Raw genomic sequence first — 141,041 nt, forward strand, 5'->3', positions numbered from 1 at the left:
AATACTCCCTCATTTCCCTCTCTATCGAATGACAAAATAAAATAAAAAAGATCAAATTGCAAAAAGCAGTATAAAAATTATAGTTGAAAATTTATTACGTACATGACCAGTAAAATTTCTTTAAAGAACATAGTCATATGCAAATGCGACTTAGCTAGCAACAAAACCGCCATAATGACAATAAGGGTCAAATTAAAATTTTGGTTTGTTTTTTTGAAACTGATTGTTTTCGTTGAAAGATGAAAACTGCTCTGCTATCTGTTAATTATATAATGTTGCAACCCTTGTTTAAAGCCGCTTGTCCGATGTCAACACCAACATTCAATAGCCCAGCTACTTTCACAACCCCATACTGAAATAATGAATACCCAATCACAAGGAATTAGTCAGTAATTATGTAGGCGAAAGTCATGCTCCCTATTCTTTAGTTAAAATTTAGCTAAAAACACACAAAAGTTATTTTAGGAACTTTATAAAATTTGAACTCCAAACATACTCCATGAGTTAGAAAGTCAGAAATACTATAGTTATTTTTTAATTCAATATGATTGGTTATCATCTCTATATAAAAAAATAGTTTGTATTAATTAGAAGTTTAAATGATGCATAAAACGAAACAACATTAAATTATAATTAGCCACTATGAGTCCTTTCTCTCTCCTCAGATTTAGGAGTTCCTAGAGGTCTCTTTATTTTAGGAGGTGAATAGGGAGTATGGTTGAAGTTGTATTTTTCCAATTCCTCCCTAAAATTTGTCTAAGGAGGTGGTTTAGGGACCCAATTGTGGATGTTTTTAGTGCGAGTTAGTATGAGAGTATGTCACATGATATAACTTGTTTGTTAGAATATATAAGTGGATATTTATTGATATTATATGATAAAAGTGGAAAATATTAACCATATCGCTCATCCATATTATAACACGTGGACATAGTAAAGCATATGTACATGTGGGTTTTTGGCAAGTCCATAAACAAGTTTAAACACTTAAATCAATCTCAACCACATGATTTCATTTAAATAGATCCAACGACTAAGCACCTCATTCCTCAAATGATGACACTGAATCTCTCAACTGCATGCATGCCACTATATATGAAACGACCTGACCCAATTTTCACTTTGGAATATGGGTCGAAACCTGTTTAAAGCCCGACACTGGTGACTATGGGTCGTAAATGACCATAATGCCCTGAAATAGTAACATAAACTCGAGCCCTAACTCGTGGGCGCTACGATAATCAGCGCCTCACGCACTTTCTTGAGGGATCAAGCACACGTAGTTCTTTCCTCTATTCGACACATCGATTTATTTCTTGTAAACCTCACTCTAGAGCTGACATTTTTGGAGTATCCGAGACTCGTTTACGATCCGTCAAATGCTATACGATCCACGAGAATTACCTAGGTCAACATATCCAAAAATGGTTATAATCTAACGGTTCGAAACTATTGAACCCGAAAATCACACAAATTCGTTCAACGTTAACCAAATTGAGATCCGAATTCCTACACGCTCGTGACGACCCAAGAATCATTCTAAACTGAAAGTGGTCTCTACCAATCTGTCTACGCGCACGCGCTACGGCGTGGGTGGCTTGATCAATACCTGGCGGTCTGAAAAACTCCAAACCACCTGCCCAAACTCCTAACTTAGGTAAAATACCCCATTTGGAACAACTTTTGTTCTTGGACATAACCCAAATAAGTGGCGGGCGGCGAAAGCGATGACCGAAAATCTGCTGAAACCTAACTTAAACAATCGAATGATCAACGCTTGAAATCTCTGAAATCCTACCTAACCAGCAGTTAGAGCATGAAAAATAGCTAGAAAACCATACCTCCCTCGTCCGATTTGGTGGCCGGAGGCTTCTAAACGAGCTCCCAAAGTTTACTAAAAGCCCACCACCGCTGGTTCGTGGTGATTCCGCCGACCATACCGGCGGATCACGGCTGGGATGGGTTGAGAGTGAAAGAAGGGAGTGAGGTGGTTCGTTTGGCACTGGTCTTGCTCAATTTTGTGGTCGGAGCTGAGAGAAATCCTCTCCTAAAGTCGGCTGGTCGAGTTGCCGACATAGGAGAAATCTGGATTTTTAAGAACTCAACTTCGAAATATTTACGGTTATGCCACTGAACTTCTTTTGATCGTAACTCCTTCGTTACAACTCCGATTTGAGCCCACTACGTGTCTACGGACTCATCTCGCTGCGCTCTACGCAATGGTATAATTGAAATCTCAAATTCCTTCCCGGTCAAAAAGTCAACTTTTAAGTTATTAAAATATTCTAAGGGTATAATTGTCTTTTATTAGAATAAATTAATAATTAAATATTAATTAAGGACCGGGTTGTTACAATATATATATTCTTTAGCAAGAATATTCTAATTGCCCCAACAATATCTATATTCCTATGTGCAGACATTGCTTGTCACGTGCGTACGTCCCCACCATTGACTTGACGCTAGCTCTTCAATTACTCATGTAGATTTTTTTTTCTGAAGTGCCCATAGAGATAAGACTTCCATATATAGGGCTCACCTCGATTAAAAATGTGGTTAGTAAAGTGGTACACGATTGTTTTTATATATGCTCATATATTCAATTTTTCAAAAATAATGCATCCAACTAACTTAGCCAAAAAAATTGCATCCAATTAATGATGTTCTTGAAATATTGATATAAAATAAATTAGGTGTTAAAAAATATTTAATATCTGAATATGATATATGATGACAAAGACTCATCGTCACAATCATGGTGATTATTCAAAATGTGTAACATCCCTGACCCAATTTAATCGATTTAATTCAATTTAATTCTTTTGTGAAATTTCAATTTTGCCCTTAGGAGTAGGGGCACTTTGGTCACTTTAAGGAAAAAAAACATTTATTGTATGGCATTACGTAATGGTGTAAGTTTGTGTTAGCCTATGTGATGTCCCAGTTTAAGGTTCGCACATGACCTTCAAAATATCAAGATCCGCTCTGTCACTAAACAAACAATTTTATCAAGTTTTTAACTTGAAGATAAATACATCTATCCCACCCGAAACACACACATGTTATAAAATAAACAGAAAGTAGGTACCACTGAATATTTAAGGTGAGTAGTCTTTGTCTCTCTTCAAGTACAATAATTTGTATGAATGTTTTTATTGGGAAAGGAGCAAATCTACTTTGTCTGACTTCGAAGCTCAAGTTTCTGATTCTGAATCATTGGCATTCCAGGCTAGCGAATCTACTGTTTGAGTCCATTCAGTTTAAGGTTAATCCTTCTCCTTTCACAATTTCTTTAGTTTTCTAGTTTTAGTATTGAGACTCTGATATTGTTAGAGAGGATTGAAATAAACAATTTGGTTGGCACTGTGTTTTTGTATTTTATTTTTAATGAGTTATGAAGTACATGTGTTAGAGCTAATTTGCAAGTAATGAGTAATGGCTTGTTCCATGGAATAAATAAACCAAGCAATGTTCAAACAAATTCTAAGAAGGTTTGGGGAGAAACCACAACTTGTTTGAAAAAGTACCAATCCGATTAGACTTAGGTTGAATTTTAGATTCGGATGCAAGCAATCTTCAATCAAATTCACTTAAATTCGTAAGCCAATGAATAATTTAAAGTCAGATGTATAACTTGAAACTCAATACAATCCGACTCCAAATTAAACATACAACATAGATAATACACACAACACATTACACATTGCCTGGCCTAACCCCAAGAGCAGCAGAAACGTTGTATTTCTGCCACAAATGCTGTGAATTTAATATTTGACTGAATGATCTTTTCATTGATAGGTACAATAGATTTATATAAGAGTATATTATGTACAAAGAAACTAATTTTGTAATCTAGGAAACCAACTAGGAAAGAAAAATCCTAATTACAACATGATTTATACTAATTGATATTATGCAAATAGATTTCTTAACACTCCCCCTCAAGTTGGAGAGTGGATATCAAGAACTCTAAACTTGCGAAAAAGATTGTTGAATTCAACTTTTCCCAATGCTTCAGTAAGAATATCGGCCAACTGAGAAGATGAACTCACATGTCGTGTAGCAATCAAACCTTCCTGAATTTTATCCCGAATAAAATGGCAATCCATTTCAATATCTTTAAATTAAATTTTAATGAGGTGACATGTGAAAATGAAAAGTCAAGTATATCCTAACATAGAATATCCAATTAGAGGATATGAATCCATCTATAATAGGTATGAGTTTATAGTATATTGGGAGAAGCATAATCCAAACGTTCGCATTAGAGAAAAACATATTATATATGTGTGTGTATGTGGGAGAGATGTATTTATCTTCCATGCAAGAGATGTATTTACATATTGCCACTGTATGGGTCTTTTTATTTCAGCAGCTTGACGAATGGGTTTGGGCTGCCAAAAAGAGAAACAGGTGAAACTACCCCTGTGCCTGAGTTCAAGAATCAGGCCCCAAGAATGCTTCAAAATGGTAGTGAAACCTTAGGAAACACCCTGGTCACTTTTACCAACAAAAACAATGTCTGCTTACAGGTAGATTCTTAGCTTGGTATAAGAAGCTTGTGGTATGGGAGTAAAACCATCATGAGTTTAGCATAAACAGAGAGAGAGAGCTGTGAGTTCTTATGAAAAACATAGGTTTTTAGACAAGGGGGAATGGATTCTAAGAGAAGAGGGAGAGAGATGAGGGTATGATAGGTGTGTTGAGTAATTTCTAGCAACTTGACAAAAAATCTGTCAAGCTCTGGAACTTTTTAACAGAAGAGAAAAGGGGAGAAGATGGAGGAATATGACACGAAATTGCAAAGTTTTGGAAGTAAGAGAGCAAGCTTGCTCTCTAGATGTGGTTTGAGTGAATTTCTAGTTGCTTGACAAAACTTGGTCGCAATCTGGATGATTTTCTTTGGGTGGGTAGAGGAAGCTCCACTTTATAGGTACTTATAACCCTAATTCTATCAATCCTTCATTCCCACTTTTCCTTTGTTTCTTTCCATTCACTCCCTTTTGGTGAAATTTCTTTAGCTATAGTGAATGGGTCACATGCTCTTTGGGGTTCCAAGGTTTTTGTGAGGGTGGACCTTCCCATGGAGATGAGGCGCCACCTGCTTTTCTTCTTGGTTCCCCATTAGAGCTCGCAGAGGAAAGGAGAATGGATAGAGCTTTTGCCTAATGGGTATTCCTCCTACATGTACGAATTCCGTTAGGTTTGTCTTTGGCCATGTGCTAGAGTCTCCTAGCAGCCTGAGCGTACAAACATCTTCTAGTTTTCTATCGTGGTTTTATTTCAAACCATGTGCTGGATATTTTTTTGGATATTTTCTAAGCCACTTGGGCTATTTGGGCCTTCCTAAGGTATTAAGTCATCTCTTCTAAAGTATTAGGCTTTTTTTCTCTCTTTTATGTTTACCCACATATTTGGGCTCAAGAAATGGACTTGAGTTTTAGGGCTTCCAAGCAGCTCAAAACTTTCATTTCTCGGCTCATCAATGAGTCTCATGAAAGCTCGTTACCATCCATACCACAACCCACTTAGCAAGCCCCGAGCATTTGTGTGGCTTGGACCCACTTAAGCTTGTAGCGTGGCTAGGTGTGAAATAATAATTTCCTACTTGGCATGGCATGTCGATTGGCGTGCTTGAATTTTATCGTCTTTGAAAAGAGACATAATGCTTGACGGAATAATTAGCATGGGCTTGTAGAGCAAGTGGCTGTTATAGGCTTATTTTAATTCTTAGAGTGATGGATTGCATATTTATTTGGCATGGCACGTGGTTGTGGCTCGTGTAAGCGTGAATGACGAACTTTCGCATGCTTCTAATCAGGTCTTTTCTTAATAAGGCATTACGTTGGGCCGATAATTTATTTGAGCCCAACCCTGGATTTTTGGGCCTTAACATTAGCCCCTAAATTATTAGGGCCATGGATAAGTGTTGGAATGGGCCGAATAATTAAACCCGACCCAAAAATCAATTTCATAAGCTCATTTGTGGTTTCCCAGATACCCACTTCCTCATTCTTTTTTTCATGTATTATTTCTTCCTTATTTTCCTTCTTCCTTATGCGCACCAGAGTAACCCTCTCCCCATCACCTTCATCTTCTTTTTCCTTTTCTTCCTCCAATAAACTCAGAGAGAGAGAGAGAGAGAGAGAGAGAGAAAGAGTGAGTGCGATCAAGAAGAACCGCCTACCATTGGAAGGGAGCTCAAGCCAAACCCGACTACGTTATTCCTCACATGAAGAAACCCACTTGCTATTGCTAGATGAGATTGTCTTTGTGCATACTTTTCTTGCAAAATTCCCAATTCTTTCTTTCTTGGTGCATCTGAGGCTATCCTTTGATGGGATTAACAAGGTATACCCTTTTTCTTGCAATTTCTTGAATATATTGAGGGGTTTGTTGGGTTCTTCATGCCCATGGGTTTTGCTCTAGGCAACAAGCCCCCAGCGAAGTTTGGACCTCTAGCGTCCGAGTAAAGCATGGGATTCACCACCAAGGCAAGCCCACAGCAAAATGGATGGGATGTTGCCCTCAGCTAACATCGATGCCTAATTTTATTTTATTTTTTACTGTTGGTGCGTGGAATATACACGCCAACAGTAAAAAATTTGAAAATCAGCAACTGACGTCAACACTAACCTACTAGCCCACATAGCCCAACGGCTATAAGCCACGTGACTTCTCTTAGAGCCTCCGATCAAAAAATCTTGCCCAATTCAATGGGTGTCCAATTTTTGGCTAAAAAAAATATTTAAAAAATTGTTAAAAAAATCAAAAAATTATGGAAATTTTTCTATAAATACCTACCAATATTATTCACTTTCCACACCAAATTTTCTACTGCAAAATTCCATTTGTGCAAAAATACAAATGACCTATTCCATCGAAGCCGGAGGGTCATGGACAAACATTCAAAGAGGTCAAAATCTTGGCGATGAGGTAAAAAAAAAAATAAAACATTCGATTTTATTCGATTTAATGTCATTTTTTAATATATTTATTGCATTTCCAATTTCATTTTTTAAAATAGATTATTCAAGGGAAAACAAAAAAGAGGAAAACCATTACACATGGTTCCTCAAGTGAACAATTCATGCAGTCGGTTCTAGTGGTGTGTTCCATGTTGGAAATAATGGCACTATTACTTCCTCCGAAGAAAAATACTCCCCCATGTCGTGATCCGATGGAATCGCCTCCACCAATGATTGAGTCGTTCTTGTGCTTCATTGTGTCAGACTATGAGGACCGGGAGTATTTCAATTGTATGATGAGTGAGTAGGTATTTCAATTGTATAATGAAGTGAGTAGGTATTTCAATTGTATGATGGGTGAGATGTGAATTTTATAATAAATATGGACACGTGACAATCAAAAATCTTACTGAAAATTTTATTTGAAAATTTTATCCGAAAATGTTATTTGAATTTTTAGGTGAGAATTTTATAATAAATATTGACACGTGGTAGTGACCTACATAAATTTTAAAAGAACTACTTGTTGGGATGGTGAAAAATAAACTTGAAATTTAGACAAAAATTGTAATTTTAAAACTACATACACCAACTTCCTTGATTTGAAGGTTCAAACATTAACTTCCATGTAAATAGTTGTCGTTCCTAAAATTTCAAGAGAATGAGAGTTTTATGAAGGGGAAAAAAAAGGACAATGTAAGTCACCACTACCTCTTCTACCACCAACTCCTTGTCATGGCAATTACCTTCACGATCCCCAACATCATCTCCCCCACCACCACAGTGCGCCAAAAATTCATGCATAAGAAGCATAAAATCTAATTGTCACATTTCTTATGAGCTCTTCTCTCTGCAGTAGGCCGTGAATAACCAAGATATTGCAAACAAGATTGAACAAGTGTTTTCGATACCATCATACTAACCAGTGGCGGTTATAGGATTCGAAAGCAGACCGGTCAAAACTTATATACTAAACTCAACGATAGGAGTAAATTTCATTAATAAACATAAAAAATACACATATTGAGGGAGAACGTAATGAACTTTACCCTCAAATGCATTTATATCTACAAATACATAAACTAATTTCTAAAATTTCTAAAACAATTGTCTTTGTGAGAGACAAAATATATATATATATATAGGCAGGCTTGGGGTTTGTGTGAGACAAAAAATAATAATTATTATTATTATAAGTAGTGTAGGTAATTTTGATTTTTTTTAACAAAAAGAGAGAAGGAAAAGGAAGAAAAAAGAAAGAGAAGATAGAAGGAAAAGAACAAAAAAAAAAAAAAAAAAGGGAGAGAAGAGAAGGAAAAGAAATGAAAAAGGAGAGAGAGGAGAGAGGGGGAAGGAAAAAAAATAAAAAAGGTTTGTACAGGTTTGTATAGGCTGAATTTAAGTGGAGAACACATGTAGTGTAGGTAAGAATTTTTTAACAAAAATTTGGGCCAGGCACGAGCTTAGCCTGGCACAAGCTAGAAACGCATTAGTATTAACTAACTCTTCGTTTAATGATATTTCTGGAAACTTCCTAACTTGGAAATCCTCAGGAACTGTTTCCGGGTGGAAACGTCGGGGAAACATGTGCTGTCTGTTCAACAAGTGTCAGCAGCATGGAAGTTCCCTGAAACATGTTCATGGCCATGGGATTGGGACTCCTGACCGAAATTACCGAAACACCCCTCTTCATAATCCTCTGACGTGGCTCCATATCTGTTTGAAATTATATCGACCAGTTTATATTTAAGGAAATTCTAAAATAAAAAATAATAATAGTGCTCTCTTCCTCTCCGGCCCATACTCTCTTTCATTTCATCGTCCACATTTCATTACCTGAGCTGCAGAACACGTAAGTTGCTAGATTCAAAGTTTTCCTTTGTTGGGTTCTTTTCATTTTGCTTGTTTTAATTCAACTGAAATATAAAGACTTAATTTTGGGTCCTTCTGTGATTACATTGCTACTCACTTGCAATTGGGTTGGGTTATTTTTTCTGATCAGATCTGCCTAAACTCCTTGATCTCACTCATTTATGACGCAGTTTCTAATTGTTCTTTCTGTTTTTTTCCCCTTGTTGGAAATTCTTTATTTTCCTATCTTAATTTCTTGGGTGTTTTAATTTGGAAGCTAGTTTAGCTTAATTATGGAATTCTATAAGTAGTTTTTTTAATACAATTATTTATTATTTATTATTTATTTTGTCTTTCCAATTAATTTATTCAGCGTGATTGTTTTGTGTGATAAGGTTGTGATCTGAGAAGTATGGTGAAGGACACTACCTACTATGATGTATTGGGTGTCAATGTTGAGGCCTCCTATGCTGAGATTAAAAAGGCTTACTATGTGAAGGTAATTAAAGCTTTTCACTTTCCCAATTTCTTCATATTTTGCTCTCGCAGAAGCAGTTTCAACCTTTAACTAGACTATTGTTTTGGAGGCAATTGGAATTGGATTTCTGTTTCTTTCTTTTGTTTTCAACACTAAGAGTTTCAAAAGTTTGTAGTTGCTTTTGGAGTACTTATTGAATACCCAGCTGCCCTTCAAGTTAGTATATTGTTTGAATTCAGTACCATGGGTCAGCTCATAGAACTTTTATAGGTTTCTGGCTTAACTATATATAATTCTTATTCCCTATGACATTATTTTCGTCTCCAGAAACTATCGGCATTAACACCAGCCTAATGATACCAAGACTCGTACAAAGTCAAAAAAGTTCATTCACATGCTAAAGCCTCAAAACACTGTTTGTCCAAAAGGTTCAAGTACATCACAGAACAGACCCTTGGGCAGCATTGGTCTGTTTATTAGTGTTGCCCCCACATCATTATGCATTGTGCTTTGCTATATATTTCCTTGTTTTCCTTCTCGTGTTTAAAAATTTTAGAATTTTTTGTGGTATTTGTGTACCCACATTTTATTTTATTTGTAGGATAGTGGCATCTACTCAATTAACCTATGGGTTATGTGTTGTTTCTAGGCAAGGATTGTTCACCCAGATAAAAATCCTGGAGACCCAAAGGCTGCCGAAAATTTCCAAGTAAGCTAACTGAAAATCTAAGCTATTACATTTAGTTGTCTATAGACAAGCATACCTTATGATTGAGATCATCATGTGCATAACCATCACTTTACTACCTGTTCTTCTTTCTAAACTTATAAACTCGATGCTTTCTTTCTTGGAAGGCCCAAGATGCATCATTGAAAAAGCAAAAGCCAAGACTTAGAGAAGTATATTGTAAATTGAATGCTAACTTGAAATAGGAAAGTATGCTTCTATTTGGGCTACATGCCCTCAATAAATTTGCACATTTCCTTTCCAAGCCAGTTGTATATTTGGCTGGTTGGGTTTATATAAGGGTCATGTAAAAGTACAGAATAATACTTTCCTTGCTATCTAATGATGCCTTCTTTATTTTTCACCATAAGTTTTTTTATTATGTTGGGGCTTATTTTCCTGCTTATCGTATTTGCATAAAGGCACTTGGCGAGGCTTATCAGGTTTTAAGTGATCCAGATAAGCGTGAAGCATATGACAAGCATGGAAAGGCAGGCATACAACAGTAAGTTTTTACAAACATGGGGATGTAATAATGTTATGCCCTTTGGTAATTTCCTTGAAAGCTTATTTTTAAAATATTTACCTCCAATTAGTCTCCGTGATGTGAGTTTTGCCTAAGAGAAGTTTGGCAAATTCCTAGATGATGTTTGTTTGCCCCTATTTGAAAACTTAACTTTTCCATATGTTAACCCAGCTTATATCTACACCAACTCAACTACATTGCAGAATTACCCACACTAGGACCCAAATTGAGCTACCCTACTGAATTTTGTAAGTAAACTCAAACAACTCCTGCACACCCACACCCACCCAAAGTGAAAAGCTGAACCTTAGGCTACTCAATCACCAAAAGCATCTATAAAAGTTCTCCATCGAAATTGAAGCATCCATTCTATTCGGTTTTTCAATCTTTTTTATTTGGGGTTAAAATTGAAAAAAAATGGTCATTGTTGCATTGGATGTTGGTAGGTTTAGGGCTTCAAAATTTGTCAATTTTAACAATGATTTATAAAATTTATAAATAAACTTGGAAAAAATTGAGATATATCGTATGTGGTTTGGCCTAGTTGGCCAAACCTCTAACTTGACATTCAACTGTGGACTTCTGAATATATTTGAAAGTTTTGGTGCTGCACTGCCAAATATCCAACACATATTTGGTGCAACATGGCCAAATCTTTCTTGACGTGTTCATCCTGGTTTTCCAAACACGTAGGGAATCCAGTTTCTGTAATGCAGAAAATTTATACAAAAAATTATGTTCATTCCACATTTGAAGAGTCCCAAACATCAAGTTGAGCATCCATTTGTCATTAAATCACTTGTTTTCTCCAATATATTATGAAGAATGTGAAAGAAATCATTTTGAGTTGTGTTTAGGGTTTTTTTGAGGATAGGAGACTTGAGTGTGGGTTGTAGGCAAGAGTATGAGTGGGTACACTTATAAAGTCAGAGGTTGTTTTCTAATTCAATTGTGTCCTTATGGTCACTTTATTCAAGGGTGAATAATGCTTTCCTTTTCAGGCTCTTTTTAGATAGAAATGTTCTTTATTTCTTCTTTTAATTATTTCTTTTATCTTAAAACAAACATGTTAGAAGATATTTGGGTCTGTAAATCTGTCTCCCCTTTCCAGGGACTCCATGGTAGACCCTGCAGCTGTGTTTGGGATGCTTTTTGGGAGTGAATATTTTGAAGATTATGTTGGTCAACTTGCTTTGGCTTCTTTGTCATCTGTTGAAATTGAGGAAGAGACGCAGGATCCTGAAGTCCGTAGGCAGAGAGTCCAAGAGAAAATGAGGGTATGCCTTTTACACTGACTGGACCACTGGTGTTATCAAAATGTTGATTTTTCCAATACGCTTAATTAAATCCTCTCCTTATTATTATTATTTTAAAAATAAATAAAAAATTGTGCAGGCCTTGCAGAAGGAAAGGGAAGTAAAGCTCATAACTATTCTGAAAGATCGCCTTCAACCATTTGTTGATGGCCGTACAGATGAGTTTGTAAAGTGGGCAAATTCAGAAGCAAGGCGCCTCTCAACGGCTGGTAAACCCTTTTCTTTTTCTCCCTCCAAGAGGACTATTTTGTTGTTTCCCATCCAGATTTTTAAAATCTGGAGTTATGAGTTTCTGCCTGATCATCTGACTTAATAACTCGTTTCATTGTTAGCTACTGATATTGCCTAAAAGGATAGATAAAGCTGCATTTAAATTCTATTAATCAATTTCCTTAAGAAAATGAAGGCTTAATTCTCTCTTCTAACTAAAGTCACAAAGTAACCTGCTTTGTTCAGAAAATAAATAAATGAACTGGAGAAATATTGCATTTTTCTCCAATTGTTTTGGTTTTAATGTAGACTATAAAGCTCTTCAAATGCTAACCAAACAAAACTTTAATTTTGTGTCTTGCTTGCTACAATTTTGCATTAATCCATAATTGATTCTTTTATTAGCTTTTGGCGAGGCTATGTTGCATACGATTGGTTATATTTACACGAGAAAAGCTGCAAGAGAAATTGGAAAAGACAAACGATACATGAAGGTACCATTTTTAGCAGAATGGGTGCGAGATAAAGGACACCAGATAAAGTCACAAGTATCAGCAGCTTCAGGTGCACTTTCTGCTATCAAGGAGTGCTATTTGCTGAAACACAGGCTGCATATCCTTCATTGTTGAATTTTTTTTTATGGCTTATCTTAATTTGTATAGGTGCTGTAGCATTAATTCAACTACAGGAAGATCTAAAGAAGTTAAACCAAGGTGAAAACAAGGAAGAGACCTTAATGAAAGCCATTGAAGATAAGAAGGATCAAGTGCTTAATTCCTTATGGCAGATTAATGTGGTTGATATTGAGTCAACCCTGTCACGTGTCTGCCAAGCTGTGAGTTCAGTATTTCCTTTGTTAACCTTAACAAAATAATAGTTCTTCCTGCAAGCTATTACTGTGTGGTATTAGGTTAATAATTTGAGTTATATCTTAGGTCATGGTGTTCACATGGTCTTATGCAAGTGTGTGACACATGATTTAACTCATTTGGAAAATCTTATTGGATCATTAACTGAATTCCCCTACACATTTTTTCGGGGTTTTCAGAACCCAAAAGGACAGAGCTGGTAGGTGAATTTCATCTCTTACACTTAGTGTTTGGCAAAGTCATTAAAATTTCTTGATGATTGTTGAGATGGAGTACATTGGCCTCAAATTTTACCTCATTTCTCTTTTACTTGGTAATAAAGGTGGTGCCAGCAGACTTAATTGTAACTGCGGAACCTCATGTGGCATCTAGGAGCTAATCAAATATCATTGATGTGCTCATTTTAAGTTTTGTACTGATGCCTAAGTCTCCCTTAACTTAATGACACAAAAGTACCATCTGCCATGGTAACCTTTTCTGATAAATATCTGCCTGTTGTCTGTGGACATTAAATGGCAAACGTTCTTGCATACCAAACTTCAATTAAAACAGACAAAATCCAGTGGAAAAATAAATCAATTTACGGAGTGATCCAAAAGAATATAGGTAGTTTGAATTGAAGGTAGCCTCTAGTAGCATTTGAAAAATTATTCAAGAACTGTTCTTTTTCAGGTACTTAAAGACCCCACTGTGTCCAGGGATGTTCTAGAGGGCGGGCTAAAGCACTGAAAAAGTTAGGAACAGTCTTCCAAGTAAGCTTTTATTTTCCTTTGAATTCTAGCAATATATTATCCGGGGCCTAAACTTCTGAATTATTTTTTTGGGCCTGATCTGAACCTTTGAAATGAGTAATTGTTATTTGCATATATCGTTACATTTTCATCTAACCAACCTCAAATTTCCATTATTTTTCAGGGTGCAAAGGCTGCTTATAGTAGAGAGAACAGTCTCCGCCATGAAAATGACACCAGAATAGATTCTGCGTCATCGTCGTAATTGCATCATATGAAGAGAGTAATTCCATCTTCAGGGTGATGTATGTGGGCACATCGAAGGTGAAAGGTTGTCTTAATAGCGTCATAGCCATCTGCTGAATTTGGAGGAATATGTTTGCTCTTGATTGGATTAGTTTAGTGTGCACCCTTGACTTGCTTCAACCTTGGCTTGTTTCTATTGTACTCCAATGTGCAAAATCGTATTTAATTGTATTTCTTTTGTATGTATATGAATGAGCTACAGAAATTGCCAGTAGTATTTTTAAGGCGACCAATCTGTCTTACTGAGATACATAATGATTGAGTGGTCATCTGGCCAAGAAATGCTGATTCAGAATCTGACTTAAAATCCTGTCAATGTTATGGCGAATTTGATCACAGATTTGCCTATTTTAGAATCGTTTGTATTAATGAACTTGCAAAGATGGTGTGGTGGTAATCGCTGAATGTCTAGTTAAATTCTGTTTTACCTATTTACAAATTTTTTGGCAATCTCTCTCTCTCTCTCTCTCTCATATTAGTCAGGCTCAGGGAAAGTCGAATCAATATTTGGGCCCAGTCATATTTCTTTCACCAAAAACATTGGCTGCTGAAGTGGGGAGGGCCAAAGGTCTTTGGGTCTACTGACATCCCTTTCCTCAAAAGCATAGGTTGCTGTAAGATCTTGCTTGGATGTTTGAGTAGTTGACAAACAAGGGAAAGAAAATACAAAAATAGTCAGATGTTTGGTTAAACCATAAGTGGTGGGAGAGGGTGAAGAAAAATGTTAGGGTCAAAAGTTGGATTATCTCCAATATAACCTTCAGCTTACAAGTACTGATTATATATTGTATAACAAAGTTAGTGCCAATCCCAACAAGGGGATTCAGGAGATATTTTATGTGGGTATTTTCATATTCTGTGCACATTTGTCATTCCACTCTGTTATCCTTCACTCTAACGGGCACAAATCCAGTGCATATCCTTTTCTTTAATGAAAAAGTCAGGACCAAGATTGTAGCCATATCCTATCCTAGGATAGCCTACCAAGACATGCAATTCTATGGAGGAACCTAAAACAATCTTATCCTATGCAGGACAGAAAAGCTGACTGAGAAATTTACAATAATGCAATTCATATTTGCAATTGCATATGCTAGTACTTTACCACAACTCAATACTGATTATATTTATACTAATTGCAATTAGTTGTTAAAGTGGGTAACAAATATATGACATATGCTTCTCTCTCTCTCTCTCTCTCTCTCTCTCTCTCTCTCTCTCTCTCTATTTGAAGGAAACAACAAAATTAATTATGCATGCATTGGCCATACTATACCTTCAATATCCAAGTGAGGTAGAGGAACTTGTTTTGATTGATGGGAAACATCACAAATATCCCAAACAAACTTTCCACTAAAATTCCTCAAATTAGTGCACAACATCCCACATTTCCACTATCATATGCTTGCTAACCATGCCTAAGATCAGACTGGATGTTAGGGAAGGAATAGACTGGCCAAATTATTGAAGGCAAAGGTAGGGATGGTTTGCTTAAGTTAAGGGCTGCCCTAACACCACTTTTCTATATAAAAGAAATTAAAAGAAAGATGGGTATTTAAAATATCACTGTGCATCTTCTCTTTATTCTCCACCAGTGTCCTTTCAGTGGTATTTGGTGTGTTGTCTTTGTCTTTATAGATAATTGAAACCACTAGTCATCCATCAAAGCTATTTTTATACCTAATATATCTTTTTAATTTGAGCACAACCACAGGATAAACAATAACCTAATCACCAAAACCCATCTGCCATCTGAAGTTTCCAATTCAGTCCTCCCGTGTTTACTGATAACTGAAGTCAACAAGTGATGACCAAGCTCAAAAAACTTAAATGGTCAATCATGCTGTCCCAAATTCAAAGTGAAAATTTTGCAACCAGGTTCTCTATAAGACAATCGAGGGGGTATTTTGGTAATTTCGACTGAAGATCATTTCATTCTAAGTACTATTCTGTTAATTAACTATATCATCAGTCCACTAACTTCTTAGACTTAGTGCCCCAACAGGAGGAAAGTGGTCTATGTCAACTTTTCATTAGAATTCAAAACTAAAAAGCATAAAGCTTTGATTTATTTATAATTAAATGTCAATTTTGTCTAAGTAAATTACAATGTTCATTGCATTAATATAGATATATAGGAAGCATGTATCATTTGGTCCACTAATTCTCTGATCTTGGAAGAGAAAAAAGAGCTTATAACCAACAACAAAGTTGCTCAACATGGGTTTCATGTTCTTCAACAAGTTCAGCATCCTCTTTCTCCTGATTTCAGCATCATTTTTATCAGCCTCTTTTGCAGCAGGTTGGTCTTTCTAAGTCTTCCACTGCAGCCTTTGGTTTTTAATTAGTCATATAACTACATACATTGTCAGAGCTGTTACTAAACAATTGGAGATAAATATATAAACATGTTTATGTATGTATGTATGTATGTATGCATGCATGCATGCAAATGTATGTGCATATAATGTAGCATCGATTCGTCGCAATATGTTGTTGCTGTTGCTGTTGCTGCTGCTGCTGTTATGCTTGATTCTTCTAGGACTGTGCAACAGGCCATTAATTAACTATTATTAACCATATGATGATGTGCTTAATATTTAATTATGCAAGAGAAAAAAGCAGAATTTCACCTTTACAAATATGCATGATATGAACTGCATTTGCAGGTCGAAGTTCCAAGTTTGTCAATAGGTTAGCCAAAGAAGTGGATGCAATTCCAGAGGTTTGTATTTAAAAAAGCTTTCAGAAATTCTTGGGTTATGATCTCCTCCTCCTCTTCCTCCTCCTTCTTCTTCTCGAAAATCAAACCATCTTCAAATTAGTAAGCTTTTTTAGTGAAAATTTTCAGTCAACATATCTCACCATTCAACAAAAATTCCCATGTTCACAGGCCAAGTTTAATTAGTATTGGGTGTAGTGTACACAAAATTCAAGTTTTGCAGCTGACTCATAATTTGATTTTTTTTTTTTTCGCGGTAGGAAACGTTAGGGAAGCCATTGAACCACAAGGAAGCTGCCATAATCCATGAAAGGCTGCTGAGAGCTAACACCAGAGACTATGGAAGATATGATCCAGCACCTGCTCTTGTTAAGCCTCCTTTCAAGCTCATCCCCAACTGATCCTCTGATGGTTTTAGCCATCAAAAACCGCCGTCGGAGTAGCCTCTTTATATTAACTAAATAAATGAAGTAGCTTATATGTATCCACTACTATAAAGTGTTAAAGAAATGTTCTAGTGTAATTATGTGAGATATATATATATATATATAGACATATACTAAGTTTTCAATTCTTGTATCCCTGGATAAATTTGTCTTTTACATTTCTTGATGCAGAACTCTTCTAGTTTTAAAAATGAAGAACAGGTTGATGGTTTGACATCCCCTCTTGTATGGTTGGTAAAAAGACGGTTAGACCATTCAAACCAAGGAAAGTATGCAAATGCGTTCAGTTTGGTCGGTTCGATTTTTACACACACAGAGAAGGTGTAATTTGTGAACAAACTGAAACTGCCATGTTACAGTTTTGGTGGCCTATTTGGACTCTTTGGAAATTTCCTAAACCGATCTAATCACATGGAACCAACCGAATTTATAAAGATGGGCTTGGTTTGGTTTGGTTAGGCTAATGATTCGATTCCTAAAGCGAACCAATGCAGGCCGGATATTTCATTGGTTCAAAGATTCAATTCGAGCAAGCAAACCATCTGATCTTGTGTTGATACAGTAAACTGTCATATTTCATTTAACTTGGAAGCAAAATAGCAGGATCTGACTGTGTTGATACAAGTAAAAACTGTTCCTTGTGAGTTTAGTTGTTCCTTGTGAAGTTGTGTTATTTTACAAGGGGCATGGATCTTGGCCTCTCCTCCAACCGTATATTGCAGAAATTTGGCTACACATTGATGCTGAAACTCATTCACTGAAAGCATACACGCTTGCTATCATCCTCTAGGCTGGCAGAGAAACCTCCTTTCACAGACAATCCAAAATTAATGGATATGAAACAATAAGGGAGAAAATCTAGAGGAGGAACCAAGTACCAACAACTTCACCAGTCCATATCTGCAGGATTGAGTTCAGATATATTCTCGGATGATGTACAAACCAAAGTGGTCAAATGAATCCAACAGCTGTGAGAAAGTTTTATGCAGTAAGATATAAGAAAAGATACATCCTAAGTGCAATCCAAAATAGTTCAACATAAAATATTACAATTAAGTATTAACTTTAGCACAGAGTCTATCAATCATTTTGGTATGTGTCCTCACATTATGTTGAAGGCCTTCTGATGGTAAACCAGAAATGAGGTCCCTCGCATCGCATGTTTGATTTTTCCAGCTACGTACAAACCTTCGATAAGAATAGCGAAAATCGCAATGTCCATGACACCCAACATCTTGCATTTCAAGCTCTCTGAAAAATTCTATTTCCATGTCAACATGTTGGTTTTTAAACAGACCATCCAATAAAACAGCATAAGATTGAATATCTGCAGATTGGCCACAAAGATTGCATCTTAGTGAACAACTTTTGTGCATCTTATATTCTTCCTGCTCTGCAAAAACCATCCATAAGAGCAGTATAAGTAAAGGTAGCTGGAAAAAATGTACCCTACAACAATACTCGTTTCAGAATCTTAAAAGTTAACAAAGATAATGCTGATGACTAGAAGGATGATGATTTTAACGTTAAAATGAAAATACAATATTATGGTACAGTTCATAATGAAGTTCAACAAAACTTCTAAACTAACATTATTTGGACCAACTAGCTCTTAGTTATCTCTTTCCATATTTGAAGAGATCCAAAGTTCGAATCTTTCCATCTTCCAATGCTAAAATAGGAATATAGAAATTCTAACTTGTTAACATATATACCGAAGAAACAAATTCTTTTAATGTCAAATTTGAGTAACTTGATCATTTTTATATACAAGCAATAAAAACAAACTTATGACTAAAGGAAGTTGAGTTTCACCCCAAAACCAATTGGCAATGGGGGGAGTAGCTCAACTCCTTATAAGCCTTGCTAAATATCTCAATTTTCCAATCGTGGGACTTTTTACGAAATACATCTCACACGACGAAAAAAACACAAAGGTAATTTGAACCCCTCCCATTTTACTCCTCCAACACCTTAACCAACCATATATCACTTATATTTTAGTGATAATATGCTAAAATATTTATATTTAATGGGTGGCATATTAACAATTACAGCAAAACTATTTTGATTTTTATCATTTTATGAATACTCTTAATACACTTACTCTACACAAGAGATGATGCCTAAAATGATAGAAAATCATAGTGCAACCGGCCGAAGAATTTAGTACAACTAGGCATTTCTTGGGATGTGTGTTTGTTTAGTCACTCATGGCTTACCATGCAAGTGGGTGTAATATATGATATGGATAAACGCGCATCTTATATATAAATGATTATGGTTGTAAATTAATCTTTTTTTCATTAATTACTACATATTTTCTATACCACAAACAAAATCTATCATGTAATGCATTTCCTTCTAATTTTTTATTATAAACTAATAGATAATTGAGCCTAAATAAACATTATCCAAAGTAGCTCAATAAAAATTAGCCTAACACCTCAACAAAAATAGTTTTTCTTACAACACTTGTTGGTTTATATGCCCAATTTATTATTGACAAACCAACCCATTATCGATAGAAGGCCCGTCACTTAGAAAAAGAGAATAAGTCAAAGCCTCATATTTCCATCGAAGGAGATGTCCACATTCATAGTTTTTCCAAGACCACACCTAAGAACCAAGGGATATTTGCTGATATCATCGATATTTTAGACCATGACCTCAAGTACATAACCTTGAGCAACAAAATTCTTGTTTAAATTGATTTTAGGATATTGAAGAGATGCCTATAGAGAGGAAATGTTTGATTTTTATTTATATTTTTTCATTTCAAGATTTGGTTTTGTTAGCCTAAAATGATAAAAGAAAATCATAGTGCTTTCTTTTCTCTTCTCAACCGGCCGAAGAATTTAGTCCTCACCAACACTATTTCTCCATAGGCCATTCTTTCTCTGGGCTAAACTGTGTGTTTGCTTTAAAGGCCAAGTAGTTTAGCATGACATCTAAAGGCCATGCGTGCAAGTGGGTGTAATATATGATATGAATGAACGCGCATGATCTTGACTTCCGATAACTGGAGGGATCGTGGTTGAGGAAAAAAACTCCCTACACACCTCTCAGGCCGTTGGTTCTTTTACATTGGCAACAAGGCTTTTTTATGTTGTTAACTTGCAACTGAACGACACTCTCACAAACAAACTCGAAAAGTAAAGAATATTTGTGGAGGTATGGATTAAATGGTGCTCAATATAAACTCTTGAATCGGAACAAAGAAAATCTTGTTGATATACTAGATGAACGTTTACAATGTATGATGCTTAGGAAATTTGATGAACAACTATCTTATTGATATGATTACATAAAATTCTAAGAAAGTAAAACATAAATTTGAGAGTGCACTTGAGCAGCGTTTCGACTTGTGTTTTGAATGTCCTTTTTGTCTGAAATTGCCCCTTCTATTTATAGAAGAATATGCCAACCATGTAAGCTCGGCTCAAAATATCCCACCTCCCAAGTCCTTGCATGTCTGACAAGCCCTGGTGGCTTCTTCCTCACTCACGAATCCCAAAACGTCCTTTGACTATTATTTCTGCAAATTTCCTCATGTCATCAATTTGCTCTCGGTATGGGTCCAAATGCCCAACTTGGGCCTTGATTTGCCACATATTGGGGCTTCTCTCTTTGGTCTGGTCCGGTTTTGGGAAAGATTGTAAGTTGTTGGAGCATGCGGGAGATTGTCGCTGAGATATTTGCAAATGCAACCACACTTGCGCATCCTTTTTGGAACATGACCAAAAGTCACAATTCCACGTCTTCAAATCACGTGCAGGGAGGAGCCACAATTAGACCTTAATGTTGGCCCCTCCATCGTGTGCGCGTTGATTGGCAAGTAATTGCATCTTGGTTTATTTGCTTAACGGTGTACGTGCGCTATGATCATTGCTGGCTTATACATCTTTATTGACTTAGGTCGTCTTGTTTAGCTTTTCGTTTCATTTCTCGACTCGGTCTCTTTTCTTTTTGTAATATAGATTATCGCTTATACTAAAACAAAAACACGAAAAATTAACTACGGTCAAAATCGTGGGTTGCCTACATTTCCAAACCAAGCCAGCAACTTTTCTAATGGCTTTTTCCTTCTAGCCTTCTCACTGGTTGATGTGGATGTTATTAAATTATTACAATTAAATTTAGAGTTTCTTAAGTCTTAACCATACACGCTTCTACTTGACAAACTCGCTTTCCTGCACTTTAAAGTGGTCACCTCAGCACAAAGTTAAAAAGACAAATCTACCCTCCATTCTACTTCAAGATCCAATCCTGGTAACATCACAGATGTGAGGACAATTATGGTAGAAAAATAATCTTTGACAATTAACAACATCCAAACTTTGACTCTTCACAGAAAAGCAAAAGAAAAAGAAACAATAATAAGGCCAACCGCAGCAGCAAACTCATTATTTATTTATTATTTAATTAAGCAAGATATATTATAATATATTTTTTTAGGAATTTACGTGTCCAAATTGGTAATGTCGTTTGCACTTGCACCGTCCTAACTCTTGCCACCTAATTAAGTGTTGGGACTAACTAAACCCTACCTTACATTACAGCGATGTCGACAAAAACAAAAAGGTGCTGCGGTGGTTAAATTGTGGCACAACAAGAATTTATACACAAAATTAAAATTAGAAAGAACAATTGTAAATATATTTATACCATATACCATATTTGTATTTTCTTTTCATTTTTTATTTTAATTTTTAGGTTTTAGGGCGATACGGATTTGAAGAGTAGTTACCTGTGTTGCCGTGTACCCGAAATCTTGTGTTCAAATTTCCTTCCTTTAATATCACTTTTATTAATATAAATAATAAAAAATGAACTAGTCGAAATTTATTTTCTTAACCGTCAAAAAGCATTCCAATTGAAAAAAAAAAATTAATACTAGACCTATCACAATTCTATATACATATATATTATACAAGTTGCTACGTAGGGTCATTGGTGTCAATTAAGGCCCGCAAGGGTCACTTGACCTTTCAACATTTTGAAGACATTATATTTATTTATGTTATCCAAATTATTTTATAATTATATTTACTATATTGACATTTCTCATAAATGTAAATTGTCTATAATGAACGTGAACGTGATCTATATTTGTTTTCATGTCTTCACATGTCATTTATATGCGTGTCATGGATTTATTTGATTTTCTCATTCTATCTAAAATCAACCTTTAATACTCTTTCATTATTTTTAGGTTGCTAGAATTTGGGTTATACTTACTAAGATATTAAATTTAATCATTATAATGAATTATTATATATGTTTTCCTATAAAAACTAAGTTCCCTGTAATTATAAAGCTATTTAAAGTTGACCTTCCTTGATAGAATTTCTGGCTCGGGATGGTATAATAATGTGGTTTAAGATTGTAGTGTGTTACTCAAAAAATAGGAAAAATTATGTCATGCCAAATATAACAAATAATAATTTAAAAATGAACTCGAATGAATAAGATGATGTTTGCAATGACAATGCGAAGAGGATTTCACATGCATAAATGATAGGGAGTCTTGATCAAATTACTTGAGTAATTAACTTAGGTAATACCATTTTAATCCTTACATCTAAGCAACTACACTACTTAGGTAAAAATTATGAATACTAAGATGATCATAATTGACTTTAAAATAAAATAAAAAAACAAGATGATGCTATTACTTAATTATATAACTCGTCACTTATGATATTGTAACTAGAATATGATAGCAACATTTTACTTGAAAATTGCTCAAGTGAAAAATGATGTTAACAACACTTGTGTCTTGTGAAAATTGCCCAAAGGGGGTCACTCTCCTCCTCCCTTTTTTTCCCTCCTTACCCTCCCAGATCTTCCCCTCCCCTCTCTACCTCTACTTCTTGCCCATCCCCTATAGCCCCTTAATCTTGGCTAAGTTTGGTAAGCTGCTTGCTTGGCTGTCTTGGTGATGACATTGTGATAGGGTTGATGTGGCGCAGGTGCGAATATGTTCGTCTCTGTCCTCCCTTGGTTTGGTGTGAGAGCCTGATTCGAGCGGTTGTGGTGATAGGGCTGCTTGTTTTTTTTTTAGTTGTAATGAGTGCAGTAATCTGTTTGTTGGTCTCTCTTCGGGAGAACCTTGGTTATTGTTTAGGTTTTACATTGGTTTTCTAGGTCTCTCTTTGGGACAATTTTGTTTCATTCTTTATGTTATGTTTGTTCAGTTTATTCAAGCTGTGTCTTTGGGCGTTTTTTGGCTTTTCATGAAAAAGTTGAGTAATGCCATGTTTTACTGCTAGATTTGAGCCCTTAGGGATGCAATTGGGGGAGTACCATAGATGTGATTATCTTTTGTACTCCATTGACAAGAGAAATTATAGAGTGATACAGTATCACCAAGTCAGCTGGTGATACTTCCACTCAAAATCTGCCATCTGTCTTTTTTGAAAAGAAAATTAAATTTTTTTCACTGTTGGACTTTGTCTTCCAACTTTACGCTAAATAAAATAAAATAAAATTTGAAAAAACAGGAAAAGGAAAACAAGAAAACTGTAGCAATTTCCCCTGTCGGCAATCTACCTACCTTGCACTGCCGCCCCTTGGCTGCAATCCCCCTCCAATAATATCAACATCAAACATACCCTTCTTTCACTAGTGGGTTGTCGTCATGGGAGATTTTGAAGATTTTTGTTTTATGTTTAATGGGTTTGCACTGATTTTCAAGATTTCTGAGTTTTCTAAATACTTTTAACTTTTTACTAAGAATGGGAGGCACGGAAAGCCCAGGTGGGTGGCGAGGGAGGAGGGAAGACGACTGGGTGGCGAGGGAGATGCAAAGACGGCTAGGTGGCGTGATAGCACAAGGAAGACGGAGGAGAGGGGTTGGGGTATTAATGTTGAAGGGTAAACTTGTAAGACAAAGTCCAGATGTAAATTTTTTTTAATTTTTTTTTCAAAAAGGACACGTGTCAGATTTTGAGTAGGAGTATCACCAGCTGACGTGGTGATACCGTATAACTCTATAATTTCTCCATTGACAGGGGTGTATTGTAGTCATGATTATCTTTGTTTTGGGCCTGAGTATAGGTTCAAGTGATTGGTTGCCTGTGTGGCTATTGTAATTGAGCCTTTTGACTTTTATCAATGATATTTCTATCGTTTGGCCAAAAAAAGAAAGATGTTTTTTTTATACAAAATCTAATCTAATTAAATTACGAGGAGGATGATTTGAATTTGGATGCAAAATAGGAAGCATATTCACTCTAGCTAACTTAGCTAAGCCATTATTGCAAAGACAAATGATGTTAATAATGAAAATTCGATTAAACACGCAAATTGTGAAACCTTCTGACCAAATTGACCTTGTTTTATCACTTTTAGTTTTGGGAATTAAATACTGCCAATTAGGAAATGGGATCTAACTTACGTGTAAAGTAATAATTAGAAGGGAATCTAACTTATATTTTGCTTCCTTTCTATTCTTTTGTTTATTTAATCCAAAAAAAGCACTTTCATTAATAAATCAGACACAACTTACATGCAACCAAAATGACAGCGAGACGAGTCTATTATTTTTAAAATGCTTCTTAGGATCTTAGGAGTGGGAGAAACATACTTTTTGTTTTTATTGTAATTTAAGTGGTTAATAACATTTGTCCTTCCATTTAAGGTTTTAGATTTGATTCTCTCGTCCTTTAATATCGCTGTTATTTAATAATACAAGCGATAGTCTAAATTAAAGGGGAAAGAGAGTGTTATCACACACACACACACAACTATATATCATGGGGATTCGAACATGTGACCTCTTGTCTGTAAGTTAAGACTTTTTTTCATTGAGTTAAATCCCGTTGACTTTATATATAAGTTATTAATTGAGCATATCTCTAATTTACTTCTACAAATGACAATGATTTGCGCAACATAAACAAAATCACATACTGTACAAATAATTAAGGGAGTTTCACTAAAACACCCAAAGTGGAGGTTGAAATTATAAAAAAATCCAACACCCAAAAAACTTTATAAACACACCCAAAACCCATCATTACACACACTCAAAACTCATTTATAAACACACCCAAAAAGTTGACTTTGGGGTTGATTTTGGGTGTGTTTCTATGTTTAAATAGTACTTTGGTTTTTTTTATAAATACATGTTTAAGATTGGGTTTATTTATAAATTTGTAAATAATTAATTGAAATTTCTTTGAGAAATTTTTATTTTTATTTTTTGCTTCCTTTTCTTGAGATGGATTTGTTTTTCAATGCTGAATTTAATTATGTGGATACTTTGCTGGAACGTGAAAAGCACGGAATGCGTACTGCGCACTCCGCGTACCCCATAAGATAACGCCCGCCAACCAAAATCTTCCAATTAACTTTGAAACCTTTCGTTAACACAAAAACTCCAAGGTACAACACTTGTCAGCACAATTATCAGCCACTGTTTACTACATTGTCAGTGCAGTACAACTCCATACAGCACGCTTTAATTACTCTAAATCCACAAAAGAAATTATAATTTTCTTATTTTTTTTATAAATATTTAATTCCACTCATCGCGTCACCAAACGCCGTCAGAACAACACGGGGCGCGTTCCAGAACAGCCACCGACGGCGTTACCAAAACTGTCTAAAACGACCTCGCTTCCACCCCTCTTTCTCTTCTTCTGCAACGAACAAGAAGCAGCAGCCTTTCACTCTCTACCTCTCTCTCTCTCTCTCTAAAATTTTATTTCTCTGCCAGGCTCGCTTTCTCTCTTTCCCTCCAGCCTCGTCTCTCTGTGAGTAACTCATTATGCACAGGCTTGCGTTTTGTTTTGTGTGTTTGTGATGACCTTCGCACATCAAAAATGAATTTTGATTATTGTTATTATTTTGTTATTGAATTTCATAGTCTAGGGATTAATTTGGTGGTTTTTATTTTCGAAAATTTGGCGTTTGACTATGAATTCGATATTTCGTGCATAAATTTTGGATCTCTCTGAATGTGTAGTGCCTCAATATTTACTATTTTAGGGCATTTTTTCGATTTTTTGTTTGTTTTAATTTTTGGATTTTGGACTCAATCTTGAGTTTCCTGAAGAGTAGCAGATTGAATCGATACCTTGGTCTCTTTATATTTCTCACACAGTTTTACTGTTTTGTTCTTGGTGTTGTCGGTGTTTTCATTTTTGGTGATGGTTGGTACGGTACCAAACCAACAGTGTGTTGAAGAAAACTTCGAGAATTTATTTTTGTCAATTTTTGAAGCTGGACTGAATATATATATTCACTTAAAGTATTTTTTTGCCCCATTGTTGCTGTCACTGTGTATCCAACTGGGAAAGGGAAGAACTGTGAGATTCATGAAGTGCTTTCAATTGGGTAACCTTTGTTTTCATTTGTTGTTGTTTCCATATGGAAGTGGTCCTCAGTCTGAATTTTCATGTAGATTTTTTCTTTTTTCGTGTTTTGGAGTTTCGGGTTCTTTTTCCTTTCATGATATTGTGTATTGTTGTACAGAAGTAGGGTTTATTGAAATCTATCACTTCATTTTCTGCCCTCTTAAGTTATGCATGTTTATTGTACTATGGATCATCTTCTTGATGGTTTGCTTCTTTTACTGTAGTTGCAGAAGAACAGCTGGTTATGGAGCCAGCTGTATTTGTCAGTTGACTTTTAAGTTGGAGAATGCAAGTTACAGTTGAGGTGTTACAATTGCAAGTTTAAATTTTTGTGTATTTTGAGGATGGGGTCTGCTTGTTGTGTCGCTGCTAGAGACAAGACTATAACAAACAGAGCAAACAGTGAAGTTCTGCATCGCAATATTCGGTATTCTCCAACATGGAGCTTTCGATGGGATAACCGAGTGGGGGTAGCGGGTGAAGAGACTTCTGTGAGTTGGTTTTCTGATGCAATTAGCAGAAACGATGGTTCTGAAGTTAAATTTGAGTCAGCATGTGTATCAGAGGAGGGAAGTCCATTGGTACATTTTCGAAGACATACAGGGCAAAAGTCCTCCATTTCTGAGGGAACTGCTGGCCATGTGAGGACTCCCGCTTCAGGTAATTCTTCTGGCGATCTTTTATTTGATTCATAATTCAATAGTTTGTAGTGTAAGTTTTGGTGACTTTTAGTGCAATCTCGATGCTTAGGTTCCTTGCAGTTTCTAGTCAATATCCCATAAGTGTGATTTGGAATTGAAAGGCAGCAAAAGCAGATGTTGCAGCTGCCATGTCTCTGCATGTTTTCTTATCTAAAATTTATCTCGTACTTTTGAGGTTTCCTACAGTTTTTATAAAAACACCATGGAATGGAACAGAGAAAATGTCTTTTACACACTGTATTTAAAAATCGAAGTCTTATTGGTGTAGCCTGTGCATAACGCCAAGTTTATCCATTGTACATGCAAATCTTGATTAAGAAAAACTAGTTTACATGTTAAATTGATGCATTATTAGTTGGTTTTGGAGTTTGTGGAAGTTTCAGACATAATTTATATGTTTTATAGCGTGTTTCCGTCATTTTATATATCACCCATATTTCCACCGAGATCGATATATCTATCGATATTTCTCTAAAATATAGATTACCGATGTATACACCAAAGTTGAAACTTACATTGTTGATTCTCCCAAAGTTCTTTTTATGCAGCGAAACTACAACTTGGGATCAAAGAGATTACTCTCTACTTTATTGATTGGAGGATTGCAATTTATCTCTTTCTAGATTGTATCTGGACTTCTGCTTCCTGATCATTATATTTGTTCCTGCAAATCGCTCATGCTTTTTGCATGTGCCATCAAACTTGATGATGTGTTTGCATGTAAACCAAAGGACATTGCCAGCATAGTTGCTTTTTAGATACAAGCTCAATATTAACATGAAAGGTCATACTTTGAGCTAAGGTTGACCTTGGTGGGCCATGTGTTACCAAATATGCATTGATAAGAAGGAGAATAGTAATTTGAAAGAAGCACTAATGAAATGGATTACAATTTTATGTGAAGCTGGTGAAGAGGGACCCTGTACGTAAACATAGATGGAAGAAAAGGATCAGTTTATTCCTATTTTGAGATGATCAAGGATTCAAGGGATCATGTGATTTATTGAAACCATGCGGAATAGAAGATAATGGCTGAAATGTGAAATATAGGTGAATGGAAATGCTTAGGAATGGGGTGGTTGCAAACTGTGCAATCAGCATCAAAGGTTAGACTACCTTTTGTCAATTAGATTGGGAAGACGAAGGACACAGTTGGTTATTTCCTGAATAGATCCCCAGACAATAGGATGCGTGTACTTCTAAATATCTCTTTACATGGGTAGGTAGGAGAGTTTTTGTGGGTGTGATCATGTGGGTCAAGAGCTCAGGTTCTGGTTATGCGATGTTGTTCATATTGAGAAGATTTCATGATTACACTTTACACAGTTTTACATTCTTTAGGTGTTCATATTTTTCCAGCTAATGGCCTTTGGGCCTAGCAGCACCTCCTCCCCCCTTAAAAATAAGGGCGAAGGATGGGTTTCAGGGTTCAATTGCTGCTTGTGTTGTGTTCCTGTCGTTTGTCAACATATGTTTTTAACTTTTCCTGATGCATGATTGTAGTTCTAACACTAACCTTCTTTTACTTGTAAGTTTTGAAGCTAAAATCTTATCCGGTTTATAAATACAATGTTGATAATTATTTAGGGATTATCAAAACTGTCTCTTACCTTTTTTTTCTTGGTTTCCATGCCAATGGGATTGCTTTTTCCTTGTTTTGATTTCCTTGTACTGGCCTGCAAGTGGAATAGGTGAGTTGAGTTTTTTGATGCCTATTGCTTTGTCTCAAGGCAAGCTTGTTGCCAATTCCTGTGGTTTAGTACATAATTTAATTCAATAATTTGTTAAATCAATAAAGATGGTTCAATCAATAAGAGAAACTTGATATTACATTAAATATGATAGCTTTTTGTAAAACCATCATATTATTTCCTGGAAAATGTGACTTATATGGAATCACAGAACCTATTTTGTGAACCTTTTTGGCTGTTTACATTCTCTTGCAATTGTGCTTGAAAGCTTAAAAGGGCTGACACATCACACACCCACGTGCACCTTAGTTGTTTTTGTGATGGAAAAGAAATAGAAGACCCTGTACCTCCTGCTTAAGACAGTATTTATTTTTTTGGTTTTCCAAATGATTTAGTATATAACTAAAATAAGGCTGGTTGTCTGTTAAATAAATGGCCTCCTTCAGATTTTTCTTTATTTTGAATTTTCCCTTTTATATTTTAGTTGTTTATAACATTTTTTTCTGATATATTTGTATGTGTCTATGGCAGATCGATCTATTTCAAGAAATATTTCCATGGATGCAAGTCTAGAACAGGTAGATCATATGCAGCTACAGGCACTTTTTGCTATCATTTTAGCACAGTTAATTCGCAGCATTCCACAAATGATATTCTTCTCCTTATTGTTGGATTGTATTGTAGGCAAAGGAATCAACAGAATCCCCTACAGTTTCATATCCGTCCCCGACAAAGTTATCTGTTTCGTTGCCTTCTACTTCCTCGTTGTCTGCATCCCCATTGTCATCCCAATGTCATCTGCCTCCTGCTAGCTCAACGCCATTGAGGTGGCCCCGCTGTTCTCCAGGACATCAGCTATTAAGGCAAGTATCTGATGGCCGAGTCCCAGGAAACAAGTCACCAAACAGCTGCTCAATTTCTGAAGATAGGGCAAGGCTCCCCTCATGGAGCAATGAATCTGCTAGAGGCTCCCGTGGTGGGTCTTCAGATAGTTGGTCTATGCATGCATTTTCTGAGCTCATGGCCACATCTAATAGAGAAAGGTGGTCTTTTGATAGTGAGTCCTTTGGCTTTAATCGTGAGAAGATAACTAGATCCAGTAGCAGAATTTCAGCTTCACCCCCTGTTGATTTGCAGACGTGTGGGGTTTGCTCAAAGCTTTTGACTGAGAAATCTTCATGGAGCGGCCAAAAGATTATTGCAAACAATGAGCTTTCTGTGGTCGCAGTGCTAATTTGTGGGCATGTTTATCATGCTGAATGTTTGGAGAATATGACTCCTGAAATTAACAAGTATGACCCAGCCTGCCCGCTTTGTACTTTTGGGGAGAAACAGATCCACAAGTTGTCTGAAAAAGCATTGAAAGCAGAAATGGACTTGAAGGCTAGAAACAAGAGATCAAGAAACCGGGTGTTAGACCTTGATAGTGATTCTGTTGTGTTTGATCGCTTGAAGAGTAGTGGACATCAAGAAAAGGGCCCTAAGATGGGATCGAGTTCCAGCATGAGAAGCTCCTTGGGAAAGCCTTTTTTGAGACGACACTTCTCTTTTGGCTCCAAGAGTACTCGAGCCCTATCAGAGAATCACTCTACAAGAAAGAAAGGGTTCTTCTGGGCAAAATCTAGCAAGATGTGAGCTAACTTATAGATGTTTGGGAGGTGAGCATATCTGTTTCCCATGTAATATTTCTTGCACCACTTATTCAGTAAAATTTTGTCACTATTCCTTTGGCATACCTATTTAATAAATCTACACTTTCCATACACTCTGGCCATGATTATCGACCTGGTATGTTTAGGATTAATTTCTGTTTGGCACTGAAGTCATCAACTTCAAAACCTCTGAATACGGGAGTTATGCTGCTGATTGGAAACTTTTTTTTGGTTCTTGTTGAACTCAGTATTGTTATTTTTATACAGATTCCAGTGTTGATTCTTCTTTTGCAATCTCAGTTGGATAAAGGATTGCGAAGAGGGCAGTTATCAAGACATTGTAAACATCTGCAACTGCATCTTGACATTCAACAGGGTTAGCTTATGGAGTTACACTGTAAAGAGGAGGAGGGAATATATAGAATAGTGAAAGGAAAAAATAGTGGAATGAAAATGCATAAAAAGACCCCTGTGATCTGATTCTTATTGTTCAAATTTTATTCCTTGCGTGAATCCATACATGAATTTATCAAAATGATAACTTATGTATGTCAGTGGGATGCTGGGTTTGCCTAAAAACACCATATCCCTTCCTATGACTTTCTGTGTTGTGTTGCCATGTAATTTTTCTGCAGGTGCTACCGTTTCCATGATAAAATACACCGTTTGACCTTTCCAGTAGCTTCAAATAGTGGTTAGATCGAAGGTTTAAATGATATGCGTATTCATGGGTGGTTGTATGTATTCAGGGTTTACCTTAACACTTTGTATCTCGCAGGGAGTGTTTCTTGCCATTCGAAAAGAATCATAGAAATTTTAAGATTTTGGTGATAAATGCGCAGAAGAATAGGGAGGAAGATTTTGCACTCCATGTTCTCTTATTAGTCGTTTTCTCCGTCAACTAAAATTTGATTACGAATGTATTCTACGACACCTCGCACCTGATGCTGCTTTCACTTTTTCATGACTTGTTCTGAAGCTTTTCCTGTATGCGAATATCAACTGTTGATGCATAATTCCAGCATCTTACATGATTTGTTTGTGATGTGCTTGGCTATGTTGGGCTGCTATTGGTTTTTGGGCCTCCACCCCCTCTAGTTTCTTATTTTTTCGGTTCAATATATTCTTTTATTTACAGAGAAAAAAAAGGATGCAAGTCTAGGTTGAAAATTGAAAATGATGGGAAGAAGAAACCCTTAAAATTTTAGCCCTAGATGGCGTTTTATAATCCTAATCAACCCAGTTTCACTCCTAAATTACCAAAATTAAGCCCTAATTTCACTCACCCATAAAATTAACATTTCAATGAGAAATGCAGTTTGATACATATGCAAAATAATTAGAGATATTTAGTGATATACCCATTCTTAGCACTAATATTATAGATAAGCCATACACAATTGAATTTTTATAAACAAACCCAAAAAATAACCCCAAAAACAACTAGCCTTATTGAATTTAATATTGATTATTAAATTACTTTGATGCCCTATTGAGTATTTTGGGTATTTTTATGAGATTTTGGGCTTGTTTTAAGAAATTAATTGCAATTTTGTAATTTATAAAAAATTAAAAACCTATTTGTTATGTTGTAAATGGACTTTGGGTGTGTTTTTAAAGTCCATTTCATATGAGGTATTTTTATAATTTGAGCCCCTATATTGGGTATAATAGTGAATCTCCCAAATAATTAATCAAAAACGCAAAAAGAAAATCATATGCACATATGTCACATAGCTATTGGTAGAAATGTAGGAACTCATACTTACATGGTAAGGAAGGAAAGAAGTATTTTCCTTAAGTTAATTGAAGATGATAAAGATGATAACACCATTTACAATTAATAAGTTGGTATTTTCCAAATGTCACAAAATAGAGTGTTCATAACGGTGGGCATCTCATCCGAATTATCCGCGTACCGATCGTACCGTACCAACGGTTTGGTTTAGTTTGGTTAAATAATTATTTTTTAATTTTAATTATTCCGATCCGTACCGAGATATTTGGTTTGGTTAACGGAACAATATTTCTAACCCGACAGAAACCTGTACCGATCCGATATTTATACTTATTCTATTATTTAAATACAAAATAAGAAACTAAAGATAAATATAATCAGCCCTTAGTATTACTTCTTTATCACCATTGTATCACTGCTTTATCACTCGGGTACTGTAGCACTTTTTGGTCAGAGATGAATTTATGAATTTCCTATGTTTTTCAGTTTCGACATTTGTCCCCTTTTTTACTTGTAACTTTCCAACCGTTGATCCAAATTTTATTTTCTTTATATAGTTGGATTCAGCATTAAACACTAAAGAATCCTTCGCGAAAAAAAATGTCAAAATCATTTACATAAATGTAGAGAATTCAGTAAAAATAACATTCAAATGTTCAAACAACAAACACAAGTGGCTCTCATTACATCTTGAGTATATATTGAATGATATAGTGACTAAGTTATTTGATTTCATACTTGGATGAATTAGACTATTGAATTTTTATATTTTACAATGATAATTTTGTATATTTGTTCAAGAACTTATGTTATGTGAAAGTATTATAAATTGTATTTTTATTAGTATGTTTTTATTACGGTACTATCGGCGTACCGAACCAATCCAAACCGAATATTAGGTTAACCGATCCGAAGTCTTTGGTTTGATTAACAGAAGAGAAAATAGTCTACTAAAGTCTTTGGTTTGGTTAATGGAAAAGTCTTCTACCGTTCTGAACCGATCCGTGCCCAAGCCTAATTCACACAATGCATGTTTATTTCGTAGCACGATCATATTATGTATATATGCACGAAATCAGTATTTTCTTGGCAGCATATGTTTGTTAACAAGATGAACGATAAAATCATATAAGCAGTAATGAAATTGGAAACTTCTTTTAGTATTTATTATATATTATCTTATTGGTCCCCATTCGTTTATTTGTTATATTATATTCACTGGGTTGAAATTAGGGTGAGATGTTGGGGAGAACTAAAACATTTTTTTACTTTTTTTTACATGGACTAGTAACTTTCTGAACCCAAAGGCAAAAATCTGGGTACTGGAATCATGTCCATTCAAAACACAATTTAGTAATTCAGATTCGACATCTTCAAGCTTCAAACCAAGGAAAAGTCATGACACATAGAAGCCAATAAAGATTTGTTCCTGATATATTTCAGAGATGTTGACTAATAATAACCAAGTCCCCAAACCCCACAGACGAACCACAACATGTGTATGTTGAAGGGGAAAACTTTCTTGCCAAACTGTGGGTGTCGCTGGCCAGTTTTAAAAATTAGTTGGGATTCAGCTAGCTAATTGCCATTCTTGGACACGAAGAAGCATACAATTTTTATTTTTCTTTACTGTCAAATATGCATGTGATTAAGATGGTATCAGAGCGGGTCGATTAACTGGGCTTGAAATATTGATCCTTTACCTTTATCCCTTATTGAATGATTTCTTAAGTTTATTAATTAGTGCAAATAAGTACATATCACTGCACTCATTTCTTTTGGATGAAATGTCACCGCACTCAGGGGCGGCCTGGGGTGGCGCAAGTGGCGCCACCGCACAGGGCTCTCGATTCTTAAGGGCCCCCAAAAAAAAATTTCTTTATATTATATATATTAATATTATATAAATTGTATATATAGTATAGAGTGCTACACATTTGCACAAGGGCATGTCTGGTGGAGTTGGCTCCAACGCTTCTCCATTTAACGTATCGCTAGAGTTTGATTCTTGTTGAAGTCAGTATATTTGCTGTTTTTTAATTATTATTTTTGCATTATAACTAAAAATTTTACATAATTATTAAATTAAAAAAAAAAAGAAGAAGAAAGAAAGCCTTGAGATAGAAGGAAACATCAAAGCTAACCACAGGAGGAGTATATATATATATATCCCCCAAACACTTTCTACTCCGATCATTCTTTTAAATTTTTTTTTTTTTGAAAAAAGTTTTCACTTCTAAGAAAAGTACTTTTTTCATTCAAAACAAAACAAAAAAAAACTTCATGGTTTCTTCTTTCTTTTAAACTCTGATTTTCTGGTAAGTAATCATCATCATTCATCAATCTCTCTTTCGATCTTTTTTCAATCCTTTGACAATTTTAGTTATTCTTTCAATTTCAGGAATTTCAACACTAAAAAGAGAAAACCATAATTCCTATATTCATAAAGAACACTCAAAATCAAATAGTCAGATTCAAATTTCAAGAATTTGTGTGCAACTACTCTTTAATTTGTGATTGCCAATTTTTTTTTCCTATTAAACACAAATTGCTTATTGAAGGCAGCAAGGGACCTTGTAGGGGCACAATGAGCTTATTTTTGTACCAAACATTTAATTTTATCAAATATAAATATTTAAATTTTTATGAATTTGATTTCTGATTGTCATGACATATTTATTCATGACTTTTAGTTATAAAAAAATTGTTTATGACATTACGTTATGGCAAATTTTTATTTATAGTATTTTCGTATTAGTTTATGTGAAGCCTCAATCTAAGTTTGCACAGGGCCTTCAAAATCTCAGGGACGGTCCTGACCGCACTCATAATTAGTTAGTTAGTTGGTTATATTTTCTCAATACAAAAACTCCATTTCTAACCTTGCTTATTCAACCAATCCAATTGGACCAAATCTTAATTATTTTTCTCAAAAATTTAACTCTTAAACCCTACCCTTGTCTGCTTAACCTGAATGAGTAAATTACCCGCTAAGAAACAGACATCCGGATCATGCTCCTATCATGCTCCTCCTCCGCTAGGTATTCATTCATTCATATCCCAACCCAAAACCCACAACCATGACAAGCACGTGTCACCCAGACAAGATAACACGTGGAAACCTTCATCTAACGTGGCAACGCATGCTCTTAATGGCATTGTCTGGGCACTGTCATGCCACGTGTCAGCACACAGTGACATGCAAGATGCCACACTCATATCTCCACCGTCATTCATTTTCCCTTTAAAAAAAGGCCTAACGCCATCGAACTTAGTTCAAGTTCCAACATCTATAGAATATAGCAAGGCTTGCCATTTCTGATTTCTTACTTCGATCGAGGCTCAGCTCTTTCTGGAAAAAAAATACCCAAATGGCTCAAATTCGTGATGAGTATGGAAACCTAGTGCAGCTCACAGATGAGCATGGCAACCCTGTTGAGTTGACAGACGAGCATGGAAACCCTATGCACCTCACGGGTGTAGCTACTAGCACGGAAACCGAAACCGGAACATACACCGGTTCCGGTGTGCATGTTCCAGGATCTGGGACCACGGGTGGATACGAGGAGCATGGTGGCGCGTTGGGTGCCGCTGGAGTTGCGACCGAGCTTGGAATGTTTGGTGATAAACAAACAAGTGATCAATCTCATGGGTATGATGGTGGTCTCGGTGAGCACCGACAACAACAGCCCCACTACGGTGGTGTTACTGGTGAAGTCCGCCGTTCTGGCAGCTCATCAAGCTCTAGCGTAAGACTTTTTTTTCTACATATATATATATATATATATCTGTACATATTAATTTTGCTAATTTTTTTTGTAAATATATTGCGATGCATCTTCTAACCGAAGACTAGGCTTGCATGTTTTGATCAATGTTTACTTTTCTTTCTTGATCTCTTCCCCTCGGTTGGTTGGTTGTAGTCTGAGGAGGATGATGGGCAAGGTGGGAGAAGGAAGAAGAAGGGACTGAAGGATAAAATAAAGGAAAAATTGACTGGTGGGAAGCACAAGGACGACGCTCAGCAGCAAGCACACGGACATGGACAAGAGCAAGGACAGGCACACACCATAGCCGTCGGCACCGCCATCACAACCACAGCGACAACTGAGCCGGAGAAGAGGAGTATGATGGAGAAGATCAAGGACAAGCTGCCTGGTCATCACAGCCACTAAATTATTTATTAAGATTAATTGTGTGTGTTGGTGGTTAATTAATTGTGTGGAGTTTGTTGTGAGCCTATTAGGGGCAATGTAATAAAGAGGTTGCTTTTGGAATTGTGTAGGGAAGCTGTGCTGTACATGTTAGATAGTGTGCTGAATTTCATCACCGCAATGGTTTGCTTTGTGAAGTTTTTATAATCACATCATGATCGGCAGTAATCATGTTCTTGTTTTTTTACTTTCCAGTAAACCACGTTCTTCTGTTTTCATCAGTGGTGAGGGTAAAATATATTGGCCAAATTTATTGCAAAATTTCGAACATACTGCTCCAATTGATAGCTTTTAAATTCGAAATATACAGCTCCAATTCATTGCTAATGCTAAGCAGTAGTCTTCATCAACCAAATGGATCAGGAAAAGTCTTCATCAACCAAATGTTTTCCTCAACCAAATGGATCAGGAAAACTTTCCGTCTTTGAAATTCAATGAACAGATTGACTAATTCTCCAGTGGGAATTTACAAAGAAATTGGTATAAGCAAATGATTGTTTCATCCCAAAATTACAAAGAAAGAAAGATTACAAAGACAGGATAAACACAGAGAGAGAGAGAGAGGGGTAGGTTAGAGAAAAGAGAGATGAGAAAGGAGGGGATCAGTTTAACGTCAATTTAGGAGGAAAAGGCCAAAAAAAGAAGCTGATGTGGCCTAAGGCAAAAAAAAGAAGCTGATGTGGCCTAAGACATAGGTAATAACGTCTGTTGGAGCAAAAGTTAGGAACTTACTGTTGCCGAGATGGCTTATCAATAATGATTGGATTATTTGAATGCTCCAAAATTTACTAAATGCACGAAAACGCACGCTTCTTAAATATAAAGGCTCGGAATACATTGTCACATTATAAATTTGGTTGACCGTTCAAATTGCCGTCATAAAACGAATTAGCGGAACTATCGGTTTGATTTTACCAATTACTTCTGCACATACGAGAGGCTTTTAAAAAAAACAAATTTATTTTAAAATTAAAAATTATAATGGGTAGTTGTGTTCATAAAAATAGGATTCATTATCTAATTTTTCTTTTAATTTTTATTTTTTCTTAATGTGAAAAAGTGTGAATTTATCATATTATCCTCATTTAATTAATAATTTCAATTCTTACTATTTGCATTAACCAATGATATTTTTTTTGATATTTTGAATGTTTTATCATTCTCTACCTTTTGATATATATAGATTATGATGTGGGCATCCAATTGAATAAATTAAATCGGCCAATTCATACCGTAACTAATAATTGATTGGTTTGGTTTTGACCAAGAAAATGCCAAATGGATTTGACCCCTATCTTTACATGAAACCATCCGATCTCATTCAAGATAGTTTGCTTTATGATGTTTTGTAATATCTGAGTTCAATACATCCCTTTTCTGTAAGGGAGTTATAGCTTAGGTTGTTAAGAGTTTATGACGTTTTGTAATCTCTCGAGTTCAATACATCTCTTTTTCGTAAAAGAGTTGTAGCTTAAGTGGTCAAAAGTATTTGAAGTATGTATCTGAGGTCCTAAGTTCGATCTCTCATTTCCCAAATATCGTTCATATCAGAATATATTGCTTTTCTTAAACTAAAAAAAAAAAAAAAAAAACTCACATGATTATTATGTGTGGTGGTCCACATAATATTTATGTGGATCTAACGGCGCAAAACACGTCAACCTCCACTCTCTCTTTTCTCTAACCACCAAAACCCCCAAACTTGAGTTTTCTCACTTCTTCAGCAGCCTCGCACTCCATTTCACCACCACTGTCTCTCTCTGCTCTCTCCCTTTCCCGCCTACTTAAACCTCTCAACAGTCACCAAATGCTTTCACAGGTTCCCAAACCCCTCTCCTTCTTCCAAAACCCATCGCCCCCAATTCCCATTCCCAATCCCTCCACTCCCACTCTCCGCTTCTCAACTCCCAAGCCCTCACTCTCACTCCTCCGCCTCCCTCTCTCTCCTCGCCGGCTCACACTCGCAATGGCCTCCGATCCCGGCCGTCCAGACTCCACCGTTCCGCTCCCGCCCAAAAGTTTCGAGCTTGATCGATTCGCTGAGGTTGCCAACAAGGTAGCCGATGCCTCTGGTGAAGTCATTAGGAAATTCTTCCGTCAGAAATTTGACATTCTCGATAAAAAAGATTCCAGTAAGTTTGAATTTGTGTGCGCGTATATGCTTTGTTTATTTTTTTGGTGAACCTATATGCTTTGTTTGGTTGCTGAGAAAGTTGAGAAACTTAGAAGTGGACAGAAGCTTTTTAATAACGTTAAATTTGGAAGTAAGAGGAATGTGAGTAAGCTGGAGAAATTAGGAATGTTGGATTCAATTGCTATAGCTCTGTTGGTTTTTGAGGAAATGTAGGAAAAGAAAAATCACAATTTGAATGTTGAGTTTTGTGCTGTTTTGCTTTATAAAATAATTGAGAAAAAATTGAATTGTTTAAGCTGACTGAGTTAGTGATTGGTGTGGACTACAGTATAGGAAATTTTGAGTCATTGATTTCCTTATTTGTTGTTTTGATGCAGGCCCTGTGACAGTTGCAGATCAAACAGCGGAGGAAACTATGGTTTCGATTTTATTAGAGAATTTTCCTTATCATGCTGTGTAAGTTTTGTATGTAAATAGATCATTTTCCAAGAATTTCTTTTGGTTGCAAAAAAATTGGAGGGTTTAAGTTGAATTGAATTGGTAAATTTCGAGTCTTTAGGTTTACAGCTGTTTAGATCCCATAATGTGACAATTTTTTAGACCTAAAATAAGCTAAAAGGAAATGTTTTTAGGGCCCTAATATGTTGTTCTGGTTTTTAACATTTTTGGTCCAATGCTTTCGTTTTTATATTGAATATGACAAGTTGCGCTTAAGCTATGGTAAGTAGTTTTATAGGATAGACGAGTGTAGGCTTCTCATTTACTGTTTCCATTCTTTACCGTCCTTGTCCGGCTATTTCCTTCACAACCCCATGGAACACATAAGAGAAAATTCGATTTTTCTAAACAACCATGAATTTCTATATATGTTGTGGTATTGCTAAAGTAATTGTGGAGAAAAATTGCAGTTATGGAGAGGAGAATGGGTGGAGGTGCAAAGAGAAGGCTGCAGACTATGTATGGGTTTTAGATCCAATAGATGGAACAAAGAGCTTTATCACTGGTATTGTATTTTTTTGTTAAAGAAAGATTACTGTCTTGAAATAAGTGTTCTGCAAATTTTACTTTGTTGAACCTGCACTTTTTTCCCCAGGAAAACCTGTGTTTGGTACTCTCATTGCTCTGCTACAGCATGGTAAACCAGTAAGAATCATCTGCTACAACATGCATAAAATAAAAACAGGCGTATTTCTATTATTTTTTATATTTTAAATAAAAGTGAATATGTAATATGATTATATGCTCAAGAAAAAACTTTTTTTTCTTCTCCGTTATTCAACACTTGGGATCAGAATTCTGAAATGAAAATTAAAAATCGTGTTAGAGAAAGGAAGAAAATGGGTACCATCGTCACTTCAGCACTTGTCAGTTCAAATTTATTTTTGTATCCATTTTTGCATGCAATAGATGTTTTATTGGAGTAAACATGCTCATTTGTGCCCATTTAAAAACTTAGTTTTTGTCCCAGTTACTTGACTGAATTTTTTCACACTGAGTTAGATAAATGCATAAGAGTTCAAATTTAAAGATTATATCTACTTTCTTCTTGAACTGATACCTATTATTTCACCCAGATTCTTGGCATAATTGATCAGCCTATTTTAAGAGAAAGATGGGTTGGGATGAGTGGAAGGAAAACTACATTGAATGGGCAAGTAGTGTCTGCACGCAATTGTGCAAATCTGGCACAGGCTTATTTGTAGGTTTTTTCTCTTTTCCTGTGATATCTATTTTATAGCTAGAAAGTGGTTCTGTGGAAAGCAAACCACGTCTATCAAGCATCATGACTTTTATTGTGAGAAAGTAATTTGTTGGCATCCAGATCTTGCCAGGGATATATAAATTTCTTTTTCTGTCTTTGTCTTTGGGGATTTCTCTTATGTGTTCTAATTATTCCCGTGATTAGGTACACTACAAGCCCACATCTATTCAGCGCAGAGGCAGAAGAGGCATTTATTCGTGTTAGAAATAAGGTAAGTTCTAATGAATCCATAAAGATCGGGGTTCAACATTAGGTGACATGTAGAATACTGCCGTGTTTTTAATATATGATCTATGTGAGAAAATCTGACTCAGTCAATAAGGATTACCTGAAAGGAAAATGGGGTGAGCAAAAGTTGGGCAGTGTTACTGTTTTGGTCCTTGCTTTGTCCAAGTCTTTTACTTTTTGTGGTGTTCCTATGCTTTGGGGATAATCTGACCCAATTTCGCATTGTGACTCGATGCCAAGCAGTATTGAGATCAAATAACTTTACTAAAACAGATATGTGAGCGGCATTTCTTAGAATGTGATTAACATTTGGAAATTTAATGTGAAATTTGACTCCTAGGTCCCATCCAACATCTTTTCCAGCAGTTATTTTCATCTTAAATATTTGATATTTGTGTTTCTTATAAAATAAAAAGAATATTAAGAATTCCATGTTTGGTCTACAGGTTAAAGTACCACTGTACGGCTGTGACTGCTATGCCTATGCTCTTCTGGCTTCTGGTTATGTGGATCTTGTTGTTGAGTCTGGTCTCAAGGTAAGCTGAACTCTTTGTTGTTAAATTGTATATATGCCTAATGTATCCAGTGATGCACTCTTCTCTTGGGAGTGTCTGTCTAGCCATGAAAATGGCTCATTCCCCATGAAGGGTAAGGGCAGAACAATCCGGGGATGCCTAGTGTACGGCATGAGTGGTAGCTATTGTATCTTACTCTCTGGTTGAACTAGAGGGGAAACATAAAACAGAAGGGACTTGTTATTTCTGATGATGCGTTAGGTTACCTACAGATATGCATTTTTCTTTTCTGCTGCACTTTAATGCCTATTTGTTACAATGAGCTGTCAAGTCCATGCATAACTCTCGTTGCATTTGTCATCTGTGAATTATACTACTGTATTAGATAGAATTCATTGCTTTTATCTAACAAAAATCTCATACTATTTTGTCAGCCATACGATTTTCTTTCACTGATACCTGTGATAGAAGGTGCTGGAGGTGTTATAACTGATTGGAAGGGACATCAGCTTTATTGGGAAGCTTCTCCAAATTCACATGTGAAAAGTAGGTTATGTAGTTTAATATTGTTATTTAATTAATGTGCCGTATAGCACCTGCAAGATTTACATAAATCAGCAAATGGTTTTTGGTGTGTTCCCCAGGTTTTAATGTAGTGGCAGCTGGAGATAAACAGATTCACCAACAAGCTCTAGATTCATTACAATGGCAATGAATAGTTGCATTGTCGATTATCATATAGAGGATGGTACGATGCTTCTGTTTGTCTTTCCAAATCTTCAAGGTTCATACAGCAAGAGCCAAAGATGACATCAGGGAGCTAGGTGGATTAATAATAGGTGAGAATAGAAACGCAAAAGGTGGAGAGCTGAATTTATTATCTCTGTATGATTCTGGTTTGCAAGGGTAGGTTTGTTTGCTGGCATTTGTTCACGGCCCCAGCTTTAGTTGTGAAATAAAAGAGCCCGAAAGTGCCCTCATTTTGCCGTATGTTTCTTCTAGAATCAATTTGCTTCAACAACCAAAAAGGAAATCTTTGATATCAGATGTTATTGCATCTGTCCAACGATGCTTTTGTTGAAAAGCATCATCTTTCAACTCAAAGCATTATTGTTTGAAGGTATCTCGTTGTTTGAGCGTGCCTTTTTAGGTACTAATTAAACAGAGGAAAATAAAAAGATAAGCATAAGGGTAGACCTCCTTGTCTACCTCAATTGTGATTAACGAATTTTTACTCACCATGTCATAATCAGAACCGTTTACTTTCTAAATCATAATATAAAGATAATCTCAGTAGTCGTTTAGTAATTCATACATATCGGATAAATCAATGATTTTTGTAATAATTAAGATCCTTATGATAAATCGTATATATATATATATTAAATGATCTTCAATTTAATCGGTTTTGTGAATAGATTATTTTTATTTTTATTTTTAGAAAAGATGATATTTCATTAAACGCATAAGAAACAAAACATGATAAGAAAATCCAATTAAATACGTAATCATATTAGAGGGCCAAGACCAGATGAAGAAATCCAATTAATTACATAATCGTAATTAGGGGCAATTTTGTCATTAGTTTTGTGCATATATGATCTTTAATAGTGATTTAAGAAATTAATAGTTCAAATTATGACATAATCATCATTGGACATCCATCATCATAGATAACCTAATCATCATTGGACAATTCTGTTGGAATCAAATTACGTTTCACTCAAGTGTCACGATATACTTATTTTTTGCATAGCATGATCATTTAATGTGTTATTTCACAAAACTCTGCATTTTCTGACATGGATAAATGGCAAAAGCATGACTTGATGCTTCTTTTGATATATTTCAATTCCCCTTTCAAAGAAAATCCAAGAAAAAGGAGAGAGTTAGATATACTTTCTACAAGTACATTTTTTTCTTTTCTTATTGCCTTATGTTTGTTATTTCTTTTTGTACTTTTCTTCTTGAGTAGGAACATTGTGAGATGGTGGGGAAAACCAAATCTATTTTGGCTCCAGATGCAGAGGTGGGGAGTGGAGGCAGTAGGTTTTGGTGGGACCAGAACATGAAGTTGCATGAACTGAAAATATACAAGACATCATTGGAGGACCGGAGTCATTTGGTGAGTTTTTAATGATGTTTAATGACGACATTGCTCCTCATTGGTGCTTCAAGGTTTTAACGGCAAACGTCACCCAAGATACAACAATCTATCTCTACTGATACTAGTACTCCAAACCAGTGGAACCATGAACATAGACTAGTGTTTGAACTGTCTGCCAATATGAGACTCAATTTTAGTGACAAATTTAAGACTCATGAATGGAATTAATAAAAATGATGTAGTGTACTTCTCTATTTACAAATAATGAAGAGTCAATTCCCAAAGTATGTGATTTAAGATATGCATTGTTTCAAACTTGAAGAGTCACATCTTTAAGAATTTAATTTCCATTTAATAACAGAAAACTTAATAAATTTTCCAGCAATTCCCCACAGAAATTGAAATTGGCTCAACAATATGCAAAACTAAAAATGCAAACACTTGAGAAAGTTTGATTAGAAAGATACATCACGATAGGTAGCTTTTGGCCTTGAACCTTCCCTAGTGAAATACCATTGAATTTACTTGGCTAATCAGTGAACATGATGTCTTCTGTTCAACTGTTTGTGTAAACTCAGACTATAGTACTCACACAATACCCCGCCATACACATCTTGTTCTAGGTTGTGTCTTTGTGGCCTGGACAACTCTCTGTATTCATGAGTGCTTTAGAGGATTTAGCCTTACAAAATTCTCATAGAGACGGCCCATTTCATACTCATACATGTGACTTCCTATTAGGAGTATCCCACAATACACCACTTGAATTTCCAAACTAGAGGAAAAGTTCGTTAGAGGTACAAGTCCTCAATGTTCTTGCCGACGGAAAATATAGAGAGAGAAAGAGCCTGAGTTAATGAAGTTTTGATTTTAATTTAGTAGTGGGGAGTTACATTCTACTTGATCAACACAGTCAGATCTATTTTTGACTCTAAACAAAAAGAAATCAAACATTAAACTTATCAATTCAAATAATCGAAACATAATTCAGCTCAAAGATTCAATTCTTGCAAGCAAAAACCATCATATATTGCTTGAATTGAATCATCTAACACTCTCATGGCAGGTTTAGAAACGCAATATTGAGCATCTTCAATTTTGAAATATCAACGAAGCACAAGCTTTCTGTGAGAACTGATTTGCACAAACTAAATAAAATGTCTTATGTGACCTAAAATAAGAAGAAGAAAAAAACAACCGAGTTAGACAGGGAGAGTGGGCAGTTGGTGAAATGGCTCGATTTGTTGGATCGTGGAGCCAAAAAAAGCTTGCCCTTTCAAGCTTATTGAACCTCAAACTATGTGAACGGGTCTAGTATATGAAAAGTATATTGATTTGCATATCAGTAATTTCAGTTTCGAACTCTCATAACACTTTTGTGTGTGAGAAAGTCCCCCTACTCCAATATCATACACATAAGTGTTTCTTCACCCATCTTGATTGAGGGTATTTTCGGCTCTTTGTGTGCTACAGCCCACGAGTAATTATCTCCTTACATAGGCATAAGATCTATGTTTCCACATTTTCTAAATGAGTTATTTTCACTTTTTTGTTTAAGAAACTTTTCTACCAAATACCAATTGATTGTATAAATGTTTTGGGAAAACAAAACCAATTAATTGTAATTTCCTGTTATTAAAAAGGTTTTTACCAATCGTTTCTGTTCAGTATCTAAATTACAATGCATCCCAATTTAGTCTTTAATATAAGTTATGTCTAGATTAAATTTTGTTAGAACTTACATAGTTAATTAGTAATTTAGAACTTATATGTTTTTTTGTCATATTTGTCCTCCGCGGGAGTGCATAATTGCATATTTGATATGTACTTTGTATTATATATGATTTTTTTGGGGGGGATGCTTGTTAGTGATTGTATTTGGGTATTCATCTGTACACTTGTTTAAATTTTGATGTACAAGTATATGTACAGTTCATGTACGCATATACGGTCCGGTCTATGCGATAAATGGTTTACGGTTTTAAATTTTGAACGAAAAATACAGTCAACTAACTTGTTACACTACAATTATTTGCTAGTGGTGAAACAATTCTGTCATTATATAGGTCTTTAATTAGCATTGATATTTTTCACATAATATTGTCCAGATTTCTGAATATAATATCGTGTACTTTAAGATGTTTTTAGGGCGTCAGAAAATCATGTGCCGGTGTGTATATCTTTTTCATCCACGCCTTTTCTTGTTTCATATTAATAGAGCCCTTATGACGCTGCCCAAAGCCTGCAGCCCACTCAACGATGGTCTTCTTCAGGAAAGTCTGTCCTCCTCCTCAGGATTTGATTGAGATCTTGTGATCTTTGTAAGTATAGGTGTAACAAATGGGGCAAGATTTTGACCCCAAAAAAAAAAACCAAATAGGGCAATATGCTTGGGATCCAAGTAAAATTTCCCATAAATATGTAGACGGCCTCTCCTGTATAATTAAATACCTTTTGCTTATTTTGGAAATAAAGTTAATCCAATTCACATGTAAAACTCTGACACTTATTTTTTGAAAACTGGTAGGTATAGTGAATTAAAAGCTTTGAAAACATTTTTGAAAGAATTTTATTTGACAACATTTTCTGCACAGCCGAGCAGAGCATAGAAGAAAATTTGGTTCAAAGTAAAAGCTTCTGAGAAGGAATGGCTGCAGGTTTAGCTTCGAAGTGTTCGCGCGGCGGTATGTGATTTTGCATTGGGATTTTTGAGTGATCTGTTCGTTTTATTTGTGTCACTTGCCCAAGTATTAGACTCTAAATCTCCATTGAATTAGTGTTTTGACTGCTTGATCTGAAAAACGATATGCCCCATGTTTCAAAATTTGCTCTTTCATGTTTTTTCTGGTTCTCTCTTGCATTTTATATCTGCTTTTTGCTTACTGGCTTCGTATAATTCAAACAATACTAGTTTTCTCGAAGTCTCTTGTTCATATCTCTCATCGAAAGGTGCTATTCGATAATGTCTATCAAAAGGTTTATATATCTTGTTCATATCTGTTCCATTTTATGAATTTTTTTCTGAGAGATAAAAAAACGTACGGATGTTTAGTTATCTGATCCAACATTATATCTCAGTTTCCTGGATAATAATTTTTAGTATTTTTTTCTGTAATTATTCTCTTCCCTATTTTACTCACTGCAATCTATTCAATCTTCTGGAAACAAACCCTAGTGGGTCGTTCATTGATGGGGGGGCTTGGCAATAACTTGTCTGGCTTATTGAGGACATCACATGATATGACATGCAGCCCTTTCTTGTCTCAGGTCAGTGTGTGCATCTGATATTTCTTTGAAGATTATAACTATGATTAGGAAATATATTCATTGAATCTTTATTAGGATCGTTTGGGTTGAAGTGAGGATTAAATCTGACTAGAAAAAAATTTGCTTGGTTTTCGTACAAAATGTTTTACTGGATGTTTAAAATCTTGAATATATATTATTTTTTAGTACAATTGATAGTCTAAATTACGGGGTAAGAGGATATCTCTCTCACATACACTACCATGATGCCATGGGGTTTCGAACACGAGCGGAACTACCTAGTGGGCTACACTAGGCTGTAGCCCAGGTAGCTTTTTCAAAAAGAAAATATTCAACCTATATAACCCATTGATTGAGAATATTATCTTGTGGCTTCTTGGCAGTTTTTCACAAAAAAAAGTATGCAAGTTTAAAGTTCCACATAAAGAAATAAATATCCTAGTATCCTAATTGGTCCCACATAATAAAGTATCCTCGATTATAATAAACTATGTCAAAATAAAAAATATACAGGTGAAATTTAGCCTAGCAGCTGTCCTAAAAAAAAAATACATGCTCCTTTTTGTATTCTTTGTTACAAAAGACTCATTGGTAAAATTCTTATTCCTAACTCTCCAATTTTAATATTTTCATTGATATGTCTCAATGAAATTCACTTTTTTACGAATAAGATGAAATGAAAATGTCACAAAGATATCATTTGATAGATAGGTTGATTTGCAACAAGATGGATTCATATGACAATAACAAAATATTTCAATTCTCTCAAGGATCTCAGGGAACAACTTCAATAGATACATTTTCAATTATGTTGTTAAACATATATTCATTTTGATAATATTTTTTTTTTATTGCATCTAATATGTATTTGTTTTATGTTAAATCTTATGTGAAATTAGTCAATGTAGCTATAAATTGCATTGTTTATATAATTTAATGTTATACTTTTGTTTTAGCCAAAAAATTTAGCTACCCCACCCTTCGAAAAATTCCTGGTTCTGCCATTGGTTTCAAACCCGAGACCACTAGTTTACAAGTCAAAGCCTTTTTTAATTAGGCTAGACGCCGTGGTCGAAATCTCAATTAGATAAAATATCAACTCGTTTATTACATAGTATTGACAGGAGCTTGAATTGTTGTTTTTGTGCACTTTTACAGCAGCAAAGGACCTTCATACAGATGGGGACTATTCTCCAAGTCGCAGACAACTCAGGGGCGAAAAAGGTGAGGTGCATACAAGCTTTGAAAGCAAGCAAGAAGGGGGCAAGATTGGGAGACACAATCGTTGCATCAGTAACGGAGGCACATCATTTCAATGCCAAGATCGAGCGAAAACATCAGAAAGAAGAGAAGAAGAAAATAACGGGGAAAGGAGCCGTGGTGTATGCCGTGGTTGTTCGTGCTGCCATGCAACGAGGCCGTTGTGATGGGAGCGAGGTCAAGTTTGATGACAATGCTGTGGTGCTTGTTGACAAGAATAATAGGCAGCCGCTTGGGACTAGAGTATTTGGACCCGTCCCGCATGAGTTGAGGAAGAAAAAGCATCTGAAGATTCTTAGTTTGGCGCAGCATGTTGCCTGAAGTCAAGATGCACAATGGGACGCAGGAACGCTTATATCTCAAGCAATGAGGTGTTAAATCGGAATAAAGTTTGGTAATCACGATTTGGCTTGAATTTAGAATATTGAACATATTGGCCAAGGATTTGTTCATTGCAAAATTCATGATCAAAATTCCCAGCAAAATTCATGGCTTACTAATTCCACGAGTAAAAGCCACATGTTCATTGCGAGGATGAATATAAACAAAAGTATTACAATCAGAAATAGGAATTTTTGAATGCATACATGGATTCCTAAATATGCTAAACCCTTTGATAGATCAACCAATTGGGGTGAACACAACATACCATGAAGCTTTTATTTTCATCAATAAAGATGAATTGTTTGTTAAGAAGAGAGAATCAGAGATTTAGCGTAAGGGGGGTAAATCATGGACAAATTTTGATAATATCGGCTGTAAAAGACATCTTAAAACAACAGTAAACTAAGCAACGAGCAATTGAATGAGCGAGAATCATAATACTGAAAATAAGACTCAAATAATGAAATGTTGTCTAAATGTTTCTTCAGAACACAATTCATAGTGTGCCTCTTGTGGTAAACACATTCATGGAAGTTAAATTGCAGTACCACCATCCACATCTCATAAGGAAAATACAGCACAACAGAGCACATGATTGGAGTTTCACTCTTTAATGACTCTTTGGTAGTTTCAAAATTCAAGTTTATTCCTTCCCAAAATCGGCATTGTAGTGCGCACTAGATTCAAGCTTCTTGGCTTCATTTAATTTTCGTACAGCCTGAAACATTATAGAATATTTATATGTAAAAATTTAGAATCAAGATGTGCACAACTGATTATTTGTATACACAGTGCGCAAGGAGTAAGACAGATATAACTAAGCAGCAAAATTTATGTACAGAAACAAAAATTGATGCCACTTTGCATTAGATAAACATCTGACCCTAATGGCAGAGTCTTACTTATTTCCCCTCATTAAGGAATAGGTATTGGGTTCGATAACTCCTAAACAAGTCAGTACTCAAAACCCCATAGATGATTGACCCAGCCAAGCCATTGGACCCAAAAATAGAAAAAAGGTACCTCAGATGCACTAATGTATTCTTGAACTTGTAAATTCTTCGTAAGATCTAAAGTGATTACTTTTCCATAGTTAACAAAAAGTAAAGTTAAAGCATATAAAGTGTATCCTGAGGCTATCTTCAGGGATCTATGGTAAAGCAGCTCCTAAACAGATTGTGACCCAGAACAACATGAAGCAGACAACCCTAACCACAGCCCTATATATTCTTTGATTTCATCTTTAGTTGTTTGAACAATGATATGACATCAGTGACTGTTCACATTGGATTTACAATAATTTTCGGGAATGGACATCACTGATTGTTAACATGGAAGCAAGCACATAACTGACACCATAGCCCATGTAGTTTGAAAGTTCATTTCCGTCTCATAGTTCACCATTGTTTAACAGAATCCAAAGGCAATACTGTATTTAACACGTTACCTTCATGAAATCTTCATGGATGACATAATCCCTCTCAGCACGGATCGCAGACATCCCAGCTTCAGTGCAAACATTCCGGAGATCAGCTCCATTAAAGCCCTAAAACGAAGACATTGAAATCATTTAGGTAAAGGATGTAAATAAATCCATTCGATACAGACAACTATATCATGCTCACCTCAGCAAGCTTCACGACAGCTTCATAATCAATTTCACCATGTTTCGCTATCCCAGCAGCATGGATCTTGAGAATTTCCATTCTTGATTGCTCATTAGGCAATGGGATCTCTATCTTGCGGTCTAGACGGCCTGGGCGGAGAAGCGCAGGATCTAGGACATCAGGTCTATTGGTTGCCATGATCATTTTCACCTAATAAATGAAATTAATCAACTTCCATCATCCATGCAAAGACATAATGTACTTATATCCATCGTGGGTTTGTAAAAGCATGACCAGATAAACATGCTTACATCTGTTTGTTATGATCAAACCAAATAAATCAGGCATGATCTAAATGAAAATATACATACCTTTCCAAGCTGATCAAATCCATCTAACTGGTTAAGCAACTCCATGAGTGTTCGCTGAATTTCACGGTCTGCACTGGTCCCTTCACTGAAACGCCGTCCACCAATAGCATCGATCTCATCCATAAAAATGATACAAGGCTAGACACAAAGTCAAAAAATTAGGTATGCTTTTAAACATTAATGTGTAATGTGAAAGTGCTCAATAAAATTCAAAGTTCCAACCTGGTGATCACGGGCATAACCAAACATTTCCCTTATCAATCTCGCACTCTCACCAATATACTTGTCAATAATGGCACTTGACACAACCTAGACTCAGGGATAATAACATCAAATATCAAAGACGTGTTCAAACAACTAAAGTCCTTTTTTTAAAAAAAGTAATGGAAGATATAGCAGGAAAACTTAGAACTTCATACAGAAGCTGCTATAGACAAGGATAACTTACCTTTAAAAAGTTAGCATCTATATTGCTAGCAATTGCTCTGGCTAGTAATGTCTTCCCTGTTCCCGGAGGTCCATACAGAAGAACACCCTGGAACAATTTAAAAACAAAAAGAAAAGGAAAGTTCCATGTGAAAATTCTACATTTCTAGGTTTCTAAGGTAAGCATATCAGGTTGTGGAAAATATCGAACACGAGAAACTATATATAAATTACCTTGGGAGGTTTGATCCCCACTCTGAGGAAGAGCTCAGGATTCATTAAAGGCAGTTCAATAGATTCCCTGAGCTCTCGGATCTGATCTGATAGTCCTCCCACAGCGGAGTAGCTAACATTACCAGGATCTTCATGAAGCATATTATATACAACTGGGTCAACCTGCCAACCAAAATATGAAAGAATGTTCATGAGTAGACGAATAAAATGTGAAACTTAATAATTAAGAATCAGATTATCATTACTTCTCTGGGAAGAGCTCGCATGATAGTCAAAGTAGTCATATCCAAAACAACCCGAGTGCCAGCTGTTAGTTTTTCCTTGTCAACTTTACTGCGACAGCCAACTACATACCTTGGGCCACTACTTGCCTTCACTATCACTGAGGCAATAAAAACAAAGATCATTATTTTGGCAGGCAGTCCTCAAACACAGAGAAGCACTAACAAAACTATACTCGCTGAAAATTAACATTCTTGTTAAGATGGTTTCGAACAATTAAGTTTTACACCAGAAACAAGTATGAACCAAAGTAAATAGTGTGGTAAAGAAACGAATTTACTTACAGCGTTCATTATCGAGAGGCCTGAGAACTTCGCCTATAATTTGCCCAACACTTTGAAGGGACTTCAAATCATCTTCAGTTTTCCCAAATTCTTTCTTTGCGGCCCGCAAGTTATCTCTCACTGCACCCATCCCATTGCAAAAACAAAAAGAAGAAGAAAAAAAATCAATTGCGACCCAACTCTTGAAACTAACTAAATTTCTCAATTTATTGCAGCAAACACCATATGCATAACACAACAGAAAGCCCCCAAAACCACATCAAACAAAAACAGAATTGAATCGCTCAATTTGAAAATCAGAATCGAAACCCTAGCAAAGCGAACGAAACTAAAGCATACTAATTTGGGCAATCCTTGAGTTAGTTGCAAAAGAGGGATTAGGGTTTGGGAGTGAATCTGACCTGCGCGAACTCGGGAGTCGAGCTCCTTGTGCTGGAGTAGCCGTTTGCGGTAGTCGGCAACCGCCGTGCGACGTCGTACTACGTCCTCTGCCTCGGTCGTCATCGCAGCAGTAGGAAGAGGAGGAGGAGAAGTGAGCAGAAACGAGAGAGTGGGGTTTCGTAATGAGAGATGGAAGAAGAAATCTAAGCTGGGCAAAGCTATTTGTATTTGTATTTGTATTGTCAGGCAAGCAAGCTACTCATTTTTTCCCTTTACTTTTTGGAACACGATTAAAACAAAAACAAAAACAAAAACAAAAAATTTAATAGATGGGTATATCTAAGTATAATTGTTCACATCTTACTCTTCGGCTCTAGATCTAAATTGAAATTTTTTACTATTTTACTAAACACATTTTCTCTATAATATTCAGAAATATTCTTTTAAAAAATATATTTGTTTATTTAAAAACTTAACAATAAAAAAGATCAACGATACCCGACCGATGACAATAGGTCAAATTAGGGGTGGGTATGCCATTCTCATCCCCATCCCTATTAAGCTTTTTTTCCCCATCCCTGTCTTCATACCCGCAATATTTATATCAGGGATTCTTTATCCTCACCTTCTGCCCCATTATGGAAAAATAAAACAACAATATATAACTACTTTGTTGAAAAAAAAGTATTAAGGCAAGATAATGAATATATATAATATATACTTATAAGACAATATAAGAATGTTTATATATGTACTAGAATTTAACTAAATAAATAAGTAGTGTGGCTTAAAATTTGTATAAATTATTTAAGTATATAATATAATAATATAAAATATAAAACTTAGTCGTACAATCACTTTAATAGCATATTTATATAGAAATGAGTGCAATGTGAATTAGTTTCATTTTCCTCCATAAATCATACGGATGAAAAATGTATAAGGCAGTCAACATGGTTTTGATTTGGGAGTTGAAGGAAGAGGGTCTAGTACCATATTTAGACAACCATTAGCTAATAATATATAAAGTTTGAATGATATCGAGGAGAAAGACGCAAAACTGCCCATCTGTATTTTGTTAACTTATAATAAAGTTAGATTTGGTATTTAATTAGACACTAAATTGGGACACATCATGAAATGCAGAGGAAACAATTTAATCAAGTTTGTTAGCAGAGAGAGATTGAAGATGGTATATTTAAGCCACAAACATGCAGGGACTTGGAAGATTAAGAACCAGATTAATGAAAGATTTTGAATATCACACACAGTCAGCTGCACTAAACATCAAAGCCCTATTTTGGATGCAAATTAACAGAGAAGGTGTGTGTGTGTGTGTGTGTGTGAGAGAGAGAGAGAGAGAGAGGTTGAAATCTTGTTTGACGAATTCAAAGTTAGTGCAGCCGTTAATTCAAAGTAACTGTGAGTCCAACCGCTAATTCTTTTCAAATCCTAAAAAAAGAAACCAAAACAAAAAAAACTTTCAAAGCAAAAAATCTTTCTCCACAAACATTGCCTCTTTCTTGGGAATTCACAGCCTATCTAGGTTGTCGTCTCCTTCCCTCCACTTATAACCAAGAAAAGAGTAACGAACCATTTGAAAAAGAGGAAAAAAAAAGGTACCAATTAGAGTTAGTTTCAGGCCCCTTCTTCAACTACATTTGCCAACCCTTTTCTGCTCTCAAACCTCCTCACCCAGGAGGGATGGAGATAGAAAAAAAAGGAACAAAACTAAACTGCAATCTTTTTCTATCCTCCTTGCCATCACCATTTTCGACACCGATGGCTCTCCTCCTGGTCCTTCTCTTTACCCTCTTTGCCTCCCCATCCTTGGTCCTCTCCGCCTCCACGCCTCCCTTTACTCCCCAGGACAACTTCCTCATCGACTGCGGCGCCACGAACAAGGCCACCCTACCTGATGGCAGAGCCTTCAAAACCGAAGCAGAATCGGGACAACTATTGAAGGCAGAGGATGACAATAAAGCCTTTGTTGACAAAGCAGATGTGCCTTCACCTCTGTATTTGTCTGCAAGGATTTTCAAGAGCGATGCCACTTATTCTTTCCACATGGCTAGGCCTGGCTGGCATTGGGTTCGCCTCCATTTCTACCCGGTGACCAACTCGGTGTTCGATCTTCAGAAGGCCACCTTCAATGTATTGACGGATAAGTACACTCTGCTACACAACTTCAATATCAATCAGAACAAGAACAACGACACCAAGAACCAAGTTTTTCTCAAGGAGTACCTCTTGAACATAACCAATCAGCAATTCTCCATCAAGTTCTCTCCAATGAAGAACTCTGCGGCGTTCATCAATGCGATAGAGGTGGTTTCAGCTCCTGATAATCTAATCACAGACACAGCTAACAACCTTCAGCCAACCACCCAGTTTCAAGGGATGTCCAAATTCGGGTATGAAACAATGTACAGGGTTAACATGGGAGGACCTCTTATTACGTCGGCAAACGACACATTGGGAAGGTCATGGTTGCCTGATGATGCATACATTAAGTCCAAAAACATGGCCAAGGAGGTGTCGGTTGGGACTTCTACGGTCAAGTACCCCGATGGAGTAACCCCGCAAATCGCACCACCAACTGTGTATGCAACCACTGTGCAGATGGCTGATGCTGTTGTTAGCGGTCAGAACTTCAACATAACATGGAATTTCCAGGCCACAAATGCTTTCGGGTACCTAATTCGGTTGCATTTCTGTGACATTGTGAGCAAGTCACTTGGCAACCTCTACTTCAATGTGTACATTAATGGGAACATGGCAATAAGTGATTTGGATTTGTCACACACAGTCAACGGTTTGGCAATTCCATACTACAAGGACGTTGTGGTGAATTCTTCCTTGATATCTGATGGACTATCTGTCCAGATTGGTCCATCCAGAATGGACAATAGCGCTCCCAACGCCATTTTGAACGGTCTTGAGGTTATGAAGATGAGCAATTCCGTGGACAGTTTGGATGGCGAATTCGGGGTTGATGGAAAGAAAGAGGAATCGGGTAGCAGCGGGGCTCGTAGAGGAGCAGTGGCTGCAGTCGGGTTTGGTTTGATGTTCGGAGCCTTCGTGGGGCTTGGAGCAATGGTTTACAAATGGCGAAAGAGGCCTCAAGATTGGCAAAAGAGGAACAGCTTCTCTTCTTGGCTACTCCCTGTCCATGCCGGAGACAATAGCTTCATGTCAAGCAAGAACTCAATAGGGTCTCACAAGAGCAACATGTACAACTCGGCATTAGGCCTTGGCCGGTACTTTACTTTCCAGGAGTTGCAGGAAGCTACCAACAACTTCGATTCGAGTAAGATCATCGGTGTTGGTGGATTTGGCAATGTGTATATTGCTGTGATTGATGACGAGACTACTGTGGCGGTCAAGCGAGGAAACCCTCAATCGGAGCAAGGCATTACAGAGTTCCAGACAGAGATCCAGATGTTGTCCAAGCTAAGGCACAGGCATTTGGTGTCACTGATTGGCTATTGTGACGAAAACTCGGAGATGATCTTGGTTTACGAGTACATGTCCAATGGACCTTTCCGTGACCATCTGTATGGCAAGAACTTGGCGCCATTGACATGGAAGCAGAGACTAGATATCTGCATTGGAGCAGCTCGTGGGCTACACTACCTTCACACAGGGACAGCACAAGGAATCATCCACCGCGACGTCAAGACCACAAACATACTGCTTGATGATCAATTCACTGCCAAGGTAGCTGATTTTGGTCTGTCGAAAGACGCGACAATGGGGCAGAACCATGTCAGCACTGCAGTGAAAGGAAGCTTTGGGTACTTAGACCCTGAGTACTTCAGGAGGCAGCAATTGACAGACAAGTCTGATGTGTACTCATTTGGGGTTGTTCTGCTTGAGGCACTTTGCGCTAGGCCTGCTATCAACCCTGCACTTCCTAGAGAGCAAGTAAACTTGGCTGACTGGGGAATGCAATGGAAGAGGAAGGACCTACTCGAGAAGATCATCGATCCTCTTCTCGCAGACTCCATCAACCCCGAATCCATGAAGAAGTTTGCTGAGGCTGCTGAGAAGTGCTTGGCAGAACATGGTGTGGACAGGCCTACAATGGGAGATGTGTTGTGGAACTTAGAGTATGCTCTGCAGCTTCAAGAGGCATTCACTCAAGGAAAGGCTGATGATGATAGTACCAACAGCGTCGCGCCGCCTTCCACGGAGGCAGTCGCCTCCCCTACTCCTACTTCTGCTGTTGTGCCTCCTGCTACTGCTCCTACTACTGCCTCCAACTCTGCTAACCGCCCGGCTCCCATCCCAGAAGGTGATGAGGGTTCAGCTGAAGCTCACACCATCAATGACCAATCCGGAACGGATATATTTGCTCAATTTTCAAATCTCAATGGTAGGTAAAGTTTGAAAATTTGGTTCACAAATTGAAAGATATATATGGTCCAGAAAAACAAATTTGTAATTTGTGAGGGGGTTATGGTTTCATGTTCGTAAACAAAACTCTTTTTAAAATTTATACAATATGATGCACTGGTTTGAGGGATTTATACAATTGTAGTAGTACCAATAATCCTATACATATTTCAGTGTAATATATTTTGTAATTTATCTTTATTTGTTAGCATAGCTGCAAAGTTAGACTTTGAATATTTATTATGTATAGTCACATATATGTGATTTGCAAGTTACTTTTGCTGCAATCACAGGTGGCAAAGTAAAATTGTAGGCTGCTTAGCATTGATTTCAATCCAAGAAATAAAACTTGATGCTGTATATGGCAATAATATATGCAAGAAAGATCTAGAATTTGTCTCTTCCCAATTGAGAAGAAGAACCAAATGTTGAAATGTAACACTTGAATTATCAAACAACTTTCAGCAATGCCTTTGAACCACCACATGACCTACATTCATTCCTTCATCAAACAATTAGCCAGCCCTAGATGGTTGAGGTGTTCAATTAAGCCTCTCTTCAATATTGCACACTACAAAAATAACTAGTACGTAAAAATAGGGCAGCTATACTTAGTTACTTACCACGGGTTTAATTGTAGCAATAGTCTCTTAATTATAGTCTAAATTGCATTTTGTAGTCTCTGGATCCGGATTTGGTGTCATGTTCCGCTCTTATCCCTTTCCTTGAATTGAAACAATTATATGTTTTTTTTATAGTCAAACTGGAATAACAATACCAGGGCAAAATGCCAAGTTACAAAGCAAGAATCCGAAGCTAACAAACAATCGCAACCAGAAAAACAGAGCAGACAAATACAAAGACTAGAGAAAACACAGGTATAAGACAACCCAACCAACCAGTGGTGGCATCGTCAAATTCCTCACTAGTCCCAAACTAATAATCGGGTGGACAAGGTAACCCATCCTTATTAAGAATGCCGACCAGCGAGGATGGGGTTCTTTTGACCCAAAAAGATAGGCTCATCCTCAACATTGCTATCCTGGCTAAGTGGTCTACTGCCAGCTTTGCGGTTCTGGGAACCCAAGACCAACTACACTCCCCTGAATTATGCATGAATCTCTTTTATCAATGTGAGCACATGATACACATGCCACCTGCCTCTTAAAATGGACCTTTGAAGAGCATTGATAATCTCCCTTGGAGTCTGATTCCATTACAATCTGAGCACAACCTTGTTGCTTGGGAAATTTGCACCCCTCCAACACATCCAAAGTTTCATAGAGTAAAGGGGAATCAGCTATGATTGGAAGAGCCCCACCTGCCACAAAATCCCCAAAGCACTATGAAAGACTATTCCCACACCTGCTTGTTGAACAGTAGATCGCCATAAAGCGTCTACATTAACTTTAATGATACTACTTGGGGGAGGAGACCACAACTTGGGTGGTTTATACACTTAAGATGCACCATTTCGACGTTGATTGAGGGAACGATGAACCGTCAAAAAATCGCCACAAGAGGTTTGGATTGCTGCCCTTATAACTGAGAGAGGATGCGGGGCCTTATGCTCCATAACAGCTTTATTATCAATTGGCCACCAAACCACACAAGTTCAACCCAAGGACATAGTAAAAGCATGTGTTCAACAGATTCGGAAAATTCACCGCAAATAGAGCAAATAGGGGAGGTGCCCATTTTTCGCCGAAATAAGTTATCCTTGGTGGCAATTCCGTTCGGACAGATCTCCAAATAAAATTACAAATTTTCAGGGGAGCTTTTATTCGCCAAACAAACTTCCTGCAAACCGCATCAACATTGCGAGAGGATGAAGGTCTATTTGCTGTCTAGTAATTGAGGAGCTATGCAGCCAGCGATACCCAAATTTTACAGAGTAGCATCCATTCTTTTTGAAAGGCCACACTAGTCTATCTTTATTCCTCATGCTTGCAAATTTTATCTTGGCAATGGCTTCAGCAGCTTTATTATCAATCAGGTCCCAAATTGGGTTAAGGTCCTAATTACGTGTATTAAAATTAATAATGATTAATAATGGAATTAACTTTTTGCTCTAAATTCACCATACCATTAGCCACATGTTGCAGCCTTAAACCCTTAAAACCTGGAATCCAATAGTCCAACCTGAGAACCATCAAAAACCTGCTAGTGAGCGCATTGCAACAGAATATCTCTCCCCTGCAGTAAACTCGCCCACACTCAGGAAGCCCGACTACCCTTTCTGCCATGGGGAAAATTTTCATTTGGGAAATAAAAACTCTTCAAAGTTTTGGTCCAAAGAAAGTCAGGTTCGCCGAAATAAGTCATTACTTAGCTATCAACGCCAAATTAAATTCATGAAGGTCACGGAAGCCCATACTGCCAGACTGTTTTGAGAGACCCAAAGTGTATCCTTTTCTCATTTCCACTGTATCCCCACCAGAAATTTGACATTAACGAATCAATTTCCTTACATATTTTGGAAGGGAACACAAAGATGTGCATTGGATAAGCTGGAACCGCTTGAACCACTACTTTCAACATAACCTCATGACCTACATGTGAAAGAAGTTGTTGTTTCCAACCTTAGATTTTAGACATAATCCTCTCCTTAATGTACATCAGTGCCTCACGCTTTGAGTGGCCCCAAATAGTAGGGAGACTGAGATACCTCCCAGGATCATCAACCTGTGGCATCCCAAGACTATGGCAGAGACCCTGGCCCAAATTTGATGGAGTATTGGGGCAGAAGAAGATAGTTGATTTGGCCAGACTAATTTGCTCTACAATAGGCATTTAAAAGCTGCACCATGTTTGTACAATTCTGCTATGAGGCCCTTAAGAAAATTAAAATATCATCAGCACACATGTGTAATTGGTACTTAGGTGAGGATGGTAAACTAAAACCCTTAATGAATAGAAACAAACACGCGGAAGACAAACACCAAGGATTCCAAACCAATATGAGACTTAAATAAATCTTAGCTACAAAGCTTATGAATGCAGACTAATCAAACCAAGCACATTCAAACGCAATAATCATAACCCTGCAAAACTAGAAGAACACTACGTGACAACCTATGCACTCAGAAGGACCCGTCAATCTAGGCATCCCCTGTGCTAGCAACAGCTAGAGTGATAGGTGTGTGAACATTCATCAACATTTCAGATATAATGCATACAATATGACTAGACATAAAAACCAGAGAATCACACTATAAATGTTTACCCAGAAGCCCACCACTGGGAAAAACTGGGGGTCATCGATCCAACCAGGCCATCCACTAACAAGAAGAAATAGTTACAGAGATCAACATATACAACTCAAGTTTCCTAGTTCTATAAAGGAGCAGCTATACCTCTCCAAGCTATCTTCTTCTTAGCAGCAACTAGTCAATCATGACAATGGCAACTTCATCCTTCAACTCAGACATCTCATGGCACCAGCAACACAGCACTACTCAATCAAATGCAGTGATGATAATATAAATTTAAGAAGGATCAATTTTCTCAAGAAACCATTCTTGGAGAAAATCAATCTTAAAATCTAAACTCTAGATCTAAATAATGTGTATGATTTAGAATTTATAGAAGCTGATTTAGTGAGCAAGAAACTGGTTTTTCCTAAAATCTCATAAATGCAACCTCACGGCCCTCAACAAAGATTATGCATGCAAACTTTCCAAAAAGTGCCAGTGAATGTTTTTCTAAGAGGTGAAGGCTGATTATCATAAATGCCTCTTTTATAGTAAAGAGAAAGAAAGGTTGCCCCAGGACAAGACCTACATATGTCAACAGTGTAATGGCTATCAAATAAGACAAAGAGAATATTTCTAGACAAAAGTGTAAAGGCTGGCAGAAAACGGTAAACTTGTACCATCCTTATGACTGGTCATTAAAAATGGACCAGCAGCACAGAATGAAATGCAATGCATGATTTTACCTTTATTGAGTAATGCCAAAAGCTTTCAGTTGAGGAGCAGGCGCATGCTTTGTGAAAGGAGTAGACAATCGCTTTATGTGAGGACCACTTTAAGCCAACAACTTTAGTCTAATCCTAATACTCTTTGAGCAACTTATTACAAGATGTTAATGATGTCAAGGAAAGCTAAAAAACTAATTAAAATTAAAACCTTACAAACTACCCCATTTTGGCTTTCCTTGACCAAAAATTATTTTAACATAACCTATGAGCGACTAACCCAACCATTAAGGCAAACACCATAATAACCTGCAAGACAAACACAATCTCGACAAACATCAAGTGCAGATAGTTCATAGGATAAGTTAAACAAAATCTTCCTCATTTTTTAACAAGAGGTAGACGAAAAGAGAAAGCAAACGAAAAGAGCATTGCATTAAAGAAAGATAAGCACAATACAGGACAGAGGGGTTTAAGTACAGGCCAACCAAAATTACTAAACATGTCCATACAAAATAAGGTACTCCCCCATCACTAACCATAATGAGGGCCCCATGTTATGACACAAAATCTCCCCCATAACATAAAACCTTCTTTAAAGATACATCATAATGACCAAAGAGATTATGAAAGCTCCGCATAGTCAGAATCAGCTGAGTCAACAAGGGGAGAGGCCATTGGAGGATCATTATGAAGCAAACCCTTCAAGTATTGAATTTTGTGCTCATAATGCAGAATTTTCTTTTGTATGATAGAAGACGAGAGGAATCGCCTTGAATCTGAACTAATGACTGAGAGAATAGTTTGTCACTTAAAGAAATAAAGGATCGAGAGTAGGGAACAAGGGCATCATTCCAGATATCAGCACCAAGAATAGGAACAGAGTTGAGTGCACACAAGGAGGTGATGAGATAAGGAAATATCAGAGAACCCTTGTGACTCTTGCCATGACTCAGGCATTTGGAGCAGATGGCATGGAATATGATTTCACCAAGAGGAACAAGATCCTTATTGACGAGGGACAACATTAATTGACAGCCAAACAAGGTGGGATTAAAATTGTTTGTCGTAGGCAGGATGTTAGGCAAACAAAATCCCAAAGAAACTTATACATTGGCTTTAAGAAGCTACAAGAGGATTCCTAGTGTTAACCATGACCATCACTCTTAAGAAGCTACAAGCTTGGTTAGGGCTCTCATACTGGAGCACCTCTCCGATTTTGCACTCCATTTTCTCAGTATTTTCCTCTGAGCAGAAGTTCAATGGAACTCCTCGAATCTACACCCAATATTGAACCATTGCCATGTCAATATCCTCAATCGCAAGCTCCGCTAGCCACCTTCTGACAGAGAAACATTGCTTCATGATTGATTAAGGACCATTGTCTAGGATTTTGCCAGCCATATCCTCATCTCTTACTGTTTTAGCAAATAAATTATCCTTGACCTAGATGATTTTTGCCTCTCTATACTCTTCCCAGGCCATGCGAAGGATATTTTTTATGGCCCCTTTATTTGGCATTTTCTCTGCAATTACAGCACTGACTTGCTTGGGCCCTTGCTTTAGGCTAGATAAGTGACAGACTCTCCCAATTGGACCACAAGTTCATCTTCATGGGTGTTTTCCATATGGACGACAACAATTACAGCACTGAAGTTCCAAAAGATTGGAGTTTTCCTAGTGGACCTGTTTGTACCATATCTGACCCGCTACTCACGTCACAACACGTAGAAAGTAAACGAGGTTGAGACTAACTCAGTGAGCCACGTCGAAAGGTCAATTGGCATACTCCATCGATTCATACGTGGTTGTCAAGTCGGTAAGTGACATCGACCGACGCACCCACACCAACCTTCGGCACGCGATGTTGAGCGACCAGCCAGCACATCCGGTCGATTTTGACAGATAACCTCGAAACTCCCGCCAGAACCTGTCAGGGCACGTGTCGACCGTCGAAGACACTCCTATGAGTCCCACATCGAAACTAAGTACTAAGAGTATCACAAATGCTCTCTATAAATAGAGCCCCTTGGCCCAGCCAAGAGGTAAGACTGTTTACTTGACTTGTGATTTCACACTGTCAATAAGAATTGCGCTTATTCACTAACTTTCGCATCGGAGGGTCTTCGGCTGGCGCCACACCGGTGTCTTAGGCTTCACCTACCGTTTCTTTCTCCAGCACCAAATCCAGCATTGCATCTCAAGGAAAGACATCACGGACCGAAGACTTCTCTGGTCTAAACCATCCACGTCACCTGCAAGTTAGCTTCATTTCTATCTATTTAGTTTTAGCGCGAACATATTGGCGCCATCTGTGGGAATTTCAATTGACAATCAGCCCATATCTCATTTTCCACCTCACTATGGACCCACCTTAGCCCTTTGCGACCAATGGTCCTATCATCGACCTCGCCAGTAGAGCAAACCCATTGCACCGCCCAACACACCCCGAGTGGAAACGCCAGTCTCAGAACACCCTAGAGGATAAGATAGAAGCCTGCAGGGGAAATGACGAAAATACAGGAACACAACAACATCCTTTCCTCCAAAATGGACGACACCCGAAACACTTCACGAGCAAAGGCAATCACACTTGGCCCAATCGCGCCCACTACAGAGGAACGCCACCGGGAATATCGAGTTTACTCCGATCGCGGCAGCACTCAATGATCGGTGTAGGAACGGCAGACATCCCGATTCCAGTCTAAGCGAAACTCAACTATTTCCTATTCATCTACGAAACAACGCGATCGGTCTAAAAGAAACAGATGAATCCGACTACATTTCGACCTCTCCTGGAATGACGATCTCATGCTAATCGGCAACATCAGGATCATCCCGACGAGAACACCGATCAGCCAAAGAGAGTGGCGGGCCGCGAAACACAAAGACACTACGTTCGCCTTCCAACCTGCCCCGCACGTCAGAACCCTTCTGCAACGACCTCCCTCCTACCGATCCCACCATCCGCCTCCTCCTTCAAAAAGTCAACCGGATCGAGGAAGAACAAAACCATATTTGGACACCAACCTTGGGGAAAGGTACAGCTAAGGCCGTTCACCAGCTGAATCCAAATCTACCGACATGAGAAGGAGGTCTTGGCACTCTGAATATCATTCTACACAAGAGTAGAAGACCCTGTGACACACATTCATACCTTTCAATCGGCCTTGGGTTGCAAAGGGCTTACCGATAAAGGCCAGTGTCTACTATTTTCATCCACCTTGGTCGGAGCGGCCCTGAATTGGTTCTATCGGTTGGAGCCAGGTATGGTAGACTATTTTGATCAATTAAAACAAACTTTCCTCAATCATTTTATGATACAAACCGATCGTCTTTACTCTGCTGACGATCTTTACACCATTCGGCAAGGAGACGACGAGCCTCTTCGGGAGTACGCAACCAGATTCAACCATGAATACTCTCAGTGTCCAGAGATAAATGATCGAGCAGCCTTCGACTCTTTCAAAAGTGGCCTCAAAGCATCTCAATTTCGCTATCTAGTCCACAACAGCAATTGGACCACCTATGGCGAATTGATGGAACAGGAAGCCATTCACGCCAAGGTGGAACACTTCGGCACCTTCCTGCCCAACAATGAACGTAGGTCAAGCCCCAGCACCAACCTATGACCGTTTCCCGCCACATCAGATTGCAAATCAAGCTCCCTACCGAACGGCACCTACCGTGTCTGCTCCTTACACAACAGGAGACAAGCAAAGTGACGGATTTCAAGGTCGGCAGGATGGAGGTAAACGCAATAAGGAGTCGAGTGACCAAGTCGATTTTCAAAGCCCAAAAAGGGCCTGACCCGAAGAAGTCTTTACCTCGATCAACTCAACTTACGAACATGTTCTCATGGCCGAGAACCAAATGATTCTGAAGCCAAACAGCCGGAAGCTCCCTCGACAGGTCAACAAAGATACCGGAGTATTCTACCACTACCACCAATACAATGGCCACGATACCAAATCATGCATAGCCCTCTAAAAAATTATTGAAAGGCTGATCATTGAAGGCAAACTAGACCAGTATCTAAATGCACATCCGGCCCCGAGAAGCCGGCAATCGGCAGATCAACATGATCGGTGGCGGTACACCGATTGCGATTCTAGAAACCATCATCAAAAATTACATACGTACCGTTCGGCGCCCGCAGATCCTCGCGTCACATAAGGGCGTAATAGCAAAATCTGGCAAATCGATGGGAACCCATAACCTTCTTCGAGGAATAAGAGAAGGGCATCATTTTTCCCCACTCCGATCCCATGATTGTTCGAGCCGACATTGCTGATTTTGACATAGGCCGTATCCTTGTCGACACTGAAAGTTCGATCAACGAACTCTTTGTCGATACCTTCGCAGGCCTCGGAATCAAACATCAAAGCCTTAACAGGGATATCACTCATTCTAAGCTTTTCAAGTGATGTTGTGGAGCCGATCGGAAGCATCCAACTCCCTCTTGCCATCGGCACAAGCCCCAGAAGGACGTTCATCTGCACTCACTTCTTAGTGGTCGATTGTCCGACAGCTTATCACGCCATCATCGGTAGGCCCGCCCTCACCCGAATGAAGGCCATATTGTCGCAGCATATGTTGCTGCTAAAATTCCCAATGCACTCTGGTATTAGCCAAGTATGAGGGGACTCGACAACCGGTATCGGGATGAAAAACACCCGAATCTCGCTGTTTCGGTTTGACCATGCCGAACGGCAGGGAGGGTCCGAGTGTCATGACGACCCTCGGGGCGCATGCGTCAAGCCGCAAGCTCTACCTGTCCAAGAACTAGAAACGATATCCATTTCCGACACACAGAGGGACCAGCAGGTCAAGATCAACACCTCCCTTAGTCCATCTCTTCGGACCAAGTTCATAGCATTTTTACGCGCCAATTTGGAAGTTTTTGCCTAGTCCTATGACGACATGCATGGCATCTCCCCGGATGTCATCTGCCACAAACTTAGCATCTCCCCTTCTTTCAAACCGATTCGACAGAAGAGACGATCCTACGATACCACCATACGAAGCAAACTTCAAGCGATCGAAGTCGACAAACTTCAAGCGATCAGCTTCATCCGTGCCAGGATTATACGAATCTAAACAAGGCATGTCCAAAGGATAGTTTCTCACTACCAAGAATCGATCAACTGGTAGACGTCACCGTCGGCCGCGAGCTCCTCAGCTTTATAGACGCCTATTATAGCTACAACAAAACCTTCATGCATCCTGCCGATCGCGAACATACGTCATTTATCACCGATAGAGGTCTCTACTACTACAACGTTATGCCGTTCGGCCTGAAGAATGCGGGGGCAACATATCAAAGCCTGGTCAACAAAATATTTGCAAACTCATTGGCACTTCGATGGAAGTCTACGTAGACGACTTCTGGTCAAAAGCGGGATGCCGATGATCATCTTCGAACCTCTCCCTCATGTTCGGCACCTAAAAAGTACAACATACGCTGAACCCAAGGAAGTGCGCGTTCGCGTCTCTTCCGGTAAATTCTGAGCCTCATGATAAGTCACGAGGCATTGAAGCTAACCCGAGAAAATTCGGGCATTACTAGACATGCAGTGCCGAAGACGAAGAAGGATGTTCGAGCCTCACTGCCGAAGTCGCCGCCTTCGCCGCTTGATATCCAAAGCCATCAACCGATGTGCCCCATTCTTCAAAGCTCTCAGAGGGAGTAAACGGCAGGTAATTTGGAATTCCGAGTGCAATCGAGCGTTCGAGGATCTTAAAGCCTACATGAGTAGAGCCCCTTTACTGTCCAAGCCTCTTCCAGGAGAGAACCTCATCATCTACCTCTCAATATCGGTAACAGCATTGAGTTCCGTACTCATTTGTAGACCGAACGACATTGAGCTCCTCATCTTCTAAACAAGCCATGTGCTGCAGGACGAGAAGCAACAGTACTAACTTGAAAATTTGGCCTACACTCGCGTTCTCTCCGCGCAAGCTTCGAACCTACTTCCGGCTCACACCGCCAAGTATTAACCAACCAGCCCGACGGAAGTCCTGCGGCGGTTTGAGACATCGGACGACTAATCAAATAGGCCATCGAGTTCGGTGAATTCGACATATATTATCATCCCGGCCTGCTGAAAAGGGACAAGCTATGGCCGATTTCATTTCGAACTCACACTTCCTTCTGAAACCGATCGGCCGATCGACCGCCACGGAACCACCCTCGGCATCCATGGAGGCACATTCGGCTGACCATACATTTGATCCCACAATTCCTCACTGGACATTGTACGTTGACGGCTCATCTAATTGACAACCCAGCGGTGCAGGCATAGTCCTTAAGACACCAGATGACACCACGATCGAATATGCCATCCGTTTTCAATTTCACACTTCTAACAACGAAGCCAAATACGAAGCCCTCATGGCAGGCCTCCAGCTCACTAAGAGCTTGGGTGTCGAACGACTAACAATATCTAGCGACTCCCAATTAGTCGTCAACCATGTGATTACCGAATTCGAGGCAAAAGACGAATCCATGGTGGCCTATCTTGCGCATACCTACCGATTGCTCGATCAGTTCAACGCACACCAAATTCAGCAGATCCCCGATCCGAGAATAATCATGCGAATGCTCTGTCAAGGCTTGCTTCGGCAATCGACGATCGCGCCGAATGCCACGTACGGTCGAAGTCCTCGCTCGAAGGAGCACTACTGAAGCCAAGGTAAACACCGTCCGGCAAAACCCTAGTTGGATGGATCCAATCCACGCCTACTTTGTCGATGGCACGCTTCCGACTGACAAAATCGAGGCCAAAGCTATTCAATGCCGATCAGCACGATACCTTCTCTTGCAAAACGACCTCTACCGACGCGACTATTCCCTACCATTTCTACGATGTGTTACTCCACAATGGGGAGACTATATCCTGCGAGAAATTTAAGAAGGTGCGTGTGGTGACCATTCGGGATCCCGATCTTTGGCCTTCAAAGCCGCTCAGCAAGGCTACTATTGGCCAACTCTCCACGCTGACGCTGTCAAGATCATGCAAAAATGTGACCAGTGCCAATGCTTTGGAACCTTTGGCTCCATTCCAAAGCTATCGGCTGAACCACTCACCCCGATAACAAGCCCATGGCCATTCGCGCAATGGGAACTCGATCTCATCGGTCGAATGCCCCAAGGCAAGGGACAGCTCAAATTTGCAGTCGTAGCCGTCGATTACTTTACAAAATAGACCGAAGCCGAGGCGCTAGCAACAGTCACAGCCACTAAAATTAAACATTTCATATGGAAGAACATCATATGCCGGTTCGGCCTACCAAACGCAATCGTCACAGACAATGGCAAGCAATTCAACTGCTCCCGCTTCCGGCATCTGTGCTCCCGATTCAACATCAACATATTCTTTGCATCTCCGGCCCATCCACAATCTAATGGACAAGTAGAGGTCATCAACAAAAAATTATCAAAAAGACGTTTAAAAAGAAGCTCGGAGCCACCAAAGGTGATTGGCCTGTAATACTACCGAAAGCACTATGGGTCATCGATACCTCATACTGAAGGTCCACAGGCGAGACCCCATTCTCACTGGCCTTCGGTACCGGTGGAGGTACATGCACCCATATGTCGAACGGTATCTTACGATCCCAAGCAAAATGGGCCCCAGCTTGCCTTAAATCTGGATCTCATCGATGAACACCGATCACAAGCACAACTTCGGAACGCCGCCTACAAACAGCAAACGGCTCGGTATTACGACTCCCTCGTCAAACACCGATCGTTCAAGTCGGGGGACTAGGTTCTGTGTAAAGTCTCTCCAGCAATGAGAGACCCTACCGAAGGCACTCTCGGCCCTTCATAGGAGGAACCCTATGAAGTTGTCAGCGTTTGCCCACCCGGCACCTACCGATTACGTGGTTCCGATGGTCAAACCCTTGGCCACCCCTGGAATGTTGATCATTTAAAATATTATTACAAGTAAACCCACCTTCGGTTAAAATTGTGGACCTTTTTTTTCCCTCGGCATCATTATTTACTTTTCTATCCTATGCATTCGATTACACCTTAATGATACCGACCCACATACACTATCTACGGCAAGCATGCACTTCTGTGACTACGATGGAAATACAAAACCGATCGCAAATTAACTACAATAAAAGGCCACATATGGGCAATTGTCTTAACAAAATTGGCCAAACATAACTTATATTACAAAAAACCAAAAAACAAAAACAAAAATGTATCACGGCGTCGGAGGATCGGCAGGCACGGTCTCAGTAGCGGTGGCCAAAGGATCTCTTCCTCGGCATCGCGATCGGTCAACGGCTCGGCAGGAGGAGTGTTTTCTTCCTCCTCGCTACTTGAATCCGACCCACTCGAAGAATCGGCACCCACGTCCTCGCCAAGGTACGCCTCTACCATTTCTTCAATCACCCTTTCGGGCAACGATGGCGGGTCTCAAAGGAAGTTGAGGTTCAGCTTTTTATCGGTGTTGAAGCGCTTGAATCGGTATATCAAGTCCTCGCATTACTCCATCACCTCCTTTTCTTTGCCTCATCTACCCCCGTCGCACGAGACCGAAGGACCACTTCCTTTACCGCCTCCGCCGCCGCCCTCTTAGCCTCGGCCAGCTTCGAGGATATCTATGCAATCTTCGTGGCATTTTCCTCAGCATGCCGATCCGCGTCTTGGATTAGCTTCCCAGCCTTGGCAATCTTGGCTTGGCTATCCTCATATTTTTTCTGAATGCACTCAGCAGCATTGATAGCTCGTTTGATGCCAAGCCACATCTCCATGTTAGCCTGCTACAACACAGGGTTAGCACATGACCGATCGAATAAATGCTTTCAGCAAAAATAACCAACAACACTTACAACAGAAGGCGGAAGGCTCGGTCACTGTTCGAGCATCCTCCTTGATTGCTCAAGCTCCGGGAGCTCCATCTGAGCACCGTTGATGAAACAATTCAAGAACGGCACAACTTTTCAAGGGCAGGCCACGTTCACCGGTTCAAGATCGCCTCCTCCTCGTCATCGGGGACGAGGACGGCAAGATCCTCATTCGGCCCACTTGGCCTCTTTGGCAAAGGGTCACGCGAGGGCACCCTCGATCACCCTCTTCCCGTAACCGAAATGGGCCTCGAGAATGGCCTCCGCCTCGCCACCCATTTTTCAAGTCGACGATCGGCCATCGTCACCTTCGGTGTCTAAGCCCTCACCTGGTTTCGTCCTCGGCCTCTGTGAGCCGTCCTTTTTCTTCATGAGGGCTCGCGACTCCAGCCGCCTCCTTGTAGCTTCGCTCATTGCCCTACCACCAGCCACTGCGTAAAAGGGAACCAAGTTAGGAACGAATTGGCCTACAAAAACATAGAACAAGACATGTTTTCACTTACTTTTCCTACTCTCCTCTTCTTCTTTTTCCTTCTGCCTTCTGGCGTGCTCGGCCTCATTGATCAATCCCGCCTTGAACATATTGCCAAAGTCAACCAAAGTCTTGAAGACACGTTCTTCTTCAACAATTTTCGACCGAATGAGCTCGATTACTTCCACTTCCATCTTTTTTGTGATCAGCCTTTTCAATGACACTACAATACGACAATACACAACCCAGGTTAGCTTCGGCAAAAAATAAAATAAAATAAAAAATAAAGAAGCTCCGCTAAACGGCACCTGTACGCCTACCGATTGCTTTGAAAGGTCGTAGGGATGTGCCTCTCCACAATCACCCGGTGCCGATTCCCAAGCTCCGAAACCAGACCCGATGTAGATGCGTCTTCTCGAGCTCGGCACCCGACCACAAAGTGCCCTCGCCGACTGCCGAAGGCAATTCTCGCACCCACCCTCGATCGGCACTCTTCGCCTCATCACACTGTAGAGGTGGGCGAACCGCTCATAGTTTGGTTCTCCATCTTCGGCTATGCCGAAAGCGCGATCGTTTCAAGCGGTGTAATCCAGAAATTCGGATGAAACGCCTAGAGCATAGCCAATTTGAGCTAGGATCTTCGCACCGAATGCCTCAACGGCAGCCAAGCCCATGTTTGAAGGCATCAGTGAAGAAGACCACCTCACCGTCTTGATTTCTCAACTACTCCAACGGCTCGGGATCCGTATCACCACCGAATCGGGATGTGGTACTCTGCCTAATTTTCACCAATTCGGTTTCATTTAAAGCGTTCGGCTTTAAGAAGTCTACGTCGAACACCAGGCCCTTTGGCTTCTCCATCGACACCCTTCGTCGGCCAAGGTAACCACAATCAGCACACCTCTCTAGGATCGACAAGCGAAGCATCGGCCTCGGTCGCCCGACTCGACGACCGGATGGCGATGGTGAGAGTTATTAACCTCAACGACCTCGACACTCGGTGCTTCCGAATCAGACATCTCGCACCTCTTCCCCCTCCCCGCGGCTCCTTCAAAATCGGCACTACCAAGCCTGCGCAATCGAGCTTTCGATACCGATTTTCCCTCAAATGCTCTTGGGCTATCACTATAGTCTGATTCGGTCTCTGACATCTACAAACAACAGCGAAAAAACACTAAACGCCATGCAAGGATCAAACTCCTATCCTACAGCCCAAGAGCTTATACTCATCTACGTTCATCCATGTTCATGCATGTTCATACAACAATTGAAGAATTTGATTCAAGTAAAATGAAAACATAGCAGCTTACCTTGATTACACGGTGGTTCGAACACGCCGGAAATCTCTTTTACCATTGTGCACTCACCAGAATCGCCTCTCACAAGCTCGTTTGCTCTCAAATTCTCAAGTACCCTTCCCACCGTCTTTTCGGCCTATTTATAAGACTAACTTAGCATCAAGAAACGAAATGACGCATCAAGAAATGAAGCGACGTGACGGCTCACAGCCCTCTCGACACGTGTCACACATGCACAAGGAAGCCCAAGCGTCATCGCTTCCCACTTGGCAGGCGCACTGTGGTTGAGTTCTCACTTACCTCTCGTGCGAACGACAGACGCACTATGGTTGAGTTCTCACTCACCTCAGTGCCGAACAGCAGTGCACCGTGGTTGAGTTCTCACTCACCTCTCGTCAACAGCAGCGCATCGTGGTCGAGTTCTCACTCACCTCACGTGCCGAACGACAGGCGCACCGTGGTTGAGTTCTCATTCACCTCTCGTGCCGAACGGCAGACGCACAGTGGTTGAGTTCTCACTCAACTTTCATACCAACCGGTTCGGCTCCTGCTGCCGTTCACTTCCACTTTTCAACCTCCTCTTGGATTGGGGACTTGGGGAACTACATGATCACCACCATCGGCATACGACAGAGGACGCTCATACCCGGGTCAGAATGCCAGAGCTCAAGGACATAAGCAAGCCCCCAACCAAGAAGTCCATTCTCGATCGGAAACTTAGGGGACTCTTGTTTGTACCATATTTGACCCGTCGCTCATGTCATAACACATGGAAAGTAAACGAGGCTGAGACCAGCTCAGTGAGCCATGCCGAAATGTCAATCGGCATACTCCACTGATTCATACGTGGTTGTCAAGTCGGTAAGTGGCATCGACCGACTCACCCACGCCAACCTTCGGCACGCGATGCCGAGCGACCATCGGCACATCCGGCCGATTCGACAGGATAACCTCGGAACTCCCGCCAGAACCTGTTAGGGCACGTGTCGACCGTCGAAGACACTCCCATAAGTCTCACATCGAAACTAAGTACTAAGAGCATCACAAATGCTCTCTATAAATAGAGCCCCTTGGCCCAGCCAAAAGGTAAGACTGTTTACTTGACTTGTGCTTTCACACTGCCAATAAGAATTGCTCTTAGTCACTAACTTTGGCGTCGAAGGGTCTTCGGCCGGTGCCACACCGGTGTTTTAGGCTTCACCTGCCGTTTCTTTCTCCAGACCGAATCTAGCATTGCATCTTAGGGAAAGACGTCATGGACCGAAGGCTTCTCGGGTCCAAGCCATCCACGTCACCTATAAGTTAGCTTTATTTCTATCTGTTTAGTTTTAGCGCGAACAGGACCAGATCTTTCTTTAACCGAGAATGGGTGCAGACTGGCTTTAAGCACTTGGTCGGGTAAGAATTGCTGATGAACAGGGGGTGTGGAGATCATAGGTTGTTGACAAGAATTTAAGAAAACAATTATCACAATTCAGAAGTGCATGGCAAAATCAAGATTGCAGGGCATAATAAAAAAAAAAAAAACTATGGAATATTTTTATGTGGAAATTAGAATATATTTACACCGTATCTGACCGATCAGTGAGAATACCACACTTGGAAAGATGGGACCCATGAAGATGACCCCCTGGAAAGTCACAGTCGACTGCATCTTGCAGATCACCATCAAAAGGGAAAGTCCTCGGCACCTAGGATTGCCGATCGTGAACGAAAGACTCGTTTCACCTAGCATTTCTCACAAGTACACGTGGAACCACTACAGACAATGTCCATAGTCCCACATCGAAATTTCACTCAAGATGCACACCTCTCAAAATCTATCAGAATGGGCACAAGTCCCAAAAAGAAGGTACCTGTGACATTTGGCAAGCCTACCATTTATTTTCTCCGTACTTATTCTAAATTAAGCCGAAAGTGACAACATCATTAAGTTGGGCCCAAAAATGTTGAACCATTTTTCAACATCAATAGAATATATTAACAACAAATCTATTTATTTATTTATTGTTGAAGTTAATACAACAATTGCAGTCTAATTTTCCATCCAATTCCCCAGGTACATTTTTTTAAAAAGGAAAATTGTTGCAATGGTCCCTCGACTAAGACCCAACTTTACTTTTCGTCCCTCACGTCGCAAAATTGTTATGGAGGTGTTTCAATTAGATCTCGCATTGCACCACCAGTCTTTTCCGTCAATTCTGTTGTTTTTTTTTTTTTGGTCAAAATTGATCACAAGTCAGGCACACGATAGATATTTTAGGGATAAATAAGACTTTTACGTAGCCACCACCTCCGTTTACCATCCTTTCTCCCGATTTCTCTCTCTTTCCCGTCTCTCTTCTGTTAGAAGTATTTGTCCCACATTGAAATGTTAAGGAACCTAGCTTGGGTTTATAAGGAGTTGAGCTACTCCTCCCATTGCCAATTGGTTTTTGGGTGGAACCTCAACTTCCTTCACGGTATCAAAGCAAGGCTTCACGTGTTGGGCCCAAAGGCCATACGTGTTCCCACGTCACCCAATATGTGTTGTCCACGTATTAGGCTTGAAAGTTCATCACACGTGCAGGGGCGTGTTGAGAGTATTTGTCCCACATTGAAATGTTAATGGACTTAGGGTTTATAAGGAGTTTGGCTACTCCTCCCATTGCCAATTGGTTTTGGGATGGAACCTCAACTTCATTCATCTTCAAATGTACCTGGCGCACCCCAACCACCACTCTGGCAAATTAAACCTAAGCAACCCAAACCCATCATCCCACACCACCCCATCCCTAAAAATTCTCAGCACACCCAACCTCTTCTTTTCCTCCCCAAATTCAACAATTTTTCCCAATCCAAGACAAATTCAACAATATTTTCCCATATCCAACACAGTTCAAGGTCAAGGAGGAAGGACCCATCTAACAAACTGAGGGTTGATCCATTTTTTGTAGTAATAAATTGGGTTTTTTTTTCTTCTTCTTTTCCATAGGAAGGTAGTTCAAGGTTGAAGATAAGAGCATCTCCAAGGGAGATGTCAAATACCAAACTTCAAATTTAAATTTGATGGCTGATGTGGCAATTTGACATTTACATAGTTTTAAATCCACCCAATATGTCAAATAAATAATTATTGTAATAGTCAAATCATTTAAGATAAAGAAGAAGAAAAAAAAAAGGAAAATAATAAATGAAAGTAACAGCCAGCTATCTTTAAAAAATAATAAAATATTCATTTGACATCTTGCTTTTGAGATGTCAAAAATAACATCTCAACCTCCAGTCTTCATTCCACATCAGCTTTGACAATTCGGTTGGAGTGATGTGAGATGTTATTTCTAGTCATTAAATGTCTATATGACACTTTTGACACATCAGTTGGAGATACTCTTAAGGGGTTACGGGTTGAGAATCACTAGATTTTTCTTGCCCTCTCACCTCTGAACTTGGAGAGGCTAAGATCGAATTGGATTAATAGGAAAACAGAGAATCCTTTCCATTTCGTTGTCTTAGAGCATCTCCAAGGGAGATGTCAAATATCAAACATCAAATTTAATTTTGATGGTTGATGTAGCAATTTGACATCTTACACAGCTTTACACTCCACCCGATATGTCAAATTAAATTATTATTTTATTACATTTTAGTGTTGATTTATTTTTAATTAAAAAGAAAATAAAAAATAATAATAAAATATTCATTTGACATCTTGCTTTTGAAATGTCAAAAATAACATCTCAACCTCCAGTCTTCATTCCACATCAGCTTTGACATATTGGTTGGAGTGATGTGAGATGTCATTTCTATGTTAAATGTCTATGTGGACGTCCGACACATCGGTTAGAGATGCTCTTAGCTGGCATTTTCTTTTTGCTTTGAGATCAACAACAATGATGGAATCTCAGGAAGTGGAATTTGGTCTGTCTCCTAGTGGTTTTTGGCGTTTGGGTTTTTTTCTTCCTTCTTTGTTTTCTATTTTGAGAACTCTTTTTCTCAGATTCTTCTTTTTCTACTTTGGGCGGGTTCTGTAGGAAGAATCAATTGAAGAAGAATCCCGTGAAAATGATGATGTTTGTTGGGTTAGCTTAATTAGGAATTTACAACTAACTTATTTTGGATTTTTGGGTTTAGGGATTTCTTCTTCTTCCTCTTTATGAGTTTTGGGTTTAGGAATTTACAGACCATGGCTTGATGGTCGGTGACAACATCAGCTTGATTACATGAATTTCTCAATTTGCCCTTAATTTTGACAGAAAATTTAACTCAGTTGACAGAAGGACTAATAATGCAACATAAGATCTAATTAAAACATTACTGTAACAATTTTGCGATATAAAAGACGAAAAGTAAAGTTGAGTCTTATTTGAGAAGTATCGCTACAATATTGCCTTAAAAAGTAAGTACTAATTCACACAGAAGCAACAAAATCTTTGACTTGGGAAAGGAGCTGGTTGGATTCTGGCAATTCCGGAAACACATAGAAGGCATGGACACTGTTTGGATACTCGATTAGCTTAGCCTCTTTCCCGGATTTCTTCAACCACTGATAGTACCTCTTCTGCCAGTCCAGCAGCGGGTCGAATCCCCCGACGAACACAAGCGTGCTCGGATAATCCAGACCCGATATGTCCACCGCGTTGGGCCCAGTCACGTTCGCAGCTTCGTGGTCCCGATTCGACCCGTCCGGCAAAAACGCCTTCCAAATCCAGTCGGTTCGGGTTATCGACACCAGAGGCGCTCCGTGGAGTCGGATCTCCGACTCGACCCGGCCCTCTCCTCCGAAAAATGGTTGTATCGAGATCAACCCAACCGGTTTCACTACCCGAAACCTGTCCTTCTCGCGAGCGGCCCGAACCGCCACGTGGTGGGCCACGTTGGCTCCGGCGCTGTCCCCGGCTAAGAAGCACCGGGATCTGTCTGCGTTTTTGGGGAGTACGTCGTCGTTTTGGTCGAGGAAGGTGAGGACGTCGAATCCGTCGTCGTATTGGGAAGGGTAGCGGTGCTCGGGGCAGAGGCGGTAGTTGATGGAGACGACGACGGCGGGGATTTTGCGGGCGAATTTCCGGGCAACGATGTCGTACGCGAATGAGGCCGGGCTGAGGTAGCTGAAGCCACCACCGTGGAAGAAAACGACGACGGGCAGGAAGGAGGAGGAGGAGGGAGACGACGTCATATCGGGGACGAAGAGACGGAACCAGAGCTGGCGAGTGGGGTCCACAGTGACGTCAGAGGTGGTGACGCCTTTGACTGGAGCAGTAGGGGTGGCTGAGGACTTGAAGTCGATGAAGCTGAGGAGACGGCGGTTGATGGTGCCGTCAGCGCGGCGAGCATGGTCCGTTAGTTTTGACAGAACCGATATCGACAGGCGGGTCTTCCACGGAAGAGAAGCCCATGCAGATGCGGCGGGTTGGGAATTCGAACTAGACGACGTCGTCATGGATGCCACCAAAACCAATCGATCGCCAATGGAAGGAGATTTTCTGCTGGTTTTGTTTTTGTGGTAGATGAGTGAGAGGGAATAAAGTGCATGCAGCAACCAAGCCAACTAACAACTCCAAAGCTGTCAAAGCGGGGTCCCCATTTTTATCCGTCGTTTTTACTATTGTGTTGTCGTATGAGTATTGAATGGGAGTAGGTATTAGGTTGAGCTACTCGCGTTTTGTTAGTTACTCAGATCATTTATGGTCAATGTTTCCTGGCACTCGTTTGGTAGCTCCGCTTGAACGCGATTGCAGTTGAATTTGGTTGGTACCGCAATGGGAACTGGGAACTTCCATATTTTTGTATTTCTTTCACGTTATGTAGGTAGGGTCCATTGCAAGATTGAGTGTTCATTTGATAGATTTTTCAAACTTGTTGGTTCACGTCTGATGACAAAATGCTCATCGGGTATAGAGGAACTCGCCTAATCCCTTAGGTTAGAATCCGGTTTTTATACTTATTTAATCCTTATGCATCAATTAAATGCTATTGCCTTTGACCCAAAAAAAAAATGAATAGATTGATGTATACAATTATTAAAGATTAATAATGGGCGTATGTGGTGTTGATTGGAGAGCAACGTAGTTGAGGAGACCAAAATAGAGAAAAATAATAATTGAAAAACGACTGATTATATTGTAGAGAGAATGAGAGAATTAAGTTAATGTGTTTATTATTTAAAAAAATTAAAAATTAAAAACATTGGAGTAAGAGGACCGAGTATGATTTGCTGCATCAGGCATGATTTTAGTTGGACAAGGTAGCAATGCATCGAGGTTTTTAAAGATTATTGGCACATACGTACTCATAGTGAAGAGTTTATTTGAGGGGTTCAATACTACCATCAACAAATATGAGAAAATTAATGGACTTAAACATATTTGTTTGTCACTCTAAACTCCTCGTTGTTGAAGTTTGGGTCAAAATTGTTCACAAACTTAGGCCTAGCCTTGTTGGGCCTTAGAGGTTGGGTGAGGCCTATTCTTTAAGGATCCGAACATGAGGGTTTTTCCCATGGCCAGGTAGCAAATGCTTGATGTACACATCATGCGTTGCACAAGTTGGAAAGAGACACTTCACTCCATTAGAGCATCCACAATGGAAGGGTGTATAAAGAGGGTGTATGTTAAATATACACACTTTGTCACTGGAATTATTTCCAATGGGAAGATGTAAATGGTTATAAAAATACACCCCCACCATGGAGATGTAAAATTAGATGCACATTTGCATCTTTTTTTACATCTTTTGCAAGCGGGACCCACAAGAGAAAAAAAGAAAGAGAATGATTGGAATTCAAAATGGAAGGCCTAGATTTCATGCAATTTGCATTGCACTTCCAATGGCCCATATTTCTACATAGATATTTTTATGTTAGTTTGTAGGTAAAATCATATGATCTCCAAATTTAAATTTTTTTAGGTCCATTTATTTGGAAAAATAAAATAAATCTAACACACACAAAATTAATTTTAAAAAGTTAAAACATACAAAAAAAAACACACAAAAAAGAATTATCACAAATAAATCGAATATGCATCTTTGGATTTACATCGTTTCCCATTATAGCAAAAAACGTATTTACACCCCTTGGAAGTGTAAAGGGGATGTAAAAGTGGCTTTACACCCCCGAAAATACACCTCTGTGGTTGCTCTTATGATATTTCTAAATAAATAAATAAACCATTGATGATTTCCTGTTCTTCTGTTTCTGCAACACCTGTTTGGATTGTTACCTTGTGGTTTATAGTTTTCAATTCGGAGAGGAGTAGAAGTTTGAGCGCTAAATTGGCTGAAAAAATAAAATCGAGAAAGGAGGTGGTGGGGAAGTGCAACTAGCGTGATAATTCAAGAGAAAAACTGCATTTCCCTTTCTTTCTTTGTTTTTTAAATCTCACTCTCTATTTGATTAGTTAATAATGAGTGAGATAAAGAGAATGATGCATTGCACCCGTGCCATGATAATTTTTTTCCTTTACACATGAATCAAGTGGTGCTTTACATTTTAAGATAAAGTAAAAGATCCTCATATATCATAACAAAATTAAAAATTAAAAAATTAAAAAATTAAATATTTTTTAAAAATAATAATAAATAAAAAGAAGAAGAAGAAGAAGAAGAAGAAGAAATAAGGGTAGGGTAGCCAAGGCCAATGAACAAGAGGGAATGTAGACAAGGATGTGGTGAAGTAGGCATGAAAATCCTAAACCAAACACGGTGTGAGCAGCTTTGAGAGGCTCCAAACCAATCCACTTTTATCGAACCCACAACAAAAGTTGCATTCCCCAACTCCAATCCCCATGACGTGTGACTCCTATCCCCTCTGCCATTTATACATACGTGACCTCCATACACATCCCACAATTCTTTTCTCATATATACACATACATATATATATATATAAATAAAACGACAATTGCTCCTCCTAAAGCCTCATAAACAATTCCAACCTTTTCTTCACCATCTCATATTTCTCTATTTTCTCTTGTTTGGATATCATGGAAGGTGATAACATGAGAGCCTTTGACATGGGTACACTTAGAACAAGTCTTCCACAAAAGTAAGAACACAAATTTTGTTTATTCTCTGGCTCTCTTTCTTTCCTTTCTTTGATTTTGCATTTTCTATAATCTTTCGGGTTTCTCGACGGATATTTGCGAATGCAAATTATTAATGTCGAACGCAATGCACTAGACGTGCATAGATTTTGTAGTTAGGTTTTAAAAATTTTGTTGAGAATATTAGGAATAGATGTGACAATAGTGCTACTGTTTATATTGTGTGAATAATTGAATGCAACGGGTACATGTTTGTTTTCTCAGCAGGAGATCTGGGTTGTCAAGGTACTACTCCGGCAAATCAAGATCATTTACGTGCATGGACGACGTTAGAAGTGTGGAAGATCTTAAGAAACCGGAACATCCCGATGCTAAGAAGAGGAAGAAACATTCGGAGAGGAAGAACTTTCCGGTTCCGACCTACCCTCCTTATCCATGTCGAAGAGTTTCTAGCACCACCCAATGTGCTGCACCTTGCGTTGGTGTGTGAATATATAAATCTAACTGAAAAAAAAATTATGGAAAAGCACAATAACGTATTCTTTTTTGCAATATTTTGCTGCTTTCCCAAATCTCAAAAGATGTCGACTTCGAATTCCATTCTTAGGAATTTTGTGGTTTTTGGAGGATCTAGCTACGGGAGAGCAAGGAAGAGAGAGCTTTCTTTTCTCCCAAATTGTGTAAATAATTTAAGTGATTAAACGTACATGTATTAGATTTTATTTTTTGTTATTATTATTATTATTATTATTATTATTATTATTATTATTTTGGTTTTGGTGTAATCCATGTGATGAAATAAGACAATTCAAATATCTAAATGACTCATATTTTGGGAATAAATATTTTACCACTACGGGTAAAAAGCTTTACCATATTTTAAATAAATTTAAAACAAAATTTTAAGGGCTCGTTTAGCAACAAATGTTTCTTTAATTTTTTTATTAAAAAAAAGTGTCACAAGATACTTGTTTATTCTATAGCATGATTATGTTATGTCTAACTAACAGAAAGGAAGGAACATAAGTTTGATTAACGATAGAGGCAAGATCCTTCTTTGATAAACTCCCATTACAGTGTCAAAGAAAATTCTAGTATAAACCAATAGGTTAGATGTACTATCTATACTCGATTACAAACATCCTTTTTTTAAATATTCTGTATTTGTTTATTTTGCTAAGAACAAGTATGGTGAGATGTTGGAGAAAACTGAAACTTAATACTCATTCTTTTGGGGATCAAGGGAGCTTTTTTTGGCTCAATAATTTTTTTATTAATTATTGAGGTGGCTATCACGCATTACTACATTTTAATAATGCATCTAAAACACATGAAAATTACAGAAACGGCCATTACAACAGCCCAATTGTCCCACTTCGGGGACTAAATCTGGCTGGTCATCCTTTCTATCACAAAATCCGGTTAACTATCTTTTCCGCTAATCAATTTCGGTTAGTCATCTCTAGCCAAGGCCAATAATTGTGAGTGGCGGATTAACAAAGGGATAAAAGGAGACATGTGACCCCATAGACAGTGGCGGACAATTAGAAGAGCAAGGAGGTACATATGCATCTCTCTTCATTGGAAAATGCATTGAAGATACCGAAATTTGCCCCTCTGCTTGTGCCCACCAAGTGTTCAATTAAAAGCCTTAAAGAGGTTGTTCTGTTGCTGTTGTGTGAGACCTTGAATATTTACCTTCCATTGTTGGGATCAATCTTATGATCATGCAGGAGAAAATGGTTCATTAATTGGACATCCACAACCAAAGTTATAAATTTGAGAAGATTTTGAAAAAAATTCACTAAAGTTGCAAACCAAAGTCGAAGAAGAAGATGATTGGACTTGTTTGTAGTTAGAATCTCGTGCTTTTTAGCTTTAATTTCTTTCTAATATGGTCCACTATCAAGATGTCATGTGTCAAATTTTAACTAGATCAACTTTAAAATTCATTAAAAATGCATTTGTACTCCAAAAAATTCACCAAAAATTACCCCGAACTCGTAATCACATGCACTTTTATCTCGTGACCTCCAAATTATATGTAATTTGGGTTAGATTAATTGGTATTGATTTTGGTTAGATTAATGGATGATTTCATGTGAATTTTGGTAGACTAATTGTGTAATTGGCATGCATTATGTTCGTATTTGATATGAATTTTGGTAAATAATTGTGTAAAATGAATTTTGTGCATATTAATTGATATACAAAATAGACTATGGGCAATTAGTCTTTGACATAAAACTCTTATTTATTTTAATTATGAATAACATTAGTATTGTTTAAATTGTAAAGCTATTTGGTTGCATTTTTTAACCTTTTAACCTTTTTAACATTGCGCCTTCTTTAAAAAATTCATAGATCCACCATTGCCCATGGAGGCCAGAAATCTGACTCTGCATGCGACCCCTTGGAAGCTTGGTGGGCAACCAAACTTCCTTCGTTTGTCTTTATAAAAATAAAATACAAAAGTTTTTATTCTCACCCCTAGCCCAACAAGAAGCCCGCATTTCCCCCTAAAAGTCCCTAAAATCCCTGATTCTCTCAACCTAACCTCGTCAAACCCTAACCCCCAACCTCCCCAACCCCCAAATCCCCACATGTTGCCGAGGTGTTGCCACTGTCGTCGGACTCCTAGCACCGTCCACCACTTGTTGATCAGGTGGTTATGGTTTTTCGTTTTGGCTAATTGTTCTGGATTTTTCTTTTGTTTAATTGGTATAGGTTTGGTCGAAATTTTACAAATTTTTATTAGGAATGAATAAAGAATTCTACAAAGGATACCTTCAGTCTCAGAAACCCAATATCAAAGCTGAATTTAAAATCATCCAAAAGCATAAACTAAAAAAGATGATATCTAAAAAGAGGGATTTACTATTATGCCAATATAGGGGCCCAACTTATAAAAAAAAATTTATATGAAATTGACTTTAGAAACACCCAAAACTCATTTATGACATAACAAAGAGGCTTCGAACTTTCTATAAATTACAAAACTATCATCGATTTCTTAAAACAAGCCCAAACCCAAAACCTCATATTAAAAACTCAAAACACTCAACATGTCATCAAAGTAATTTAATAATCAATATTAAATTCAACAAAGCAAGCTATCATTTTTTGGATTTGTTTATAGAAATTAAATGGAGTATAATTTATTTATATCATTAGTGCTAAGAATTGGTATATAACTAAATATCTAAAATAAAGAATACAGCAATGAAATTTCCTAATTTAGTAATAGTATTCGTACCAAACATCTAAGTTTCATACCCATTAACAAAATCAAAGCCACCAAAAAAAAATTTGTTCAATTTCATACATCATTCAAACTGTCGATTTTATCGTTAGCAGGTTTCGCAACCAACAGAGAGTTCGAGAATGCTTGCAATGGCCTACAAAGTCACTCATGTATATTACCATGCACTGTACAAAGTGTAAAAGTAAATCATTATAAATCAGTTACATATTTTCTACACTCACAGTGTTTGTCAAATCGCTATATAATCAACTTAAATCAGTTAAACTCATTATGCAATGCATTTCTTTCTTCTTCTTTTTTGTGATAAAGTAATAGATAATTAACTAAATAAACAACCTCCAAAATTTCAATAAAAAATTCTAAGTTTTTCTTACAATTTTCGTGATTTTTATTCAATTTTTATCAATATCGATAATTTGCCGATATTTCCATCAAAATTTCCGTATTTTTGGACCACCGATATTTTCAAAATTATCGATTTTTAGACCTTTCTTCAACGTAACCCTGTAACAAAAGAAAAAAGAAAGAACAGTAATTGATGGGTCGTTAGCATCCAGGGCCTATATTGGCACATGAAGTCTGTCCCCACAAAGAGGTGTAGATCCATAACACTTGTTTGCATGTGAGATCAAATGCCAGTGCGAATAAAAACTGGCCATCAAATTACAGGCCCTGTATTGCAGATCAATCCATCATTCTTAATCGGTATAATTGGTTTTACTTTCATTTAACTAAAGCAAATAAGAGCTAAAGTATTTTGCTGGTTATCAGAACTCGATCCTGCAAATTTTCCAGATGCATATGAGTCCATATAAATAGAGAGAACTCTGTGTTAAAGCTAATTTCAAAATGGCCATAAAGAAGCTTTGAAATTCAGGGGCACTTGTTTGGTCACTGATGTCATTTCAGGTCCGTTCCTAAGTTATGGCTCTCTTCATGTTACACTGCTAAAACTGTGTCAACTAAGTTAGGAAGAATACACATTACACTTGCACCCAAAAAAAAAAAAGGGGGACCAAACGACCATTTTAATTTGTACCAGCTCTACCTAATAAATAGCAATTATGAGCCCGCCAAAAGAATCAATGCTTCTCACTAGTGGTACAAAATTAGGACTGAGGCCTCCACATGGAATCCAAGGAAGAATTATTGCATTCTTTTCTTCTTGTTGGGGACCGAATCCCAATTATCAAATATCATAAGCTCATCATCATCATCAAGAACTTGCAACTTATCAGGATTTCTTGTATCGCCATCAACACTTGATAAATCTGGATCGACCGCCTCGGAAACCTCGGACAGCCTTCTTTTCTTTTCAGGAGGAATTTCAATCTCATCATTCTTTTCAGCCTCCACTGAAGGCTCATTTGATGTGCTTCCAGCATTTGCAATAGACTCATTGTCATCCTTTACCACTGAGGGAGCTTGAGTCCACCCAGAGAGAACCATTCCATCGGGCTCCTTCTCCTCATCAAATTCCTCTCTGTGAGAAATCAAACTTACATATATAAATTATGTAGCTTACATGATAAAAACAGATAAAATAACACCAACTCCCCAATCCCATAAGAAAAGAAGACAAAGAGGGGACAAATCAGCAACTAGAATGAGGAAACTGCTTCATATAACATCAATAGACAAGCAACTTGGTTGGGTTCGGAGGGGGTGGGGGAGCCAAACATAGGGGGAAAATTGCAGGATGAAGGGCATTAATTTCAACTAATAAAGTTTCTGATTGCTTATTCTATCATAAAAAAGATTTCAACTTCTACAGCTACGTGAAGATTTCTGCAACCCACAACAGGAAAACTAGCAAAACCAGATGCTCAAGCCATCCATAACGTTGTATAACTAATAGATGCTAAGAAGCAATCTTAATGTCATATACATAAACTGGATAAAGAAGAACCTGTGCTTAATATTGATCTGGCATGATAGTTCTTGCTGAAGATCCTCAATTGTCAGCATGGTTCCACTGGTAACTGGAGTAGGAAGCTCAGACAGCACCTACGTGAAAAACATTAACCCACATAAACAAGAGACATATATCAGGTGAAAACAAATTAGCAAGTCATCTTGAAACAGAGGAAAAGAATTACCTTATCAAGGTTTGCTGCATAATTTGCAACCATTTCTTCATCCAGGTCATCACCAACTTCATAAAGAAGGGCTGACCCATGCATAATGAGTGGCAAGCTCATCCCAAGCGTGGCTTTAACTATCTTTTCTACGAAGTCCCGCAACTTAGCACGATGAGTATTGATCTCTAGAGATAATGGTGTCTGCTTGCAATCATATTGCATTAGCGTCACAATTATACTTTAAATGTCAGCAAAAAGATCCCCACAAAGATGGAATTTAGAAGAGATCATTGAATATACCTCCGAACAGACATAGCAAGACCGGTTAGGCTCAAATGGTTCCACTGGCATGAGCAACATTTTTCTTGTTGGATGTTCCAGACAATAAGTCATCCTACATAGCCATTCAGATCAGAGTAGAATTTTACCCCAAAAAAAAGTATCAGTGTAGAACATACAAGTCACATAAAAAAGTAGAGCCAGTAGATTTTACAACAGAGACTTGCTGAATTACCATCATGTCTGACATATTGTTCACCATTAGTTTTACGTTTCAATTTTCCCTAGTATCACGTCACCCAAACAAATCGAAATCGCAAGTGAATAGAAAGTAGGACCCCTCCTATTAGCACTATATGCAAGCCAATCAGTGCAAATAGAGCAATTCCAGCAAGTTAATACCATGTCACAATCCTTTTTTTTTTTTCAGGTTCATGAGCAGCTAGGATGTTTTCTTCCCTAAAGATATATATATGATCATAGCTTTAGCTCATTGATGCCAATCATAAAAAATAAGGGTGTTGAGAGTGCATTTGGGTGTATGAGTATGCGTGTAAGTGTGCGGGTGTGTTTATGTGCGGATACCAGAAGTCAGTAAAATAATATTTTTGAAAATCACAAAACCACAAGCAAAAGCATTTTCTCTGCACCATTTTGAAATGCTAGAATTCAGATAGAAAAAGACTACATGCGAAAACATTTTTATGGGAATAAAAAGAAAAAGAAAAGGAAGACATTATTTAATTAGAAGGAAGGTCAATTGCACACCTATAATTCTTTGTATCATTTTGCAGCACCTTGATTGCCTCAATGACAATCAACCCAGCAATAATAGCATTCGTTGTCGCAACAGCATGTACAATATTACCAGCAATGCCTTTAGCTTCAAAAAGGCTATGCAATGGGATTCCAAAAGAAGCGGCCCTTATATTGGCAGCAGCAGTAACAAATTCCACTGCTAGCTGATCATCTTTATCAAAAGTCAGATTTCCAATCTCCTGCCAACCAATGCCCCGCCGGACCCAAAAGACAATAAAAAATACAAAAAAAGGAAAAGAAATTAGAGTTCGGTCTTGACATATGGAAAATAAATGACCCTGCAAGGGCTTTATTTAAATGCAGAGAGTTCACACTAACCTTTTCCCTTTTCAGGAAAAATAATTTCAAAGCCTCAAGAAAGACTCTGGAATTTTCCTTAAGGCTCCATACATCCTGTGGATTCTTCATTCCTAGAGATGCCATGGCAGATACTGAAGATATATCATTGGCTGCACCATTTTTTTCCATACTTCCATTCTGTTGACTGAGATCATTAGGCATGAATTCACTACTGTATATAGGCTTTGGTCTGTTGCGGTTCTTCCAAGTCTCCTCATTAGACAAAGCTACCTCAATGTTATAACCAAATACATGATCATATATTCTCCTTCCATACTGCTCAATGTCTTCATCTTTTCTATGTTCAAATACATCTTCTGCCTGCTTTGATGAGCTAGCACCATCACTAGAGCGGACATTCAAATCATTTGCCTGATTCTTGTCCCCAAACAATTTTGCGAAGAGAAGTTCTTTCGCCCATACAATACAGTGAACAAACTGCAAAATTCAAATAATAAAATCAAAGCCTATACCTAAGACCATGGAGCAGGGGTTGTCGTGAACAATGATGTTTTACCACTGAAAGTCTCATGGAAAATGACCATTCTCCAACTCATAGTTTGTTCCATGCAAACTAGCAGAAAACATACAATCAAAATTTTTTAAAGTGCAACTCTCAATAACATTTTTATGCCAAAAACGTCATTAAATTTCCAGATAGCTTTAACCAATTACATATTAATTGCAGTGTAGCAGAAGTGGTAGTCCTACTAATGGTAATTTCTGGAAAAGAAAAAAGGAAAAGCAGTTCAAGTCTATTTACTATTAATGATTCCCATGGTTTCTTGGTTCCTTGGGTACCCGTTCCCCATTGATTTTTTCATCTTCATTTACTCTCTTTTTTCTCTTTCCGATTATTGAATCTTCCGTGTTAGAATTAGACATTTTAATTCACAGGATATAAGTAAATAACTATGAAGAACCAAAAACAAAAACAAAAACAAAAAAACATAACTAATCTTTCAACAATACCTTTGATGGAGTACTGGTAATGGTACAGACAGGATAAGTTTTAGGAGCAGGTTTTGGTTGGCATTCATAGCACTCTGTTCTTCCCTTCACATGTACAGTCACCTGCTTTCAAAGTTTCAACAAATAAGTAAGAAGGGGAGGAGTATCATCACACACAGAGTTACCTGCAATGATGCATTTTACAAAACAAATGCCCACAGATAGAGTAATCACCATGATGCCAAACCATTTGAACATGCTGGTCAAACACACTGACGCATTAATTCCACCAAGTGTCACTCAAAAAACTAAAAATCTACAAACTTAAAATACATCGTACATGAAATATTTCACTCCAAAGCTACATCTAACTACACACAAAGAAAAGACTCCTGAAAATATTTAACATTATGCAGGAAACACATGACTGACATTATAATTCAGAAGGAAATATTTCCCATAATTGAAACTTATGGAAGACAATAATTTATGTGGCTGACCCCGTATTAGCAGAACAAGGGTAAAGTTGATGATGATGATGCTGATGATAGTGACACAGTTGATGATTAATGTAACATTGAGATGACATAGGCTATCATAAAATAATACAAAAGGATCCTTCGCTCATGTAGTTATCCAATGAAGCACATGATGCTTAGACAGAAAACAAATAGTTTCTATGCATGAACTCTGATGAAGGCATTCCATAGTGAAACCCATTCTGCAACTGCTATAGAGAACCTTCTAGATCAAAGCTCAACATGTCAGAAAATTCACATCTCTAATCATCAAACCAGTTGCAGTTATACTTAGTTGATGTGAACTCAGACACAAGACACACCCACCCACACACCATAAAACAAACCAAAAACATAACAGACGTACAAACAAGACGTTATTGGATGCATCAATGAATGTATAAACCTAGTTCAATTAAAAATAAACAGTTACTTGCCAAACAACTCTAAAGCAATAACTCACCTGTCCAAGGAACCCAGTTGTCCCACTTTCAATCAAGGGAACGTCAGCTGCCAAGCATAGGCGATTCACATGTCGCCTCGCATCTAAGTTGTCAAGTCCATTCAATACAACATTAAATTGCTTAAAGAAGTCCACGTTGAAGTCAGAATCCTTAACATTTGCATGGTATGGAGTAATGCTTATGTGAGGCCTAAATTTTAAGACAGCTTCCCGAGCAACCTGTTGAAAATATCCGATGAAAAAATCTTACAGAAAGCACAGCTATTCAAATAGACAAAAAAAAGTATGTAGTAAATACACCTACTTTAGCCTTGGATTGCCCAACATGTGATTGTCGAAAGAGGAATTGTCTGTTGAGGTTACTGACTTCTATAGTGTCCATGTCAATCTGCAATTTAACATTATCAGAAATGAATAATTACCAAGAGCAACAAAATAAACCTGCTCATACTTCCCTAAACACAAAATCAAGAAAAAGAATTTGGACTATTACAATTTGCAGGCTATAACTTGTCAACTTAATAATACAGGGATCTATTCGAAGTGGTTAAAAATATACTGTACTTCCAAATCCAAACCCACCATCTCATAAAATTTTGACTTATAGTTCATGCTTTTCTAAATTGGAAATTTTTGGCTGGTTCATGCTTTTCTAAATTGGACATACCTAATCAGTAGTGTTAAAATATGTAGTTCTCTTCTAGTTTTAACGTTTAGAAAATATGGTAGGATCCCCACCATAGAACATAGGAAGCAATAAAAAATGGACAGCGATGAAAGTAGAAATGCAAAAAATTGCAATAATTTAATCCAATTATTTCTTATTGGCCAGATCCTAGATTCCTCCAATAATATCTTAATTCACTTGTACTTGTTTACTATGGTTATGATGGCGATGATGATTAGTATTATGGTTATGATATAAATGAATGAATAAAACAATAGTAAGCCATCATTTGATCACTATTTCACTCTAAATTGTACATGGCCATCATGTATAGAGAAGTAAATTTTGTTTAAAGAAAATACATCTGCAGAAAATTGAACTATATTTTGGTACCAAAAGAAGTATTTTCCTAAAATAAGTCTCCAAAACAAACACATAAATTTCAATCAACAAACATATGAGATGGGGAACACAAAATCCCTAGAAATAAAACCTTCGTAAACCACCTACAAAAATAAGAAACTAGCATAAACCCATCAATTAAAACTAACAAGAAAAAAGATTCAGGAAGAGAAAGCTCACAATATGAATGTCTTGGAAGCCAGAGAGAGCGAGAGTCTTAAGGAGCTCGCAGCCAATACCACCTGCCCCGACCATGAGCACTTTCGCGCCCTACAAAAAATAACCCATAAACTTTTTTTAAAAAAAAATAACCCGAAAAAAGTTCAAAATCCCACTCAAATTCGAGCGGGGAGAAACTTTGACAGTTGGATTAGGGTTTCAGTTGAAACTTTGTTGGGTCCTCAACAGTACCTTTACAGCAGGCAAGTGTTTCAGGGAAGCCATGAGAATTGAAGAAGAAGAAGCTGAAGAGACGAGAGAGGATACTGAAACAGTGAATTGGAGTTAATAGCAGAGCAAGCAAGCAAGCAATTTGTCAAATACCATAGAGAGAAAGAGAGAGAGAGAGAACGAGATGGGTGGACTTAGAGTTTAGATGGGTTTGCGGGGAATCGAACAGAGGACGTGGGGAGAATCTTGGAATGGTGGGTTGTGGTCGTGGGAGGAGGGTTCGAGGAAGGAAGGTTGAGACTTGAGGGCGCCAAAAACGGCAAAAAGTGAAAATTTTCACACCCAAAAACACTCCCTCTCTCCTTTTTGCTCTGTCCTTTGTGAGAGATGAAGGGTCTGAGAAGTGAGAGAGAGGTGGTGTTTGTGAGCGGAGTTTGTAAAGTCCGAGACTTTTTTTGAGTCTCCCTCTCCCTCCCTGGGTTAGGGGATTTTGACTCTTATTTGCCTACTTTGCAATGCCTAAAGAAAAATGGTCGATTTTGTTCATCCAAAGCAAAAAGCAGAGAATGATAAAACTTTCAAAATATCAAAAATACCTTTAATTAATTCAAATATTAAGAATTAAATTATTAATTAAATTATGATAATATGGTAAATTCATATTTTTTCATATTAAAACAAATTAGAATTAAAAACAAATCAGATAATAGTTCTACTTTTATAGAACATAACTACCCATGTTATCTTTTCTTAATTATAAAAGTAAAATAAAAAAGGAAAAAAGAAAACCAATTGGCACATGCGTGAGGATGTGCCAAGGGGCTTGTCACAAAATTAAGTGTACACCCTCTTAGGGCATGTTTACTAATAGAGGGTACCAAAGGGTTAATTGATTAGTAATGGTACTACATCTACCAAATAATTTGGGTTTAGGGTCAACAGTGTGTAAAGTAATGTGCTCAATTTTTGGTATGGGAAAAAAATTGCAAAACTTTGTTGGCCCTTTGTTTTAGGGTTTAGGATTTTTTTTATAATGACCTAAACTATATACTTATATTAAAGTGATACGTATTTACACAAATATTCATTCGGTGTCTAGGGCTTTCAAACCTCTGCCCATATGGTTGAGGTGGAAGAGCTCAACCAACTGAGCTATACCCCATTGACCATTTATTATTTATTTTTAGTAAACAAAGGTTTGATATCTTACTTTGTTGCTTAGTGAGAAAAAAAAAGACTCATATGAAGCCCTATGTAGTGTTATATTGTCTCACATTCATAGTGTCATACAAGATGATCACTCTATCTATGGTCCTATTTATAAGGAACATATTCAAGCCACCACTTGTAAAATGCATCCTCTTTCATTACTAGTAAAAGGCTACAACTATTCTGCTAGTTTTACAATTGGAAAAAATTACTATGGTAGATGACAATGTTGTCACACATAATAATTTTTGCACGTAATTGATTTTGGGGTTCACAATTTGGTTGTACGTGTGCATAACTTGAATGAATTCGTAATGTTATCATCACACTAATTTTTTTTAAATATTTTTTTTTTATGAAAAGTGACATTATTTTATTGATAAGGAGGAAACAAACAAGTACAAAATAAACCATGTAATAGCTTAGAAGATTAGGCAAGCTTCTCTAAACATAGGAGTATGATTATCGGACTAATTGAGTAGCCTTACCCACTCAACTACAAGTAGGAGCGGGAACCTCACCACTAATAGAGCGCCCCTCCGGTTCTCTACATCTATGCTCACAAAGAAATTTTTTTAAAAAATAAAAGAAATAAAGTAGATACTTTTGAGTTCAACTTAAATATGTTGCCTCAAAGCAACTTTGGATTGAGCACACCCCAAATTGATAATCAATTTTTCCAAAATTGCAACAATATCATGTTTCCCATTCCATTTCATTTTCAACGCATACCAAACACCGGATTCGAGTCATCACAAGTCCTACTCCGGCTCGGGAGCTATAATTCCATGTTTCCAAACATCCCCAATCCTCGCGGGACCAAAAGCGCCTAGATTCCAAGCGTGACGCGATTAATATATATTTTCTAACTTTTTTTAATTTCTTATTGGCAACGACGTTTGCACCACCACACACATCTTCTCCAACCAATCAGCTCCTGCCACGTCATGAAATCGCACTCTCACACGGTCTAAGTCTCATACACGAAAGCTCCTCTCTGCTCTGCAATGCTTTGCTTTCCTCGCTGACGCTGTGCGTCTGTTACGCTTTTACACAGAAACAACACCTGGAGGAGAAGCTGTACGGACGCTCCTACACACACTGTATGAGAGCAAGAGAGAGCGAGAGTGTTCTTCTGAGACTCAAAAACCCAAATGCGAGTGCCTTTTCATTTCTGAATTGCCAGTTTGAAGGTTTTTTTTTTACTTATTATCATCAATTTCTCACACAAAAATGGTGATTTTACTAGTTGGTTTTTTTTTTAATTGATTAAAATGATTGATTTTTTTTTTGTCGAAATTGATTTTTTTGTTGGGTTGCTTATGTTCAGTGTTTGCTTGGATTTTGATGAGCCATGGAGTCACCACTTGATCTAACGCCTATTAAAACATCTTACGATGGTAAGCCTCTGCTTCTTGAATTGTATTTTTTTATGGCATCTGAGAGAAATGCAGGGTTGAGGGTAGTCAAGAACCCATGAGTAGAAGAATTAGAAGTTGTGGAATTCATGTTTTGCTTAACAAAATTGTTCATGCATTAAAGATCATTTGAGATGGAGAAGGGGACTTAGAGGGTAAGAAATGGATTAACGATGAAAATAGTAGAGATTATTTGGTTATTTTGAGCTGATTCAATAGTCTGTGGCGTTTGAGAAGCTAGTGTTGAGAAGCTGTGAAGAACTTTTTATTTTTATTTGGGATGAGGTGGGCACAATCAGAAGTGCAACAGCCTTTGGAAGCAAACCACTTTGTGTGGCTTCTCTCCTACAATAAAAACAAAAAAACTTACAAAACTCGTGCTGCTTCTCAGAGTTGCCTGTTGCAGTTTACCAAACAGTGTGGGGGCTGCTTCTATTCTACCATGGGGGAGTTGTAGTATGCACTGAAGTTCCCCACTAGCGTCATCTTGCACTCACTCTTTTTTTTCCGGTTACATAGTCTAAATATATGATTATAAATACTTTCATTAGTAGAGAAAATGCAATATTATGAGTCCTAATTAGAACATCATTATTAATACAGTCAAATCATTTTTCTCAATGTATACAACCCCTAGCAGATGAGTCGGTGGTATAAGAGACTAGAACAAAATTTGAGGTTTGGGAAATTAGAGCTCATACTGATCAGGTCTTGTGTAGTTTTGGCTGTTAGCTAAATTTCTTTGCTTTTTCTTTTAAGTGACTACTCATAACAACCCGTTTTGAGCAACTGAATTTGTTGCCTGCAATCTAGGCCTGCCCTATCCCCTCCTGTGAGGCATTTTTTCGAACATGTTGCCCCCACACACTCAAACAAATCACCAAGAAATCATCAAATTGATGTGCAAGTTCATGGGTGTAGAAAGTGCAAGTGGGGGCAATTGGCTTCACTGTCCCTTGCTGGATCCACCATTGCTTGGCTATATGGTTTTCTGAACTCATAAGTTTCTGGAATTAGCCTACTTCTTTTTCTTACTTTACGCAAGTTCCTCATTTCTTTTTTGTCTATTTGTATGGCACCTTTCATTTGAGCTCAGGTTTGTATTCCAAGGGGTATAAGAGGATGAAAGTATGTTTTGATACAAATGATTATGATAGCATGGACTTCTCTCCAAGTAACCATGATGAAGCTGTACATAAAAAGCCTAAGTCTACTTCAGAAGTTGTTGATTACAGTGATCCATTTGCCATACCAGACTTGCTGGAGAGGATAGACTGTGGCAAATATGGAAGTGTTACAAAGGACATAGAGGCAATTCTTGCTCGAAAGAGGCAAACTCTGAGCCCTTATTTTGAAAAATATCCTGCACTGTCAAATCTATCCTTGGAGGAGAAAAGGCAGGGTAAAAGGGCTCCTAAATCTGCAAATCAACAGGCTAGTCCATTGGCCCAAAATAATGTCATTGATTTGGAGGATGACTCTGTTGAAAATAATGCTCCAGCAGCATTATTGCCTGTTGTAATTATTGATTCAGATGAGGAACAAAGTGAACATCCAAGACCTCCTTATCCTTTCAAAGAGGTTGTCTTGCCAGAACCATCCTATTCTTTCCAGGAGGTTTTCTTGGGACAACCATCTGAACAGTTAGTGGTATGTATGCCTTATGAGATGATTTTATTTGTGCAATACTCTGACAGGAGGCTGTCTCATTGTTCTCTTCTCACTTTTTATCCTATCTGTCAAATGATTGGCTGGACCATGTTCAGGTAAGGGACTTTGTTGAGAACAAAGTTCCAGGAGAGACCGAAATTAAGAATGACCCCGGAGTTTATGTTGGTGTAGAAGATGATGACAATCACCAGACTGATACTGAAGAAGATGATGGGTTGGGAGATATTTGGAATGAAATGTCAATGGCATTAGAATCTAACAAGGTATCATTGATATACATTCTTTACTATGTTATCTTGTCTCTTTACTCTGCGTGTGTATATATTTTATGGTCTTCCAAAGTGGAAAGACATGTTTGCTTGGCCTACAGTTGGTGCAGATTGTGCCAGCTCTCTTTGCTTTGACGGAGCTGAAAGTAACAACTTCCATCTTTGATCTGTAGGAAATGATTGTTTGTGCAAATATAGCCCACTGATGCTTCATAAAACTTTAAAACTTTTTCATTTTTCCCATTTAAAGAGATGTCTCATCACCTGAACAGACCCAGAGATGATTAAAATTTAACATGATAGGTTTTCCCTAACCATATTAGAGGGAAAATGACAGAAAAAACCAAACCTTCCAGTAAATGTTACATTTTTCTAAGTTTGTTCTTCTTATTCAATCTGATGTGGAAAGTGTGTCTCAATGTCAAATGACTGGTATAAGCTTGAGGATTATGAATTTTTTGTACTAAAATGCTTGATTTCTTTCCAGAGTTCCATTCACCATGTTAATAAGTATCTTACATTGACTTTATACTGATTCTGATAGGATGTTGTTGTGGACCCTTCATCTGAAGGGATGAGTGACGGTGGGGAGGACTGTGACTGTGATCATTCTTTTGTCTTAAAGGATGATCTTGGATATGTTTGCCGCATTTGTGGGGTTATTGACAGAGGAATTGAGACCATATTTGAGTTTCAGTTTAACAAGGTATGGCTTTCCCTTGAGCATCTATAATATCATCATATTATCAGCTTTCTAAGTTGCTTCTAGAAAATCGCTACATATATGTGTGCGGTTTGATTCTCCTTGAATATTCAGTGGCCTGTAGGTATCGGTGATATAGGGCCTTAGATACTAGAACTAAACCAATAGGAAAACAAAATTTTATCATCCCTTGAATCAGCTTTGTCTCTTATGACGATTTCTGAAACTCTATCATGTGAGCTTATGCACCATGCAAGTAGGATAAAGCGGCCCTTTGTATGAGAATGATCTGCAGGGCGGGTACCAACAAACCCATACCCGATTATATTCAATGGGCATTACCCATATAGATGACCCAAACCGATGCACCAATCCACCACATTAACAAATCTTTTTAAACTCTTGCACAAAACAAGAAAAAGGAAAACGGTAAAGAGATAGTGAAAACATGCATGCAATAGCTGGAGGATCTAAGTGCTTCTCTCCCTCCAATTTCTCATTTAAATCCAAGGATGTAATCACATCAATTGTTTACCTTATAAAGCATATTTAAAGATTTTATTTTTCTATTTTCTTTACATTATCAATTGTATACTGAAAATTAAGGCCTTTTCTATTCTATGACTCTCCTTTGAGTCCTATAAATGACTGGAGCCTTGATGATCTATTACTCTCCTTTTCTTTACATACCCGCCTTGCCTTGTCATTAAGTTTTTTAAAAATCCCCACACCTGATTGTTCTTACCCAAACCTGCTCCTAATAGAGCAGGTCCCTCGGCTACCCGATCCAGCAGCTAATTTGGCCATCCTGTAGCTAGGGTAACTACGTTTTATACCAGCTCAATTTGAAATTCACTTTTTTTTTAATGCAAAATCTTGCTAGATTGTTGTACCAATGTATTTAGGGAGAGGAAGTCTTCAGGTTCTACAATCTAGAGTGAAATAGGACCTAAGTAATATAATCCTGATCGTCTTTTTTGGTGAACAGAGGATCTGTTGTTTCCATAAGAGGTGGTCATGGTAATTTGAAGGACTACTGTCTAGCTATAACTCATATAACACATTGATTATTTTCTATTTATTCCTTTTGAATGGATGGAGCATGATCATTCCAAGCTGTGGTCTTACAACCATGAGGTTGAAGAGTTAGTGATAGCTGAAACTTATCCTAGGGAACGTGCAGTTTCATCCTGCTATTCTGGTTCTTTATGAATGATGTCTCTAGGTTAATGCCTTTTTCTTTTTTTTGGGTCGAATAGGTTAATGCCTGTTTGTATGGTCAAAATATGTGAATTTGGCTGAATTTTGCGCTTTATCAGCCGAGGATGTAGGAAGTACTGTTTTCAACATGGAGACGTACTGTACCTTTCTTGGACTGATCCATCCAATGGATTCGACCCAAACTAATAGGTCCTGGTTGATTGTATCAGTTCATATGGGTTGGGTCTGCTTTATCGTTTAAAACCTGATATCCATTGGTTCTGTTGCATATATGTTAACTTTCCTGCTCAATCCCTCATGCTCACCAAAAAAAAAAAAGGGAAAGCAAGGGTTGGCTTCTCACTACTGGGAAGTCCAATATAATCTGCTTGATAGAAACACCCAACTTGTATCTCTGAAGGACTGCGCTCATTGGATTTGATAATAATTTGATTCTAAACCCACCCCATTACTCTTTTGCCCAGGCTCAGGATCAGCTGAGTGAAAATGAGATAAGCAGGGTTATAGGAATAGGAGATAATTTTCTGAGAATAAGTACACAGAAATAGTAGATAATTAAATTGGTACTAGTATTTTAATCCATAAAATTTATTGCATATTGGAAATTAATATTTTTGTTACCGCCTTACTGATCACCTGGTTTAGCTTTTTAACTATGCCTTGAATTCCAGTTTCTATATTTGCCTCATTGTTATGGAATAAATGTCATCAATAGATGGATCTACTTAAACTTATTAGAATTTATTTGTAGCTAAATACCTTATTCTGGAAAATAAGATGCATATTATAATAATTTTCTTTTATTATCTCAGGTCAAAAGGAGTACAAGAACTTACATGCCTGATTCTCGGAATGCCAAAGACAGAGAGCCAGCTGAGATAAGTGGAGTTAAATTTTCAGAGGATGGTTTGATAATAACTGAAATCTCTGCCCACCCAAGACATATGAAGCAAATGAAACCTCATCAAGTGGAGGGTTTCAATTTTCTTGTTAGTAACTTGGTGGGTGATAATCCTGGGGGTTGCATCTTGGCCCATGCTCCAGGTTCTGGTAAAACATTTATGATAATTAGTTTCATGCAAAGTTTTCTAGCCAAGTATCCAAATGCTAGACCGCTTATTGTGCTTCCTAAAGGAATCTTGGATACATGGAAAAAGGAGTTTAAAATTTGGCAAGTAGAGGATATTCCATTATATGATTTCTATGAATCCAAAGCAGACAATCGATCACAGCAGCTGGAGGTGTTGAAACAGTGGGTGGAGCAGAAAAGTATCCTTTTCTTAGGGTACAAGCAGTTCTCCTCTATTGTTTGCGATCGAGAAACTAGCAAGATATCAGCTATGTGCCAGGAGATATTGCTAAAGGCACCTTCAATTCTGATTCTGGATGAGGGGCACACTCCAAGAAATGATAACACTGATGTGTTCCAATCCCTTACCAAATTACAGACACCTAGGAAAGTTGTACTTTCTGGAACCATTTTTCAAAATCATGTCAACGAAGTATTCAATCTTTTGAATCTTGTTCGTCCTAAATTTTTAAGGTCAGAAACTTCACGACCCATCATTAAGCGCATCATGAGTAGAGTTCATATATCGGGTGTAAGGAAGCAGTTCAAAGCTGGTAGTGAATCAGCTTTCTATGAACTAGTGGAACATACCCTACAGAAGGATAATGATTTCAGGAGGAAAGTGACTGTCATACATGAGTTGCGTGAGATGACTAGTAAGGTGCTTCATTATTATAGAGGAGATTCCCTGGATGAACTTCCTGGACTTGTTGATTTCACTGTGCTACTAAATCTCACCCCCAGGCAGAAGCATGAGACTGAGAAACTGAAGAAGTTTGCAAGGAAGTTCAAGCAAAGTTCTGTTGGGAGTGCTGTTTATCTGCACCCAAAATTGTACTCCTTCTCTTGGAAACCCACTGATCCAGATGATAAAGTGGATGAGCTCTTGGACAAAATGGATGTGAAAGATGGAGTCAAGGCAAGATTCTTCCTTAATCTACTGAACTTATGTGAGTCAGCTGGTGAGAAACTTTTGGTGTTCAGTCAGTACCTCCTACCATTGAAATTTTTGGAGAGATTAGTAGCCAAAGTGAAGGGTTGGAGTCCTGGGAGAGAAATGTTTATGATCTCAGGTGAGTCAAGCTCCGAGCAACGGGAATGGTCCATGGATCAATTTAACAATTCCTCTACTGCTAAGGTCTTCTTTGGCTCAATTAAGGCATGTGGAGAGGGTATATCTCTGGTAGGGGCATCTCGAGTCATACTTTTGGATGTCCATCTTAATCCCTCAGTGAGCCGGCAAGCAATTGGCCGTGCATTTAGACCAGGTCAAAAGAAGAAAGTGTTTGTGTATAGATTGGTAGCTGCTAGTTCCCCTGAAGAGGAAGATCATAGCACTTGCTTCCAGAAAGAACTAATTGCCAAAATGTGGTTTGACTGGAATGAGTATTGTGGTTATCGGGATTTTGGAGTGGAGACCATTGATGTGAATGAATGTGGTGATCTCTTCCTCGAAAGTCCAGTGTTCAGGGAAGATATAAAGGTTCTTTACAAAAGGTTTGTACTCTTGTACATCTTCTTGTCATCTTTGAGTTGCAACTTGCAAGACCTAAATCTTTCTGTTAGCATGTCCTAACTATTTATTTCTATTATTTCAGGTAGGTCCTGCCATCAGCATTGGGCTGACGTACAGAGTAGGGAAAGTTGTCTCACTATAGTTTGGTTGACATACAGTCTCTTGTCTGTTCATATATGTTTCCTTAGATTTTGGGATTTCCGAAAGCATTCCAGGCAGGTTGCTCAGCATTAGTGGTTTACCAGTTACTGCACAGTTTCCATATTGAACTTCTCCTTCAGGGTTGCTTTTTGATTCCTTAGAACAGGCAGCTTTTGTTTTCAGTTCTTAGAAAGAGTCAGACTAGTCAGAGAAATATCTATGTACACAGATCAATGAATCCTGACTTGTAACAAATCTGAAGTATGGCAATTTTGACAATGCTATTTGCAGGATGGTGATTTTCTGTCTTTGGGTCACATAAATTATCCTGATAATTTAGGGATGAAGCATTTTGCGTATAATTGAACTGACATCTTGAGGTCACCAACCACCAGTTGAGCTTAACTTAAGAAAATATCGTAAGGCTGTGTCATGGTCGAGATAAAGTTGAGATGTGGGCTGAAATAACGAGATATTGACTCGTATTTTATCAACCAAAAAATGGGTCCATTATTAATTTTGCCATGTGATGATATTCTAGTATTTTTGGTTAAGTGCAGTCTAGAGTCTACAATGGGAAACGTTTCTTTGAAATCCAAAAATACCCTTTGAAAAAGCTCAGTTGGCCTAGTACCTAAGGATAGTTCATTTTTAACCCCCCCAAACCCACCACACCCAACTGGGGACCTTAATTAAAAATATCTATTTTTTTCTATAAAAATATAATGTTTAGATGAAAAGTTAAGGTTGATGAACAAAAATGTGGGCTTTTCATAAATAGGCCCATTCTAGCTTGATATATTCCATATCTTTGGGTACAAATTTAGGCCTCGTTTGATGGCTCGGCTTGAACTAGACTATTTCAATTAAATTAAACTAATTTTCTTACAGTTATTTTGTTCACTTATAAATGTTGGGATTTATAAATTATATATAGAGAGGTGAGAGTCATAAAGAGTGCTTTGGACTCGATTCCAATTCAGTTTATGGTGAGCTACCAAACTAAACGCTAAGGTGCTAGTCCATCAAGTCCAATTTTTTGCTAAAAATAAATTCTTTTGAAAGAAAAAAAAAAGTGCTTTTTCAATATGTGGATAAATCTTGACGATTTCTTCACAAATCCAAAACAAATTTATCAACAAAAAGAAAGCCCAATAATACAATAATAAATGCCACTATCTAACATTTTAATTTGACAAAATGTTATTTTTGGTCCTTGTAGTTTATCTCTTTTACCACTAATGTCCCTGTGGTTTTAATTTGGTCATTTTTACCCATGTGGTTTCAATTTGAAGCAATTAAAGGATAATTCTCAATCTTTGTCAAATTTATTTAACCTAATGTTATTTATTGAGGGAAAATTCAGTCCATAAATTATTAAAAAATTAATTCCTTTAAAAAAAATAAAGAATATAAAGAATAAAAACTTAATTTCAAGTTAAAATAAAACATCTATGTTCCCTTCTCTTAGGCCACTTCCAGCAGCCCCCTAGGGCTCGGGCTGGGGGAGCAAGAGCCCAAATGCAAGTTTCAAGAACAAAGGCTGGCTCGGCAGGTGGGGTCCACGAGCCTGGATAGCCCGGGCGAGCCGACTGGCGTGACGTTAGCAAGCACAATTCAAAAAATTTCTTTCACGCCACGTGGAGCAACAGTCCTTCCGATTTCCGATTTTTCATCCAATCCAATGCCTGGAATTTTTCAAGGTAAAAAATTATGAAAAAAAATTGTAAAATTTTAAAAAAAACCCCACAAAATACTGAATTTTTTTCTATAAATACCAATCCATACTCTTCACTTTTAACAACAAATTCACTTTCTACTCAATAATTTTTTCACTTTCAAGTTTAATTTTTCTCTATCAAAGAAACTATTATCCGAATATTTTATCATAAAATCTCATCCGAAAATATTGTCCAAATTAATTGTTTAGGTAAACAAATTTGTGAAAAAAATAAAAAATTGAATAGTACCCCATTTCCATAAACTGCTGGAAGTGCAACTTACTTTTTGCAAAGGCAAATACTATTCTCATGAATAGTGTCAGCCCTAGTCCCCATTGCCATGGCAAGATTCCCATTGTTGGAAGTGCTCTTATCGTATGCTATTGGCACAAGGGTGTGATGGGAAAGAATGAGAGTGGCACCTCCATGACCATGTTTATAATTAATCATCGCTACATGCAAGTGCAAATGAGAATAATTATACTTGCCCTTCGTCATTGCATGCAAGTGTCAATTATAAGGAGGTGGAGGTTGGCTAGGTTGGGGTTGGGAGGTTATGGGGGAGAGAGACGCTTTATTTTTATTTTAAAATTATTTTTAAAAATTTATATTTGTATGGTTTATTTTAAAAGGAATTAACTTTTTACAAATTTATAAATAAACCCAATCTTAAACATGTATTTATAAAAAAACCCAATCTTAAACATGTATTTATAAAAAAACCCAAACACTATTTAAATATAGAAACACACCCAAAATCAACCCCAAAGTCAACAATTATATATTTTTTGGGTGTATTTATAAATGGGTTTTGAGTGTGTGTAATAATGGATTTTGGGTGTGTTTATAAAGTGTTTTGGGTATTGGATTTTTTTATAATTTCAGCTCACATTTTCGGTGTTTTAGTGAAACTCCCTTAACTTTTTAATAATTCGTAGACTGAGTTGTCTCTCCACAAATAACTGAAACTGAAATTGTGGATTATCCTTAAATTGCTTCAAATTAAAACCATATAGTAAAAATGACCAAATTAAAACTACAGAGATCTTAGTGATAAAAATGATAAACTACTGAGACCGAAAGTTCCGTTTTGCCTTATAATTTTTGGCTCTCCGGATTCAGACAGAGAATGCCACTATTTAACTTGGGAATCCGTACCGAGAAAATACAGAAAGAAGAGTGGAGGAAAGCAGAGCCTGTAACTTTGTGTGTACGGTACCTTTTCCCATTTTTCCCACTCTCCCCACACAAACACTCGAAGAAGATTTTTGAGCAGAAGCCATTTCTAACACCTATCCATATACATTCAGTGCATGCTAGAACAACCCATCTTTTCTCTCTCTGCCTCTTGTTTTCCAAGAAAAACTAGGCTCATCTTTTGCTTGCATTACAGAATAATGAACTGTTTGGTGTTTTACACTTTCTTTAAGCTTATTTGTTGAAACTGATTTTAGTGCATAGTGAGCTGTGTGTGGGACCAGAAATTGATTTCCCAGGTGAGTTCTACCCGAGTTTCAGAGGTAAAGTTCAGTCTTTTTCCTCGTCCTTTTTGCTTCAGAAATTTCCTTTTATGATTTAACATTCAGTTGCTTGCTCTTTTTTCTTAAAAAAAGATAGAAAAAACACACTAATATCTTTGATTCTTCCTCTCTTCATTCATTGTTGTCTTTTGCTGTTTTAAGTGTGTTTCTACAAGCAAGATCTTCTTTTTTTTTTGGTTTACAATAACGTTTTACAAGAGAAACCTTCATTAAGTAATGGGTACTTTTTATCTTTCCACCTAATCAATGACGCCTGAAAGCTTTCTGGGTTGGATCAGAAAGCCACCCAGTGGAACTAATACGAGTTTTAGGGGCTCCAGATTGATGGATTGTTGACATTTCACAGTTTTTCTTTTGTTAATATTTTACTGTTACCCCAAAAACAGAGCTTTAGTATGTTTAGTTTACTTTTTTTCTGGTGGGATCTCTTTTAAGATTAATGTTGGCATGTTCTGAGACAATGATTATGTGATGAATTCGAAAAAAATTTGATTGTTTATCACTTAGCATTAACTTTGAAGTGTTGGAAGAGTAATGGAATCAGAAGGTTGTGCTGCAGTCTCCTATGGAACGTCATCAACATGTCATTGATATAGAGGATGAGAGTTCAAACAACAGTACAGAAGTAGGACCGCCTGTTTTTGTCCTTAGTTCGGATGATGAAGACAATGGAAGTAGGAGGCCACTTCATCTGTATCAGAAGCTTGTGTTAGAGCATCCTCCAGACCATGATCAACATATCAAGAATTTGGAAGATGAAACTCGGAACAATATTACAGCACGAGCACCGCCTGTCATTGTCCTGAGTTCTGATGATGAAGAAAATGGAAGTAGGAGGCCAGTCCATCTAAATCAGAAGGTTGTATTGGAGCCCGTTGGAAGATTGCTAAAGAAGAACATGACGGTATGTTCTTTCCCTGCATTTGAAATATTAATGTACCTTGCCTAAAATTTCAGCGATGGACTGATCATCATATTCTGTTTCAGGATTCTTTAGAGGGCAAATATCAGAGTAGTGAGTTGGAAACTCTGCTTAGAGATTTCGATATTTGGATAGATAAAGATGTAAATGTTGGTGCAGCATACAATATGGTGATTGGTCTAGAATTCAATGTTCAAATTGTTTTCCCTGTTATCCTATATGCATATTGGTTTTCATGGTCATCATATTATGTTTCAGGATTGTTTAAAGAGCAAAGATGAGAGAGAAGAGTTGAAAACTGTGTCTGGAAAAGTTGATATTTGGATAGATAAAGATATAGATGTTGGTTTTGAAGACAATATGGTGATTGACGTATAACTCGTTTTTTAAATCGTTTTCATTGTTTATCCTATATGCATATTGGCTGGCATGGTCATCATACTTTACTGGCTCAGGATTGTGTAGAGAGCAAAGATCAGACAGAAAAGTTGGAAACTTTGTCCGAAAAAGTCGATATTGAGATAGCTGAAGATGCAGCAGAAAATATGGTGATTGGTCTAGAACTTACTGTACCATTTTCCTTCTTGTCCTATATGCACATTGATTGCCATGGTCATCATATTTTACTGTTTCAGGATCATGCAGAGAGCAAAGCTCAGACAGAAGAGTTGGAAACTCTGTTCCGTAAAATTGATACTGGGATGGATAAAGAGATCAATGTTGGTGCAGCATACCTTATGGTGATTGGAAAAGAGAATCAAATATCTTCTGAAAAAGAGGAATGTAATTGGAAAACTAATTATCAAGAGATTAACAAGGGGTGCATAGCTCCAAGCACAGAGGTAGGAGTTCTGGCTGGTAACATGGATGTTCGGACAGATAAGCCCGATCATGTTATTGGAGAATATGAACATGATAAGGTGGTTGGGGAAGGTAATCACGACACTTTCCAGATTAAAGAACAGTATCAGAAAAATGATATTGACGAAGATGATCTAGCAGAAATATGGAAGGAGATGGCAATGGCAACAGAATGTTCCAAGGTATCTGCATCAGATAGCTCAGAGCATACCAAAATTTTGATAATTGATTTTGTACCAAACTTTCCATGATGGTACTTTTCTTTTTCAAATTATATCAAATTTATGCTCGCTGCTTCTTCTAGGATATTGCTGTTGATCCTTCAGCTGATGAAACATCTGGTGTATGTGGGGAAGAATGTGATCACTTTTTCATCCAGAAGGATGATCTTGGATTAGTTTGTCGTATCTGTGGAGTTGTTCAACAAGGAATTGAAACTATGTTTGAATTCCAATATAGTAAGGTATTCATGCTTTTTTCTTCTTTTGTGCAACTTATGTCATTATATAAAGTTTCACATGAATGAACTAGTAAACTACTCGTGAGAGGTTCATTTACTTGTTTCTGAAATTAAATGTTGGATATATTTGAAAAACTCTGGACTATCTAGCTTTGAGGTGGAACATGTGTTGTTTAATCATTAACTATCTGCATCATTTTTGTTGTTGTTCCAAAGTGGTATTTTTACATTCCTACTACCAACACCGATATTGTCCCCAACTTAACCACGTGCATAGCCTAGAAGGTGTGGCGTTTTATCACAAAAGGCCTGGGTGTTTTTTTAACTTTTATGCAAAGGCCTCGGTGTTATTAGAGGTGGAACCACTCACTTACATATTGTATTATGTTTTGTCAAGTTTCAGATGTGATACTTTTGCATTCTTCAACAAGAAATAATTATCTAGGGTGCTATGTTTCATTTCATGCCTTGGATGGCTATTACTCAGTCTTTTCTTTAACTTATGATCTTTTGTCATGGAAAAATATTTGACACTTAATTATCCATCTTTTGTTCCTTGGTTATTATTTTCTGTCATCTAGTGGTATCTCTGATTGGATCATGTCAGAAGATGGGATGCCTTTTTCTGTTAATTTATTATCGTGCATATTTTTCACTTGTGATCCTTCATCCTTGTTTCCTCACAATCAGGCCAAAAGGACTAAACGAACTTACATGTATGAGTCACGGAATGCCAACACTACCGAGTCAACTCAGAGTTTCTCAGTTGGACCGAAGTCTACTAAGGATTATTTAATAGCAACAGAAATTTATGCCCATCCAAGGCATAGAAATCAAATGAAACCACATCAGGTGGAGGGCTTTAATTTTCTTTCTAGCAACTTGCTGACAGATAATCCAGGCGGTTGCATTTTGGCTCATGCCCCTGGCTCTGGAAAGACTTTTCTGATTATAAGTTTTGTGCAGAGTTTCCTAGCTAGGTTCCCCCATGCTAGACCACTGATTGTTCTACCTAAAGGCATTCTGGCTACATGGAAGAAAGAGTTCAAGATATGGCAGGTGGAGGACATTCCGTTGCATGATTTTTACACTTCCAAAGCAGATAACCGGTCTCAGCAGTTGGATATTTTAAAACAATGGGTAGAGCAGAAGAGCATCCTTTTTTTAGGGTATCAACAGTTCTCTACTATAATGTGTGACAATGGGACCAGTAGGACATCGGTTGATTGTCAAGAAATTCTGTTGAAGGTCCCTCGCATTCTTATTTTAGATGAAGGTCACACTCCAAGGAATGAGGATACAAATATGCTTCAGTCCCTTGCACGAGTCCAAACACCTCTAAAAGTTGTCCTCTCAGGAACCCTGTATCAAAACCATGTGAAAGAAGTTTTCAATATTTTAAATCTTGTTCGTCCCAAGTTTCTGAAATTGGATAATTCCAGGGCTGTTGTTAATCGGATAATGAGCAGAGTGCAGATATCAGGTGTGAGGAAACAATCGAAAACTGGTACAAATTTAGCTCTGTTTGACTTAATAGAACACACTCTCCAGAAAGATGAAGATTTTAGAAGGAAAGTGGCTGTCATACAAGATCTTCGAGAAATGACCAGGAAGGTCCTGCATTATTACAAAGGAGATTCTCTGGACGAACTTCCGGGACTTGTGGATTTCACCGTTGTACTTAATCTTAGTTCAAGACAGAAACTTGAAGCGAAAAAGTTGAACAAATTGGATTACTTCAAGAAAGCTTCTGTGGGGAGTCTTGTGTATATGCATCCAGAGTTGAAATCTCTTACAGACAAATATTCGTCAACAGGAGGAAAAGGCTCTGAAATTGATAATAAGGAGATGGATAAACTTATAGAAAATATAAATTTGAGAGATGGAGTAAAAGCTAAATTCTTTCTTAGTATACTAGGCCTATGTGAATCAACTGGTGAGAAGCTGCTGGTTTTCAGCCAGTATATTACGCCTCTGAAACTTATGGAGAGATTAGCAGTGAAGGTAAAGGACTGGAGTCTAAACAAGGAAATTTTCTTGATCACAGGTGATTCAAATTCTAAGCATAGGGAACAGTCTGTGGAACGCTTTAACATTTCAGCTGATGCTAAAATCTTCCTTGCTCCATTAAAGCTTGTGGGGAAGGAATCTCTCTAGTGGGGGCTTCTCGAATCCTAATTATGGATGTTCAACTTAACCCTTCAGTAACTCGCCAGGCAGTAGGCCGTGCATTTCGACCAGGACAAAAGAAGAAAGTCTATGTCTATAGATTGGTTGCTGCTGATTCGCCTGAAGAGGAAGACCACTTTATCTGCTGTAGGAAGGAATTGATTTCAAGAATGTGGTTCGAGTGGAACGAGAGCTGTGGAGACCAAGATTTTTATATGAAGACTGTTGATGTCAATGAATGTGGTGATATGTTCTTGGAAAGTCGATTGTTGCAGGAAGATATAAAAGTTTTGCGGAAAAGGTTTGTGCATTCATCATATTTTCATTAAATTTTCAGGAAGATATAAAGATTTGACTTTTTTTTTTTTTTTTTTATTTTGTTTGCTCAGGTAAAACCATCAAGGCAGGCCTAAGGCTTTGGGGAAAACGTAAATAATCTCACTTTTTGTCATGACCACTAAGCTTCATACTCATCTTTTAAAACTTAGGTCAAGGATACCAGTAACTCTGTAGGCCATTTTGAACAATGCTGACGGTAGGTAAGCAACAGCTGTGCTTGGCTTCTCTTTCTTTTGTAAATGAATCTGCAGAATGGGAAGTTGTAAAAAATGCATGTTGTAGCTGATCCGAATGCTCGTTAGAGCTTGTTAGCATAGAGAAAAATATGTGAAGTGTTTTTTAGTATTTTGACAAGTTCTCAGGGATTAAGCTACAAAATACTTCTAAAATAATTATAAATATGAGCATTCCAGAGTAAGGACTTCAAAGGCCTTGAAAGCAAAAGAAAACTGCCAGTTTTAGAATGCTGAAATGGTTTTGCTAAATCTTCCCCCGATTTGCTTAAAAGCGTAAGAAAAGGAAGAGGAAGATAGAAGACATATAGCCTATAGGCCAAGCCATAATTTAGCAAACCTTAAAACTCCCTTGTAAAAGCAAATATCTTTCATGTGAAAGACTGCCAATATCTATCTATATACTTTAGATAAGAGAACCATCTCTGTCAACCAAAGAGAGTTAAATGCCAATCATATCCCTTTCAAATAAAGTAGTTCTAATATTTATTTTAAAAACTTAGGATACCAATAACTTCCTCCCAAGCACTTGTACATCATGCACAGAAGTATCTAGCAAACAGCAATGCCGGGCCAAAAGAAGGGCTCTTGTTGGCTTTGTTGCTCTTGAGAAATTGACCAGGCAACGTTGAAATAACAGTCAAGACAATTTGTCAGGAAGCTTTATTGCAAACTATAATATAAATGTTTTTCTTCAATACCATTACCACAGTTGGCACTGATTGTACATTTTTTTCCCTTCCACATATTAAACCAAAAAAGAAATATGTATCTTATCTTTACAAATATGCTGATCTTTCAATCAATTTCTTCATATAATACAACTGTACTAGTATGTTTTCATGTCTGGAGGAGTACAATGTTTCTTTTCACCATTTGCAAGCAAAGACGAATGTTCCTAATCGCGCAGTCCAAAGCCTATCAATGTCTGTTGTTTCTCCCCCTAAGAATAGGTTGAAAATAAGCAATGTGGATATGCAAAGAAGCATCTTCACACGACGAAATCGCGTAAAAGATGGGAGGAACCGAATCTGTGCTTGCTGGTTCCCAGAATCCATGCATTCAAAATCTGCTGTCTCAGATCCTACAGAAGAAGCTGCAGGATTGTATAAATCATCCCCTCTCATGGCAACAAAACTGTGATGAGTTCCAGTAGAGATGGGCAGGCTACCACCATCACAATGCTGCAACCCCAATGTCAGAGACACCCCGCTTCCGCTTCCAAATCTCCCCAACTCTGGCATGTGGTATGCATCAGCTGCTTCCATAAACCTCTCACTGCTCCTATCAGAGTGAACATTTGGATCAGAAAAGAGGCTACAATCATCCATACCAGCCCTTTGCCCCTCTCTAAGCTTCACCAGCCCGTACTGAGCTTCAGCTTCGCGACGAGTCCCATTTTGGAAACTGGCAGACCCAGTGGATCCAGCCATTTCCACATCATGGAAATGGTCGGATTTGGAGTCCATAAATTGTCCAGTGCTGCATCTCTCAGTGCATGTCGAACTAGCACTAGGCTGCATATCTTCTACTCCATCTTCCATGGTCCTCATGTCACTTTTTTTCGTTTGAGGTGCATTCTCAGATGAAGAATTGGAGTCCATTTCCGCATCACCAGCCTCTTCTTTGTACATCTCCTCGACCATGGGCTTCCAGAGACGCACCCGTGCATTTATAAACCAGTTTGAGACCTGTGCCACAATGAAAGAGTACATGAACTTTGAGATCTCAAGTTGCATCGAATTAAAATGAAGACATTTGTACTCAGTAACTGATGTATTATCTGTAAATGCTAATTTTTTATTCAAATAAAACAATATTAAGTTTATTTGAATAACTTGTTATAGCAATACCATACCCATCAACTTTGAAAAGTAACAATAAAGTAACTGCTGCAGTAAAGTTCATATTTCTAGCAAGGAACTGGCTATATTTTCCTCCTTAATGTAGACAACATTCTTTTGCTTTTTCTTTCGTAATACTCTGCAAGTACCCCTACCAACTACTCAGCTCCACAGTTTTCCTAACTATGTATCCCTTTAAGAATCAACACATTCCATGTCCTAATTCAACAGATTTATATGTATCAAAGTCAAAATAGGAAAAATATCCTATTCCTGTCACATATGCACATGGTGCACCTAGCCAAATGCTATATATAAAATACGATTACTTCCCCATTACCTGACTTCTAGTCAAGCCTGTCTGCCTTGCTAGCATGATCTTATCAGAATCCTTCGGATAGCTGGAAAATATCAATAGTTAGACATTAAATTAAGTCAAGGACTCTGATATCTCCCAAAAACAATAGTTTGAGAAAAAGTTTGAAGTCAGAGGATTTACGGATGAAGGAAATGCTCAAACAGCCATGCTCGCAGAATCGAAACAGAGCTTTCTGGCAAACCTCTTTGTGGCCTCCATGCATGCTGTTGCATCATACCAAGTTGCTGAAGGGCCCTCTGCTGCCTGAGTTGCTGGTCCACATAACGGAGGCGAGATATTCCGACTCCTTTAATGCTTCCTGATGCACCTTCCTCCCCAAGGCTTTTACGGGTTGCTCGTATCTGCCCTGTGATTGCATCACGTAAGCATCGAAAGTGGCGTGAAATAGTCTGGAGGGCAACTGCTGTGTATGGTTTAGCTGCCCCACATCCCGCTATCACATCAAATGATGATACCACAATTTGCATCTGATGGTAATAGTGCTTGTACCTTCTATCAACCTGTTATTGTAAGATAAAGATCATTACGCCTCATGGGAAAAAGAGGAGCTCCAGTATACTGGTGTAAATGAAAACATAGTCATGTATACTTTTTGACCTTTCAGAAATACTGGAACTTGTACATTTAAGTGATCAAAATAACACCACAAATAATTGGCATATCATATAGGTATAAATGAATTGAAGAGCCATGTAATTAAATAAGTTTCTACTTTCGGATAACAATGGATTCACAACATTTTATAAAAAAAAGAACAGAAAGAGAAGTGAAGTTATAAACCCAGAGTTGAAAAGGATTTTTTTTTTTTTAAGCGATCACATATAGGAAGGAACAGAGAATTCAAAATTTCCCAATATCATTGAAATTCAAATTAAAAGAGGGTTTAATAGTGCAGAGATGTCATTGATCTAGTGCAACCTTTTCAGTAAGGGGAACCTTTGTCATGTAGTTTATATGTAAAGCTAGAGATGAAGGTACAATTTGACAGCAAGAAAGGTCAGTGACAATCAACTATCAAATAGAGCAGTTAGTAGTGCATTAGGGAGCCCAAAAAGAAAGAAGCTCTTGGAAGTTTTAGGCGTAAATAAATTAAAGTTATCAAATGTGAAACAGATTCTTTGTTTCATACCATACCAATATATAGAATAGGTAGACTAAAGTATTATGTACAGAATAATGCAAAGAACCACGGCTTCCTATCAGACTATAAAACAACAGAATAATCATTTCTTGTTCCTAAAAACACCTAATATTGAGCAAATAACCTTTTAGAATTTAGACAGCCCCACAGAATAATATTCTTTCCCAATACCAGACAAAGGTCCCCAAGAGACAAGCAAACACAACCAGAAACTTCTAAAAAAGCCCTCAAAGAAGATATTGTTGTACAAATTTTTAAGTAACTAAAGCTGCTCGTGATGTAAATCCCCTAAATTAATAGACCAGAATACAAGAAATCTTATCATGAGCAATTCAGTGACTATGGAAACTTTGGCTCCAACCAAAGGGTTTTCCCTCTTCACCCACATCAACAATTAACAATGATACCCAAGGACAATTCTGCACCTTATGTTATTTTCTCTTCATAGAAAAACATAAAGTACTAGTGTCAAATGTCTACATAGGAGGATTACCTTGATGTTCCATCAGAGTACATAAGCATATGGGGACATTAAGGACATATTGGCAAGTATACAAGGAGAGCCAGTTATCTTAATAATTTCATTAAGGTCAATTTTACTTCACACATCCCATGTTCTTTGTAAAATTACTAGTAAATACATATCATACAAGCCATCAACAATTGGTATTCATGGTGAAAGCAGTAGAAATAATTGATACGATGCAATGCTTCTCAACATATCATCTAAAAAGCCTACATGCAAGGCTCCAGGTGATTCAATAATTGCCTGTGCAACATTTCCTTCAGACATAAAAGTAAGCAGTCAAAAAAGAAATTTTATACTTGAAACTTTCAAAATTCTTGAAGCTTCTTCTTAATTACAGTATGTCTGAACCGAAAGAACAAGCCTCTTAAAACCAGTAAGAAGAGTAGTAAAATCATTATTATTCAATCAAATATTTACAAAAACGTTGATTTAATCTGTCATTATCAGTTGGAACAATCAGATATTAACATATGTTTGGCAACTAAATCATTATAGATTTTTTTGGTTTTGCTTGTCCCTTTCCTTTTGTTTCTTTGTTATTTTATCTTCATGGTTGAACAAATGAAGACACCAAATACCTTTACACACACTAATCAGTTTTCTAGAATCTATTTGATACAGGGAAATTTGGCATGAAAAACTAAAAGCAATCTCATCCAATAAAACAATGCTCACTAGTATCTCTTTCTTTCATTGTTTTCTAACACATCGTTTCAAATTAGCCCCCAGTTATGACCTTTGATCATAAACGTAATGATTACTTATAATACTAACAATAAACTTATTACATAATATCACGAGCACAAATCACACATAAGTGATAAAAGCAGGTGATGTGGTCATCCACTGAACAAAACTGCAAACAAATCAATCATAACTGCTTAGAAAGAACAAAGATGATTGGATAATGTCAATCTAGCAAAAAGTGCAACCAAGCCTTGATTTTATGGTGGTAAACATTACGACCAGATGAGCAAGATTGAACATATAATTACCTCATAAAGAGAGTTTTCTTTTTTGGGTCTGTCTTGTAAGAGACATAAAACTAAAGTGCATTGTTCATACCTCATCTAACATAGACAGAAGCTTCGTCAACTTGCTTTGCAACTCTTGTTTCTCAGCATGTGAAAGCTCACATTGTGAGTTACTGGCTGTGTCTTGAGGGTTTGAAGATACTCCACTTTCGAGCTCATTCTTTGATCCATCATCTCGATGCTCATGCGTGCTTTGGTTCTTCTCCCTATCATGCTGCTTCAGTGCTTTCTGGACATTGACAACTTCATCAAGTAGTTGTTGTGCTGCTTTGAGGTATTTGTTATTGGGAATGGCTCTTGCAATACTCGACATCCCATATGGAGACAAATCCCCTTTACTTGAATCTGGATTGCCTCCAGGAAAACCAGATTGCAAATATTCAACATTCCTTGGCTGTTCATCTCTAAAAGCGCCATTCCTGCAGTCACCCTCACTTGAGATTGATGGATTTGGACTTAAGAATGAAGCAAAACCCATATTGGGATTACGGTATGGGATAGAAGGCATTTGCATTCCTGATGGTATTTGTGTACTGAGACTGAGGGATAATCCCTGACCTTGCAAGTTCTGTCCGCCATGAAGAATAGCTGCAGAACCACCCATGGGGTGCGTAACTAGCATCTCATTTCTACCCTCCCTCCATGGACTGAATCCCTGCTCTCCAACACGGGAGCCACCGAGATGCGATAAAACATCCTGCTGCTGTGAATTGTTATCTGAAGCCCCCACGGAGGAGACTACGTCAATGCAGTTGTTTTGCTGCTGAGAACTTCCAGCCAATGCATCCGAGTATGACCCAGAGTTCATATACATCATCATGTTACCAGGAAGAACAGGTGCTTCTGGATATGAACTAGGCAAAGGTTCCCTTAAATAGAGCATTGGCGTGGCATCTTTCTGATTATTCGAACCAGTATAATAAGTTGACATACTTTTCTCTGCTCCTTATTCCCCAGTTATTTGAGTCAGATTACAGTCATCCCCAACACTGAAAATAAATCAGTACAACTTCCATCATTACTAATCCGTAGCATAGTCGAAAACTAATAAACTTACAGGAATTTAATTGTGAATCATCAATTCTTACTCTCACCAGTATAAGCTTATGCACTTAAAGGAAAACTACTCAAGTTACAGAAAATTATCTGTTGGGATTCCAAGCAATCCTCACAGAAGAAAATCAACTCACCAAAGCAAAACACTTCGGAGATATAGGAATTGATTGCAAATTCTATTACCACAAACAGAAACTTATAATTATAGATAATACAGGTAACTAATGCCCCAACGTATAGGAGAATTAATCATCCAAAAACCAGTCTTTGTATGCTGACATATGAACTTGTTAGGTGCCTGGCAAAGGATTGACTTTTGGACCAACATCCATTGGGAGAAACTCTCTTTGTACAAAGAACCTCTTAGAAGGAAGAAAAATTATTTATATCCACTATTTTTTCCAATAACTGAATTATTCAAGTAAAAAATAAGTAATAACTACCCAGAAGCGCCATGCAAACAGAATCAGAATTCCCCAGAGAAGGGAAAATTAAATTCTAAGAGAAAACCATGTTCAGAGAAGGAAAAGATAAAGATAAATTCAAATGAAAAACAAGATTTTTAGACTAGCAACAAGGCGAGAAAAAAGGAAAAAATAAAACAGCAACAAGGAAGGCAGACTAATTATAACGGATCATCATCTTAACAAATAGAAAGAGAGAAACCATAAAACAAAAAGAAAAACAGAAAAATTCATGACTGAGACACAGAGAGAGAGAGAGAGAGAGAGAGAGAGAGAGAGAGAGCAGCTAAAAGATAATATTGAAGATAAAGTCAGGAAAAAAAAATAGAAGAATAAAAAAATACCTGGAAACTGGTAACAGTTGTGGGTTGTGTGGGGAACAGAAAAGTCTTAGAGAACATCACCCGATCGCTAGAACACAATCCTCTCAGAACCAAACACTTTCCGATCCCAAGAACACCAACAACAACAACTCTATTATTTAACAACAATAAAAACCCACAAAAAGGAAAAAACAATATCTTTTCTGTGTGAGAAAATAAGTGAGATGAGAGCTATGAATTTTTCACTTTTGCTCTGTTTTTTTTTTTGCAATCATAGATATTCTCCACCCATCACTGAATCAAACCCCACGTGAGACTCACACGCACACAGAAAAAAACACACACAGAGAAAGTGTTTCACTGAGTCACTCAAGAAAAATGATGACTTTCTCTTTTCACAGTATGTGGGTTTGTTTCTTTTTCCAGATATGGATTCTCCTTTTGGGGCTTTGGTGGGTTTCTTTGCTTTTCTTAGTTTTTTGCTTGAAACCCAGTTGGGGAAAAGTTGTTGGGTACTTGACTTTGCTGTTATTTGCTTCTTCTTCTTCTTCTACAATTTGCTATGCTTAATTCTTTCTTTGGCTGGTGATGCTCAAGTGTTTGGTTAAGGAGCTCAATCTCTAACCACCAGTTGGTGGACCTAAAACCCTCTCTTAAACCCCCCCATATCCTCTCCCACCATCTCTCTCCTTTTTTTTTTCTTCCTTCTATCTAACTTCAACCTCTGTGGCTGTCTCTCTCATCCCTTTGAGCATGGAAGGTCTGGGTTTCCTGCAATATCCACCATATAAGCATATTCTATTATTTTCCTCTACTTTTTAATTTGTGTATTTTTGTCCTAAGCTTCTCTTCTGAATTTTGCATTCTATATTTTATTTTTTTTATTTTTTTTTTGTCTTTTAACAGATAATTTTTTTTATATTTTTTATTTAATTTAAGAGGTGCACCATTTAGGCATTAGGTGCCCATATCACTGTATTTGTCGTTTTGTGCCAACTAATCTGGGATTTTTGCACTTGTGGCCCTGTCATCTTTATGTATTTCTAGTTGTTTCCCCTATTGTTGTGGTATTGCATATTTGTCACTATCATCCAAATTCTCTTTTGTATAGTTTGAGCTATTACTTTGTTCAAGTGGTGGGGACAAAAGTTTTTTTTTCTTTTTCAAAGATCTCCAAACCAATATATAAATATCAAGGACAAATGTCAGATTTACTGATAAAATTTGCAACCAAAAAAAAAAAAAAACTATTCTCATACCAAAAACAAGAAGTCTATATATACTTTTTTTTTACTATTAATGATTATTAATTTTTAAATGTTTAAATATAAAACTAATCATTTAGGTGGGAGGCTTTTAACTCCATAGTAGAATTAGAATACTTACCTCACCCTCATGGTAATAATCATAAAAGTAAAAATTAATTAATTAATTTCAATATGATGACTATAATTTTTTTATTTCCTTGCAAAAGCATCTCCATCATTTTTACCTTCCAAAAAAAAAATTTGTCTCTCACAAATATTTCATTTTTATGATGGGGATATGGTTTATTGGAGCTTCTATGTAAGATAGCACTGCCTAACCCACTAATGTGACACTACTTACTTGTATTCCCACACCTTTAGCTTTCCCTTTTAGATGGTAACAATGAAAAAGGCATCTCTTTGATGAGGGGCAGTGAAGTGAGTGGGCATTTTGAGATTGGGTTTGGAATGAAAAGTACAACCTTTTGGAAACTAGTGGGACTATTTTACTTGATGTTATGAAAGAAAATAAAAGGTAGAAAACAAAATTAATGGGGATAAATCCAAAGATGCTTTGGTTTTTACTATAGCAAAAGGAAGTTTAGTGCTCAAGATAATTGATGGGCTTCTTTTTAATGATACTTCATGCTTGGGGCATTTGATTGATGACTCTCAACTTCTACTATCAACTTTCTTGTCTAGTTCTTGTCATATTTTTTGAGAAGTCAATGTTGTGGCACATAGATTAGTCTATTTCACTTTATTTATGAAATTATGAATGATAGATGTTCTCATGATTCTTTGATATAATTCAGGATGCATTGTTTGAGGATGCTTACTTTGTAATTTTTGCTAGTTTATTCTAATAGAAATCGTCTATGTATATAAAGTAAAAGGTAGAGAATGGTGAAACATTCAAAATACTATAAAATGCCTTTGATTAATTCAAACATTAAAAATTGAAATTATTAATTAAATGAGGATAATATAGTAAATTCACATTTTTATATTAACAAAATTAAAATTAAAAACAAAATAAGATAATAGGTCCTACTTTTATGCAACATAACTACCTATTTTATCTCTTTTTAATTCTAAAAATAAAATATAAAATATAAAATAAAACCAATTGACTTACAAAAACTAGACTTATAAGAAATCATCATTCAACTTTTTCTATCTTGAAAAGCCATAGATTAAGAATTACAATATAGAAAAAGGCAAAGAAAATCTATATACTTACAACATCACCAACGCATAAAACAAGTTTGACTCTTCAGCTAGATGGTAATTTATCATTCAAAAAAATTACAAGGTAATTTAAAATTCTATTTTATTACTATTAGATTATCACTCGAACCGACATCTTTCTCAAAGTTACTATCGGTTTTGAGACATAGAAAGGCATTCTCAATTTCCAAATAGTTTGTTTAGCATTTTTGACAAAAATGAGGAAGCTTATGGCAAAAGCATAGCCACATATAGGTATGAAGTGACCATCTCTGGATCCTCTTCAATTCTGTTAATGTGACATCTGTGGCGGATCCAGGATTTAGAAGTCGAGTAGGCACAATTTACACTTGCATGGATACGAGTACAGGTACGCCAATTTGGGAAATTTCTAAAAACTAAGATATGTGTATGGCATCGATACGAATCACGATGTGTGCTTTAGTGTACAAAAAATTGGGCTCGGGTGTACAAAAAAATTAGGTGTCCAAACAATTTTACCCATTCCAAAATAAATTATAGAGTCCAATATCATTCGTATCTAATCACGTGACTCCCTACCACTTTTATCATTCTCTCCTGTCTCTGTCTCTCCCTCCCCCCCTTTTTTTTCCCTCTCTCTTTTCCCTGGGGCTCTTGTTTCCTTCTCTCTCTTTTCTTCTTCTTCTTCTTCTTTACTTTCTCTTTTCCTTGGTCTTGTTGCTTTATATCTACCCATTTTGATTTCATGATAATTTTCGAGTAGGCAGCTGCCTACCTAAAACATGGATAGATCCGCCAATGTTTGACATGGTGCATTTTCTTTTTTAAAAAATTTCAAATTCTTGTGAACATAGTCTAACCGAGTGGAAAATAGCCTTGATTTGCAAACCAGTGATCTTAGGTTTGAACCTCCATGGTACCTTAGTAATGTGTGTATACGAAACTCCCTTGATGTTTGTGGTTTAGACTATCACTTGTTCAAAACAAAACAAAAAATTCCAAATTCACCCTTTACATGTAAAGCTACTATATAACTCATCTTTGATGTACTCCCTTCCTCACCAAAAGCTTTAACTAACTAGACATCAACAACCCACTTGCTAAATATATAAATATGTAATTCCAAATTTATTCACATTGATTTTTTTAAGGTTATTAAATTAAAACAAGGTGAGTGCAAGGAAATGCGTTAGCCCGAAGAGTTTGTTTGGCTTACAAGATAAAGCAAATGAAATGCAATAATTGTAACTTAAACTTGCATGGTTGAATTTCAAAATGCCAACAACCTCATTTCTTTAAAGAAAGAGGGCAGTTTTGGTATTAGTCAATTCTACGAGGTCAAACGCTGGTTTTCAAAAGCCTGCCTTAACAGCATAAGGCACACTGCCCTTAACAACTAAGGCAGGAGCAGGGGAGACCTAATTGCAGACGCAGGCAGGCAGGCAGCGCAGGACATGGCATTGGTCATTGGCTCTTGGGATTGGGGAAGGGCAGGAAAAAAAACGACAGATGTGATTGGCTTGTGGGGATCGGGAATCTGTGTCGTTTCAGCATACTTACGTAAGGTCGTATGACTTTGCTGTTTGGGGTTGGCTTTTTTTTTTCTTTTTCTTTCTTAATTTCTGACACAAACGGAGTCGGGACTCGGAAAACGAATGCGTAATCATTGTACTAGTGTCATTTCTAACAACCTTATATTTCCATTTTGACCCAAATTTTTCTTGTTTCTCATGGCATGTGCCAAAAGTAAAATTAAAATTTATTTGCACCTATTAAAAAGTTTTTTTTTTCATTGAAATAATAAAATCTCTATTAATTGTGAGATGTAACATCTCTATATATAAAACAAAGTGCATAATATGGTAAATTCATATTAAAATTATTAATTAAATAATATAAATGGTAAATTCAAAATTAAAAATAAAATCAGATAATATATCATACTTTTGTGGAACATAACTACTCATGTTATCTTTTCTTAATTCTAAAATTAAAATAAAATAAATAAAAAAAATCAATTGGCACATGCGTGAGCATGGGTCAGGGGCTAGTCTAAGCTAAAGACTTAGATTTGCGTTTTTATACCCCGAAGTTGTAATTAGGTAGTGAATCTTTTAAGATTCTGTTCTTATTCCTGATAATTACATTTGTGTTGTGTATTAATCATTATGACTCTCTATTGTACATCTTATGATATTATATTAATAAAGTATCTTCTCCTAACAAAAGAAACTCAAATAACAATAATAAATTAATTACACATATTTAGTGAAAATGAGAGAAAGTTTCATTTTAAAAATATAAACACACGAACCTCTGTTACCAAAACAAATCTTAAAAATGTCAGTTAAAAAATAAATATTAGAAAGAGTTTAAATAAATGTGTCTTGATCATCTTGTTCAAAGTTCGTCATCTCCTTAAACATGCAACTCAAGCAATTCATCAACATTCTAAAAAGTGGCATTATATCTTGGGCCACCCTTAACCTAATGAGCCGTAATTTCAGCCTACCCGCCTCTTCCTTCGGTCTCGATCTAATGTGTCAATTATTAGATGGACTTCACCAAATGAAGACAACTTTGTTAAGTTCAATTTTCATGATTGTGTTTCTCACAAATTTATTTATTTATTTATTTTAATACAAGCGATAGTCTAAACTACAATATAGGAGATTTCTCACATATATACTACTATGGTGCCATAGGATTCGAACTTGAGATCACTCATCTGCAACTCAAAGTTATATTCTACTGGACTAGATCCCCATTGACTTTTTCTTCTTCTTCTTATTTTTTTTATCAAAGATAAATACGGTTATTAATAAAAGGGTTTCTCGTTGACTATCATTAAACTTTATTATAAGACAAATACATATTAAATATAATCAAAACATACATACTATCAAAATGAATGTACGGTCAACAAATATAATTCAAAGTGTATCTGTTCAAGTTGTGCCCTGCGATCATTGAGATAATTGATTTTTTTTATTGAAAATAAATAATTAAGTTTCATATATATATATTAGTTGTAAACACAAGAAGAATATAATTAGGTTAACATACTGTTCCGTTTTTGAAAGCTTCTTCCCGCTACTTACTGCATCTGTAATTGTGGGTTAAAGGATTTGCGAGGGATTTTATTGAGTCTAATGTTAAAGAGCTTTTAAAAAAAATATATATTTATTTATTTATAATTTGGTGAAAAAAGGATAGCCTTTGCCATTTAAAACCAAAAACAAAAAAGCCGCACACTTTACAGAAGAAAAAAAAATACAAACAAACAAGGCAGCTAAGCGATTAAGAGGAGAGAGGACTCGCTCAAAGCAAAAGGCAGTAGACTTGGAGGGCCATATATATATATATATAGGTTTATTTGTTTATCTTGTTCAAAGCTTACTTAGGCTACGACCCACCATAGCCGTGGCTGTTCCGCTAGTATGTCTCCTAATCTAGTGAGGAGTCTCGAATTAAGAATGATTGTTTATAAGTTACAATTTGAAGATTGTTCTACCATACCAGATCAATCCCAACCGTGATTCTAAGACAGTTTGGCTTAAGAAGACTATTCCTTGTCTTGAATTCATTCAAATCGATTCCAATTTGTATGTATTGATCTCCTTACATGCTCTTTAGTTTTCTTTTCTCACACATCAATGATGCATGTTTTGTTATAATTCGTAATTCTCAATTCGTCGTCTTTAACTTATACACCGTTCAAATTATAAAAAACTAAACCTAAAGTCCGAAACGTTGATTAAGAGATAGTTTAATCTATTAACTCTTGGAATCTATCACTGCATGTCGATCTCAAAACTATCTAAATATAATTTGGTTCACGATCTTTTTTTTACCAGTGTACCCAAAATTCAGTTACTCCTCATAGTTTTTGTTTTTAAGTATGTCATCATGCTGATTTGAGTATGAACTTTGGGTTCACAGGCACAACCCCCAAGTACCTAAGTTTGGTCAATAATTATTTTCTTTTTTTATGCACAATAATCTTATATTATAAATTTGAGAGAACATTTCGTGTGGATGTTATTCATGCAATTTTGTATATATGTTGGTTGGGTTATTTAGACCAAACTCTAATATTAAACCCAAGGGTCCCATATTGACAAAGACTTTGGCCGGCACGTAGCTCTAGCATAAACCAAATAAAATCTACACACAAACGAAAACAATTAATAGAAAAATTAAAGAGATATATAGTCATATACTTATATTTAGCACTAATTATATAAATAACCTATATCATTTAATTTTTATAAACAAATTATATAAAAAAATCCAAAAAATGACGACCCTATTGAATGTTATGGATTTTTTTATGAGTTTTCGGGGTTGAATTTGTTTTAAGTAATTGATGATAGTTTTGTAATTTTAAAAAAGTTAAAAGTTTTTTATAAATGTTGTACATGGATTTTAGGTGTGTTTCTAAAATCCATTTCATATAGATTTTTATTATTTATAATTTGAACTTCTATATTGAGTATAATATTGAATCTCTCAAAATTAAACTGATTTTATATGTAATTATTGATTGCTTAACTTGTGATTAGCCACCTTATCCTTTGTTAAACAACAGATTAATTGAAATGAAACACAATTAGCAAATATAATAAAGGAAAGGTGCCAACTGTGATCTACTTTGTGCAGCGCAGTTGCTAATAGTAGAATAATATGGATTGGAACAATCAAAAGCCAATGAAATTTGGTTAGCTAGTTGACAATAAGTTGGCAAAAACTGTTGGATATTTCTAAACTAGGTGACACGTTGCATTGTGATGGCTGACCACAAACAAATGTTTAATATAAGATTTGGTGCCTCTTTTAATAATGATTTAGTTGGGAGTGTGATAGCGTGAGTTTGGAACCAAGTAGAACATTAAAAAAATCTGGTTCTGTCCATTTGGAGAAAATCACACTAAGCACGCCTCTAACCCTCGATTTTTATAGCATCCAATCAAATAAAAAGGGGAGCGTAACGAATAATGATCGCACTTTTAACAGACGAGAAATTATTGTATAATATTAGAATATTGTCATGTAGTATAATTTGTTCACGTGTTATAATTTGAGTAGACGACATAATTGATATTTTCTATTTATTGTACTTATTCATAAAAAAAAAAAAAAACTCATAATCGATTGATACTTTTAATTCTCAAAATTGAAAGGTGTCTTAAATTTAAATCACACTCTCTAGTTATTAAAAGCAGTTACATCCAGAGGTTTCATGTTTGAATAGCCGCTTTTTCAGTATCGCTTGTATATATAAAAATCATTTTATCAACAAATAAATTGTAATTAATGTATTTTGATATATTTTTTTTCTAGGTTTTCCTTGGGATAATGGTAAGGCTTCTGGTGTGGAATGTGGGATCCATACTTTAGCTTTAAAATCAAACCACTGTATAAAAAATTGGTTCTCACTTTTTAAAATGGTGTTTGTGGGTCAAGAAAAACAAAATAAATTAATATAAAGAAAAAGGAAAAAGTAAAAAAGTGATGCCTGTGTAAACGGGGGTCGGCTTATCACTACATGAGGTTTGGCTATGACACGGATTAGGCCCACCAGATGATAATGGATGTGGGCCCCATTGTCGACGCAACGTCCAGGAGGTTTTTTTTTGTTTTAATTTTTTTTTTCTTCTGCTCTGTACCTTTTTGGTTTCATGCATGTTAGGGCAGTGGAAGTTTGATTCAGTTTGGGCCACCGTTTTCAGTTTTAATTTTCAAAGGTAGGTTTCCTTTTCACTTTAGAAAAGTATCAAAGCTTTTCTATTTTTATTGTTTTGGATAATGAATAAAATACAACAAAATGGTAATGCACAGCCACATTAAAGTTATTCCAATAATTACATTATTACGGGTATTGTTATGCGGACCATATTTATTCATTATATTGTTGATCATCTCTTTAATACAGATATGACTCAGTTTTATTAAATCACTTCCACTTTATCTCTCATGACAAAGGACAATAGGAGGAGGGAGTTACTATTTATATGAATAGTGATTGCCTTAGCAATTTTTTAAGAGATATTTAGTCATATACTCATTTTTAGCACTAATAATATAGATAAACCCTATACAATTTAATTTATATAAACAAACCAAAAATAAAAAATCAAAAAATGACAGCTAGCCCTATTGAATTTAATTTTGATTATTAAATTACTTTGATACCCTATTGAGTGTTTTGGGGTTTTTTTTTATGAGGTTTCGAAGTTGGGTTTGTCTTAAGAAATCAATGGCAGTTTTGTAATTTAAAAGAAGTTAAAAGCCTTTGTTATGTTGTAAATGAGATTTGGGTGTGTTTCTAAAGTCCATTTCATATATGTTTTTTTTTTATTTTATAATTTGAGCTCCTATATTGGGTATAATAATGAATCTCCCCTTTTATTATTATTATTATTTTTTATGCATTCCCACCCATTGCCATGGCAACCTAAGACTAATAACCATTCACATGAGATATGATGAGAGAAATTTGTATGGAGTTTTAGTATGGGAAGCGAAGAATATGACTAGGTATTTATAGAAAAAAAATTCTGAAAATTATGGGTAGCGTGAGGTCAGTTTGCCCACACAGCAACCCAAGCAAATCTTGCCTTTGGGCTTGACCAAGCTGGTGGAGGCCAGCGCTGGCCTTGGCAAGCCTTAACCACTGGAAATGGGATTGTCCTTGCTAGCCTCTCCCACTTAAAATGCTTCTAAAGAGATAATCAATAATGTGGTACAAATAACATTATTGTTACATCAATTCGGTACTATAAGGAATTGAGAATCAAATTTTAAACCTTTTTCAATATTAGAAAGAGAAATATTACCGATCAATAATCAATTGGTATCTAATACTCGAGTTAGTTCTCGTAACTTTTTAGGATTAAAAGAAAATTTTATACGAGATAGTGCTTTTTTAACTCTCTCAAAATGGAATATATTGTTAACAAATTCAAATATAGGATCACCACTTTGTTGAAGTTTGACTAAATTCAAGCCCAATTTGCTTGGGTTTGAGCAAGCTCCTTTAGCCCACTTGTTTGATGGCTTGGGATTTTAAAGTTCCTCATTTGATCTAACGAAATAAAGTGACTAACAGATCTAATAAAATCATTGCACGATGATCCTCATAAATAAAACATTTTGGATCCTTCACCCTTGATATCAATATATAATAAATGGACGAATATATCCATAGTCATTTAATCCCGGGGTGACCTTATACATGACAATGTTTTGTGACTTCGTCTTATTCATTCATTTATTTATACCAACGGATTTAATCCTTCAGTACTTTGACATATTGAAAATAGATCATAAATTCGGGAAATTAGAAATAGAGAAGAGATGAATGTGAATGAGATCAACTACTCCCTAATCAATGTAATTTATAATTTTTCAGATATTAAATTACGAATTATAATGTGAAATTCAACGTAAATTTTGATTTCTTATGTGGTAGTAATTGTAGGAAAAATCACAAATTAAAATAATTCTAATATTCATTTATTAACTAGTAAATACCAAAATATATATTTTTTGAAATAATTATAATGCTCATAACGACGAGTAAACATGCGGACCATTTGTCCCAAATGACTGAAAGCTCCTTGTCGTCATTAACTTATACAAATTCATTTGAAAAGGTAAACTACGAAAATTCATGGTCATAAACCGTTTGATTGAAATTCAATGCTTGATATGAATTTTAAAAGGTAAGATACTTCATTGAGATTCCAACAAAACTTAAAAGCCAACAATTATTGTTCACAGTGATTTCATAATAGTTTGATGTGTGTTTGAGGTCATTTGTGGGTTTGAGTGGAGATATGAGTTCGATGTTGTCGATTGATCTCTTCATATTGGTTGTAACCTCTTTGGAGTTGTAGTGGCCGTTATGCATATTGTATTTCTATTGCCCTCATGACATAATTTATCAATACAATCTTCTTATTGTTAATTTTTTTATATTTTAACATAGTGACTCAAACTCTGTAAATTATAAGTTAATTATGCATGTTATGAACACAGGGGCTCCAAGAAAAGCCATAATCATAATTATAATCATAAGATTTAAAAAATTGAGAACAATTTTATGGGGATGGTTATTTTGTCAAATTAACTCATTTAAAAATGTAAAATCCTAATCCAAAAACATGCCGTTCACTTGAAGGTGTTTTCTATCACAAGTCAATTGAGAGGTAGCTATCTATCATGGTCTTCTTCAAGCATTGGCTAATACAGATTTATGGATCCTCCTTGTCTGTAACTCCTAGTGAGCTGAGGTTCAAGTTCTGTAATTTACTCATTGTCTTGCAATTCTTGTGCTTGATTGCTTATGTTTTCTGATTTTCTGTATTGCGAGAACCTCCATTAAAGGATATGTTCTTCTTGTGTATATGTAATTCCTATGTTGTTTAATAGAATTACGCTATTTCATAAAATAAAAAAAATCCTAATCCAAAATTTTTGGTCATACATTATTGAAGTAGTTTGAATTTTGGTCATCTAATAGAAAGTTGTATGCCAAAAAAAAAAAAAAAAAACAGAGAAACAAACGTAGCAAGTCATCCAAATCCAAAACCAATTTTCTTGCTGGGTCAGGCCCAAATTTCAGGCCCACGTTACGTACAAACCCTCTCCTTCATTGAATAACAAACACAAGCAAAAAAAAAAAAAAAAAAAAAAAACCGAAACCCTGCTCTTTCTTTCCCTGCTGAGGTTTTAGGTCCAATATTCCATAGCTTCCTTTCGCTCACTTTCTCGCGAACCAAATAGAGATGGGGAAGAACAAAAGCAAGGATGGTGGCAAAACGAGAAGCGAAAGCGAGCACTCTGCCTCCACTGTCTTCGTCTCCAACTTGCCCTACTCTTTCACCAACTCTCAGGTACTCTCTCTTTCTCACAGCCTAGTTTTGCTCCTGTCTTTCGTTTCTTTACTGAAATAGAATCACTCAGATTAGTTGAATAGTTGCATTACAATCTGTTTATATGATTGCTGTTCTTTTTGTTCTTTAAGTTGAAATTTTCTCTGCTGCTTTAGTAATGAAGGTTTTGTTTCATTGTTTGTTTTTCTTTTAAACCTCAGCTGGAGGAGACATTCAGCGACGTCGGACCAATTAGGCGGTGCTTTCTGGTTACCCAGAAGGGTAAGCTAAAATTTTGCAAAAATGGAGCCCTACGATTAGATTTTAGTTCAAATTTTTACGGTTTCAGGGATTATTATTATTATTATTTCTAAATTTATAATAATTTTGTTTGTTCTCTGTTTTTCGTCTGTGGTTGATAAATCTAGTATAACTCGAAAATGTGAAAATCATACTCGCTTGAGCAGTTTTGGTACTTTATTATGTTTCTTCTTTTAAAATTTTAAAATTTCATTTTTGTAAAGAAACCAAATTGAATAAAAGCAGTTCCAGTATTTTTGGATAAGTTTTTCTGCATCCATAATGAGATTGGTTAGGGACTGGCACTTATCTGTCTGCCATTGTATTGAATTCGAAGCCACATCAGCTGCACAATGGCCCCAAGATAAGCTCAGACCAATGAATGAGGCCCAGAGGGGTGAACTTTGATTACTTGCCCAACCCCCCCAAGTAGTAGCAAACCCCAGAATCCAATCACCACAACAGTGCCTTCAGCAAGCAGTCCTCTCATTTCTAAAATGAGGTTCTAGAACTGCCAACATCTCTATCCTTTAGAACTTTGTCAAATTTTTCATAGGAACAGGAAATAACCCAAAAATAGCAAAGGAGATCCTCCACTTGACACCTACTAGAATTACCTTGAACCAATTTATTGTACTCCCCTAATCCCTCAGATTTTTTCCCTTGATCCTGTGGTAGCATACTAGGAAGTACATGTATCTTTACCAATTAACCAATTTCTAAATGCTGGAGTAGATCCTAAAGAGATTCCACTTCCTCATGAATTTATCTTTGCAAACTTAACCTCAATTAGAACCTTTTCTACTTCCTATATTGAAATATTTTAAAGCTTTCTTATCCATACATTCCTTCAGGCCACCCTTGGTTTTCAACCCTTATGTGAAATCTTCAGTAGTCGGGGCACTAGCTTTCTTAAGTCCAAGATGCAAACTATGGTTCTTCTTGCAGTACCTGTAACCTTGTTCATTCAGCTGTTGGATACTCCTCTGACCTCGAATTGGTTTATTGGTTCACTTAGGTTCCCTCTGGTTTCGTCTAGCGTCGATATAAGGCCCCCCTCAAGCCTTGCTTTCCTTTGCTGCTTCGTTTTAGCACTCCCTCACCCTTTCCTGTATAGCTTGGAGTCAATGTAGTTTTACTTTCTTCTTTCCATCACATCGCTCCATACAACCATTACTCCTTTGTCTCTGCTTGCCACAGATAAAGCAATTTGTTGGAGTCCCTCCTATTCCACTTATACAAAAATTATCAAAACAGATGTGAGGAGTCAATGACTTAGAAACATCCAATTCAACATTGAGGCGCGAACCCTGGCTTGAGGTGCAATTTCATTGTTAACTTTATTGATAAGTCCTAGCCATAGCACATTACCTACTTTAAGAAGCCCTTTATAATCAAATGCTTTTCACGAATAGCTGAGTCTTACCCAACGAGTTGCATTCCTCCAAATCAACTTGACTCCATGCCTTCACTTATGGATGACCAGTTAGTGGCCAACATTAATAAACGATACATCCATGACCACAAAGAACATGTCCTCCCTCAAATTAAACTGAACAACATAGTAAAAGTTATCCGGATGTTGGCAATCTCCCTTCATACATAATTTTGGATCAGGTAAAGTAAGATGGTTTCGGGTTGGGAGGTACAAGCATAAGCAAAAAGAACATGAAACGAGGGAAGGAAGCGATGGGAAGTTATTAGTAAAGTGTGTCTGTCTTATAAACTGTTTACTAGGAGGAAATATGGAAGTGATCAAGCACATTGAGAAGCTTGATTAATAACTTGTTTCATATGATGTTCCATGTGTCATATGCTTTTCATTTCCTTTTCTTCGCTATCTGTAGATGTGGGTTTGTGGATTTAACATGCTTAGGTCAGAATGTTTCTAATCTGTCTCACTGCATTGTTTACAGGGTCAACTGAGCACCGTGGCTTTGGTTATGTTCAATTGTAAGTCAAGTTCATTGCTTTTCCTATTATGTATTCTTTATTGTTATGTTTTTCAAATTAGGCCACTTCTTGTACTTTGTATTATTAAATCATGATGATTAAGGGTAAGGAATATTTTGAAATTCCACAAGGTGTTTTTGAGGGCTAAAGGGTTTCTTCAGGAGTTTTTAGTTTAGAAGATATTACAGTAGTATGAGATATGAAATTGTATTTGAGGTTTTAAACTTTTGAACACTTTTATGTTGTATTTTGCATCTATTTGTAGCGCTGTCACAGAAGATGCTAATCGTGCTATTGAGCTAAAGAATGGTTTATCCATTGGAGGTCGAAAAATTGCAGCCAAACATGCCATGCATCGTGCTCCCCTTGAACAACGAAGATCAAAGACAAATCAAGGTTGGTATTACTTAATTCTCATCATAGGTTGGACATGCATGTATGTTATAGCATGTGTTTCTAATAAAGATAGAGAAGGAAAAGAGAGAAGAAATTCATAAGACGGATGATAGAGGTGAGGAAGAGGAGTAAAATACGAAGAATGATGTATGAAATAAGAACTGAACACATTTTATAGTTTTAAATTTCTATTTCCTTCAATTTTTCTTCACCACTCACATCTCTTGTCTCCGTTCTCTTTTCTTCCATATATTTTCCCTGTTTTTCGTTAACCAGAAAAATGTTATCCAACAGGTTTTTTAATAGTCTCAATTACTTTTTGTGCACTATTGTTTTTTTTTTTTCCTTACTACCTTTTGGTTAGGACTCAACTTGGATGACACCTTGAAGTCAAAAAATGACAAGGATGGTGAAAATTTCAAAGCAGAAAAGGATGCTTCGAGCTTGCAGGAAAGAGGTCGCTAATCTTAACATTTAAATCATGCTATTGTTATTTTCACTCATTTTTCTTAGCTATTTGGGGTTGTTGCTTTGGATAAAAATACAGAGAAACCTGTGAAGGCCAGAAAAGCCGCTGCACTATGTAATGATGCAGTGGCAAAAGTGGGTGGTTCAGAAAAGCAGAGGTACTGAATCTTCCCTTGCTTCTTATGGACGGTGTAGTTTTCTTTTCCTACCTTAGAATCAAGTGGTTCAGTCGTATATTTATTAAAGACTGGTCTTTCAAGTAGAACAAGGTGTTGTTGGTTCATATTGTAATCCTTGTCGCGATCTATAGTTTTAAAATATCAATTTCCTGTTAACGCTACATGTTTTTGTAGAAATATTTTTCTTCTTCTTGTTTTTTTTAATGAACAAGATTTCTTAGTAATATTAATAATCAAAATGCAAGGTGCTCGGTGAACTAGAGGTCAACAAACATCTTCATACATTTCTCATAAAAAGCAAAACCGAACTGCAAATCTCATAAAATAACACAGAATGGATCCCTAATAAAACAGATGATGTGGATAAAGTTTTAATTTTGGATTCGACAAAGATTCTGATGTTGATAGATTTTTAATGTCTTATGAAAAAATAAATTATTTCTGGGATTGTAGAGCTCAATTTCGGAAATATAGTTTGTGATTATTCATGCCAATTCAGAAAATACAGTGTCAGCAGCTCCTGAATGAAAGACTATTTATGTAAGGTTTCCTAGTTTTAATTTTAGCTTTTACTAAGTTTGTAAGAATCTGGCTGCATGCATGCACAAAGTAAGTGTTAGATTTATTGTCTTCTGATATTTCTGTATTTGAAAGAGTGATCTGCTTTGATTAACTTTGAAACTTGGATCATGTCAAGAAGAGCCCTTTTAGAAATTCTTTTAGCTTCAAGTGTTACCTAGCATAGGTAGCTATATCTTTTCTTAATTCCATCTTCCAATTCAACATTGAATTAGTAGGCAACATGGTTACCAAGGTTTCCCTAAGATTTTTGGTGCTTTGTTAAATTTTTTCCTGTAATACTGGATCTCACTGTATTAAGTTCCTGGCTCCCACCTAAATGTTGGGTTCTCAATTCAACCAGGACAATATTTTTTTCCCATGCTGCATTCTGTGCTGAATTCTTCTAATCTCTGTTTTATATATAATCTTGATACAGTATGACGAGTGATAATGTCAGTTTCCAGAAATGGTGGTCTGATATATTTAGTTCCTTATTGTTGTGTAGGGTTGCTAGGACAGTCATATTTGGTGGCCTTGTTAATGCTGGTATGGCAGAAGAAGTTCATCGTCGAGCTAGGGAGATTGATGCTGAATGTTCAATAACTTACCCTCTTCCCAAGGAAAAGCTTGAACAACATGGTAAGGGAATTTTTCTTTTGTTTTTGCCCCATCACCCTTACTTTTCTCAGGTTTTTTACTTTTCACAAATAAATGAGGTTGATTGGTTGGTTTAATATGTTGAGTTGACACTTGAAAATTGTTTTCCTTTGTCAGATTTTTTTCTTTGGCTGTTGTCACTTGAAATCATTGTTATGGAGAGTAATATTAGCCATTCCTAGAAATTTTATTCAGTTTCGGATGGTGAATCAATCATATCTGTTGTGCCTTTCCAGGTCTGATGCAAGATGGATGCAAAATGGATGCTTCATCTGTACTTTATAACAGTGTTAAATCAGCACATGCTTCTGTTGCAACGTTACACCAAAAAGAGATTAAAGGCGGAATTGTTTGGGCACGCCAGCTGGGTGGGGAGGTAAATCATATGCGTACAGCTTACTACAATTCGGAAGTTGTTGAATTGCTCTAGCTCATACATTCCTTATTTGAACCAATTTAAGGAGATCCATTGTTTTTAAGTAATTTTGGGTTTGGGATTTGTTGTTACCATTTCAAGTTGAGCTCTCTTTGTTCTTGGATATAGTTCAGATAGATAATAAAAAGAACGAGGCACAGATATTATAGGTTTTAGCAGTATCTGTTGGGCAGTACAGGGACCAGAAACAAAAAAAATGTATGTGGAATACTGATGTTGACATGCTCTTACTTTGCATGCAAGGAAAAAACCAGCATTGAGATTTTGTAAGAGATAAAGTCAGGCATTTTTTAATATATATTTTTTCCCAAATAGGTAAAAATTCCTGGCACCTGCCTACTCATAAGTAAAAAGAACCAGCATGGGTATTTTGCATTATCAGTTGTTAGTCATGTTATTGTTGTCATTGATGTTATTTGCGGTGATGATGTTATTATATTTGCTTATTGTTGTCATTTATGTTATTGGTGGTGGTGGTGTTATTATATTTGCTTGTTACTCATGTTATGGTTGTTATTTATGTTATTGGCGGTGGTGGTATTATTATATTTGCTTCTAAACAGCTTGGTTGTTTTTCTGGGCCAGGGTGCCAAGACTCGGAAGTGGAAGCTCATTGTTAGGAATATTCCTTTCAAGGTTTTTTTTTTCTCATTGTATTGTCATATGGCATTCTTTTTCCTTTGGGGAGAGCTTAAATTAAACTAGTTTGCTTACACAAATGCAGGCCAAAGAGAATGAAATAAAGAGATATTTTCATCAGCAGGGTTTGTCTGGGATGTAATTATACCACACAATTCTGATACAGGGTATATTGTCATTGTCCATTATTGTTTTTCTCTCTTAATGGAAATATCTTTTCTATTCTTCATTCTTATTTTAATTTTTTATTCCTCATTTGCAGGTTACCTAAAGGTTTTGCATTTGTCCAATTCACACGCAAACAGGATGCAGAAAATGTACATTTGTGATTTGTGCTTTACGTTTGGAGTACATAATGAAGCCCTGGGTTCATTAACATTTTTCTTTTTCTTTCTCAGGCAATAAAAAAGTTAAATGGACAAATGCTTCATAAAAGACCCATAGCTGTTGACTGGGCTCTTTCGAAGCAGATATACGGTAGTGTGACTGTAAAAAACGCTCTTCTTGCTTCAGACGATGGTACTTGTGGCATTACTGTAACTCTATTCTCATTTAGCAGACTTTTTTCTTACTGAAATGCTGTTATTAATGAATACATACTTTATTTTGGTACTTTTATGATTGTATGTACATTTAATGATACAAAAGCACCGATTTTTACAGGACAAAAGGATGGAAGTGATGGAGAAAATGATAGTAGCAGTGAAGATTTAGAGGGTGATGCTGGGCATTTCGGTAAAAAGTCTGAGCACCATGATGGAATCGACAGCGATCCTGATAGCTCTAATACCATAGAGAAGAAAGACATCCCTACTGAAATAAATTTTGAAGAGGAAGTGGACATTGCAAGAAAAGTTCTAAAGAACTTGATCGCACCATCTGCTACAGAAACTCCTCATGATGATCTCGCACTGCCCCAAAGGGACAAGGAGCCATCTATTTTTGAATCTTCTGAGGAGCCCAGTAAATCATCTTTTGAGACTGCAAAAGCATCAGACGTTACTAAGCCTGAAAAGTTAATCAAAAGCATGGCACCAAATCTTGAACAGACAGACGAAGAGGATGATTTGCACAGAACAATTTTCATAAGCAATCTTCCTTTTGATATCAATAACGAAGATGTCAAACAAAGGTTTTCTACCTTTGGGGAACTTCAATCTTTTTTCCCAGTCCTTCATCCAGTCACCAAGTATGCTTTAAACTTTTGGTTTGATATGATTCCTACATCTTTATTGTGTTTGAAATTACATGTGCTATTATGTTGTGGCAGGCGACCAAAAGGAACTGGCTTTCTCAAGTTTAAAACAAAAGATGCAGCCAGTTCTGCAGTTTCAGCGGGGAATGCTGCATCTGGCCCGGGGATTTCTCTTAAGGGTAGACAATTGACGGTCTTGCAGGCTTTGGATAAAAAATCGGCTCATGATAAGGAATCAAATATGGCCAAAAAAGAGGATCTGGACCGCCGCAATCTCTATCTGGCAAAGGTTATTTCTTTTACAAACTTCCTTTCCCCATCTTTACTTGCTTATCTGGATTTCACACTTTGTTCTACGTGTAGTGGCTATTTTAATGGATTATCCTGAATGGTTGGCATTTTCTTTCCTCAACAGGAAGGTCTTATTCTTGAGGGAACTCCAGCTGCAGAAGGGGTTTCGGCTAGCGATATGTTGAAACGCCAAATGTAAGTTTATTGATTTCTTTGTTTCCCTAGATATTGCGTATGCATAGCCTCTCCATGGGATACTGGAGCAAGATACAATTCGTACATGATTTTATTTGGACAAAATCTATTTTCAATAAAATCATGTTTTAATTTTTTTTTTAATTTTAATTTTTTTTTTAATTTTAAATTTTTTATAAGTTAAAAACTGGTAAAACAAAGATGAAATCCTCTACAAGCTTTAGAAAAATATTTTAAAATTTAACAAGACAAAGTAATATCAGACTTTGTAGTTTTTAACAGATGTCAGCTAAACATTGGTGCTGCTTTGGTATTCAAATGCTGATTATTTTGCTGCTACTTCATGTTTCACATTCCTTTGCAACATATTTTAGTGAATTTCTGAAACCATGCAGGGAGGAGAGGAGCAAGATGATGAAACTTCAATCTCCAAATTTTCATGTCTCGAAGACAAGAATATTTATAAAAAATTTGCCCAAGTCCATGACTGCAAAAGAACTAAAAAAACTTTGTATTGATGCTGTTACCTCACGAGCTACAAAACAAAAACCTGTGATCCAACAGGTTAGCCAGTCAATAGTTACATTGTCTCTATTTGAGGCTTTTTTTGCGTATATATGTATGCTTTCTCTTATTTGTAATTGATATTGTTCATGCAGATAAAGTTCTTGGAGGATGTGAAGAAAGGAAAGCTTGTCGCAAAGAATTTCTCTCGTGGAGCTGCTTTCGTTGAATTTACAGAGCATCAGCATGCACTTGTGGCCCTGAGAGTTTTGAACAACAATCCTGGTAACTTAATTCCTCAAAAGTGTAAACATATGACGCTGATTATTAATAATCTCTAAAATGCAGTCTCAATTTCAGTCTTATTATGTTGAAAAAGTATATATTCAAATGCATTAACTCCATTGTATTATAATTTAATGTGGTGCAACTTGCAGAAACTTTTGGTCCTGAGCATCGCCCAATTGTGGAGTTTGCACTTGAGGATGTTAAAAAATTGAATATACGAAATGCTAAGATACAAGCACAGCAGCATGCTGCTCATCGTAATCGGGAAAACGTGCATCAAAATGAAGGCTCAAATAGACCAGATACTCATCCAAGCAAGAAGTCCCAAAACTCGAAACAAAAAGGGGAGAAGCGAAAATTGGATGATTCAGTACCAAATAAAGAAGAAGTCGAAAATAAGTCTAGTGATGGAGCTGCCACCGAAAGACAGAGAGGTTCTAAAAGGCAGAAAAATGGTCCATTTGGAAAGGAAAAAAAGATAGTATCGAAGGTATCAGAACACTCAACAACAGAGAAGGCGGAAGGCTCAAAACGTGAACCAAACAATCATCAAGATGGCAGGAAGGCTGGTGGTGGAAGATCATCCGAAGGTGAAACCGTTGCCTTTGATGCGCAAAAATCAAAACCTTTGAGAAAGACAAATGTGCAACCCAATAAGAGGAAGCTACATGAGCAGAAAGAGGTAGAGGGGGGAGAGAATGTGACGAGGAGACAAAGACCAAAGAAGAATAAGGACCCATTAGGGCGGGATGTTACAGATAAACTCGACATGCTGATTGAGCAATATAGATCCAAGTACTCGCAAAGGAGCTCCGTCCAAACTGATGGCGAAAAGCAAGGTTCTCGAAAGCTTAGAAAATGGTTCCAAACATAATTTTATGTTGATTTTGTAAAATTTCATGTTAAGTCTCACAAGAGAGGAGTAAAAGCAGTTGCTATAAATTTTGCGCGTTGTTTAACTTTTGGCAATATTTGTAAGCATGAATTTACTGTCTGGCATTTTGGTTGAATAACTATTGATTCCATAATGCGTTTTTGAGGGCTAAAGGGTTTCTTCAGGAGTTTTTAGCTTACAAGATATTGAAGTTGTTCTGGAAAATGTTTCCTTATTCAATTCAATGGTTTACAAACAGAAACAACGTGGCCATTTGAAGCTCAACTTTGATTATTTATTTATTTTTTATTTCCCGGTTTTACAAAACAATTCATGATAAACCCCAGGCCCAGAAAAAAAAAAAAAAAATTCAGAGTGCGCGCTTCCACCATCGGCGGAAGAAATGTCAGTTTCTGAGGAAAATGCGAATATCCGAGACCACCATCGGCGGCTGCTGGCGGCGAAATACGAGCTGAGACGAAATCTGTACAAAGCCCTCTACAAAGACCCGAGCCTTCCCAGCGAACTGCGCGAGGAGAACCGCTTCAAGCTCTCCAAGCTCCCCAGAAACAGCTCCTTCACGCGCGTCAGGAACCGCTGCATCTTCTCCGGTCGCGCACGCGCCGTCTACGAGACCTTCCGTATGTCCCGTATTGTCTTCCGTACTCTGGCATCTAAAGGCATGCTCAATGGCATCAAGAAAGCATCTTGGTAGCCACCAAACCGGTGCGTTTCGAAGTTCTTCATGTCCATTGTTTGCCGTTTTTCTGGTTTTTTTTAAAAATCGAAATGGTGTTTTGCTTGTAGCATATAGATATGGAGGCATGAGTCAGATAAATACAAAATAAATGTTTTGCTTATAGCATACAAAATAAATGTATCTCCTCCTCTGTGTTTCTGTTTTTTTTTTTTGGTTCAGTTGTTTGAATTTAAGTATTCTAATACTTTGCTCTAAATAAATATGACAACTTTGACTGGTGTCCGTTGTACCATTTTTAATGGATTAATATGACACCCTATGACTTGCATGTTGAACCTGTTTTGCATCTTACAGTTTTCATCTTTTGTTTTTCTACAAAGTGGAATGGATGAACTTTTTGAAGATGGGGACTTTGGCGAATTTGTTTATGCATCTTTCTATGGTTGTAAGATCCCCAGCTAAACGTAAGAACAGAAACGCAGAACCCCAGCAGAAATTGTTGGTTTTTGCCAATTTTCGTGACTATAATGTTCATAAGCAATGACAATTTTTTGAGACATGATAGCAGGTCAAGGTCTAATGGTTTTATAGGGCTGTCGGCAAAATATAAAACAGATTTGGCATCAGTTTGTGAGATGGAGGTGTTGTTGTCAACATTAGGTAGAGACTGTAGAGGTTTCATTTGAAAGTTTGGAAGCAACATACTGAATTTTTGTTGTTGTTTAAAGAAATGAGGGAAGCAGAGTAGTGGAAGATCGTCATCTTGTATTTTTTATTGTTTAGAGAAATGAGGGTTTAAGCAAGCAAGAGAGAGGTACGTGAAACATATGGCTCTCTCAGCCTCAGAGTCAAGGAAAATGGTTGGCATCCAGCGTGTGTTTCTTGTTGACATATCCACTTTCCCCCTTTTTTGAGCTTCTATGCAGCATGTATAAATGCCTTTATAAAACAAGATTTAGTGTTCAGTGTTTTAGAGCTCATTAGATATATAATCTAATGGAAATTTTAATGTCAGTTTGAATGATTTTAATATATTTTGCTAGACAACCTAACAAACATTTGTTGTGTTGCTAGACTCTCAGTCTAGATCATTGGTTAGATGAAATCTTTAACCTAATAGGCAACATAAATGTCAAATATATGTGAAATTGGATTGTTGCCCTTATTGAATTTCGACATATTAAGTCTAGTGGTATTTCTCTTCCATATGTCAGGATAGTTCCTAAGATCGCACTCTCCCGTTGATTTTTAGAAAATTAAAGTAATTGGTCAAAATTTGAAAGCTTTTAATTTTTGTAAATAGTATTTGAAAGCTTTTAATGTGAACTAGTTTGACACTGTTCTTTACCTTCATTTGAACATAGGCAATGAGATATTTTGGCAGCACTCAGAACACAAGTGAAATCCACTATAAAAGACGGCTACCACATACCAACTAGCTCTTGATATAGTGGTACGTTTCTTCCCAATGTTGAGAGATGTCTCAAATTCAAATCCTCCCTTCCTTTCCGATTGATAAAATAAATAAATAAACGACGGCTCCCACATAACCTAGTGAAAGATGGACATAACAAGCAAAAGGGTTTTTCCTAGAGAGGTACGTACAATTTTTACAAGACGGATGTAAAAGTTTCATTTGTCTATTTAAAATTCTAAAATCCTTAATAATATAGTAAGCAAAACAAGAAGAACCTCGCTTCTAAGCTTTGGGACCAATTGTTTATTCAATATCTGGTTGTTAGACTGCTTACTGAGGACAAAAGCTTGCAATGCCATCTGAAAATGGTATTGATCGCCATATAGCCACCCTTGCCATATAGTTAGGTCTCTAAGTGTTTGAAAGGAACATTTTGAATATTTGACCTTATTTTTCTTGGGCCAGATTAGTGAGTGCATGAGTCTGGTTAAGAATGTAAAGACATATTCCTGAGCTCAGTTCTATTGATTTTTAATGCTCCATATACATTGTCAATATATATTATACAGTATATAAGGTCTTATAACGTTGAATTATTACCGTTTTCAGGGAACTCAAGCAAATTTCTTCTCGGCTATCAAACAGGCCACGATGGACCTTGAATCCAAAGTACACCTCAAAAGAACCTTGCACATTTTTCTAAGAAGTGACTGCAATCAAGCCTGATTTCCACCTTAGCTTGTTGAAATTTTTGAGATCAAAGTTCATCTTGAATTTGGCTGTGATTGTTGACTATAATGGCAGATGAATTGGTTTTTGTTGATTTTTGTTTGCTTTATAGGTTTAATTTGTTTGACTATTTCTCTTCATCTTTCCCCATCTCTTTCTTCCTGTAGTTTGCAATTTTGGGAACAGGGATTCTCTTTTTTGAATGCTTTGAATTTTGAAGCCTGATATGCATGGCTTAGGCCCTACTTGTGATCTGAACTATTTTGCTTTTCTGTTATCAGAGCTTCAGCTTGTTAGAATTATTCATATGAGTTACTCTTCCATAAAGACTGATATCTCTCACTCACAACTTTCCTAGTTTGAATTGCGAAAGAAATTCCGCAGATATGTTTAATGCAGGTCTTTTTAATCTCTGACTGATTAAACCTAAAAACTTGGGGCTGATATAAATTTGGAAGAGGAAGTAGACATTGCAAGAAAAGTTCTAAACAACTTGATCGCATCGTCTGCCACAGAAACTCCTCACGATGATCTCGCACTGCCCCCAAAGGGGCAAGGAGCCTTTGAATCTTCTGAGTAGCCCAGTAAATCATCTTTTGAGACTGCAAAAGCATCAGATGTTACTAAGCCTGAAAAGTTAAGCAAACGCATGGCACCAAATCTTGAATAGACAGACGAAGAAGATGATTTGTACAGAACAATTCTCATAAGCAATCTTCCTTTTGATATCAATAATGAAGATGTGGCCCTGAGAGTTTTGAACAACAATCCTGGTTCGATTCGATTCCCTCTAATGTAAAAAAGAGTCATCTATACTCAATCATTTCGGCCCCCCTCAAGTAACTCTTTCCATCTTTTCTTTTTTTTCATTAATTGTTCCGCAAAAGTTTTTCATCATATCTCAAACAAACGACTGTTTTTAAACTTGTTATCCTTATTATGTTATGAAGAATGTCATCTTGCTTAGGGCAATCTTTGCATTCTATAAACATTCCCCTTTATTTTACAAGGAGAATCAAAGGTACATTCTAGCCGTCACCCTCATCCTATCCTTGTCCTTATCACTTGAGCTAAAGCACATTTGTAGTAAGTTAATATAGTTCAATAACATCTTACTTTTTTTGTCTTTTCATTTTTCGGTACAAACAACTTATTCTTAAATAAAAGGGATGATAAGATATTAAATCTACACATACTACACGAATGTTAGGATTCGTTAGAAAGCAATCAAACCACTATACTAGTGGGTCATTTACTGAGTTTATTCGTTTTTAAATGTCCTATCAAGATCATAACATTGCCATGCCTAACATTAAGACTTCCATTTTCATTTACAATTCGGAGGAGAAAAGGCATGAAACATATGGGGGCGTATATGGTAATTCATATAACTTTTTAAAGCGAGAGTCGTAACTTTAACATCTAAGTCTATGCTTTTCATTTTACGAAGGGGCACACTTTCATAGCCAAAAAGGAACCCAACGAAGGATCCTATGTTCTTTTGACCCCCAAATTCCTTTCTTTTGATTTTGTTTATCAAATGTCTGCTCCACTCACAACCAACTACAAGTTACAACCAACCATAAGTTTCCTATTTGTTAAAGCCTTTTAGCTGTCAAAACTTAAAAAGGGGGAAAAAAGCCTATAGACTCCAGGCTTTGATAAAAACGATAGTCTAAACTACTCTAAATATTGAGTTTTTAGTTCATTTTGCTAAATACATTGTATTCGATGACAGAAAAATGGAACTAGATATATATTTTTCATAATCTTGGCATAGTTCTAAGAAATGCGACATCTATCCTTTTAAGTGGTACAACAAAAAAAAATCCTCAATGTAAATCTTAACTTTCTTCCTCCCAAATGACTATAGTATGTCAAATTTTCTCAACATGATATTAAACATGGACAATGGACATGCTTGTATTGTATGTGGACATGGACATCTATCCTTTAAGAAATGTGACATCCTTTATAAGTTGCAGCCATAGCTTAGCTTGAATGTGAACATGCTTGTGCTGTACTGCAGATAAGATATAGTAGATAGATACCATACCACCCATGCATGCGTCTCCTTGACAACGACAAGCATGTAAATTAAGATTGGTTTTTGGAGGGAAACAGAATCACGGGATACTAAAATTGTTTTTGGAGGGAAAGTCATGTATTATTGGTTTGCATTTTGGCTTTTGGCCATAAACAAAGATTTGTTTGTGACAAAATTAAATTGACTGAAAACTCAAAACAGAAATTGCAGATGACATCAACTTCTGCTTTTGGTCTTTTGCTCAAATGTCCTAGCTTTCTTGTTTTTGTGTTTGTCTTCCCTTACTGTTCTTGAGCCAACTGTCACTGTGCCTGTGTATAGCAATAATTTGATTGAAGACAAAATGAAATATACCTTTGTTGCTCAATAGTGAACACATTTCAAACTCCACTTTCCCATATTCCACATCTCTCTCTCTCTCTCTCTCTCTCTGGGGTGTGTGAGAGAAGAATGGGAGCTGCTAGCTCAGCTTGGGGTTGGGTTCTACTCTGCATAGTGTGGTGGTCTCTAAGTCTTGAGCTGGCACAGTGCAATGTTGTGTATGATAGGAAGGCTCTTATCATTGATGGGCAGAGGAGAATTCTCTTTTCTGGCTCCATTCACTATCCCAGAAGTACTCCCGAGGTATCACTTTCCAAATTCAAGTTCCATATTTTCTAACCAAATCTGGTTTTCCTATGCAAAATTCCAATGACCCTTTTGCTAATGGGAAATGGAAAATGAAATGCAGATGTGGGAAGGCCTTATTCAGAAGGCCAAAGATGGTGGTTTGGATGCCATAGACACCTATGTGTTCTGGAATCTTCATGAGCCTTCTCCTGGCAATGTATAATGTTTTCTCCTTCCTATAAGTTGCATTTTGTCCACATTGCCCCTTTCTTTATTTTCATGATTTTTTATCTTTGAACTTTTTCGCATTGTAGTATAATTTTGAGGGGAGGTATGATTTGGCTCGGTTCATAAAGACGGTCCACAAGGCGGGGCTTTATGTGCATCTTCGCATTGGGCCTTATATTTGCTCAGAATGGAATTTTGGGTAATGAGCATTTTTCCTGAGCCACAGAGCTGAAACTTTGATGGGTTTATGTTCTTTAACTTCTTCAAATTCATTTCTTTGATGATCTTTCCTTTTCACTTTTATATTCTGTAGGGGGTTTCCAGTTTGGCTGAAGTATGTTCCAGGCATTAGCTTCAGAACAGATAATGAGCCTTTCAAGGTTCGTCCATGTGAAGATTTAAGCTTTCAATCAATTTTGTGAATTAATGTAGTATTTTGCTTATTCTGGTGTTGTAGTCAGCAATGCAAAAATTTACCCAGAAAATCGTCCAACTGATGAAGGATGAAGAGTTATTTGAGTCCCAAGGTGGCCCCATCATTCTTTCTCAGGTAAACTTCTATCACCAATTTTCACTGCTGTGTAATTTCTAGGAGCTTCGTTTTGAGCACTTCTAGTTACAAGTTTCGCACTTTACACCAGTTTCAGATTTGATAGATGAGAAAAATGAAAAGAAGAAAAGAAATTGTATTGTTAATGTACTTTTGTGCAGATTGAGAATGAATATGAGCCAGAAAGCAAGGCTTTTGGGGCTTCTGGTTATGCATACATGACTTGGGCTGCAAAGATGGCTGTCGGAATGGGTACTGGGGTCCCATGGGTGATGTGCAAGGAACAGGATGCTCCAGACCCAGTGGTAAGCAAACTAGTCTACACCACTGAAATATCCTAGTACCTATTCTATGCATATGTCTTTGGAAAGTAAATAACTCATGTTCAACTATCATTCTTGTCTCCTTGTTATTTATTTAACCATCAAGCATCTCATGATTTACACTTATATTGGCTAATTTCACTAATTTAACCACTGGAAATGGAGAAATATTTTTTGTGTGTGGTGTTACTAATCCACGTGTTATAATATGGGTGGATGACAAGGTTGATACTTTTTTTTTGTTGATAAAAGACAAAGTTGATACTTTAGGCTCCCAGGGAGTGCTTAAATTATGAAAAAGAATTAATCATTGGGGGAGGGGGAATTCGAACTTGGACCTCTTTCAACCTTGGGAAGAGAAAGAAGTACTACTAGATCAAGAGCTGATTGATATGAAAATAAATGTACTTGTATGTCAGAAACTGCTTAAAATTTTACTGAGGCTAATTTATTGCTAGCAAGTCTAATTTACTTTGAATTCTTTAAATCCTGTTTACAGATAAACACTTGCAATGGTTTCTATTGCGACTATTTTTCCCCAAACAGAGTGCACAAACCCACACTATGGACTGAGGCTTGGACTGGCTGGTAAGTTCCAAGTTGCTAAAACAAATGGGAGGGAAGGATCGACCTGTTCAGTATAATTGTACATCTATCTTTGCTCTGAGAACCTGCTGCAAGAAAAGTAGATTTACCTTTTTCTGTGTTCTTAAAGGTTTACAGAATTTGGTGGTCCAGTGTACCAGCGACCTGTTGAAGATTTGGCATTTGCAGTTGCTGGATTCATTCAAAAAGGAGGCTCCTTCGTAAATTATTACATGGTCAGTAAATTCATTCTAACAGGAGTCTCCAATAAGCCATTTCTGTATGTTAATATCTAGAGGACATAAGTTAAGTACGAAAACCTTGTACCAGATGTAAAACTTGATTCGTAGTGACAATTCTAGAAGCCTGCATACCTTCTTTACTTAAACAACATTTCTGCAATCAAATGAAACATTATTTAGGGAAAGATATATAAAATTCAAGGG

The 141,041-nt window shown here is 37.2% G+C and overlaps 16 protein-coding genes and 1 pseudogene across 23 annotated transcripts in view; 13 read left to right on the forward strand and 4 right to left on the reverse strand.

Annotated features, from left to right (window-relative positions):
• The first annotated feature begins 8,665 nt into the window (after nt 1-8,665).
• On the forward strand, nt 8,666-14,338 carry LOC103335692 (DNAJ heat shock N-terminal domain-containing protein). The gene is given in 11 exon segments (XM_008238717.3): nt 8,666-8,820; nt 9,215-9,318; nt 9,947-10,006; nt 10,447-10,529; nt 11,662-11,827; nt 11,946-12,075; nt 12,482-12,640; nt 12,739-12,911; nt 13,618-13,648; nt 13,651-13,697; nt 13,861-14,338. Coding segments are annotated over 10 exon segments (1,017 nt in total). The 5' UTR covers nt 8,666-8,820; nt 9,215-9,231; the 3' UTR covers nt 13,942-14,338.
• A 1,757-nt stretch (nt 14,339-16,095) lies between these two features.
• Nucleotides 16,096-17,275, forward strand: LOC103335693 (protein CASPARIAN STRIP INTEGRITY FACTOR 1-like). The gene is made up of 3 exons (XM_008238718.2): nt 16,096-16,284; nt 16,652-16,707; nt 16,965-17,275. The coding sequence occupies exons 1-3, from the start codon at nt 16,203-16,205 to the stop codon at nt 17,103-17,105; spliced, it is 279 nt and encodes a 92-aa protein (XP_008236940.2). The 5' UTR covers nt 16,096-16,202; the 3' UTR covers nt 17,106-17,275.
• An 8,496-nt stretch (nt 17,276-25,771) lies between these two features.
• Nucleotides 25,772-31,094, forward strand: LOC103335694 (RING/U-box superfamily protein). 2 transcript variants are annotated; one of them, XM_089054325.1, is made up of 5 exons: nt 25,772-25,912; nt 26,740-27,175; nt 29,439-29,485; nt 29,592-30,565; nt 30,827-31,094. In XM_089054325.1, exons 2-4 carry the CDS (start codon nt 26,860-26,862, stop codon nt 30,540-30,542), a joined length of 1,314 nt encoding a protein of 437 aa, XP_088910451.1. In that variant the 5' UTR covers nt 25,772-25,912; nt 26,740-26,859; the 3' UTR covers nt 30,543-30,565; nt 30,827-31,094. The 2 variants fall into 2 exon arrangements, with proteins under 2 accessions (XP_088910451.1, XP_088910452.1); XM_089054326.1 differs by having other exon boundaries at nt 30,860-31,094.
• A 4,501-nt stretch (nt 31,095-35,595) lies between these two features.
• Nucleotides 35,596-36,753, forward strand: LOC103335695 (uncharacterized). The gene is made up of 2 exons (XM_008238721.2): nt 35,596-36,046; nt 36,221-36,753. The coding sequence occupies exons 1-2, from the start codon at nt 35,669-35,671 to the stop codon at nt 36,470-36,472; spliced, it is 630 nt and encodes a 209-aa protein (XP_008236943.2). The 5' UTR covers nt 35,596-35,668; the 3' UTR covers nt 36,473-36,753.
• A 1,437-nt stretch (nt 36,754-38,190) lies between these two features.
• IMPL2 (inositol monophosphatase family protein) lies at nt 38,191-42,195 on the forward strand. The gene is made up of 9 exons (XM_008238722.2): nt 38,191-38,643; nt 39,023-39,101; nt 39,554-39,648; nt 39,739-39,788; nt 40,220-40,344; nt 40,552-40,618; nt 41,082-41,171; nt 41,585-41,696; nt 41,795-42,195. The coding sequence occupies exons 1-9, from the start codon at nt 38,319-38,321 to the stop codon at nt 41,863-41,865; spliced, it is 1,014 nt and encodes a 337-aa protein (XP_008236944.2). The 5' UTR covers nt 38,191-38,318; the 3' UTR covers nt 41,866-42,195.
• An 859-nt stretch (nt 42,196-43,054) lies between these two features.
• LOC107881423 (large ribosomal subunit protein uL14mz-like) lies at nt 43,055-48,280 on the forward strand. Of its 2 annotated transcripts, XM_016795193.2 has the most exons (4): nt 43,055-43,275; nt 45,852-45,941; nt 46,433-46,524; nt 47,683-48,280. In XM_016795193.2, the coding sequence occupies exons 2-4, from the start codon at nt 45,905-45,907 to the stop codon at nt 48,103-48,105; spliced, it is 552 nt and encodes a 183-aa protein (XP_016650679.2). In that variant the 5' UTR covers nt 43,055-43,275; nt 45,852-45,904; the 3' UTR covers nt 48,106-48,280. The 2 variants fall into 2 exon arrangements, with proteins under 2 accessions (XP_016650679.2, XP_088909991.1); XM_089053865.1 differs by lacking the exon at nt 43,055-43,275 and having other exon boundaries at nt 45,774-45,941; nt 47,686-48,280.
• Nucleotides 48,281-48,603: 323 nt separating this feature from the next.
• Nucleotides 48,604-52,029, reverse strand: LOC103335698 (26S proteasome regulatory subunit S10B homolog B). Its single transcript, XM_008238723.2, has 10 exons — nt 51,774-52,029; nt 51,373-51,492; nt 51,052-51,188; nt 50,807-50,968; nt 50,595-50,681; nt 50,369-50,455; nt 50,147-50,284; nt 49,794-49,985; nt 49,616-49,714; nt 48,604-48,886 (listed from the first exon to the last, which is right to left on the reverse strand). Exons 1-10 carry the CDS (start codon nt 51,874-51,876, stop codon nt 48,812-48,814), a joined length of 1,200 nt encoding a protein of 399 aa, XP_008236945.1. The 5' UTR covers nt 51,877-52,029; the 3' UTR covers nt 48,604-48,811.
• A 1,234-nt stretch (nt 52,030-53,263) lies between these two features.
• On the forward strand, nt 53,264-56,385 carry LOC103335699 (putative receptor-like protein kinase At2g21480). Its single transcript, XM_008238724.3, has one exon. It carries the CDS (start codon nt 53,458-53,460, stop codon nt 56,137-56,139), a length of 2,682 nt encoding a protein of 893 aa, XP_008236946.2. The 5' UTR covers nt 53,264-53,457; the 3' UTR covers nt 56,140-56,385.
• An 18,635-nt stretch (nt 56,386-75,020) lies between these two features.
• Nucleotides 75,021-76,324, reverse strand: CXE18 (carboxyesterase 18). Its single transcript, XM_008238726.3, has one exon. The coding sequence runs from the start codon at nt 76,122-76,124 to the stop codon at nt 75,096-75,098; it is 1,029 nt and encodes a 342-aa protein (XP_008236948.2). The 5' UTR covers nt 76,125-76,324; the 3' UTR covers nt 75,021-75,095.
• Nucleotides 76,325-78,599: 2,275 nt separating this feature from the next.
• Nucleotides 78,600-79,491, forward strand: LOC103335701 (protein OXIDATIVE STRESS 3 LIKE 3). Of its 2 annotated transcripts, none has more exons than XM_008238727.3 (2): nt 78,600-78,728; nt 78,991-79,491. In XM_008238727.3, exons 1-2 carry the CDS (start codon nt 78,667-78,669, stop codon nt 79,214-79,216), a joined length of 288 nt encoding a protein of 95 aa, XP_008236949.1. In that variant the 5' UTR covers nt 78,600-78,666; the 3' UTR covers nt 79,217-79,491. The 2 variants fall into 2 exon arrangements, with proteins under 2 accessions (XP_008236949.1, XP_008236950.1); XM_008238728.3 differs by having other exon boundaries at nt 78,994-79,491.
• Nucleotides 79,492-82,823: 3,332 nt separating this feature from the next.
• Nucleotides 82,824-89,379, reverse strand: SAE2 (SUMO-activating enzyme 2). Its single transcript, XM_008238729.2, has 11 exons — nt 88,922-89,379; nt 88,691-88,780; nt 87,746-87,829; nt 87,442-87,660; nt 86,482-86,583; nt 85,489-85,947; nt 85,120-85,349; nt 84,373-84,466; nt 84,091-84,273; nt 83,901-83,998; nt 82,824-83,474 (listed from the first exon to the last, which is right to left on the reverse strand). The coding sequence occupies exons 1-11, from the start codon at nt 88,952-88,954 to the stop codon at nt 83,138-83,140; spliced, it is 1,929 nt and encodes a 642-aa protein (XP_008236951.2). The 5' UTR covers nt 88,955-89,379; the 3' UTR covers nt 82,824-83,137.
• A 1,764-nt stretch (nt 89,380-91,143) lies between these two features.
• LOC103335758 (protein CHROMATIN REMODELING 35-like) lies at nt 91,144-98,425 on the forward strand. Of its 3 annotated transcripts, none has more exons than XM_089054368.1 (7): nt 91,144-91,302; nt 91,440-91,509; nt 92,624-93,177; nt 93,294-93,461; nt 94,012-94,173; nt 96,204-97,957; nt 98,059-98,425. In XM_089054368.1, exons 2-7 carry the CDS (start codon nt 91,464-91,466, stop codon nt 98,060-98,062), a joined length of 2,688 nt encoding a protein of 895 aa, XP_088910494.1. In that variant the 5' UTR covers nt 91,144-91,302; nt 91,440-91,463; the 3' UTR covers nt 98,063-98,425. The 3 variants fall into 3 exon arrangements, with proteins under 3 accessions (XP_088910494.1, XP_088910495.1, XP_088910496.1); XM_089054369.1 differs by having other exon boundaries at nt 91,153-91,265; XM_089054370.1 differs by having other exon boundaries at nt 91,161-91,302; nt 92,341-93,177.
• A 2,533-nt stretch (nt 98,426-100,958) lies between these two features.
• On the forward strand, nt 100,959-106,544 carry LOC103335759 (protein CHROMATIN REMODELING 35-like). The gene is given in 10 exon segments (XM_089053913.1): nt 100,959-102,283; nt 102,367-102,471; nt 102,560-102,673; nt 102,757-102,849; nt 102,937-103,344; nt 103,467-103,625; nt 104,313-104,474; nt 104,589-105,741; nt 105,744-106,092; nt 106,181-106,544. Coding segments are annotated over 10 exon segments (2,886 nt in total). The 5' UTR covers nt 100,959-101,944; the 3' UTR covers nt 106,185-106,544.
• A 453-nt stretch (nt 106,545-106,997) lies between these two features.
• LOC103335703 (BEL1-like homeodomain protein 7) lies at nt 106,998-113,986 on the reverse strand. The gene is given in 6 exon segments (XM_008238730.3): nt 106,998-107,396; nt 107,398-108,054; nt 108,548-108,608; nt 108,707-109,086; nt 111,322-112,279; nt 113,155-113,986. Coding segments are annotated over 5 exon segments (2,040 nt in total). The 5' UTR covers nt 112,222-112,279; nt 113,155-113,986; the 3' UTR covers nt 106,998-107,354.
• A 10,305-nt stretch (nt 113,987-124,291) lies between these two features.
• LOC103335704 (RNA-binding (RRM/RBD/RNP motifs) family protein) lies at nt 124,292-133,580 on the forward strand. Its single transcript, XM_089053758.1, is given in 19 exon segments — nt 124,292-124,487; nt 124,688-124,753; nt 126,688-126,724; nt 126,990-127,120; nt 127,485-127,577; nt 127,668-127,746; nt 128,834-128,967; nt 129,222-129,361; nt 130,007-130,057; nt 130,146-130,164; nt 130,167-130,227; nt 130,323-130,377; nt 130,459-130,579; nt 130,724-131,249; nt 131,331-131,544; nt 131,671-131,741; nt 132,137-132,305; nt 132,401-132,530; nt 132,683-133,580. Coding segments are annotated over 19 exon segments (2,925 nt in total). The 5' UTR covers nt 124,292-124,384; the 3' UTR covers nt 133,408-133,580.
• Nucleotides 133,581-133,667: 87 nt separating this feature from the next.
• On the forward strand, nt 133,668-136,307 carry LOC148916315 (small ribosomal subunit protein uS14m pseudogene; annotated as a pseudogene). 2 transcript variants are annotated; one of them, XR_016127646.1, is made up of 3 exons: nt 133,668-134,133; nt 135,472-135,560; nt 136,134-136,307. The product of XR_016127646.1 is annotated as a small ribosomal subunit protein uS14m pseudogene, transcript variant X2 (transcript). The 2 variants fall into 2 exon arrangements; XR_016127645.1 differs by lacking the exon at nt 135,472-135,560.
• A 2,254-nt stretch (nt 136,308-138,561) lies between these two features.
• The window catches only part of LOC103335705 (beta-galactosidase 3-like), a 6,658-nt gene continuing 4,178 nt past the window's right edge, over nt 138,562-141,041 (forward strand). Inside the window, exons 1-8 of the mRNA XM_008238732.2 lie at nt 138,562-138,924; nt 139,031-139,126; nt 139,224-139,336; nt 139,451-139,517; nt 139,595-139,687; nt 139,849-139,992; nt 140,510-140,598; nt 140,726-140,831. Coding sequence (XP_008236954.2) covers nt 138,751-138,924; nt 139,031-139,126; nt 139,224-139,336; nt 139,451-139,517; nt 139,595-139,687; nt 139,849-139,992; nt 140,510-140,598; nt 140,726-140,831 — 882 coding nt within the window. The 5' untranslated portion in view covers nt 138,562-138,750. The remainder of the gene's footprint in view (nt 138,925-139,030; nt 139,127-139,223; nt 139,337-139,450; nt 139,518-139,594; nt 139,688-139,848; nt 139,993-140,509; nt 140,599-140,725; nt 140,832-141,041) is intronic.

This window comes from Prunus mume, linkage group LG6 (assembly GCF_029339155.1).
Source record: "Prunus mume cultivar Tortuosa linkage group LG6, ASM2933915v1, whole genome shotgun sequence".
Lineage (NCBI taxonomy): Eukaryota > Viridiplantae > Streptophyta > Magnoliopsida > Rosales > Rosaceae > Prunus > Prunus mume.

Excerpts from the sequence above, each read along its gene's own strand:
- LOC103335694 (XM_089054325.1), top strand. The coding sequence starts at position 26,860 with ATGGGGTCTGCTTGTTGTGTCGCTGCTAGAGACAAGACTATAACAAAC. Across the intron at positions 27,176-29,438 it reads TGTGAGGACTCCCGCTTCAG|ATCGATCTATTTCAAGAAAT; the intron begins GTAATTCTTCTG and ends TGTCTATGGCAG. Across the intron at positions 29,486-29,591 it reads TGGATGCAAGTCTAGAACAG|GCAAAGGAATCAACAGAATC; the intron begins GTAGATCATATG and ends ATTGTATTGTAG.
- IMPL2 (XM_008238722.2), top strand. The coding sequence starts at position 38,319 with ATGCTTTCACAGGTTCCCAAACCCCTCTCCTTCTTCCAAAACCCATCG. Across the intron at positions 40,345-40,551 it reads AATCTGGCACAGGCTTATTT|GTACACTACAAGCCCACATC; the intron begins GTAGGTTTTTTC and ends TCCCGTGATTAG. Across the intron at positions 41,697-41,794 it reads TCCAAATTCACATGTGAAAA|GTTTTAATGTAGTGGCAGCT; the intron begins GTAGGTTATGTA and ends TGTGTTCCCCAG.
- LOC103335693 (XM_008238718.2), top strand. The coding sequence starts at position 16,203 with ATGGGTTTCATGTTCTTCAACAAGTTCAGCATCCTCTTTCTCCTGATT. Across the intron at positions 16,285-16,651 it reads ATCAGCCTCTTTTGCAGCAG|GTCGAAGTTCCAAGTTTGTC; the intron begins GTTGGTCTTTCT and ends CTGCATTTGCAG. Across the intron at positions 16,708-16,964 it reads AAGTGGATGCAATTCCAGAG|GAAACGTTAGGGAAGCCATT; the intron begins GTTTGTATTTAA and ends TTTTCGCGGTAG.
- LOC103335699 (XM_008238724.3), top strand. The coding sequence starts at position 53,458 with ATGGAGATAGAAAAAAAAGGAACAAAACTAAACTGCAATCTTTTTCTA.
- CXE18 (XM_008238726.3), bottom strand. The coding sequence starts at position 76,124 with ATGACGACGTCGTCTAGTTCGAATTCCCAACCCGCCGCATCTGCATGG.
- LOC103335758 (XM_089054368.1), top strand. The coding sequence starts at position 91,464 with ATGGAGTCACCACTTGATCTAACGCCTATTAAAACATCTTACGATG. Across the intron at positions 91,510-92,623 it reads TATTAAAACATCTTACGATG|GTTTGTATTCCAAGGGGTAT; the intron begins GTAAGCCTCTGC and ends ATTTGAGCTCAG. Across the intron at positions 93,178-93,293 it reads AACCATCTGAACAGTTAGTG|GTAAGGGACTTTGTTGAGAA; the intron begins GTATGTATGCCT and ends GACCATGTTCAG.
- LOC107881423 (XM_016795193.2), top strand. The coding sequence starts at position 45,905 with ATGGCTGCAGGTTTAGCTTCGAAGTGTTCGCGCGGCG. Across the intron at positions 45,942-46,432 it reads TTCGAAGTGTTCGCGCGGCG|TGGGTCGTTCATTGATGGGG; the intron begins GTATGTGATTTT and ends AACAAACCCTAG. Across the intron at positions 46,525-47,682 it reads GCAGCCCTTTCTTGTCTCAG|CAGCAAAGGACCTTCATACA; the intron begins GTCAGTGTGTGC and ends GCACTTTTACAG.
- LOC103335698 (XM_008238723.2), bottom strand. The coding sequence starts at position 51,876 with ATGACGACCGAGGCAGAGGACGTAGTACGACGTCGCACGGCGGTTGCC. Across the intron at positions 49,986-50,146 it reads GATTTGATCAGCTTGGAAAG|GTGAAAATGATCATGGCAAC; the intron begins GTATGTATATTT and ends TTCATTTATTAG. Across the intron at positions 48,887-49,615 it reads TCCATGAAGATTTCATGAAG|GCTGTACGAAAATTAAATGA; the intron begins GTAACGTGTTAA and ends ATAATGTTTCAG.
- LOC103335701 (XM_008238727.3), top strand. The coding sequence starts at position 78,667 with ATGGAAGGTGATAACATGAGAGCCTTTGACATGGGTACACTTAGAACA. Across the intron at positions 78,729-78,990 it reads AGAACAAGTCTTCCACAAAA|CAGGAGATCTGGGTTGTCAA; the intron begins GTAAGAACACAA and ends TTGTTTTCTCAG.
- LOC103335695 (XM_008238721.2), top strand. The coding sequence starts at position 35,669 with ATGGCTCAAATTCGTGATGAGTATGGAAACCTAGTGCAGCTCACAGAT. Across the intron at positions 36,047-36,220 it reads GCAGCTCATCAAGCTCTAGC|TCTGAGGAGGATGATGGGCA; the intron begins GTAAGACTTTTT and ends GGTTGGTTGTAG.
- SAE2 (XM_008238729.2), bottom strand. The coding sequence starts at position 88,954 with ATGGCTTCCCTGAAACACTTGCCTGCTGTAAAG. Across the intron at positions 88,781-88,921 it reads AACACTTGCCTGCTGTAAAG|GGCGCGAAAGTGCTCATGGT; the intron begins GTACTGTTGAGG and ends TATTTTTTGTAG. Across the intron at positions 84,467-85,119 it reads AATGATACAAAGAATTATAG|GATGACTTATTGTCTGGAAC; the intron begins GTGTGCAATTGA and ends ATGGCTATGTAG.